Here is a 144,179-nt window from a genome sequence, read left to right as displayed (position 1 = left end):
CTGCTGGGGTCTGGAGAGGTGAGAGGAGTCAGGGCCAGACCTCCCTACTTCGGCGCTCTTTCCACCACCCCAGGCAGGGCGCTCTTCCCAGAAGCAGCCAGGGATGGCAATTGCCAGGACTGCACTGGCTGAGTCTTCAGAGACTGGAGGTGGGCGGACTTCTGGGTCAGCAGTGGACCCTTGACTGTCCATCTGGATGAGCGATCATCTAATCATCTGGGCTCTAGGGGTTTGCTCTGTGGCCATCCCTGCTGGGAAGCAAGCCTCAGGGCTCCTTCTGACCCCAGGTCCTTGAACTCAGGCCAGGCTCACCCCGCTTCACAGGCACACAGGGACTCCTCAGGGAACTCAAAGGCTATGGCTCTGGTTACCATTTTTGTGTCCCCCTAGCCTGACACAAGTCCTGCTCTGGTCCCCAGCAGATGGGACAGGTGTTTTGTGGCTGAGGGAGTCCAGCTATCAGCAAGTATGTGCTGAGCACAGCTGAGCACGGAGCCCTGGGCCGTGGGACATAGAACAGAAGCCCAAAGCCTGTCCCCTGGGGCCGGAGCAGGTGCCAGAGGTACCCACTCACCGGTGTGGCCCCTCACACCCCCTGGCCTCCCTCCACCCCACTGCTGCCCCAGTCTCTCTCCTGGGGACAGCCCGGGCGGGGTCCATGGGAACGTGAAGCTCTCCTGGCTCTTGTTTGCCTCGGCTAATCTCAAGAATGCACTTGTTTTCCCTTTTGGTTTGGGAAGTCCTCAGCTCTCCCCTTAATGTCGATAGAGCCGGGAATGGAGGCCGTGGGAGCCAGAGGGCAGTGATCCCTGGCTTGTTCTCTTGCTGGCTAAATTTCTGTCTTTCCAATTGTTTCTGTTACTTCCTGCCTCCATTTCAGTTTCTCTTCAAAATTCCCAGAAACTGCGGAAATAAATGTCCTGAATTTTGGACATTTCAACCACCTCTTCTTCCTGTGAATCTCCTCACAGTGAACAGTACCTGGGAGGTATGATTATCTCTATTTTACAGATAAACCTAGAGCTCAGCCAGGCTAAGTTATTGTTCATGGTCCACAGCAAGCGACAGCAGAACTGGAATAGAACCCGGGGCCCTCCTACCTTCATTCCAAGCTTCAGCTCCAGGGCATAGCTCACTGGACAGCCGTTGTCTGTTATTTGCTGTTTCCTTATTTGAACGGTTAATTCCCTGGGAGAAGGAATCCTGCTCTTCGTCTTTGTATTTCCAGGCTTGGCCCAGTGTCTGGAAACATAGGAGACACTCAGTGGATGTTTGTTCAAAGAATGAAGAGTTGGTATGAAGCCAGGAGCTCTACTGGGTGCTTTTTAATACACATAATCCTTGGTCTTCTAAACACACTGAGAATCAGCTGTTGTCCTCATTTCATAGATGGGGTCATTAGGACTCAGAGAAGTTAAGTAACTTGCCAAGGGTCACAGAGCTTGCAAGTGGCTGAGATGAGATTCAGACCCATGGAGTCTATCTCCAGAATCAACACTGTCTCCCGGCACAAATGGGATAAACGGTCTGGAGAGGAAGGACAGTGGACAGAAGTGCTGCGGGGGCCCCCCTTCCTGCTGGGTTTGGAGTGATCTCTGACCAAGGGAGGCTGCAGTGGGTGACTGAGCTCCCCAAGCAGGAAGCAGTTCTCAGCCCCTCTTTGCACGCCTTTCAATCACAAACTCACATATACACGTTTGTTGAATGACTGAATGACCAGCCCTGCCAATGGTCAGAAGCCCAGCTTCTTCACCCCCAGAACTGGCCTTTCTGGCTGCTCTTTCTTCATCAGCTTTGGCGTCTGTCCTTCTCTGCCCAACCTCAAGTTGTGGGATTCCTCAAAGGGCTCCCTGAACTCTCTTCCCATTGCTACACCTTCGCTGTGGGATCGCATTTCTAGTCCTGGCTTCAGTTACCGTCTATGTGCAGGTAGCTCTCAAACCTCTATTTCCAGCTAAGACCTCCCCTTTGAGCTCCAGAACCTCATAGGTTTCCACTTGAATGTCCAGCAGATATCTCACCTCCACACTTCCAAAACATTCACATCATTTCCTCCCCTCCTCAGACACAGGGACTGGGGCCATCACTCACTCAGCTGCTCAAGCTTGAAACTCAGGCTCGTCCTTCACAGTCCCTCCCCCTCACTTTCTCACATCTAATTTCTCCTTGGCTAATCTCCAAGGTCTGGTGCTACCCTTGTTTATCCTCTGGATTCCTCAGTAAGTTCCCAAATGATTCCATAAGCTCCCATCTCCTCCCCTACCTCCACTCCATCCAACCTCCATAGAGCAGCAAGAAAAATCTTCTAAGTCACGTGTCTGACTATAGAACATGCCTGCCTAAAACTCTGGACTCAAGGAGAAAGCCCACATGGTCAATGTGATACCCAAGGTCCCCAGGATCTAGCCCCCATCACCAACTTCTTTAATCTCAGCCTTCTCCCTCCCCGCACGCTGCTAGACCCACCCACAGTCACCAAGCTTTCCCTCCTGAAGTGGTTGTGAGGCCTCTGGACGTGCCATCCCCCAGGCAGGGATTTTCTTCCTTGACCTCTGCACCTGCCGAATTGTCATTAAGCCATCGGGACCCAGCCTGGACGTTGCCCCCTCCTAGAAGTCATTCCTGATCCTGAAGGCTGAGCAAGGGGCCCCTTCTCTGGATTCCCCAGGCACCCCCCGCCCCCAGCCTCCCTCTTTGGTAACGGCCTCCATGCCTGGGCTCTGCCTGGGTGGGGACAACGTCTGATGTATTGGTGGCCCCAGCGCTTAGTCCAGGGCCTGGCCCATGGACGCTCCATGAATGTCCATTGATCGGGCCTGAATCCTGGGTCACTGGAAGGAAAACAGGGCCTCTTCCCTTTACATCTTGGCTTTAACCAGCTAGTTTATGATTCCACCACCTCCCACCTCTGTACCCAGTTGTCTCATTTGTCTTGTTCTCACCTGACAGGAAACTCCTCCTTGGGCACATCCTCCCTTGCCCCAGTTCACGGTCCCTCCAGGACTACACTAGCACCAAGAGGTCCCCCAGGGTCCCATTTCAAGGCCCTGGGGTAACTCTCCATGAACAGTTCTTCCCTCAACCATACCTGAGGACTCAAATTCATTTCTTAGGACATAAGAAATTTCACTGGAAAGTTAAAGATAAATATTAGATGTGAAATCCCTTGGAGAGAAAAAACATTTAGGTTAACTTCACACTAAGGTGCAAATGGCCAGCAGAGCACATTTACCTGCAGGTGTGGACAGGTGGGACGGGGCCAGGAGCATAAGTTCTCTGGCTACGTGCAAGGGGATAAGAACTGTGGGAAAGGAAGGCACACTGTCAGGCTGCCTGGCCTACACCCTACAGTGAAGCACTCAGTTCACACCTGTATCCGTTACCTGTTTGTGCGTGTGTGTGTGTGTTTGTGTGTCCATCCTCTAGTACAACAAGAGAAGCTGAACAGTTCTCTTGTTGGTCCCTTAGCCTCCTCAAGGAACTGGACACACAGGGGGTGCCCAATAAATTCCCGTAGCTATCTCGCTGGCCCAGAGCTTGGCCGATCAGTTATCCCTGCTGGGTGCACGCCCATCAGCCACCTCCTGCAGGGGACTGGGAAGTGTTTGCAGCCGGAGGTGGGGGATCCTTCCTGGTTTCTCTTGAGGCTCCAGACAGCTCCTTTCCCATGACCCCCCTGCCCTTCCGGCACTCACACTAATAGAGGGGAGCAGACGCCTGGAAGTGCCTCCAGGGTCCCAGCCCCTTTCTGGGGTCAGAGCCCCTCTTGGGAACTGTGAATTTGCTAGAGATGACCTGAGACATATTCTTCTTGGCCTCCAGCCCCGTTGCTGCCTGATATTCATTCAACAAATGTATATATTTGCCAAACACTAATCTAGGTGCTGGGGGTGCAACGGTAAACTGACAAAAATCTCTGCCTATAATGAGCTTATATTCTAGTATTTTTTTGATGGGGTGTGGGAGACAGCAATAAACAACAAAAAAGGTCAAATGTCATAATGTATTTGATAGTCATAAGCACTAAGAAGGAGAAATAAAGCAAGGAAAGGAGTTGTGAAATACTTTGTCGGGGGAGGTGTGGGACTTTTAGAGAGTGGCCAGGGAGGGCTTCCGTGGGAAGATCATTTTTAAATTTATTTGGTTTTGTTGAGGTAAAATATACATAACATAAAATTTTAACCATTTTAAGTGGATGCCAGCTCAGTGGCATTCAGTACATTCACATTGTTGTGTGGCCATCGCCACCATCTCCAGAACTCTGTCGTCACCTCATGCTGAAACTCTGTACCCATTAAACACTGTCCATATTCCATTGTGTGTATATACCACATTTTCTTTGCTCATCTGAAGAGGGTCATTTGGATTGTTTCCACCTCTGGCTATTGAGAATAATGCTGCTATGAACATGGTTGTACAAATATCTCTTCGAGCCCCTGATTTTAATTCTTTTGTGTATATACCTAGAAGTGGAATTGCTTGATCATATGGTAATTCTATGTTTAACCTTTTTAGGAACCTTCAACCTGTTTTCCACAGAGGCTACACCATTTTACATTCCCACCAGCAACGCACAAAGCTTCCAATTTCTCCATATCGTCATCTACACTTGTTTTCTGTGTGTGTATATATACACAGAAAACAAGTGTGTATGTATATATACAATATATGTATATGTATATATACGGTGTATATGTATACATACTATATGTATATATACAATGTATATGTATTGTATATATACAATGTATGTATATCTATATATACAATATATGTATATATCAGAATTTTATAGATTTTATAAATATATATATATATATAAATTAGAGTCATCCTAATGGGTGTGAAGTAGATTTTGTGGCTTTGGTTTGCACTTCCTTTATGATTAATGATATCGAGCATCTTTTCGTGTGCTTATTGGCCATTCATATATTTTCTTTGCAGAAACCTCTATTCAAGCCCTTTGCTCATTTTGAGTGGAGTTGTTTGCTTTTTTTGTTGCTGAGTTTTAGGAATTCTTTATATATTCTGGCTATTAATCCCTTATTAGATATGTGACTTGCAAATACTTTCTCCCATTCTGTGGGTTGTCTTTTCATTCTACTGATAGTGTCCTTTGATGCACAAAAGTTTTTAATTTTGATGAAGTCCAGTTAATCTACTATTTCTTTTGTTGCCTGTGCCTTTGCTGTCATATCCAAGAGATCATTGCCAAATCCAACATCAGGAAGCTTTTCCCATCGTTTTTTTTCTAAGAGTTTTATAGCTTTAGCTCTTATACTTAGGTCTCTGATCCATTCTGAGTTACTTTTTTATATATGGTGTGAGGACAGGGTCCAACTTCATCCTTTTGCATGTTGATGCCCAGCTTTCCTAGCATCATTTGTTGAAAAGACTATCCTTTCCCCATTGAATGGGACACTTGTTGAAAATCATACAGCCACATATATGAGAGAGAAGGTAAATTCTGTGTAAAGACCTAGAAGAAGTGAGGAAGCTAGCCATGTGGGGAAGAGCATCTGTCAGGGGAACAGCCAGTGCAAAAGGGGGACATCAAGAAGAGCAGGTTTGGCTGGAGTGGAGTGGATATGGGGGACAAGGGTAGGACATGAAGTCAGAGAGGTGCGGGAGGCGGGGAGCAAATCGTGGAGGGCCTGTGGGTCACAGAGAGGACTTTGCATTTCGTCTGAGCAAAATTGGAAGCCATTGGAGGGCTACTTATGTTTCCACTCTGGCTCCCATGTTGAGAATAGACTTATGGGCCGGTGGCAAAAGCTCTGGCAAAAGGAGATAGTGACCTGAGCCAGGGGGTGACAAGTGGTGAAAATCTGGATGACAGGATTTGATCACACACCAAATATGGTGATGGTGGAGTGGCAGGGGTTGGGGGGGAGAGAGAGAAAGAGAGAGAGAGAGGGCAGAGAGGGGGAGGGAGAGTTACTTAAGGATGACGCCATGTTTTTCAATTTTTGTAATTGGAAAAGTGAAGTTGACATTAACCAGAGTGAGGGGAAAAGATTGAATCAGGAAATGTTTTGGGGGAGGATCAGGATTTCAGTTTTAGATGTGCTAAATTTGAGGCACCCAACTGGAGGTGTCAGGTGGGAAGTCAGAAACGAGTCTGGAGTTGAGGAGAGAGGTCTTGGAGCAGGCAAGGAAGTCTTTACATGGCTGTGTGACCACAGTCCAATCCCTTTCCCTCTCTGGGCCTCCATTTTCCCATGAGCAAAATAAAGTGGCTGGATCTCTAAGCAATGCCTTCTAGTTCTGGTATTTTCTGATTCTAACTGGAGAGAAATGGAGCCAAGAGCTTAAGGATGGCTGCATTTCCCTCACAGACCCATCTCCCCTCCCTAGATGATTTCGTCTTAAGATCGCCTCCCCCAAAAGATTGCCCAGTAGCGAAGACTCAGGGTTCAAATCTTGCAAACGTCATAAGGAAGGAGCACAGTCAGGCCCAACTCCATCCAGACTCTCTCTGGGCACTCTAGGCTGCTTCAGAAGGTCAGTATGGGAGCCACCTAGTGAAGGCACATGGGCGAAGAGAGGCCGGCTGTGCAGTGGTTCGCAGTGTGGGCAAAATCCCACCTTAAATTCTAACCACTCTTAGTTCCTGATCTTTGTTTGCGACCGGAAATATATTCAATCTAAAGAATTTAATAAAAATAGATGAGGAAATTGGGGCTAAGGGGAAAAATCAGCAAAGGAACAGAAAATAAGGCCCTATAACACTGAGAGTGAGACGAATATTGACTCAGTTTCCTAGCAACCAAGGCAAAGAGGGAAATATGATCAGATACAGGATTCATAATTTCACAATATTAAAAACTGTAATGTTCCCGGTGTTAGGACTAAGAGGATCGTTGGAAGTCAGTGTCATGAGGATGAGATGTGACGTGACCTGTGTTGCCCTCAGCAACAACATCCCTCAACAGCGACAAAAGGAGGTTTCGTGAGGAGGCTTCTCACAGTGCCCTTTGGTGGAGGTCAAAGCTCAACTTAGGAAAAGCAACTGCAGGGAGGGATAAACAGGGTGGTAAGAGTCAGACCCTTGGGAAGAGGCTGTCTCTGCTTCAAGGAGGTCATCCCATAACCTCAGGCACACAGAAGGGCCCCACCAGGGATGCGGGACACCCATGAACTGTTGGAATAGGGGGGCGGGGAAGGCCCTTTATTGCTTTCACAAGTCCACGGAGCCCCCAAAAGGCCAGTCCACTCTCCCTCTCAGGACTGGGCTGACATCATTCCCTGGGGGCAGATACTACTGTGGAAACCCTGGTTCCTGTCCCTCTATCTGTGCAGGGCTGGGGAGCCCTAGATCAGGACTCCAACCCCAGCCCTGCCCACTGGTGTGCAGCCTCCAGGACGTCAGTGTCACTGCTGCCTCTCAGGCACACCTTTCCAGGGAGAACCTGCAACCCTGGGAGCACTTCCCCAGAAGGCTCTTGGCTGGGAGACAGGCAGTGACTTGTCCTTCTAAAGCAGAGAGGGACACAGAGCCAGGTACCCCCTTGTCCAGAGTACTGCTCCATAAATAGCTATGGAGGGGGCGGAGGGAAGGAAAAGCCTGTTGGAAGAGACTGCACATTTTTGTCATGCTCTCTGGACCTTCTCCGTGAGTGTGGGCTTCTGACCTTCCTCCTTTGTGCTCACAGCTCAGAGCAGGTGCACTGTCTCTGGGAAGATTGGCCAGTGCCTTGGGAGGTGGGGCTGTCCTCTGGCCTGGGGACAAGGCAACTACACCTCTGGGGCTGTGTGTGGGTGAGGGGAAGTGTAGGAGGAGGAGAGTCCGCAGATTTGATTTTGAATCTCACTCCAGGCGTCAGCTAAGTTATGGATGGGAGATGCCACTCCTCTGGGCCTTTGTCTTCTATCCTATAAAATGAGGACAGCACTACCTACTTCGTGGGGGGTGCTGTTGTGGGGATTAAATGAGGTGCAGCCCCTGCCTGACATAGCAGAGGGTCAGTACAAGATCATTCTTCTTGGGCAGAAACTTCTGGCTCAGGCACTACAAATTGTGTGACCTTGAGATGTCACTTCACCTCTCTGAGCCTCAGTTTCCTCATCTGTAAAATAGGAACAATAACACATACAGTGCAGGCCTGTTGGGAGGACTGAAAGGAATAGTATACATAGCCACTACCATGGTGCCTGGCACATAGTAGGTGCTCAGTAAAAGGTGGTTGTAACTATTACTATCATCAGGGACTAAACTGTGTTGCATGGGGTGGACGTCCAGAGAAGAGACAGGTAACCGAGGGCCAAGGCCGCCATGTAACACTTCTGGAGGAGGTGGCCCTGATGCTCAGCCAGATCAGGCGGGGTTATGTGGGTCTCAACGAAAGAGCAACCACCAGAGATGAGTCAGGGTGGAGCGCGTGTAAAGGGTCGAGGGGCTGACCTGAAACGGAAGAGAGCATCTGGGGAGAGAAGCAAGAACAAATGTCTTTCTAGTCAGCTGTGGAAGCTCAAGGGGGCCCAGAAATGCCAGCAAAGGAGAATAGGAGGCCACTTGGGTTAGGCGAGAATTAACTCCATTCTACAGAGGTCAAACTGAGGCCCAGGGGAGGCAGGTGGAATAACTCTCTCAAAATGAGTGAAGATCTTGGCACTGGAATGCAGGTCTCCTTGCGAGCTAGTGCTCAAGTGTGTGCTTTCCTGGGTCTTCAACTAACACAAAGACAGAGGCAGGGGTGGGAGATGGGGGTGGCTGGGGGCACGCGGGTGGAGCTGACTGGTGAAGAGTCACCGAACTACAGGCAGAAATAAGGAGGGTGTGGAGCTCAGCCAGGCTGTTTGGAAATGAACACAGATGAGACTGGGTCTCTCTTGGGCTGCTATGGAAATTAATGGCCACAGACAAGAGCCCTCACGCATCACTAGGGACACGATTTCAAAGACCCTTAAAAATCATTGGGAAACATTTCAAAAGGAAAACGCTCGCAAAGCAGCCAGAGGCTGGCCAAATGCGCTGGCGTATAGCTCACCAGGCAATGCTTGTAATCTAATTGCCTATGAGCAAGAGTTTAAAACAATATTTACGATGTGGAAAAATAGCCAGTGATTTAATTTGTACAGAAGAAGCACGCCTAATGAGTAAATTAGATTTTGATCTTGCTGGCTTGGGTCCTGTGGGTGGAGCCTAGCCCACTGGAGGGGCGAGGCTCTCCTGCCCTACCTCTCCCTCCTCACACTTCACCCCCGCCCCGCCCCCCCACAGAGTCCTGGTAGGACATTGAAGGCCAGTACCATTCCCCTCTTTATCTTGGACCTGCTGGTCCTTTAAGCCCCACCTCCCCCTCCAGGAAGACTTCCTGATTGTTCCAGCCTTTCTGTTCATCTCCAGCAATTGAAGGCCTGTGACACACAGCTGGGCTTCCTTTAGATAGAGTTGGCTCTTACTTAGACTTTAACTAGCTTGGATTGTTTTTTCTCGGTGTGCTGTCTCTTGAAGATTGTTGGATGTTCCTTTGCAACCTAGACTTGTTACTTTTCTCGCCTTGTTTAATGGAGGCGCTCTGGCGAGTATTAATTGCTTCTGCCTGACCACGGTCCATTCTCCTTATGGAAAGAGCATCCTGATTCCCCTTGGGGAAACTGCCCAGCCCTAGGTTCAGCCCACGTGGGCAGGGCAGACCAGACTCCTCCCAGCTGTGGGTGTCAGAGGTGGGCACGTGACCCAGACACGGCCAATCAGAGCACTACTCCCATGGCCACAGTGATTTGTTCAGGGATGGGCATGTGACCCACGCCAGGCCAGTGAGAGGCCTCCTTGGATGGCTGCTTGAGCTATTAGAAGAGATGCAAGTTCTCTGGAATTGCTAAACGGGGAGAATCAAAAGCTGAAGCTCCTGGTGGCCATCTGGTCATTTCATGGGAGAATCTCCCCTGAAAGTGAAGCCAATACATGGGAAATGGAGATGAGGAACGTAGAGAGATTCCTAGGTCCGCAGTCAAGAATCCAGCAGTGGGTGACTCATACGCACACTTTAATCCAGTACCTACCCCTTTCGTTTGTTTCAGCCAGTGTGAGTTGCGTCTCAGTCTTTTACAGAGACCTGTAGTTCTGATTTACACCGTAGGCACAGGACTGGTGTCCAGGAGTGACGAGTAGGCACTTCTAGAACTGAGTGAAATTTAGAGACTATTGAAACCAAAAAAATATTTCTGGATATAGTTCTGTGACTGAAGCCAGTTTTCCAGACTTTTCCTGACTGCCTGCTCTGTATTGGCTCTTCCTCTAGGTGCTGGGGACGCACAGAAGAATCAGAGCCGACCCAGCCCCGAGGAGCCCACAATCTTGGAGAGAAGGTAAGAGAAGCAGCGGCGACCTGCAGCGGGGGGCTGAGAGGAAGAAGTGGTACCACGTGCCATGGAGAATGGCGCCAACCACAGGGCTCCGGGAGCGCAGGCGGGAGATATGAGGGTGGGCAGGGCTTCATCTGGGAGCTGAGAAAGGCCCCCAGGGGAGGGTGACGGGGTGAATGGTGAAGTTGGTGACTGTCGGGGTGAGGAGCATTGAGGCCCCTTGCCCCAGACCTCTGGGAAAGAGGACCCAGAGCTGCTGTTCAGCAGCTGACGGAATAGGCGGAATAGGGCAGTGGTCGTCTGGGGACTCCGATGGGCATTCGGAGCTGAAGGTGACGGAGCTTTATGACCACATGGTGAGGCAGGGACACAGGTGCCAATGCTTGTCTGTATGAGCCAGTCACGGTTCACCACAGCATTTATTATTTAAGTCCTTTGTGGCGTCAACACCAATTTTATGACATTTGTCTGGTATTTCCGCGCTGGGGTCTTTACACTCAACCTTTGTGTCCTCACTTAACGGTGAATCACCCACCTTGGCTCTCATTTTTCTGATGGTGCTTAGAAAGGCTTTGAAGCCCTGAACCACCTGCAGGTCTGTCTCACCCAGGTGAGAGGGTCTGCTTGGCAACGATGGCGATGGCTCACTGTACTGTAAATTGGGCTGAACTCGTGTGGCTCTGTCACCAAGTGTCTACTATTTACTGAGCCTGCCTCCCTCTTCACTAGGCTTCCAGAGATAGAAGAAGAAGCAGGCCATAGAGGGAAAAAAGACACGTCCACCATCATTTCATAGTGAGGGGTGCATTCGGTGATGTATGCATGCATCCTTCCATGACAGGTACAGAAACATGTACATAGAAGAGTAGGATTGGATATATGGAATCTAAAAAAAAAAAAAAAAAAAGGTTCTGAAGAACCTAGGGGCAGGACAGGAATAAAGATGCAGATGTAGAGAATGGACTTGAGGACATGGAGAGGGGGAAGGGTAAGCTGGGACTAAGTGAGAGAGTGGCATGGACATATATACAGTACCAAACGTAAAATAGATAGCTAGTGGGGAGCAGTTGCATAGCACAGGGAGATCAACTCAGTGCTTTGTGACCACCTAGAGAGGTGGGATAGGGAGGGTGGGAGGGAGGGAGACGCAAGAGGGAAGAAATATGGCAACATATGTATATGTATAACTGATTCACTTTGTTATAAAGCAGAAACTAACACACCATTGTAAAGCAATTATACTCCAATAAAGATGTTAAAAAACAAACAAACAAACAAAAAAGAAGAGTAGGATTGGTACTTGCCTGGTGGCCCAGTGGTTAAGACTCCTCACTCCCGATGCAGGGGGCCCGGGTTTGATCCCTGGTCAGAGAACTAGATCCCACATGCCACAACTAAGACCCAGTGCAGCCAAATAGATACATATTTAAAAAATAAATAAAAATAGTATTAATATAGAAAATATTTTCAAAAGAGTAGTTTTAAGAAGCAGACAGAGGTGCTGATGGCCAGTCGGGATGTGGAGGCTGGGAATAAGTGTTGTCCTTCAAACAGGAAGCTTGTTGCACAGCAAAATCTTAACAGTAGCAGAGCTGGCATTAAGATGGCTCCTGTATGCCCTCTCCTATGGGGTAGATTCCATCACCCCATTTTACAGAGAAGGCAGTTGAGGCTCCGTATGCTTAAGCAACTTGCCAAGGCACAACAGGGCCAGGATTCAACCCCAGGCTGGGTAATGCAAAGTTCGGGCTGCTTTCTCTATGCCTCACTTCCTTTTGGATATCTTTGGCTGTTGGAACTCCTGTCTTCTGGGCTGTCACCTTCCAGTCCTGAGTAGACGCCAAGTGTCATGGCACTGGGGGCGGAGGCAAAGGTACTCTCCTGCACCCCACCCCCACTTCACAGATATAAAGGAGGCAGGCTGGGGGGAGAGCTGGGCTCCTGCCTCTTGGGCTTGGCTTTCCACACTGTCCCACTCCTCCTATTGTGGGGATGGATGTCAGACTTCAAAGGCAGTTGCGCACTGTCTCTCCAATCTCCAGCCCATGAGAAAGCGCTGAAGTCCCAGAACAAAGGCCTTTCCAGACTCACGTCACCTGCTAGGCACTTAGCACAGGGCTTAATTAAAGGAAACAGAGCTTCTTGGAGTGAGAGTGAGGAGTGAGTGAGAAAGTCGATAACGCTAAAGACACCGCCATTAATAAAGCCAGACTCGCGGCTAATATCCCACTTGAATTCAAAACAGGACAAATAATTGGAAATCTGAGCAGGGTGAGTGGTAGGGCCAGTGGTATGGATGACAGAGGTCTGGCAGCTGTGGGAGACCTTCTGTATGGGGACAAAGCTCCTGGAGGGAATAATTCAGTCTTGAGGCCCAGTGTCCTCTTGGCCGACAACCATAGGCTGACACCTGGATCATGGCAGTATCTCACGCTGAATGGCGCTTGAAATGTGCCAAACACTGTTCTCAGTTCTTTACAAATATTAATTAACTTAATCCTTAAAAAAATACAGATCTCCATTATACCTGTCTCTATCTATCTCTCTATCTATCTATCTCTCTATCTATCTATCTTCCTATCTATCTTTCTGTCTTACTAGTTAGGTACTATTATTGTCTCCATTTTACAGATGAGGAGACTAAAGCACAGGAGGTTAAGTAATTTTCCCAGGCTGAGCTGGGATCTTGAACTTGTGTGCTACGACCTAAAAGTCATAACCACTAGACGACATTACCTTGAGTGAGCTCGCATCTCCTCCCTGGCTTGCTGGATAACGGCCATTCATTCAGTCAGCAAACATTTGTCAGGTATACTGCAGTCTTGGCAATAACGGGAATAACCACTGTGTATGGCCCTTACATGCCAGGTACTAAACACTTTACATGCATTAGCTCCCTTCATCCCCCTGGTAACCCATGAGGTGGGTGCTCTTACTGTCTGCATTTTACAGGGAGGGGAACTGAACCTCAGAGAGGCTGGGTGACTTCCCCCCGGTCCCATGGCTAGTTAGTAGCAGAGCCAGGATTCAAACCTACATGTTTTGGCTCAAAGCACAGTCCCTAAATGACTGCTGGTATTGAGTGCTTATTCTCAACGGGTCCTCATCTAGAGCCTGGGCAGGTGTCCTCACAGGCAGTCATGACACTGGCTGAAGGATGCTGCACGCACCTACATGGGAGCAGCCCCAGAGATGGGCAGGAACCAGGTATGGCCCACTGAATACCATTCACTTATGTCCTCAGGCCATAACCCCGGGGCACTGCCCTATCCCTACCCAACCCCTTCTCTTCCTTGTCTTTATCATGCCTGCTCTCCCACCTGTTTCCTAAAGCTGCAGGTAGCTACCCTGGGAATTATTCTGGACCCTGCGGGGAGCATGGGGATGCATTCTGCGTAAGAATATGGCTCCCTGATGGCAGGAAACAGAGTGCACACCTGTTCAAAAGGCAACATAGTAGAGTGGAAAGGGCATGGACACTGGAGTCAGACAGGCCTCAGCGTGACTCCTGATTTCTGAGCCTCAGTTTTCCTATCTGTGAAATGGGCCTGCAGGTCCAGAGGAAGGGTGGAGAAGGCTGGCTCTATGGAGGCCCAGTAAAACCTGAGGTCCCCTCCCTCTGGAGAAGGATGAAGAGTAGGGAGAGAGTCAAAGCCTGTGAGCTCTGGAGAGCACAGGGAGGGGAGTGCAAACTCCTTCCCCTAGCCTATCATATTGGAATGAGGGGCTCCTTAGAACTGCAGGTGATCATATTTAGGGAAAATGAGAGAAGAAGTGGGCACTGGGGTGGAGACTCAGGACTTCACTGCTCTGACAGTGCTGAAGGCTGGAATTGTCGCCTAATCCAGGAGATACAGGTCATCTCAGGTATAGGCCTCCTGGGTTGTTGAGATGGGTCCGGGCATGGTTCATCTTTAGGATCATTATCGTGGAGGACTCCAAGGTCAGTAGCTTAGAGAGTCTCCCTCCCCTGTGATCCTGTCTCTTTGCTTCTACTGGGCCTAGGAAAAGGTTCACATTTCTGATCTGAAATGTTCTCATCTCACCTACACAGAGATGCTGACAGGGCTGCCTTGGGGGGTTTTTGGTGGGCGAGGGACAGAGAAGATGAGAGAGTGAAGGGGCTACAGTGGAGAGGATGGTCAGTGCACAGGTGGAAGGCTCAGAGATCACTGCCCTAGAGCAATGGTCCCCAACCTCTTTGGCACCAGGGACCGGTTTCGCGGAAGACAATTTTTCCACGGACAGGGGCCGGGCGGGGAGCGGCACGGTGCAGGCGGTAATGCAGGTGATGGGGGCGATGGTTCAGGAGGTAACACGAGCCATGGGGAGCGGCAGATGAAGGTTCGCTCGCTGGCCGCTCACCTCCTGCCGTGCAGCCCCGTTCCTAACAGGCCCCGCATCTGCGGCCCCGGGGGTTGGGGACCCCTGCCCTAGAGAGATGTCTCTGAATTTGATACTGAGTCTAATGACTTTGACCTCTGAATAATCCAGCTGTGATGGCCAGTGGTAGGGACTTTGTGCCAAGGACCAGAACTGGATTTATACTTTAGCCATAAATAGAAGCGGATTCAGTGGCATGCTGGCAAACGTTTAATAGCCGCTTTCTGGGGATGTGGAGAAGCCCTAATTTGTAGCGTTTGGAAGCTTCTCTGGTGTAAGTACTCCCACCAAGGCCGATCACAGGCTACCAACACGACATCACTGAACATTAAGTTGGGAAGCGGTGCTAATAGCTGGTTCTCACAAGCCTATACGCACTGGTTCCAGCACACTCCCGGGCAGGTTCACCACACGGCAGAGGAGGTTCAAGCTTCAGGGCTCCTCATTTGTGAGGATCCTTCCAAGGCCTGTACAGTGTGTTCGCGTGGTCATATGTGTTGTACAGTTTGCAGAAGTTGGATGTAATAACTGCATTGGTTAAGATTCTTGCCTCTTTCCACTCTGACTTGTATTGAATGGCTTGGAGTAGCCATGGACATGTGATTTCTTTTTTCATTTTAAATATATATTCATTTTTGTACCTAACGATGATTTATAATTTTATTTTCCTTTTCCAAAGAGGGCCTCAAAACTTATATATACTTCCAGCTGCAAAGCATGGATCCTCCCTGGGAGTAAATTAGGTTGCAACTCATCCTCCAGAAAATTTTGGTGACCGTTACTCTGTACCTCAGAGTCACGTTGGTGTATGTAAATTTGTCACTGGATAATTTGGTCTAGATTAACTTCCTAGAATACCACTTGCATTATGTCAAAGCTCTGCTCTAAACCCTCATGGCTCCCCCGTGATCCCTTAAACTGGCTTCCAAGGTTCTTCATAGATCGACCCTCTCATCTCCTTTCTGAAAACATCTCCTTTACTCTTTGTGTATCCCCCAGATAAAACTTTTTCCCTTGTGACTATGTTTAGGTCGTTTCCTCTACCTGGAGACTTTTTGGCTCACCACTAAATGCTTTTTCTGTGTCTATTGAGATAATCATGTGGGATTTGTTTTGTTTTGTTTTTATTAATATGGTGTGTTACATTAATTGATTTTGAGATGTTAACCTAACTTTGCATTCCTAGGATAAATCCCACTTGATTGTCGTGTATAATCCTTTTTATATGTTGCTGGATTCAGTTTGCTAGTGTTCTGTTGAGAGTTTTTGCATCTATATTCATTAGAGATATTGATCTGTAGTTTTCTTGTGATGCCTTTGTCTGGTTTTGGTATTGAGGTAATTCTGGTCTCACGTAATGAGTTGGGAAATGTTCCTGCCTCTTCTGTTTTTGGAAGAGTTTGTGAAGGATTGGTATTAATTATTCTTTAAATGTTTGATAGAATGCACCAATTAAACCATCTGAGGCTGGGCATTTCTTTGTGGGAAGTTTTAAAATTACTAATTCTCTTTTTTTGTTATACATCTACTAAGATTTTCTATTCCTTCTTGAGTCAGTTTGGATGGTTTGTCTTTCTAGGAATTCATCTATTTCAACTAAATTATCTAATTTGTTGGCATATGGTCATTTATAGTATTTCCTTATAGTCCTCTTTTTTTTTCTGTAAGGTTGGTAGTGATGTCTCCTCTCTCATTTCTGATTTTAGTTATTTGAGCCTTCTCTCTTTCTTTCTTGGCCTGTCTAGCTAAAAGTTTGCCAATTTTGTTGGTCTTTTCAAAGAATAACTTTTGGATTGTTGATTTCCTCTGTTGTTTTTCTGTTCTCTATTTCATTTATTTCCACTGCAGTCTTTATTGTCTTCTGCTGGCTTTGGGTTTAGTTTACTCTTCTTTTTCTAGGAGAAAGTACTGGGAAATACCCTAAAAACTATGTAATACAATATTGATGTTTTAGGAGATTGACTGAAGCCCCAAAGCTGAAAAAAATACATTATAAGGTAAGATGGCAGCCATACCCGTCCAGATTACTGAAAGGTAGCAGGAATGGTCCAGTGAATACTCGCCTTCATCATCTACCTCCAGCCTATGTAAAAGAAAATGGATATTTGAAAGGAATTCAGGAGTCTTTGTGTCCTCCCTGTCCACTGCTCTATGGGGAAGAGGGAGGTGCTGTCCCCAAACAGGTTAATAGGACTTCAAACATACTTGCAGAAATTGGGACTGGGCGGTCAGAGCAGTCTAGCACTACCCACTGGCAGAATATTTGCTGAGTTTCAGAAACCCACAGGCTATTTTGCTGCATGAAGTAAGGGGAAAAGCAGTGAGCGTGACTTTGGTGTACGTCTCCTGGAGTTTGGGGATGATTGTGAACATGGAGGCTGCTGCCTGCTGTTTTTCAGGGTCTTGAAGGGCTGGCTGGAACGGCTCATGGATGCAGGGGGAGGGGTAAGGGCAATGCAGTAGAGCCGTCTCACACGAGAGTTTCCCATAGGTCAGGTGGACACCATGGGAGGTCCCAGGGCTCAAACTTTCTTGACAGGATCTGCCTACTGGGAAGAGGGAACCTGAGCAGTAAGAGGCTGTGAGGAGGACCACTTAGGAGAGTGCTGAGAAAGGGGTTGAAGAGGTCAGCCAGGGGGCGCGTAGCCATCCTCAGGAAGCTGTGCTGTGCAGCGCAGAGGGCGGGTGTCTGCAAGGGCCTACAAGTGCATTCCCAGTGGGTGGATGGGACGGTTAGCATTTTGATATCTGATGTTACAGAAGGCAAAATAGCCGGCCAGTAATGTCTTAGAGAGAACTACAAACAGGAGTTTCCTCCTCCCGTCTCTAGTCACCCATGTGTACCCCGCTCCCACTGAGCCCCTTCAGTATCCAGGTAGGTTATATGACATAATTAGCAAGTCCTCTTGTGAGTTCTGTGTGACAAAGAACATCACACCAAGGGAGCTGATTTCGCGCTGTTTGCTGTGCCCCTCATCCACTGACTGGGCGCGATAAACAGGAGATCCTTAGGGCCGGTCTCTCCATTGTACAGACAGGGCAGCTAGGGCCCACAGAGGGGAAAGGCTTTGCCCAAGACAATACGGGCATGCTGTGTGGGAGGCTCCTGACCCCTCCAGCTCCTGGAAATTAGGAAGCTATGGAACTTCCCTAGTTATTCCACCCAGACAGCTCTAATTATAAAAGGACTCAACTTGAGGGGAAAAACAGGGAGAGGATGAAATGTAGACGCGCTGAATTTCATTTTCGTCATCAGATGTTTCTCGGGGGAAATGATAGTTCCAGCCTAGACAGGGAAGTGGAAGTGGCCTGTGCTAATGTCTGGAAGTTGTGGGAAATGCTTTATTTTAACTCTGTTCCCCCAGCAGTCACACTCGTCTCTTCGAAACTGCCAATCAACCTTCCAGCAAAGGAAAACACACACACACCTCTGCACAAATGGCTTTGATTAGGCTTAGCTGTAGGTTTAAGAAAATTTAATCATCTTAACCTGTTTAGTCTTTTTCCCTGATGAAAATCATCAGTCAGATTCCAGCATGAGCCAGTTAGAGCTGAGCTGCTGTCAGCACTGTTGTTTATGTTAATACGTTATAGGCATGAAATGGAGGAAAGCAGAGTTATGAGAAAGGGTCCTGGGTGAATTAGGAGAGTAGGAGTCTGTGGCAGGCCCCTGAGGCTGACAGGCGGGGCTCTGGAAGGATTGTTTATTTACCAGTCTCAGGGTAGAACCTCCTCTACCTGTTGGAAAGGATGTTGAGAAACTCCAAAGTATATTTTTCTCCATGGTCGGAACCTGCCTTCAACAGAACTGAAGGTCCATACCCAGAGGTGCCATTTGCTAGCTGTGTGACCTCAGACAAGTTACTTAACCTCTCTGAGTGGTTTCCTTATCTGAGAAATGGGGCAAACAGAAGTGACCAGCCTACTGGATGGCTTTATGATTAGCCCAGCCTGGTGCTTAGTGAATGCCCAGTCCAGTGCTCCCTGGTATCAGCGTTATCCCTCCTTCCTGAGGCCAGCCAGCTCCTTCACGTTGCTCTTGCCCAGTACCCACACTCTGTGGGCATTGGCCAATGGGGAATACCCACTAGATGTGAAGTGGCCTGCTGGGGACAGATTGAAAAGGCCCTAAATCTGGAGCCTTGACCCGCCTCTGTCATGAGGACCTGGGTGACTTCAGGGGAATCACTGCTTCTTCGGAGCTTGGTTTCTCAGTCTGTCAAATGAGCCCACTAGTTGTACCCAGCATCTACCCTCCTCTTCCTCCTAGAAAAAATCCCATTGCTACTCAACTAAAGAGGTACATTTCCAGGTGTGGCCACGTGACTATTTTGGGCCATTGAAATCCAAAGGAAATGTTACATGGAACGTGTAGAAAGTCTCCTAAAAGGGAAGGAGAAGAAAGAGGTGAGTGTCTGTCAGCAGGTGAACAGTGGCCCATCCATACTATGGGTTATTACTCAGCAGTAAAAAGGAACAAACCACTGACACAAACAACACCATGGATATACCTCAAAAGCATCATGCTGAATGAAAGAATCCAGACACAGAAGAGTAAATATTGAATTACTGCATTTATACGAAGTTCTAGAACAGGAGAACTAATCTATAATAATGTCAAAGGGGGGCATTGACTGCAGGAACAAGAGAGAACTTTCTAGGGAGGTGGAAATGTTCTATATCTCAACTAAGGTGGTGGTTACATGGGTGTTTTAAATTTGGCAGAACTCATAAAACTCTATGTTTAAAATGTGTGCATTTTATTTTAGGTAAATTGTACCTCAATAAAACTTTTTAAACTAAAAAATACGAAAGAGAGCTGCCTTGTTTGCAGATGTGATGGCTGGAGCTCTAGCAGCCATCTTGGACATGAAGATGATTGCAGAACAGTGAACTAGAGGGATCCTGGGTCCCTCTAGACTTTGTGGAGTCATTTTACCAGACCTAGACTGCTGGACACTGAATTTCTTTTATGTGAAAGAGAAACATTTACCTTGTGAAAGTCATTGTTAGCTTTTGCTGTTGCTGTTGATCATGTGCAAATGAACCAAGTCCTGACAGAAGGAAAATGCCTGTAGGGCAATAGGAGGGCAAAAGGAGAATGATTAAAACAGTCCTGAGACTGTTATTACTACTCTGATTAGTATTTGTCCTCTCTTCTTTCTCTTCCTGGTGTGCTGCTGGGAAGTAGGCAAAGTGGAGATGTGGTGCTAGGACAGCTTTCCCTTGGGACCATCTCCCCGACTGAGCACAGGAAGGCCCAGCTTGTTCCTCACCTCTCCACCTCCTCTGCCTACTCCTTCCAGCTCCTAACCCCACTAACGGGGAAATAGACCTGAAACTAGAAAGTGGGTCTTGAAGAGTTTTGTGTACATGTCTTTGGGGTGGGGTTCCCTGACTCACATGGGAGGGAGTCTCTTCTTCACAGGGTGGGTCCCCTTCTCACAATGAATTCTGAAGCCCAAAGATGGGCAAGGGCTGGTCTAGGCTGCAGTTGGCAGTCCAGTCTGATCAGTGGTAGGGTCCCTTCCAGCACCCTTCTCTCATGTCACCCTGAGCTCGGGTCAGACACAGCTCCAACAGGGGAGGCAGGAGGTCCCAAGTATGCCACAGCAGCCTGGAGGAGGTGGTGGACTGGTTGCCTTGAGGCTGGGCCTGGAGCATGCCTCCTCAGTGCCACACACCAATCACAGCCATGTCAACACATGCCTGCATGGGGAGCTAGTGGTGTGTGTCTACTCCCGGCCAAAGTGCCAAAGGGGATGGGCCATGGGTGCCCTTGAGATGTATGGCAGCAGGGGTGAGGGTGCTGTTCCCTAGACCTCTGGATTGCAGAGTGGGGACCCTTCATCAGCTTAGGGTAGGTGCAGAGGAGGTTCTGGTGTTCCTACAAACAACATGCACACACACATGCATCCGTGCACTCACATGTGCATGTACACACATAGACTTGCACATACTTCCCATGTGCACACACAGATGCACGCACCCAGGCGCATACACCCCGTGCACATGCAAGCACACACCAAACTGAACATCTTTGAAGCCCAGAAGAGCTTCTCACTCTTTCTTGCCTCTGAGCCTTCACATGGATGGTTCTCCCAACCAGCAATACACTTCATTCCTCCCCTCCATCTGCACAAACTCCTACTGAAGGTTTCTGCTTGCATACCTCTTTTCTAGGGAGACAGTGACACATCTGCCTGCCAGAGACCCTCCCTGCTCCATCCATGCAGCTGTGCTCTGAGCCCTCACCGCACTCTTGTGATACCAGCTTTGATGTCCGACTGCTCTGACAAACTGTGACCTTCATAAGGACAGGGTCTGCCCAGCTTGGCCACCCTGTGCCTCAGCACTGGGCCTGGCACTTAATAGGTGTTCAGACAATGTAGGTTGGGTGGATAAATATTCATCCATCTGTGTCTGCATCTCCCACATGACTGGGAGCTCCTTGAGAGTGGGGATGTGTCTTGAACGACCCTGTGGACATGCGCAAAAGTGCTTATTGAAGGAATGGGTAAATGATTGCCCATCCCCAACATACGCACACACTCTGAAATTTTAAAACGGTCCTGATCACCCAGACTCATGTGTAGTAAATTAAAGATGGCCGCATCTTCTTTCTTACTGTCCCAATTGAGAGTGGCACTGATTGCCTTTTCCTTGAGTCTGGGTTGGCCATTAGTGACTTAGGATATAGCAGAGATGATGTCCTGGACTTCTGAGGCTAGATCATAGGAAGACTTGCAGTCTCTGCCTGGATATCTGGGAACATTTGCTCTTAGAACCCAACCGGCATGCTATGAGGAAGCCCCAGTCAACAGATGACACCAACTTCCCAGCCGTGTAGGTTATCTTGGAAGGGCTGGTTATCTCCAGCCCTGGTTGAGTTGCCCCAGCTAATGAGCAAAGACGAGATTTCCCCACCAAGCTCTACCCAAATTGCATATTCATAAACAAAATGAATGATTGTTGTGATAAGCCACTAAGTTTTGGGGTGGTTCATTATGCAGCAATATATAACTAGAACACCATCGATATGCGTGAGAGGAAGTGCTACCTGAGGTCCCTCAAGGGAATGCTGGAAGTTTGCCCACATTGCATCCCTGGATCCCTCCTATAGGGGAAGGAGCAGATAGGCCAGCTGTCTAGAACCCCGAAGTTTGTCTTGTATTGGAAGCCTGGATGGAAGAGAGGGCAGCACCCCACGGGGATGGGCAGAGGGTATTTGGGGCTCTTATCGCTGTCTGGGCCAGAGGCTCTGTGAGAGCATTGTGCATGCTCCCAGGATCTCACATTCACACGTGTACTTTAAGCATTACTCAGAAGCTAGAGTTAAAAGCTTTCCGTGCTGAAAACACTAGAATCCATTTTTCTTCCTGCATCTGTCAGTGACTCTACCTCCCCAATACCCCACTCCCTTCCAGAAGCAGGAGGATGGGAAGTGCTAGTGAGAGCTGGGGGAGGAAAGTAAGCTGTGAGGGCTTGTAAAGAGTCATCTGCTGTGAGCTCAGCGCCCACCAGGTTTGGCGAATCCAGTGTGTTAATGTTCACAGTTCCATGGCAGGTCTGCTGGGTTAGGGGTCTGGATGCCCCCAGGAACCTGTGGGTGTGGCTGCCCAGTTCACAACTGAATGTATTAATTCCTTGGCCTGCATTATACAGCCTGGTGCCTGGAGTACAGAGGGGGCTTTCTCAGGGGAGGGGTCTTTATGCAGTCCAGCCTGTGGGCAGGGGGAGGGGAGTCCCTGCCTGACAGTATCCTGGAATTTAAATCAGAGTCACTCCTTCACTCAAATGCTGTCCTCTCCAGGATCCTTCAAAATGTAAATCTTTAAGGAAGAGAAAAATTTAAGAAGCTTCCTAATATGTAACATAATAAGTACGATATGTGATATACCAGGGGATGGGGGTCAACTGTTTTTAGTCATTAATATATTAGCATTAATTAGTTTATTCATTTATTTCTATCAAGGGGAGGGAGAGAACAACAATGAGAATTAAGGATGGGGGAGAGTTACTGAAAAGAAGAAAGAAAATGGAAAATGGTGTTTTAGAAAAATATTTGCTGGCAGCCCAAATTTGCTTAAATCTAGCTTTGAGACAGGAAATGTTTTATATTTTACCCAAAGTGTCTGTGGAGGACTCATTTCTGAAACAATGATGCCTTTTTTTTCTAATTAAAAAAAAGTTTTTTGGCCACACTGCGGCATGTGGGATCTTAGTTTCCCGACCAGGGATCAAACCCACGCCCCGTGCAGTGGAAGTGCGCAGTCCTAACCACTGGACCGCCAGGGAATTCCCAATGATGCTTTAAATACCCTGAACAACTTTTCAAATGAAAACAATGATATATCAGATAAAATTTTTTAAAAATTATAATATACTACTGAGTTGGCAAGAAAGTAGGGAATCACAGAGACTGAAACTGAATGGAGAGTGGGGACATGGGGATGGAGCACAGTGCTGGCTTTTGTTCCAGGATCTTCCAAACCTGGTGGTGACCTTAAGCCTCCCTGTTGATGCTGTGCTGGGAATGGGAGAAAATAGGTAAATCCTGGGGCCTGCCCAAGTGGGCAGTTTAAAGGAGCCCTGCATAAAGCTTGTGCCCCAGAGGCTACACCATCAGTATAAGAGTAACCAAGAAATAAATTCCACTCCATAGAAGAGAGAGCAAGGACAACTTGGCCCTGTGTGGATGGGCAAAAATACCTCCTGTGGTAATCAAAAGCTGGCTCTCACATGGATATGTGGTCCAAAGTAATGTGTAGTCTGAAATCCTTAAGTAGAGAATCTAGTTTAAAATGGTCCTGAGTTAATGCTTCCCATAGGTGACCAGCAGAAACAAAGGCAGATTATCTCTGCAGGAAACCGAATTCAGCCCAGACTCAAAGATTTCTTATAGATGTATAGTTCCAAGGAACATTTCAGTTCAAGTCAAAAAGTCACAAAATCATACCAGGAAACAAGGCACCATGAATAAGAATCAGCAGAAACAACAGGCTGCAGAAGCAGACCTACAAAAACTAAAGATATTAAAATGAGCAGACATGAAAAATAACTATGCCTAATGTCTTTTAAGAAATAGAAGAAAGGTTTGGAAATATTAAAACAGCACAGGACACTACTTTTTTTTCTGAGAAGAATGGTTATTTTATTTTATTTAATTCTTTTAGTATTTTTTATCTTTAGCTGTACCGTGTGACACATGGGATCTTAATTCCCCGATCAGGGATTGAACCCGGGCCCTTGGCATTGAGAGCACAGAGTCTAACCACTGAACAGCCAGGGAATTCCCAGGACACTTTTTTTTTTTTAAATGCAGATTTATAAAAGACCAGAAAGAACTTCTAGGAAAAAATAATAATTGAAATGGAAAATTCAGTGGATGCATATACAATAGACACAGAAGTAGATACAATAGGATTAGATGCAGCTGAAGAGAAAATGAATGTACTAAGAGAATTCTTAAGAAACTGTCTAGTATGAAGTCCAGACAAAGATATGAACAACAAGAGGCGAGGTTAAGAGACGTGAGGGGTAGTGTGAAGATCTAACGTATTTACGTGGAGTTCCAAAAGGAGGTAATTGTAGACATAATGGGGCAGTGGCAGTCTTCAAAGAAATAATGGCTTGGAAACATTTTCCAAGAATTGTTAAAAGACACCAAAACTCCGATCTAAAAAGCACAACAAATTTCAGACAAGTTAAGTAGAAATTCACAGCCACATAAATTTTGACGAAACTGCGGAACATCAAAGACAATACTTTTAAGTATATATACATTTCATTATTATTCCTTTTGTTAAATACTTATGTTAATACGCTCTTTTGTATGTATATTTCACAATAAAGAATTTCCCGTGCCTTTGAGCTTCTGAAAAGATGTGGCTCAACTGAGGTGGCTAGAAGTATCTCTAAATTCAGTTTGAGAGCACCCAGGGCAGTGTGGTGTACTGGGAAGGACTTAAATTTGAAGTCAGAAGACCTCATTTCAAAGCTCAGTTCTATTGCTTCTCAACTGTATGATACTTAGCAAGTTACTTTGCCTCTCTTAGTATATTTCCTCATCTATAAGATTAGGATAATAATATTCACTTTTTGATGTGTTTAGGAGATGCTATAGATTCAAAGAATTCTTGGGCAGGGAGACCTTAGTGATGTGTAGCCAAAGTCCTTTCTCACAAAAGGGACCAGGAGCCCTGCCTCCCCTGCCCTCTCGGGAGGCCTCCATGCCCTTGTTTCTCTTCTCAGCGAAGCCAAGTTATACCTGCCCTGAAGCTCTGTAAAAATTATTACTGTCTACTTAGTGCCTGCTAGGAACCAGGCCCAATGCTAAACATTGTCTGCATATGTCCTCACTTTTCCTCATAAGAGCTTTGCAAAGGAGGACTTGAAATGGAGAAGCTGGAGGCCAGAGAGGCTAAGCCACTTCCCCCCAAATTGTGCAGCTACAGAGTGAGAATTCCAGCCCAGGTCTGTGATCATTCAGAATTTGGACTCCATCCTGCCATTTCTCAGAAGGCCTTGCCCAGAAGCGTAGGTCTGAGGCATGTTCCGGGGCCCTTGCCCCACGTTGTGTGACCCAGCTTGTTCTGTGAGACTGTGGTCTGTGAGAATTCAAAACCTACCCTCTGTGCTGTTGGGTGCCCAGGGAGCCTCACCCAGGGGGTCAGAGCTGGGTATACCCAGAGGCCTGAAGGAGTCCCTAGTCCACTTCTCACCCCCCAGAGACCCCAGCCACAGCGCCTTGGCTGGCAGAACCAAGAGTAGAAGCAGGAGCTTTGGAATCAGCCACATGAGGGTTAGAATTCGGCTCTAGCTCTTCCCAGGCTGTGTGACCCCAGGCGGGCTTCTTCCCTCCTCTGTGCCCTCGTTCCTCATTGTCAACTGGGGAGAGTGATCTCCATGCCAGATCCTGGTGTACAGTAAGTGCAGTCGGTGGGAGCTTTGATTGTTGAAGGTTAGGAAGCCCCCTGGAGGAGAGCAGAGACACTCATGAAAACTTCAGGGTCCTGGATGGCCTGCTGCCTCCCCTTGGGGCAAAACATCCCAACTGCCACAAGGACAAGGTCCCAGCTGGGAGGAGTCTTGGAATACAGGCTTCCCAAGGCCGCCTGTACACTGTCCTGTCTGAGCTAAGTGGGCAGGGGCATTAGTCCCCACCAGAAGAGGAGAAACTCAGCCTCAGAGAGGCTAGGTGGCTTCTCCAGAGGCGTGCGGCAAATCTTTATCGCTAAGGATTGTGGGTATAATGGTGAAACAGTCAGACTCAACAGCCTTCTTGGACCCTTTCTTCATGGCCACTCCTGCCTTCTTTCTTCCCTTTCAAATCACCACTTTCACCCTCTCCTTAGCAGCTTCCATTCCCGCAGTGTTCTGTTTCTCAGCTCTGTTCCTCCTGACTGGCCTGATGAACTAATTTACACTCGAGTGTGAATGACCCTCCTTGCCTTTCTGTTTACTCCTCGGAGGGGCCTGTACTTTGTAAAAGATGGGTGCCAAAGGGCATACTACTCATGGTAGAGTAGCAGGTCCCAGGGCAGGGAGAGATTTGCGAGGAGGCAGGGGATCTTCCCAGAGTGTGCACATCACCTTAAATATTGGCTGAAACATAAGAAAACCGCTGGGTAGTTTTCAACTTTTGCCTGGCAAAAATGGCCATCTCATATGTTCCACTTAGTAAACGCCCACCTTCTTGCTGACACATTACTGACTGGCTTTTCAGTGGGAAAATTCTAGACCCGAAGGCCAGTGTGCCCATGGGCTCTGGCTCTAGTTCCCTCCCCCACTTGTGGTGTGACAGACAAATCACTGAGTGTCTCTGAGCTTCCAATTTTTCATCTGATTACAGGGTTCACAAGCCCCTACCTACCCCCGAGTGGATGATATTAGATCAGGTGTGATTGGCGAGTGTGAGCTGGTGTGGAAATTCCTTTCACTTTGTGCTGCTCACTTCTGGGTTTCTCCTTACCAAGTTTGACAGCTCCAGTTGCTTTGCGTGAGAACGTAGCTCTTTATTTCCTCCTGTCTTGGGCCAGGCCCTGGCTTGGGTGATGCCAGACTCCCAGAGATGGCTCAGCTGTGCACCCACCATGGGTGGCAGCCTGGTGGGGCACACATCCCACTGCTGCCTGCCTGACACTCCCTCTTGCCACACTGGAGGCCCAAGGCCTCTGGTCTTGAGGCCCCAGGAGGCTGCTTCTGACAACCTGGTCATGTGCCCCCAGAGCAGCTCCCACGTTGGTGGCCTGGGAAGCAGGTACTTCTGGACTCATGTCTCCCTTTTAACTCTTGCAAAGACAAACCCCTGGCCTAAAGTAGCCCATTTCATCTGGGGGACAATGGCATTTTTCACAGAAAAATGGATGGAGAGTGCCCAGGGGCCCAGCTTGGGGGAGTGTGAGAGGCCGTATTCTCCTGGGAATGAGTCCATCCAACTTGGCTCTGTCAGTGGGACAAAGACGACAACGATAGTAGTGACAGCGACTCTTGTCCTCTGCTGAGCCCTTAGCTCTGTGCGGGGTGCTGTGCTGAGGGCAGTTAACCCTCCCAGCAGTCCTGGGAGGGAGGCATGGTGATTATGCCCATTTAGACTCGATACACTGAAGCTAAAGAGGGGTAAGAACCCACCCTTTGAACCAGAAGCCTCCACTTTTTTTGCAGGTGGTGGTGGTGGGTAGTTTATTTTACAATGAAAGGAAAATGACACAATGTAGTATTTTAGCAGTTTGAGGATGCCTGTGTCATTGTAACATCTCTGAAATCACGATGTATCCTATAATCTGTGGCTCATTACGGTTTCATTGGGGGCATTTTTTTGGTGTGTTTCTTCATGGTGAAAAAGAATGGTGCATTTAATCATCAATGATACCTCAGATTCAGTGTAATTAATATATTCTTATTTTCCTTCCGTAAAAGTGAGATTATTGAATAACCTGTTTGATTCCCCCAGTTTTGAGATATAATTGACATGTGACATTGCATTAGTTTAAGGTATACAACATAATGATTTGATATATATATGATCAAAATGATCACCACAATAAGTTTAGTAAATATCCATCATCTCACAGAGTTACACACTTTTTTTCTTATAATGAGAACTTTTAATATTTACTCTCTTAATGGCCTTCAACTATACAATACAGCATTGTTAACCAAGGTCACCACGCTGTACATTACATCCCTAGAACTTAATCTCGTAACTGGAAGTTTGTATCTTCTGTTCACTTTTACCCACATTTCCCCTGACCCCTGCCTCTGGCAACTAACTGCTTCTGTTTTCTTCTTCTGTGAATTCAGTTTTTTATTTTATTTTAATTTTTAGATTCCACATAAATGAGATCATATAGTATTCGGCTTTCTCTGTCTAACTTATTTCACCTAGCATAAAGCCCTCAAGGTCCATCTGTTTTGTCACAAATGGCAGGATTTCCTCCTTTTTATTGCCGAGTAATATTCCATTGTGTGTGTACCACATCTTCTTTATCCATTCATCTGTTGATGGACACTTAGGTTGTTTCAGTGTCTTGGCTATTGTAAATAATGCTGTAGTGAACATAGGTGCAGATATCTCTTTGAGACAATGATTTCGTTTTCTTTGGACATATACCTAGAAGTAGAATTGCTGGATCATATGATAGCTTTTTGTTTGTTTGCTTGTTTGTTTTTTGAGGCACCTTCACACTGTTTTCCATAGTGGCTGCACTAATTTACCTTCCTTCCAACAGTGCACAAGGGTTCCCTTTTCTCCACACCCTCTCCAGGACTTTGTTATCTCCCGTCTTTTTGATAACAACCGTTCTGGCAGGTGTGAGGTGATATCTCATTGTGGTTTTGATGTGGATTTCTCTGATGATTAGTGATATTGAGCACCTTTGCATGTACTTCTTGTCCATCTGTATGTCTTCTTTGGAAACATGTCTATTCTGTTCCTTTGCCCATTTTTTCATCAATTCATTTGTTTTTGTTTTGCAGGAGTTTTATTTTTTATTTTTTTGCTATTGAGTTGTATAAGCTTTTTCTATTTTGGATATTAATTCTTTATCAGATATATGATTTGAAAATATCTTCTCCCATTCAGTAGGTTATCTTTTCATTTTGTTCGTGGTTTCCTTTGCTGTGCAGAAGCTTTTTAGTTTGATGTAGGTCCACTTGTTTAATTTTGCTTTTGCTGCCTTTTCTTTTGGTGTCAAATTTAAAAAATCATCACCAAGACCAACATTCAGGACCTTACCCCCTGTTTTCTTTTATGAGTTTTGTGGTTTCAGGCCTTACATTCAAGTCTTTAAACCAGTTGGAGTTGATTTTTGTGTATGGTGTAAGATAGGGGTCTGGTTTTATTCTTTTGCATGTAGCTGTCCAGTTTTCCCAGCACCAGTTTTTGAAGGGAGTATCCTTTCCCCAATGTACATTCCTGCCGCCTTTTTTGTAAATTAACTGACCATATATGCATGGGTTTATTTCTCAGCTCTTTATTCTATTCCATTGATCTGTGTGTCTGTTTTTATGCCAATCCCATCCTGTTTTGATTCCTATAGCTTTGTAATATAGTTTGAAATCAGGAAAGGCTTTATTCATCTTTCTCAAGATTATTTTGGCTATTTGGGGGTCTTTTGTGGTTCCATACAAAGTTTTGGATTGTCTGTTCTGTTTCTGTGAAAAATACCATGGGAATTTTGATAGGGATTGCATTGCATCTGTAGATTGTTTTGGGTAGTATGGAAATTTTAACTATTAATTCTTCCATTCCATGAGCATGCAATATTTTTTCATTTATTTGTGTCCTCTTTAGTTTCTTTCATCACTGTCTTATAGTTTTTACTGTACATATCTTTTACCTCCTTGGTTAAATTTATTCCTAGGTATTTGATTCTTTTTATGAAATTTTAAATGGGATTGTTTTCTTAATTGCTCTTTCTGTTGGTTCATTGTTAATGAGTAGGAGTACAACTGATGTTTGTATATTGATTTTGTATCCTGCAATGTCACTGAATTCATTTATTAGTTCTAACATTTTTTTGGTGGTGTCTTTGGAGTTTTCTATATATAATATGTCATCTGCAAATAGAGACAGTTTTACTTCTTCCTTTCCAATTTGGATGCCTTTTATTTATTTATTTTTCTTGCCTAATTATTCTTGCTAGGACTTCCAGACTATGGCTAATAAAAGTGGTGAGAGTGGCCATCCTTGTCTCGTTCCTGATCTCAAAGGAAAGGCTCTCAGCTTGTCACCATTGAGTATGATTTTAGCTGTGGGCTTGTCATACATGGCCTTTATTAAGTTGTGGTACGTTCCCTCTATACACAGTTTGTTGAGAGTTTTTAATCATGAATGGATGTTGAATTTTGTCTGGTGCTTTTTCTGCATCTTTTGAATTTATCATGTGATTTTCAGCCTTCATTTTTTTCAGTGTGGTATATCACATTGATTGATTTGCAGATGTGGACCATCCTTGCAACCCTGGAATACATCCCATTTGATCATGAGGTATGATCCTTTTAATGTGTTATTGAATTCAGTTTGCTAATATTTTATTGAGGATTATTTCATCTATCTTCATCAGGGACGTTGGCCTGTAATTTTCTTTTCTTGTGGTGTCCTTGTCTGGTTTTGGTATCAGGGTGATGTTGGCCTCGTAAAATGAGTTTGGAAATATTCCCTCCTCTTCTATTTTTTGGAAGAGTTTGAGAAGGATTGGTATTAATTGTTCTTTAAATGTTTGGTAGAATTCATCAGTGAAACCATCTGGTCCTGGACTTTTGTTTGTTGGAAGGTTTTTGATTACTGATTTAATCTCTTGCTAGTAATTGGTCTGTTCAGATTTTCTATTTCTTCATGATTCTGTCTTGGTAGTTTGTATGTTTCTAGGAATTTATCAGTTTCTTCTACGTTGTCCAATTTGTTGTCATATAATTGTTTATAGTAGTCTCTTATCCTCCGTTTTTCTGTGTATCAGTTGTAATCTCTCCTTTTAAATTGTTGATTTTATTTATTTGAGTCCTATCATCTTTTTTTCTTGTGAGTCAAGTTAAAGTTCTGTTTATTTTGTTTGTCTTTTCACAAAACCAGCTCATAGTTTCACTGATATTTTGTATTGCCTTTTGCATCTCTATTTCATTTATTTCTGCTCTGATAACTTTGGTAAAATCCTAACTTTGGTAAAATCCTCCACTTTTGGTCACGGTTCCGTCCTACCTTTCTGGCCAGGGGATGAGGGGATAGCTATTCATCAAAGACTAATTTATTTAATAAAAATCAGAAAGACTTTTATTAAAATTGAGTTATGTGTTGATTTATAAACCTTAGAGAATACCAGAGGGTGTGAAGAAGGTCATAGAAACAGACCCCCCCACCCGCCCACCACAGGGGAACGCAGCCCGGCGTGGGGAGGCCCAGCTGGGGGCCCAGTCCTGGAAAGTTGGAGGAAAGGACAGTGGTCACCCTCAGGGACTTCCCAGCAGTGTGAAACATGAGAGGACACCCACAGACGCCCAGAGTCCTATGCTTGGTGGGCTGTCCAAGTGGGTCCTGCTGCTGGGCTGCTGCGGAGAAGGGATGCTGTCTGGAGTAGACTGGTAGTCAGGGCAGGCCTCCAGGAGCAAGGCTCTGAGGGGTGAGGGTTGGCAGGGTGATGAGGGGACAGGGAAGAGATGTGGGGCAAGGAACACCAAAAGACTCCAGGCGTGGTACGAGGGAGCATCTGCGAACATGCTGGGCCCTGCAGGGGTGTGGGAGTGGCTGAGAGCAGGGTGGGCTTCAGAACATCCCGCATCAGAACAGGAAGAACACTGAGTGACCACGTGTACTTGGTGAGCTGAGACCAGTGGCAACAGCAGTCACAGCATGGCCAGAAGCCAGTGGACAAAAACCAGACAAGGAACGTCCAGGACCAGTACCAGCATCGGGCAGAGGCAGCCAGGGGGAGAGGCAAGAGTCCCTCCCTCTAATGCCTGCAGCTTTCATCTCCCCTGGGGTCAAAGAAGGGAGAAAGAGGGAAGGAGTGCTACGTCGAGGGACAGTTGATTAAGAAAGTCCTGCAGAGACTGGGTCTCCTGTGAAATGGCTGGATGGTTGCCTGCCAGCTGTGGACACAGGCGTCAAGAGCTACGTTGGACTGTGAGATCAAGAAAGGCACAACTCTGTCCCCTGGGGTCCGGGTGTGTAAATTCATACTTTCCCCTGCAGTGTGTTTAGCTTAGTTCTACTCTGAGGCAGGTCTCCTCCCCTATTACAGGTGGGAATCTCATTGTCTGTAGCCTGCTCCCTGGGGATCCTGGGACCACATATCAGCTGCGTCCCCGGTGAACGGACCCACGAACCCAGAGAAGCTCCCCTAGCCCATGCCTGAGGCCTGGTTCCCAAGCTGCTCAGCACCACGGCCTGCGGACAGAGCTGGAAATCATGGCTACAGGAAGCAAGTCTGCCTGGGCCCTTTTCTCCCCACCCAACACAGCACTGAGCACTGATCGTAAGATATTTCTGGAGTCGGCTCAAGATCCAGGCCCCGTGCATAAAACACCAGAATGACTTGTCATCTGAAGGCCTGAAAACATGGTGGAGAGTCTTGATGAGTTGATCACGGAAGATGATGCAAATCCCCCGGCCTTTGGTGAGGACATCTCCAGCCAAAAGATACCACCTCCAGATGTGGTACCCTCTAAAAATAGCAGGTGAAGTCATCTCCCCTGGCTAATTGTTCTAAGTGGGCCCTCAGCGCCATCTGGAAGTGGGTCTTGTCGGTGTACCAGGACGTCACCCCAATTATCTGCACGCCTGCTCTTCACCGCCAGCGCCGCAGCAGAGGGGAGGCAGCTGTGTCCCCTCACCACCCCCAGCCCCGCGGCAGCCGCTCTGTCTGCGACGTGCATCACACACCCTTGCCCCGCGGGCCCTGCCAGACGAAGCCATCTCCCCTGGAGGAAGATCCTGGGAGCCTCCCGGAGGCAGTATCCTGGCAGAACGTGGCAGTTTCCCTCTCCGGGGCCGCAGGAAAGCAGCTAGAGCAGGTGAGGATAGGGGCTGTTTCTCTTTTCTTCACTGGGGGAACGTGGGCCAGGTCACGTCACCGGCAGATGCCGCCGCTCTGAGTGTACGGCATCCACTCTGGATGGCTTTCCTGCCAGGAGCTCTGGCAGCCAGGACGGGAGATGGGCCTGAGGGCCCATCTCTCCCCTGGCTTGTGGGCATTTTAAGGGAAGTGCCCAGTGCAGACAGGTCTGGGACAGGCTCTCAGCTGGGGACCTGGACACAGTTGGTCTGGGACTTTGGGCGGGGCCTCTGAGCCAATTAGCTGGTCTCCCTGTTCTGTCCGCTGGTCCGTTCTGAGGAGTGAGAGATGGCAGAGTCCTCAGAGGGCGCCTGACTCATGATGAAGTGCTAGGCGTGCAAGTGCGTGCTTGGGAGGCGCACAGCCAGAAGGGGCGAGATCCAAGTCAGTGACTGAGCAGGCATCGAAGAGGAGAGAGAAAAAGGGCCTCGGCTCCTGACTTGCGGCCCTTTAGCTTGGCGCCTGCCTGCCCAGCCCCGCCTTGGGGAGGCCATGCAGGGAGGGGGCAGAATGTCTTGCAGGGAAGCAGGTGGTTCAGGCTGCTAAGCGTGGTCCATGAGATCAGAAGCGCAGAATGTTGGAACCAGAAAGGTTCTCTCAAGGCAGCAGGTGGTTGTACCAGTTATATCTGTGACAGTCTTCAATCAGAAAGGACTTCATTGCAGTTTGGGGGAACTAGGGTTCAGAGGCGGGAAAGTGACGTACACACTGCCACCCAGAAAAGTAGAGGAAGAGCTGAACATAGAACAAGGGGCTTGAAACGTGCAGCCCTGGGCTGTTTCCACTGGTCCCCCTGACTGTTCCCCCTCTTCTCTGAGGGCCTGCGTCTCCAGTGGGGCCACACCGGGGGCCCTCCTGGCCTGGAGACGTGGCCTGCTCCCTTGCTGAGAGGAGCTAGCAACGCCCAGCAGCCAGGCCTCCTCGGTTCAGCTTATTGGCTCGGCACATGTTCCTGAGCGACGAGCCTGGGCCAGGACTGGGCATGTCATAGGCCGTCTGTGTCCTCAGGGGACTGGGACCTGGCAGGGGAGGCCGTCACAGCAGAGCAGGCGCCTCATGTAGTTCCGCTTTGGGTGACTTCATGTGTGTTGTTCCCATGCCTCCCTGGAGAGCTTCTACTCAGCCTACAGAACTCAGCTTCACCTTCGCCTCCTCCAGGAAGCCTTCCTCACCTCTCTCTCTGCTATGCCCTCAGAGCCCCTTCTTGGCAGCCGCCCACGCACACGTGTACGCCGGTTTCCCTGTGTCGGGTCAGGCCATCTGTCTCCCAGCTAGACTGTGAGCCCCTTGAAGGGAGTGACGTTTGACTAGCGTGATGTCTGTGACACATAGACACTCAGTAAACGTCGACCGAGTAAATATCGGGGAGCGGATGAGGGAATCACCAGCGAGTGGCTACCCTGTCCTTTCCCCACTATGATCAGGACAGTCTTGAACTGTAACAGGAGGGGTTCCTGTGATTCAAGGAAGGACTTCCTGCTGGTGAAGGAGCAGGGGTGACCCCATGGCTGAGGTCACCTGGCCAAGAAACCACAGGGAGCCTGTTCTGTGCCAGACTCTCCTGGGCCTTGGGGGTGGGAAGCAAGTACAGCCCAGTCCCCGTCTTTGGGGAACATGCAGTCTGGTGGGGTGGAGAGCAGCTGGGCTGACGGGGTCCCCCCAGGCGGTGTGTGACGACCATCGCAGATGGCTCTAAACGTCAGAACGGCCTGAGTGGGGAGAGCTGGTGGTGGCTTTGGGGCCTGTGTTCCAGGGGAGGGGGCACTAGTAGAGTGTCAACAGGCTTGATGAGCGGGAAGGGTGTTCAAGGTGGAGGGAACAGCACGGACAAAGGCAGGGAAGCAGGAGTCTGTAGAGCACTTCAGGGTCAGAGAAGCTGTATGGGAGCCCAGCTTCCACAATCCCAGAGCAAGGCGTGGGAGAAGGATGAAGAGGTGAGGTTGGCATCTGCAACTGCCCGGGCCTGAGGGCCCCTTGCATCCAAGCCCTCCTCTGCACACCTGCCAGGAGCCTGGCCCAGACTGGGGGGCTTTGAGCATCCCCATCCCACCTGCTGAAGCCTACCCGGGGGACATCGGGGATCTTCACACAGGGCAGGAGTCTGGCCGCACAAGCATGAAGGCAGGGGGCTTGGGTCTCCTGTGCAGGGCCACGTGAACTTTGGAAGGCCCCTGCGCCCCACATGTCTCTGCCACTCCCCCGTCATGGTGCCTTGGGCTCCCACGCAGGCCTTGTTCCTTTGGCTTAAGGCACTGCCTCCTCTCGCGATGCCAGTGCTCCCAGAAAGGGTAGTGCATCCGGCCTTAAATACCTCCACGGGGGTCAGTGGGACTGGGCTGTGGACACTCAAGCCGCCTTGAAGGTCCTGGGAGGCTGGGAAGGGGGTGAGGCGGGCCAGGCAGGAGGACACCAGGGCTAGCGTGGCCACGAGGGAAGCCTGGGCCTCAGGTCTTGCCTGAAGTGTGGGACAGCTGTCACTCCATTAGCCCACAGCTACATGGGCCATGGCCGCTGCCCAGGGCTGGTCTCTGAGAGTAAACTGACCACAGGACTCGCATTAATGGATAGCCTCTGCACCCCTGAAAAGGAACGTGGTGGGAGCTTTAGGTACTGATGTAGAACCCTTTGTAAGAAATGTTAAGTGAGGGGCTTCCCTGGTGGCACAGTGGTTGAGAGTCCGCCTGCCGATGCAGGGGACGCGGGTTCGTGCCCCGGTCCGGGAAGATCCCACATGCCACGGAGCGGCTGGGCCCGTGAAACATGGCCACTGAGCCTGCACGTCCGGAGCCTGTGCTCCGCAATGGGAGAGGCCACAACAGTGAGAGGCCCGCGTACTGCAAAAAAAAAAAAAAAAAGAAAGAAATGTTAAGTGAAAAAAGCAAGCCATAGACCAACAACATATATATATACGAATATATATATGTGAAACATTTCTGTTAAGAAGCAACAGAACCCCAAACCTAGTGTCCAGGTGCTTGTAGATGTGTGTAAGTGCATAGAAAAGCTCTGGAAAGAGCCACGGCCTCTGATGACGGGGGTCACCTCTGGAGAGGGGAGAAGACTTGGCCAGGGGCATGTGTGTCTCATGCTCTATGCTGCACTGCGCGGTTTGTAGTTTATTTAAAATAATGTTGGTTAACACCCTCAGGACAAAAAGCATACTCCCCGCCACCTCAGGACCCCTGGCTCTACTCACATCTCAGCTCATCTGAACTCAGGGCATCTGTCCATCTGAGCTGGGATCCCATTCTAGCTTCCCCACTTGCCAGTGGGGCAGACCTGGGCAGGGCGCCTCCCTGAACCCGCTTTCCCATTTGAAAGGGGGAACAATGGTGGTGATAACCTCTGGCTCACCTTGGACGTGATGGTCACATGTGGGCTTTGTGGGCAACCAAAGATCCAGTGCTTCCACGTGGCTGCCAAGGACAGGGCCAGCTCCCCACACGCTGAGGACGCAGGCCAAGCGGGTGTCACGCAGGGGCAGGACAGGGGCCCCCTGACCACAGCAGAGGCTGGTGGGAGCACTGAGGCTTCCACTTCTGGCCGCTCTCTGACCCTGCCACATGGGGCCCCATGCAGCTTCACTTTCCTCCTTGTGACGGGGACGGCAGCCCCTACCTTGACAAGGGACCCCGAGGGTTAAGGAAGATAATCTACGTGGACGTGCTTAGCACACGGTGGTGTCCCAACGTGGTTGGGCCCCCATCCCTCCCCACGGATACTTGGGGGCCCGCCCTGTTTCTCACGGTGACCCCACCAGGCCCCGAGTCCTGGTCAGCCCCCAGCATGCCCGCCGGCTATCGTCACGTAAGCTGGATTTGGAGGGTTAACCCTAGCATGTTGTTCTCCCACACTACCTGCCGTGCCCCTGCTCCAGTGTAGGATGGAGTTCACAGGGCTTCACCCCGCTCACGTGCTCCTGAGGGGCACCCCTGTAACATAGATGCGCATAGATGGGGGGCCTGGGGCCTGGCCATGGCAACACAGGGCATTGTGGCCGCTGGAGAAGGGGGATTGCAGACCTCGCCTGAATCCCGGGAGGGCACGTGGTGGCGTGAGCAGCTCCGTGCGGTCTAAACAGCAGCACCCTCACTGGACACCTGGGTCCCACCTGGACTCTGCTCTACTCCCACCTGGCTGTGTTCCCCCTCCTCCAGGTTGCTCATGGGTCCGGGCAAGTGTCGGTCCCAGCTCTGAGCACGTTTCTACTGAGTGGAGATGCAAGAGATCAGGCCAGAACAAATGCAGTTCAGACTCAGGCAGGGGTTGGGTGGGAGTGGGTCGGCTGGGGCCAGCCTCCCCCTCACGTTGCCTCGCAGAAGGGTGCCCAGCGTGGCCCCAGGCTGCTGGAAGGTGGGGCTCCTGCAGGAAGGGCTGCAGAACAAGCCCAGCCCCCTTCCCCCTTCCCCCTTCCTCCGCTGGAGCTCTGGGCAGCCTCCCCCGACACACATTTTCTGGCCGAATTGTTCCTTGGTTTATCTTTGACCTCCATTGCAAACCAGGCTCCCTCTGACAAGGCTTTGAAGTCAAGTGCCTGGATCTCCCCCTCCGGGGCTGGGCCAGGCCCAGCTGGACACGGGCTGAGTGCAGGGCAGAGGTTAGGGTGCACATGGCCGGGAGGCGGGAGCGGGGAGGGCGCCGGCATATGGGCTGTGGAGATTGAGGGGCCGGCCTGGGGCGAGCAGGATGGGAGCAGGTGTGGCAACCAGGAGGGGCCCAGACCGCCACTGGCTGTGGAGCCCAGGTGCTATAGTGCTCAGGTCCTAACCCCAGAGTCCAGGGGTGAGCATTTCTGGGCAACGGCCGTAGAAAGCTAACAGAAAGCAGGTGTCGGACCTACTGCCCAAGTGGCATGCACCAGCCTTCACCAGGGGTTCTCCACCTCGAGTCATCAGAGTCATCTGGAGGGCTTCTTAAAACGCAGTGCTGGGCCCCATGCCAGAGCCTCTGATTTAGTAGGTCTGGGGTCAGGCCCAGAATCTGCATTTCTGAGTAGTTCCCAGGTGATGCTGCTGCCGCGCGTCTGGGGATCGCACTTTAAAACCACTGCCTGAAGTCCCCTTCATCCCCACCCCCTGGGAAGCAGGAAGAGCCAGGCTGCTGCACTAAAGGAAGTGAAGGGGGCCTCGAAATTGATTGAATCAGGGTTGACTGGAGGAGGAGTAACGTTTGAGCTTTTATTGGGTCCCAGTCACTTTACCTACGTTATCTTATTGAATCTGAACCCGGGCCACGGCAGTGAAAGCCTGGGAATCCTAACCACTAAGCCACCAGGGAACTCCCTCTTGAATTCTTACACGGACTTTGCCACATGGAACGATCACTCCCATTTTAGAGAAGGATAAACTGAGACAGGGTGGAGGGCACACCCTGGCCAGTAGCAGAACTAGGACTTGAATGCAGGCAGTCTTGCCCCAGAGGCCGTTTGCTGGGCTGCCATATACCCGGGCCCCTCAGGACGCACAGGTAAATGGCCACCGACCGTGGGATCAGTTCAGAGCCTTCTCGTGGAAGAGACAGGGAAGGCCTGGGCATGCCCGTGGCAGGACTGCCTCTGCCCCACGATGCTGCTGACCCAGACCAGGGTCTCCCTAAGTCCAGCTGAACTGGCCTGAATCATGGGGCAGACAAGTAGCAGGAGGAAAGTGAGGAGTGAGGAGGCCCTGGTTACCATCCTAACTGCCGCTGGCTTGCTGGGCTGCACTGGCAGTCTCTGCCCCTCTCTGGGCCAGCCTCTGCATTTGGGAAATGAGGGGTTGGCGAGGGCTGGAGCGGGCCCCATCATGCCCTAATACCTAGAGGGGCTGCACTAGCCGCCTTGGGCTGGGCAGGCTCATGACAGCCCTGGGCCTCTCCCTGGAGCCAATCCACTCCATGCATGGTCAGGGGCACAGGCCTTAGAAGGAAGTGGGGACTGAGGCCAGGGCTTGACTTTCACAGAACGCACTGCTGGGCCCTGTATGGTAGATGGCCGGTGTGCCCCTGAGGGAACATCTCTCCGGGGAGCGGGGCTGAGCGCGTGTTGACTCAGTTCTATCCGATAGCATCAGGAGTGCTAAGATGTTGGCTTAGCTCCTTCCATTTTTTTTTTTTTTCTTTCAAAGCTGTTTCTGAACCTCCTTAGCCTATATTTTATTTTTCAGTTGAAAGCGCTTCTCCTGCCTCCTCCAATCTACTTGGCTGTATAATTCCTGGACTGAACGTGTTCTCAATGATGTGAGCATATATATGTGTTTCTGCATGTGCACAGGGACCCACGGGCACATGTGGGTGACTGTGGTGTCACGTGTGTACCCTGATGTACCCAGGCCCGGGTACGCATGCATGGGGGTCTGAGCATGTGCTGCCTGGCCGTGCTTCCCAGATGGGCACTGACCCCTAACTGTGAACAGATGTGCCTCGCAGGGCCAGGCGGGGATCGCAGCTGTTTGGCTGCTAGAAGGCGCCGGTTCTGGGGGCCCAGAAAGGAGCCTGGAGCACCTTGACCCAGCAGAGGAACACCTTACCCTTGGTGCTGCCTCTCCCAGCCGTGCTCCTGAGCAGCACGTGGGGGAGACAAGGCCGCCAAGCTGTTTATCAAGCCCTTTGAAATGGTCGGGGGCTGGCGGCCAGGCCAGTGGGGGAAGCAGTGCTTTGTGGACCTGACTCAGCGGTGACCTGGCCTCTCGTTCCTTCTGTCCCTCTGTGGCGATTCAGCATCCTAGCCCAACGAAGCAGCTGCCTGAGAAAGGAGGTCCCTTCCTCCCCATTCACTCCCCAGTCTTATGGGGGCGGGAATAGCCCCTGGAGGATGGAGAGGGGGAGGAGGACAGGCGGGGCCTCTGCATCCCGGGGCAGGCGTGGGAGAGAGGAGAGGATGGTCTTCCAAGGGCCTGCCCCCCTCTGTGGTTACGGGGCAGCCCTGACCTCCCTCTTAGCTCAGGAAAGACCCCTAAGGGAAGATGGAAACTGACAGAGGGCGGGAAGTCACCCACTAGAACGTCTCCTATATCAGCCCACCCTTCCATTCCCAGTGCCTAGCAGAGCCCATGACACACAGCAGGCACTTAAAAAAATGTATTTTGACTATTTAATAAGTATTGTTGAATGAAGAGAGAAAGAGCTAGAAGCTTGGGGGGTAAGGGTTGGTGGAGGAAAAGAAGATAAAGCAGCAGCGGCCAGAAAAATGCCAAAGGGCGAAGAGGGGAGGCCAGCCGGCTGTGAGGTTCTACCCAGGAGGTCAGTGGAGATGGGAAGGGAGAGGGCGAAGAGAGCCAGGAGGCGGGGAAGCCGGCGGAGGGTGGGGAGATTTGCCCCCAAGTGTTCCAGCTACAGACAGGCACCTTGGAAACGCGGGCCACCATCACCGCCACCCAAGTACCAGCGCCGCCGAGGTCACCCCCAGTCCGGCGGGCTTTATCTCCATGCTACTCTGCAGTGGGCATGGTGGGAACTATGAGGCTGGTCTCTTTGTAGGGGGAGGAGGAACTTCCTCCTCTGTAGCTTCAGAGAAATACTTCAGACCTGGCAGGGCGAGGGTGGGGATGGGTGTGGAGTGGAGTGACCGTCTGGATGTGAAGGCCGTGCTTGCTTTTGGAAGGGAAGGGCTGTCCCGAGCAAGGTGCCGCACCATTATGTCACCCCATCATTGTCACCCCGTCTGCCCTGGGGGTCCTCTCCCGCTAAAGAAACTGACTCTGAGAGAGGCTAAGAGGTTTGTGGTGACGGAGGGGGCAGAGACGAAGAAGGAAGGGACCCAGATGTGTCTGATGCCCGAGCCCAGGGGTCAGGGTAGGGCAGGAAGACTTCTTGGAGGAGGTGGAATTCGATCAGACGTCAGGGACAGTAAATTGCATTATTTGTAAGAACTGGTTGGAGGGAAGAAACTCCGTGTGTTTTTAGTGAGCAGAGATGTCTAGTCTTGGGCTGCCACGGCTGCCACCCTACATTAGGCTGTCCTCAGGCCCCCTGCGTGGAGCAGGGGAAATTAGAGCCAATCAGTGCAATTTCAAGGCAGCCAGTGGCCATGCCTGTTAACCAGCCCGCAGCCCCACTGGCCTGATACCACAGGCAAATGGCCCCTAATGGGGACCAGACCTCCTCCCAGCCTCCCACCTGCCCGCCCTGTGTGTCTGCATGCCTGTGTGCGGGGCTCAGAGCCCTGCCCCTGGGACCCCTGTACTGCCTGCAGGCCCCAGGCCCACTGTCTCCTGCTGGGTAGGCTGGGGGGTGGGGTCCAGGGAGGGGGTGCGAGCCCTGCGGGGGGCCCGTACTCTGCAGGAGGCAGGGCAGCCCTTCTGCGGGGGGGTGGGGGGGCAAGGCAGGGCTCAGTGTGCCTTAGGCAGCTGCAGCCAGGTCGTCCGACCTCTCCAACCCCCCGCGTCTTCCTCTGCCCACCAGAGAGTTCGGGAGTTCTCTTCCTGTTCTTTGCCAAAGGGAACCCAGGGAGGCTGGGCACTGGGACTGCTGTAGAGAGTCTGCAGTGTATGTTGCCCCCCTCCAGGTCCTCCTTTAGAACCCCATTTTCCCAGCCTTCACTTGGGCCCGTATCAGCTCTCACCTAGGATTCTAGGACTCACTCCTCACAGATCTTCTTGCTTCTAATCCCTCCACCCCGGGCCCCGCCTCCACCCTGCTGCTCCTGCTGGGAGATTTTCTACATCACATCCGATGGCATTCCTTCCCTGCCGTACCATCCTTTGTGGCTCCCTGCTGTCTTCAGGGTGAAAGGCAAAGTTCTGAGCTGAGAAGGCCACCCCCGGGCCCCCTGTTCTGCCCACTTCCCAAGCCTCTTCTCTTGAATGAACCAGGACTAGAGAGAGGAAAGAAAGATGCTCACCTCTGGAGCAAAATTTAAGGGGACGCCCCAAAGCTCAGTGATCAAGATAAATAATGTTTTAGTGCCATCTTTTTTAGGATCAAAATTAATGCAAAAAAAAAATCCATGATAAATAAAACATTGAACGAAGAAGTAGACAGGCCAGGATTCGAGTGAGGGAAGTGAGGTGAATCGTGCAAGCGCAGGGTCAGAGCCCGTCTTTGTCTGGCCTTCACTCCCTCACCCTGGTGCTGGCCATGTACCTGGATGTGCCCACCTCATCATGCATCAGCCAGCTGAGCCCAAGGAGCTGCTTACAATCCGCTGAGCACCTCAGGCCTTTGCAGGGCTCTTCCCTCTTCCTGGAATTCTTTCCTGTCTTCTGTCTCTGTTCTCACCAGGATCCTTTAAAATCGTTGTGAAACTCAGCTGTGGCAGCCCGTCCCTTATCCCCAGGCCAGTTTAGGAGCCCTTCCGTGTTCCCCACCCCCTCCCTGCTCCACCCGCCTCTGCCAGTCACTGGTGCCAAGGGCTCCTTCAGAGCAGAACGCTGACTCGGTTCCTCTCTGCATCTTTAAAGCCCATCATGAGGCCTGACACAGATTGGCTTCGATCAATCTTTGGCTGGCCGGCTGATGGACCGAATGGGCAAATGAAAGAATAGCAGAGCTGTGGGTCACATCCCCTTTCAACTAGAATTTTAATGACCAAACCAGACAAACCCCTTGAGGTTCCTCAGACCCAGATGGGTCCACACGTTACCAGCACCATCGAATAGATGCTGCAACCCTGTGGTCCAACAAAGAGATTCTAGCAGTCTCTGAAACTCTTGGCAATGGAATTTGACCTATACTTTTAAAAAAAACACTCTGTGTGTGTATCTTCCACTTTCTCTAAAAGATAACATAGGAAGGGGGAGACAGTGCAGGCCAGTCCTCTCCAAATAAGGCAAAACCCAACTTTCCTTTATTTTTAGTAGTGATTTTCCCAACTGCAAGAAGGCACAATTCCGTGAACCAGCCTTGCAGAAACCCACCATCTTCCAGAAATGTCTCAACAGCTCATAAAGATTCCCATGTGCGTGAAAACCCAATGACCCCTTTTAGGGAAGGGCCCCCAGACAAAGCCCGAAACCCGAGCTGGTTGCCCCATCCCCAGGACGACTCGCCAGCCAGGCTGGATGGTACAGCCCCAGAGCGAGCTCGGCTCTGCTGCTCTAGGGAAGCCCACCTGTCCTCAACCTCCTGGAGATATTCAGTTCTGCATTTCCCTGATGTTCGGTGCAGCGGACATCAGAGCGTCCTCAAAAAGTCACATCCCCTGGAAAATCTGACCAAACACTAAGAAAAGAAAGCGACTGTCGGCTAACTTCATGGAGACCCACTGAGAACCAAGCGCAGAGCAGAGGAGCTGGGGAAAGAGACATTTCAGGCCCCTCCCCTTGACTGTCCCTGCTGTCGTTGTCTTCCTCTCTCCAGACTGGTTGGGTTCCCTTTAACCTCTGCAGCAGCCACCCGTAAACAGGGTGACAGGAGGCGGACGCCTGGGCCCTCCTCTGGTCAAGTCAGGAGCTCTCAGTGTCTGTCGGCTCATCTGGAAAATGGGGATAACATCTGGATGAGCTAATCAAGGTGAAAGCCAGAAAGCCTGCTGCCTGGCCATTTCTGTTTCCAATATGATTTTTATGGCCTCCAAGATGGTGTCTCCTTGTAATCTTTCTCGGCAACGGGCTCGTTTTTCTCCTCAAATTCCTCTGCGTTTGGCTCAGGACAATCTGTTTTTCCTGCATTTGTCAAGTTGCTCGAAATTCCTGATGCTCATTCATGTTCTTTCCAAGGATTAGCAGAACACCCCTTGCTCGTCTTTCATCACACTCCCTCCGCACGCAGGGTAGAAATTATATTTGAGTGGAACCCTGGCTATCGATGCCCATAAAATGGAGACTTTGGCGAGACTCACTTGCATGGGTCAGAGCGGGAATGAGGCCGAAAAGCAGGCCTGAGCATCTTTAATGATGTGCAGAAAGAGAGGGGCCTCGGCCCGCGCGGGCAGATGTGCACAGCTGTTGGCGGAGAAGCCCCTAATACCGCAACCAGCGCAGAGTAACGGATACCCTCGAATGCTTCCTAGTGGAGTTGAGAATTTTTTGTTGATCGTGCCTTTGAACTAAGGTCATTTAAGTATACAACAGATGTTCCTCTGAGGGAAACAGACTTATAAAGTCAGGAACACAGAAGGGACCTAATGGTTTACCGGGGGGTGGCACATTAAGTTCATAGCAGTTTAACTCCTTTCAATGTTAAACAAAACAATGATGCAATTTTATGCACAATAAAAAAACTGTCAAAACAATCATCCTGGGCAGTGGAGGTCCTTTCAGCCATTCTTCTAAAGATAAACCGAGGGCACAAGTGACGGCAGTTTCTGACTTCTCTATGTGGTTGAAGCAGTCGGTGTGGCAGCCTCAGCATTCAGGGCTGAATCACCGGGGATGGTGGAAGACTGAATCTTGGGGGTAGAGGGAGGGGCGGGCATAAAGTAAAAAGGCAGGGAAGGCATGGTCTGTGTGGCTTACCGGCTGTGCTAGGCTTCGACAGGTGGAATCAGCAGTCACCTGGGAGGTGAGACGGGTGGAGAGCTGGGCACATCCCACCGCCTGATCAGCCCCTCCACCATCTGCCACCACACGTCGCACTCAACCATTAGACCTTTATCAGTCAGACCATAACTATTTTTGGAGTGTCAGGCACCTCTGTAGGGGGTCAGCACTGCCCTCTTCAGGGTCCTCTGTGGAAAATGTGGTTCTCTGTGGGAGGAATCCTAGAACAGGGCAAAAGAGGCCTGGATTTGAAATCAGGCAGATCAGAGTCTGAATCCATGCCCTTGGCGTTTCTTAGCTGTACGACCCTGGACAAGTCACTTAACCTCTCTGTGCCTTTATTTCCCCATTTGCAAAGTGAAGGTGGTCATACATCATGAGATTGTTATTGAGTGAAAGAATGAGTGAAACTCTCCAGGATGGTTCCTGGCACAGAGTGAGTGTTTTGCCTCCTTTCTTAAGGGACGAACGAGGCAACATCCCTGTCTTCAGGGAACTTACAGTCTAGATGGGCAAACTCCATGTGCACAAAAGACAGTTGATTCTTCCAGGCCTTAACAAAGTGGTGGCTAACAAAAGCCACAAAGGCTTAGATGCTACAGAAGCCGAGCAGAAAGTGGGTTGCTTAGACCTTCTGATCACGGATGGGTCCCTGGCCTTGAGTTGAGGCCAGTGGACTTTGGAAAGGCAAAGAGAGTACATTCCCGTCAGGTGGATCCTAGTGAGCAAAAGTACATTGGGCCTATTGAGGGCATGTTGGAGGCCCACAGTGAGGCCGCCAGGCCAGTGGGTAACTAGTGGGAATCACGGTCTCCAGGGAGGTGGGGTACAGATTGTGAAGGGCCTTCAATACCTAGCTTAGCTTTTTCTGGAGGCAGCAGGGACCACTGTAGCTCTTTGAACTAGTGAACACTTATAACATATGTATTCCAAGAAGATCTGTGCAGTCCATGAATGGGTAAAACCTGGCACATTCCCCCTTTTCCTGTGCCCATAGCAGACATTGCTAATCAATCTCAGTCAGGTGACAAGTTGGAAGCTGTTATAATATTCCGTGTATGTGGGGATGAAAATGTGTGCCGGGTGAGTTTGTTCACAGTCATCTGAGAGCATGTATTGAATATATTTCTGCTCTTTATCGTAAGACAGAAAGGGAGAAAGGGCCCACTGTGAATGTACAGGGATCTTCACCTTTGCTGCTCCTGGGATAAGACTCTGGGTCTCACCAATTTCCTGGCTGTTCTGTGTTCACTGTCCTGAGCAGTCTCTGGTGCCCCCTGTTGGATCCTAGATCAGAGTCTGCGACTGCTGCTGCAGCTGGAGTCCAGCCGTGAGCCCTGACCCACAGGGAGAGGAGAGGGGCTGGACTGGCCCGGCCCAGGGACCCCTGGCTCTGAGGCTCAGCAGTAAGCAGTGAGTTGTGGTTTCCCATCTGCACCCTCTTTGGCAACAATGCATGTCTGAAATGCCTGACTGTTTGGGCAGGAGCTTGGCAGGCGTGGCCTCGCTCTGGAAGGGGGATGGAATTCTCCTTAAATGAAAAACCATGTAAATCTTTCAGGACTTTCTAAAGTTACCGAGGTGCCAGAAATAGAAGGCAATTCTGCTTCACATTGTTGTAATTTCCTTCTTGATTTGCATTTAGAGCCCATTTTGATCTGTGGAGATGGGAGCTCCCGGAGCTGAGTCCTCCCTCTGTAGGAAAGTATGGAGGCCGCTGGAGAGCAGAGGCCACCCTTCAGCTAGCCAGGGCCCCCCGCCTCTGTGAGGGACCGCCTCCATCCCACCGGCCATCAGAAGGGCAGGGCAGCTTTGCTCTGCCTACCCGGAGAAGCCCGAGCAGTCTGGGGAGTGGGAACGCGCCTGGTTTCATGCCTACTGGCCGCGGCTGGACTAGGTGGGTCCTCAGTTCTTGCCCTCAAGGAGCTCAGGCGAGTGAAGGAGACACGTGGGAACAGTGAGCTCTGGCGCAGTGTGACAAGTGCATGCATGCTGCCTGGGTGATGTGTTGTGGGGACAGTACCCCCCAGAAGACTCGGGCACCCACTGCCCTCACCCTCACCCCGGGAAGAGCCAGTCCTCCAGGCCCCGTACCAGGAGAGCTTTGTACAGACCTCGGCCGCAGGGAGTCCTGGTGACTCCCCTGCCCCATGACTCCTCAAGGGCGCCTCTCCATACCCAGCTCCTCCTAACACAGCCTGAATCACAGTGAGTTCGTTTATACCGTGGGATGCTTTGGGCTGCAAGCAGCACAGGCCGACTCACACGACTTCAGTCAATAGGAAGTGTCCTGTTACCCACTACAGGAAGCCCGGAGGCAGGGGCAATAGATCCAGCAGCTCAGTGACGGTATCAGGGACCCAGGTCTCCTGTCCCTCTGCCGTCCTCAGTATTGGTGCCACGCTAAGGGCGGTTCCCTGAGATCACAAGGTGGACACCAGTGGCACCTGGGTCTGTGTGCCACTCTGTTCTCACCCCACGAGAGAGTGAGAGAATCAGTTCTGCAGCCATGTCGCATGTGTCCTTATCCTCAGTCTGATAGGGACAGTGGCCCACTAGGGACCATGGACAGGTGCCAGGGAAATGCCCTGTTCTTATTAGCTTAGGGCAGAGGTTTCCAAACTTTTTCAATTATAGCACCCTAAGTATCTCAGTAGTTTTTCATGGCATCTTAAGGCAAAAGAAATACCTAACAGTTCTCCTTATTAATTAGTTAGGTACAAACAATTTAATAAGAGTTTATGTCCTAACAACTTAGTGGCTGTTTGAAAAATAAATTGAAAAAAAATCTTTTTATGTTATTCCTAATTAACCACAACTATTTACTAATGGGAGGTGTGTGCCTGATGGGCACTGCACAACTTCTCAAACCTGAAGTTAGACTGGATGCCACACCCTTTTTTCCTATTTACCTGGATTTCTGTGTGGTGTTTCCTCTTTTATTCTAACTTTTATTTTACGTTGGCATATTAGTTGATTTACAATGTTGTGTTAGTTTCAGGTGTACAACAAAGTGATTTGGTTATACATATACATAATCTATTCTTTTTCAGATTTTTTTCCCATATAGGTTATTACAGAGTATTGAGTAGAGTCCCCTGTGCTATACAGTAGGCCCTTGTTAGTTGTCTATTTTACATATAGTAGTGTGTATATGTTAACCCCAAACTCCTAATTTATCCCTCCCCCCACCCCCGCCTTTCCCCTTTGGTCACCATAAGTTTGTTTTTGAAGTCTGTGAGTCTGTTTCTGTTTTGTGAATGAGTTCATTTGTAACATTTTGGTTTAGATTCCACACATATAAGTGATAACATATGATATTTGTCTTTCTCTGTCTGATTTACTTCACTTAGTATGATAATCTCTAGGTCCATCCATGTTGCTGCAAATGACAATATTTCATTCTTTTTTATGGTCGAGTAATATTCCACTGTGTATATGGTTAGAGAAGAGGCGGTACTTGCTTTTTATGATGGCAACCACTGAAAACCTGGCTTTACAAAGATATGGCGTTATTGATGTGAAAACTGTGAAGTGCCTTGAGCTAGCAGTCCTCGTGATTCTGACAGACGTCACTGCATTTCCCTCGAAATGTAAACTATCACTTGGTGCTACAGTGAATTCACTGGCCCTCCTTGTGGTGCTTTGGTACATGATTTGGGAACCACTGGCTTAGAGTAATGATTGTGCCTCTATGGAGCCAGGCATGAGTGCCATAGAGACCTGAGCAAAATTAGGGTCCTGTTGGGAGAGAGAAAGAGAGAGAGTGGCAGCTGCATAGGTAACAGGGTCTACTGAAGTGGACATTAATGACTAAGGAACAGAGTTTGCTGCAGAAACTTAATTCCTAGTACATAGAATCATTTCACTTGGTTTCTGTCAGTGACTGCAGCACCTCGAAATGTGCTTCAGGGGTCCTTGACCTCTTCTGCAAGGCTGGTGAAGCCTATGAGCCCTTCTCAGGAAAGGAGGCACAGGAGACTTGTGTCCACGTGCCGCTTGGCCCCTGATTCACTCTGTCAGGTCAGGCACCTTTCTGACTGCTCTCAACCTCAGCGTCTGGTTGGGATCTGTAAAATGCCGAGGGTCACTGCCACCGAGGCTCCTCCGCGAGGACATCCTGTCCTGGAAGCAGAGGTTCATTCCTGTTGCTGCTGAGCAAACTGCTAAGGACACCCATTGCCTAGAGCTGTGACCCCTTCCTCCCGAGAGCCTGGACAGCCCCCGGGCCAGCCCCTAGTCACCCCAGAGGCCCTGGCCGCGCCCTGTGGCTGGATGCCGGGCTGGGGCCTGGCCCCTGGCGATAAGACAGACATGTTTCTGATCATGGCTCTTTCTCTCCATCCTCAGCCCACAGAGAGGATTCTGTCCCCATCTCTCTGCCGCCCTCTATCACCTAGGTCTAAGGATCTGGCTTCCAGCTCAGTGAAGCCCGGAGGAAGTGTCTGCAGGCTGAGTCAGCCTTGGGTCCTCCCCAAGCCCCCAGGTATAATTCCTCTCATCTGCTCCACAGGCTTATGAGAGCCCAGTGTCCTCGTTCCCCAGTGGGTGAGTTCAATCTCTTTCTGGAGATTAGGTTCCCAAGCCTCCTGGCAGCCTGGGCCTTGATAACCACCTGGTGTAGCGGCCTTCAACTCCCTTCCCTGGGAAGCATCATGTTTCAGAGCCTGAGGGGTGCAGCACAGCCAGACCTAGTCAGAGCGAGATGGGTAAGGCAGCTGCCAGGTTACCATGCCGCTGTGGGCTGGGAACACTGCCTCTTTCCCAACTGGTTATATCAACCTCAGAGGACCCCCTTCAGTTGTACTGATGTTTGCAAATGCAATAGCATCAAGCCCTTTACGTAGTATTTACTTTGTGCCAAGCACTGCCTTTTTTTTTTTCACCAACGTATAAATTTTTCAATATATAATTACATTCAATCATCATGATACCTTGATAGGTAATTTAATTTTCTTCCTTCCCATTTTAAAGATTATAGGATTGAAGCTTAAACTAGTCAAATAACTTACCCAAGGTCGTGCTGCTGGTAAGTGGTGAAAGCTGGGACATGAGCCAAGGCCCTTTGACACCCCAGTTGGGACCCCTGACTCCTATACTGCCAGCCTGTGCCCCTGGCCTGGGGCCTTGGGGACCATCCAGTTCAGGTGCCCTGCTTGGCCAGTGAAGACCTAAGGCCTGAGTTCCCCAGCTCACCGGTGACGGAGAGGTCTGGAACCTGCTGTCCTTATCTCCTGGGCCCAGAACTCTTTCCAAAGATGTTTAAAGTTTTTCATTTTGTGGGGAAGGTGGCTTTTGGGGGTATGGGAGAAGGGAGACTGTTTGGGGCTTAGAAATCCCAGAATTGATAGTGGTGGCAAGATGACGGGTTCAGAGCAGCAAGGTCTGTGGCTGGGGGCCCGTTGTCACTAGCACCGAGCACAGTGTGTCGAAGGCTCTGTTTATCAAGGGTAAACTGGTTCAGTCCTCCCAGAGGCGATTGGGCAACAGAGACCAAGAACCCTAAAAATGTTCTTACACCTTACCCAACAATGCCACTTCTAGGAATCTATCCCAAGGAAATATTTTGGAATTCAGGCAAAGCTTTTCGTGTCATTACTTTTGCAATACCGCAAAACAAACGAACAAAGCTTACGCTCGGGGAATGTTCATACAAACCCTGACTCAGCCCAGTGGTGGAAGGCTATGCAGACTCTAAAAATGGTGTTTACAATGAGAGTTTGGTGAGGTGGGGAAAATCCTGCTGATACAAGATTAAGGCCGAGGGTGGGTAGGGGGAGCTAGGATTTCTATTGCATTTTAATAAATGAACGGGGAGAAAAAAGACTGGAAGGAAAAATCCCATAATGTTGGTTGCCTCTCTCTGCACTTTTCTGTTTGCACACATTTCTGCAGATTTAGCTCTACTTGTGTAGTTGGGGGAAAAAACCCAACTAACCAGCCACAACAATAAATACAAGTGAACGTTCCTGGGGTTGGTGCCTCTCTAGCCTGGGAGGACAGGGCCAGCCTCAGCCCTCTCCACTCCCGTGGGGCTCAGGGACTGTCAGGGGAACCCACGTGCCCGAATTGACCTTGAAAGCCTTCTGCTGGGGTGCGGTGGGGCTCGGAGCCCGCACTGCCTGGAGGGAGGAGTGTGCGAATGGGCGGTGATGGGGCGCTCCTTCTCTGATGGGTACTCTTCCACACAGCCAGCTGAGCCGACTTTGCCTGTGGCTCAACGAGAGGGCCCAGCCCTTCCAGGCCTCCTAGTTGACGCCCAGGGAAGAAGCAGGCCCACCAGGAGGGTGACCCTGCCGGCCAAGCGTTATACTTCCCTTTGTCCCCTCTGCAGAGCCAGACAAAGTCTGTGCTGCCTGCAAAGTGCTGTGCTGAGTAGGTAGGAAAAAGCGGAGCCTCCAGGCTAGAAGCGGCCTGAGTTCAGGTTCGGGGTTGATATCCACTGGGACGGCTGGAGGGTCGGGAGAAGCCTCCTGCACGCAGGTCCAGGACACTGGGCGGGGCCTAGAGCTCCAGGCTTTGGCGGGTCCATCAAATCCAGGCCAAAGCCCCCACTAGATGCCCACCTCCTATGGGGCTGAGGGTCCAAATGCTTGTACCCCTGGAAGGCCACTGGCTCGGGGAGTGAGTGGACCGAGCTTGCAGCACGCCGGAGGTTGTGGCCCGCAGCTGAGTGCGCTCCGGAGAGGCCGGGCTGTATCAGCAATAATGGTAGCACCCATCTATTGAGCACTTGTCTTGCCATGGTGGGCCCTGCCCCAAGAACTGCTCAGATGTGGATACAGATGTCAGCAGGACCCTGCCTGGGACCTGCCCTAGCCCTAGGCCTGCCGCCTGGGGGAATTGAACGTGAGCAGTGGGGCAGGGTGGGCAGGAAGGGCTGGCCTCCAGGAGAGCCACAGGTGCTGAGAAAGGCCCCTGAGGAGCCAGCGGAGCGACAGCCTCTGTGTAGCGGGTTGACGGTGAGGCCCCACTGGGTGGAAAGCTGAGCTCCGCATGGTCCTCCTCTGTTCCAGGGGTTCCGTGTTCAGCTCACTCCCAAGCTGCCTCCCCGCCCACCCACAGTGTGTGGGGCACAGTTGTCCATGGCACCGGAGCTGGACAGATGTGCACACGGGCCTCACTGGCACCCCGCTCGCCCTGGCTGCCTCGGTCTCCACTCCGGAGTCTGACTCACCCCCGGGAGTGGTCTCGGGTTTCCTTTGCTGGATCTCATCACGACTTCTCCCTCTCCATGGTGGCTGGACTGGCCTCGCTAAGCGATGCTTGGCTTGTGTGTGGTCACGGGGGACAGTTATGGACTTACTCGGTGCTGGTTGTTTTGGTTTTGTGTTCTGTTTGTTTGTTACTGTTTCTTCATAAGGCTTAGATCAGACGGAGATGTGGTTATGCAGAAAAAGTAAGGAGCGTTGGCTGTGAATGGCGTGAAGACTCACGAGGCGATGCAAACTCTCAGTGCAATGTTTTGGTCCTTCCACCTCTTGTATAATAGTAACTACTATTTATTGAGTGCTTACTGTGTACTCTGCCCCTTCAGTGGCCCTACAAAGTCGATATTTTTCATTCATTCCTCGACTCTTGAATGAGTTATTACCATATGCCAGGCGTTCTCATCACCCCTGTTCTAAGCTGCAGTCACAGAGACTCAGAGAGGTTAAGCAACTGACTGAGGACTCAAGGCAAGGAGTGATGAGAGGGGAGGGAAGACAGGTGGAAGTGGGTCCGGATCCAGGGACGGCTGTGTGTGTATCAGGCCAGCAACTTTGGGGATTGCTACCGAGAATGGGGCCCTCGGAAACACGATTTAGAACAAGTGGTGTGTGTGTGTGTGTGTCTGTGTGTGTATGATGATTTGTTGTTTGAGAGGGGGCCTGGGTCTGGAAGAGGCAGGAACCCTGGGTCTATCAGATGACCCTAGTCCATTTTGCAGGTTCCCCAGACTTTCATTCAACAGAGTAAACACAAAAGGAAGAGCCGAGAACATAGGAGCAGCTGAGACTGAATCTGCGATCGTGAGATTTGTCTTACTAGATTCGGCTTTCTAAAAAGCGCCCTCTAAGACTCCGGTTAATCCCTGCCCCCACTGCCCAATTCAGCCCCGAGCTCCAGTGGGCGCTTAGCCTGGCCTAGCTGCTCCTGAGGGGGACAGGGGAGCAGGTGTGGTCCCTGCGCACAGGGACTTACAGTCTAGGCGGAGCTGAGAAGCCTGGCACCCGTTTCCATATACTGTGGGCTGGGGTGCTCACAGGCGACCCCCTGGAGGAGTGGCACCCGAGTAGGGTAGGAGCTGGATTGCCCACCCTCTCCCACCTGGGGAATAATACCTGGCCTTGCTTTCTGGTGAAATGCCTGTGCTCTTCCAATTCCTATCTGTGAAGATGGAGGTGGTATCACACAGTGGTCACGTCACCAAGAGATCAGCCTCCAGGTCAGAGAGATTTGGGTTGTAGCCCTTGCTCGGCCACCCCTTAGTGCTGTGACCTCAGGCATGTTGTTTAAGGTCTGCATCTGATTTTTCTCAGCTGTTGAAAAGAGAGGATGGGCGTTTCTATTTCATTCATTATCGTGTGGACCAAGCGAGATGCCACCCTTATAAGTTCCAGCGTCCCTGTGGCTCAGACTCTGTGCAGTCACATTCAAAGAAGCTCGTTCCAAGAGCTAAAAGTAACTTTAAAAAGTATTTCAGTCTCCACTGCATTTCTTGAAGAATGTCACCGGAGATCCAGTCCGTAGCTCACCAGAATGATTCTCAAGGTCGCTTTCCTCTTCCCCTCAGTCCTCCCGTAACCTGCTCCAAAAAATCTCCCTCAGCAAAGGGCTTTTCTGTTGTCTCCCTACTGGTTACCATCATAAGATGGCAAGTGGAGGGAGCCTCTCAATGCTCATACGTGAATCACGTTTCCCTGTTACAGAAATAGTGCTTATGAAGCACGTAGAGCCTGGCCCTTTAAGGTTTCAGTGCATTCTGTTATTAATAAGAAAAGCTGTGGAAGCACATAGTAATTGTTCAAACGTTGCAGCTCAGTAAAATATAATCAGCTTGTACAAGTAGCACTTTTTCTCCTAAGAATATTAAGGAACTGAAGACAGTTAGTTATTTAAACCTTGAAAACCTTTTAAAGGAGACTTTCCTCTAATATTTTAGTTCCATAGATCTGCTTCCTGAAGCCCTGTCTGTGAATCAGCAAGGAAACTGCCTCCCCCGTCGGCCTCTCTAGTTCCCTTCAGCATGCCCCTGTGCCCTGAAACCACAGTGAGAACCACTCAGACTCAGGGGACAATTCTGAGAACTCGGAACCTGGAAGGGATTTCATGGCCTCTTAGCTTCCAGAGTGGAAGGAGGGGCTGTGACTCGCCCTGGGGCTTGTCACAGTGGGTTAGAGTCTTAACTGAGAATTGTGTGAGGACAGAGGAGAGATGAACAGTGCAGAACAAGAGTCATTCACGCATTCATTCATTTCACTCATTCGTTCACTCATCACCGCTTCGTTTAGCACCTGGTGGCAACTGCTTGCAGCAGATTGCCTTTTCCAAACACAGCTACGCCTCACTATTTATCCCACCCACATGCCTTTCCTACAGGGTGACTGTTACTCCTTCCACCAAGAAGTGGGCACCTATGTTTATTCCCCTTGAATCTGGATGGGTGTGTGTGGCCGCCTCAATCAACAGAGTACGGCAGAAGCGATGCTATATGACTTCCAATTTTAGGTCATAAAAATGATACAGCTTCTTCCTGTCTGTCTCTGTCTCTCTCTCCTGGGATGCTCCAGCCAGCCTGTTGAGAGGAAGCCCAGGCCACATGGAGGACCCAGCTGGTCCTCAGTCAATAGGCAACATCAACTACCGGCCATGGTGAATGATACTTTGACAGTTCCAGACCCTAGGTGAGGCCTCATATGCTGTGGATAAGATGTCCCTGCTGCGCTAAATTCCTGACTTCCGGAAACCTGGGAGGTGATAAATAACTGTTGTTGTTTTGAGTCACTAAGTTTTGGGAGGGTTTGTGATGTGGCCCTAGATAGCTAATACGTAGGTCCTATGGGGGAAGCTGACCCCACAGACAGGGAGAGCTCTCAGGGTCTCTGGGGAGATCTCCAGTTAACCATACAATGAGTCTGTTGTTTGATAAGGCCGGTCAGAGGGAAGCACTGAGGAAACGTATCGAACTCCCCTGGGACAGTGAGGACGGTGGGGTGGGGCGTTCAGAAAGGCATTTTGGAAGAGATGACACTTCAGCTTGGTCTGGAAGGGCAACTGAGAGTTATCTAGGGGGAAGACGGGAAATAGGAAAGAGTGTGGGGATGGGACACTCCACGGAGAACCTGGATCAGGGGCCGAACCCCTGGGATGTGGCTGTCAGGGAGTTACCTGGCTTCGCTCACTTTGCATGTGTGTGACAGGTCTCTCTAAGAACTGGCTGTCATACAGGGCCTCACAGCTGGCAGAGCCCCCTGCATCTGCCCAGGACAAACGAAATCAAGACCGCAGGCTCTGAAACCCTGTCTGCAGCCAGGCCCTGGGCCCAGGCAGTGGCCCCACAGACAGCAGTGAGTGGTTCCAGAGAGCACCCTTCCTGCTCAGGCTGGACCAGCCTCTAAAGGGACTGGAGACCAGTGGTGGCGAGGAGGGTCGGCCACCATGGCCAGTGCAATTGGCCAGCCCTGGGAAGTCCCCAGATGACGACCTGCTCAGAGGGAAAAGGTGTTTTTAATGTGAATCACAGCAGTGTCAGTGCCTCTAGGTTGAGGCTGACTTGCTGGGGCAGCAGGACCGGGGTCTGACTCTCTTCAGATGCTCCCGGCCCCGCCTTGTGGCCACCCTTCTGTGAACATAGTTTCTCCCTGGTGTCCCTGGGTCCTGGCCTGGGCTCCTCCTTACGCCAGGAATGTCCGTCCTACCATTTTCACCTAATCCCTGGCCTTAGGCATCCCCTCTTCTGGGAAGAACCTGGAGACACCCTGGGCTCCTCAGGACTCCACAGTCCCCCCCATCACAGCCCTGACATGTGGTGGTGCTCTAGCCTGTTTACCTGTGTGCCTCGCTGACTAGGCTTAAGACAGGAGGGATATCAGGGTAGGGGGTTTGGTGTGTCTCTGTGTATATGTGTCACACCTTGTGGTTTGGGTCTGTGTCATACAGGTTTGCGTGCTTGTGTGTGTGACTGAGTGTCCGTGGCTGTCTCTTCCTGGCTGTGTCCATATGTGTCTTTAGTGACTGCGCGCCTGTGTGTGTTGCGTGTCTGTAGGGGGTGCTCCTTCTGGGCTGAGAGCAGGGGGTAGAGACAGTCACCACCCAGTCAGGAGCCAGGCAGCTACGCCTCTTGCCTACCAGCCTCCAGGATAGCCAGCCCAGCCCAGCAAGATGCTCTGGGCTCTCCATTCCAAGTTCTTTGTCATGGCACAGACACAGATGGTGGCACTGCCCTCCCTCCAGCCACGGCCCCCTGCCCGGGTGGTGTGCGTGTGGACGTGGCCAGCATCTCGGGTCTCCTTGCTGTTCAGTAAGGAATGGATTATAATTCCTGGGCAGGCTGCATCTGCAACCAACTTGAGGGAAATAATTGTTGAGCAAGTTGAAAGAAAAAAATTGTAGCGAGCACTGCAATCCAGCCACTCATCCGTGTCATTGAATTAGGCTAATCTAAATCCTCAGAGCCTAATTTAGCAGCCTCCGAGGCCAACCGAAGCCTTACCCTACATGGCTCTCTGCAGTTGCCATTGCCGCGTCTCAGCAGGAGTGAGCTTTGGGGGAACGGTGGGCAGTGGCCCTGCAGCTGAGGCCGCTCGGAGCCTGGGATGGACACCAGCCGCTCTTCGGGGACCGGGCCATGCGGGAGGGAACTGAGCCAAGAGGCGGGCCCGGGTCTCGTGCTGCCCCTGCCTGGGCACGGGTCACCCAGCCGCCCCCGCCCCGTCATCTGGGAGCAGCTGGGTGGAGAGGAGGCCTGAACTCCTCCAGAGTTGCCTTCAACATTGTGTGGCTCCTCCAAGCCGGGTCTTGTTGACAACAACCAACGGGTGAATGGAAGAAAGAACCAGAGCTGATCTGTGTTCTAAAACTCAACTTCTGTAAGGACTGTAAATTCCTGCGCCTGTTCAGATGCTTAGTGACTCATTAATTCAACCCCCCCGCCCCCCGCCCCCGTCGCCTCCTTTATTTGTTCTTTTCTTAGATCCCGCATTCTCTCGCTGATTTATTCATTCATCCACGGGCCCCTCCCTTTCTCCCTCCCTCCCTCCCTCCCTTTCATCCCTTGCTTTGGGGAATCGCCTGGTAGATGCTCATCCCAGTGGCTGCCCAGAAACGAGGAAGAACTTGGGACCTGCTGCCCCAGTCAGCACCCCGGCTGCCCCGAACTCGCTCTTCTTCCTCTCTCCCTGCATCTGGCCCCCCGCTGCCCCCTCACTGGAGCACTGTTTCCTCTCTGTTTCCCTCTCTGCTCCAGAAGGGGTGTGGGAGCTGATGGTGGCCTGGTGGGCAGGCCTTTGCCGGGGGCACTCAGGAGAGAAGGTGCCAGACTGACCTGATAAATGAACCAACGGGGATGTGTGGCTGGGCTCCCCTCCCTCTTTGATCAAAAGCCTCTGAACCCCTGATGACATCCCATGGCGTATTCCTCTATTAATCAGAAAAGCCTTGACAGATGTAAGCAATTTGTCTTTGGAGAGGACTGGAGAGGGGCGAGGGGAGGGAGCCCACTCCAGCCCCATCCGCATGGAGAAGATGCTGAGAGTACATCTTGAAATGGGGGCTGAATTCATGCATACTAAGGAGGCAGGAGAAAGGAGAGCCAGGCAGATCAGAAAGAGAAGTGTTTTCATTTCAAAGCATATTTCTTCCTTGATTGAATAGCTCCCCCTTCCCACTACCACCATCAAACCACGGATGCTGGAATGAGGCTGGGATCCAGGGGTTAATCCCACCCAGACCCCTTCAGGGCTCAGATGCCTGGAGCAATGGGGGTTCAGCGGGTGAGGTTCAGGTGTGGATTCTTTGACAGAACAGCGCTCAGCACTCTCATAATGCCCTGTGGCCACGTCAGTTCTTGCCCCCTGATGATGGTGAAGCTCAGCTTAGAAACACCACCAAACACCACCAAACACCTAACAAACCCGCCATGCAGCTGGGCTGGAGCCGCCATCAGCTCCAGAGGGGAAATAATGTCTACTCTCCAAACCCCCAGACTAGATCACCAGGGAGATAAATAACCCAGGAAAGGGTGGGCAGGAGAGGGAGTGTACCAGGTACAGTGTGGACACAGAGAGGAGTCACCAACTCAACAAGCGGGGACACTTCCCAGAGGAGACAGAGCCAGGGTCTTCGAGGATGAGCAGATGTGCTTGCATGAGAAGGGTCTTCCCTTCTTCGTTGGTTTGGAGAACTTCTGCTCATCCCTCAAGACCGAGCTTGGGCCTCCTCCTCGGTTAGCCTCTTTTCCTCACTAATTCTTGAGGTCAGAAACTGTGTCTGGTTCATTTCTGTGTCCCAGGGCCCAGCCCAGGGCCTGGCACAGAGTAACAACAAACGGAGTAAAAACACTCCACTCGGGTACGAGTGGAAGAGAGTTGTAGACAGTGGGAACAGCATGTGCAAAGGCATGGGGGCAGGCGCGACTCAGCCTGGGGGTGGAGTGTACAGAGAACTGCAGCCTGTGTTTGCATCAGCAGGGCTGTCTGAATAGGGAAACTGAGAACGGAATTGTATTTCTTGGTTTTCACTCATGTATCTGGTGCTGCACAAAGGCGGCTTAAAGACCTGATTATAACTAAGGAGTAGATACAGTCTCATCCTCACTTTGGCTTTAAAAAAAAATGCTCCATGAGTCTGTTTCGATGCTTCAAACACAGATTTTAAAACTTGCTCTTGCAAATATCAGAGACGAGAGCCACAGCCAATGTTTTGATCGTTTGCCTCCTTCCCCCTTCCAATAAACACCTAACATATTTTGCCAAGCTTTCTGTGGTCAGGATTTACAGATCTGTGACTCACCCAAGTGAGCCAGGGAACATGAAAAGATGTCGCTGGGGAGAAATATGCAGGGAAGGATGGGAGAGGTCAGCAAATCCACCAAGCAGGACAGACTCCCACAGCTTTTCCTAATAAACAAGTTTCCAGGGCCCTTTGAATTCTTCCGGAGAGGAGAGGAACGTTATAGCATTCACGTGGAGGGGGGCACATCACGGACAGTGACCACGTGGCCTGGATCCTCAGAGAGGGGGTTAAATCTCGGGCAGGAAGCAGAACTGGGAGGCAGGCTGGTACTGGAGTGGTGTTTGCTGAGCACCGTCATTGAGCACCTGCTGTTTGCCTGTCCCATAAAGGAGGTGAATTGCCTTGTCTAAGCGCACGTGGCCAGTGAGTGGGGAGCTGGGATCCAGGCTGGGTTTGTGGGTTCCAGGGTGGGTTGTCCTGGATTGCCCTGTGATGTGGGCAGTGTTGGGCCTTTCAGCGGGACCGCGACCTGAGGCCTGGGCCTGAGCTGCCTCTCGCTGCAGATCGCTGTTCCTTGTCACACACCCAGGGATGCTGACTGATACCGAGGCCTCGCACTAGTTCCAAAGGCGTTTGGGGTAAGAGGATTTTAAATAAGATTCGCTCCAGGCTCAGAGCGTCCTCTGAATGCCCTTCAACCCACTGGACAGACCCTCTGCCAACCTGGACCGCGCATGTGTAAATTGCGTTTCCTGGACGCGCATTGTTTCCACCAGCTCCCTGACCCCTCTGCAAGGCGGGTCAGCGTCCACGCCCTCCACCCAGCCCCCTTGGGCTCCTCTGGCCTTCGTTTATTTCCTGTTCTCCGAGGGCCTGATGCTGATAATAAAAAGCTGTCCTGCTTATTGATTGCTTGCCATATGCCTGCTCTGCTCAGCGTTTTGTACACATTATTTGCATTAAGTCTCCCAGCCCTGCTCAGAGGTGGGTCCTTTTGTCTTCCTTGCTCAGATGAGGCAGCGGAAACTCAGGGAGGTTAAGTCACTTGCTGGAGGCCACACGACTGGGAGATGACGGAGCTGCGATTTGAACCCCTCCTCTGTATGGTGAAGAGCCCGCGTCCCTCACCTCTGCGCTCTCTGTGTGCAGGCGACCCACACGGCCAGCTCTCGTTCTCCCGCCCTGCCTCCTAGTTAATGCCAAACCCCCAGGTGTGAGGGGACTGGCCTCTTCATCTCCAGGTGCCACTTAAACCCGTTTTTCCCTGTGTGTTTGAGGCATCTTAGTGTGGCCAGACCTCGGCACGTGGTTTCTGGAACGTCGTTCCACGCACAAGGGAGCCAGTAGTCATGTGCATCTGTGTACATGTACGAGAGCAGGTGTGCATGCGGTTGTGTGCCCATGTTGGTGGGGAGAGATGGGAGATGAGAGCTGGGAGGCAAGTCAGAAGGACCTTAGGGTGCTGGGCAGAACAGATCTCTGGGCGACAAGACGGGCCAAGGGTTCCCAGAGCGCCCTGCTGCTCCCCACAAGGGACAAAGGCGGAGCAAGCCAGGGGAGGCCCAACAGGGGTGCAGAGGGTCTGGAGGCCCGGAGATGGTGAGGCCTCTGTGAGGGAGACACTCTCCTGTGTGATATATTTGTCATGGACGCTGGGCAGCCTGGCACAGGCTTGTGTGGACCCATAGGAAAAAAAGGACAAGGACCCGTCTCAATGATGAGGTATGAAAAGATACAGTAATGACTGTCGTTAGCTGAGCACTTACTATGTGCCGTGTGTGTGACACGCATGAACATTTGTAGTCCTCAGACCCTTGCAAGGGATACATCATGAGTGAGGAATGAGGCTTGAGAGAGGTGAAGAGGCTTGTCACGGCCACACAGCAGAGAGATGAATATGAATCAGGACAAGGATGGGCGTGACTTCCAGTGACTGGAGCCGACAGCCCTCCTGAGTGGTGCAAGGGCACCCAATCTAAAGCCCAGGGGACGGGTCTTAAAGGGCCACGGGGAGGTCTTCCTTACTCAGGACTAAGGGATCAGGCCTCCACTACAAGGCATTACGGCCACTGCAGCATGGACATGAGGGGCTGCCAGGCCTAAGCTGGTCGGGGAGCCCAGTGCCTCTGATCAAGGAGGGCTCGTGTTTTCCCACGATTGGCACAGAGTTCGTGTCAGCAGTGTTGACAGGATGTCAGAGACCTTTGGATCTGAGTCTTAGAGGTCAGGTAGAGGCTCATCAGGGAGACTCCAGGGCAAGGGCATGTTCTCACCAGGCTCATCCCGCCTCGCGGTCCTTGAGCAAAGCCAAGGCTTACCCACCCTTCAGGGCTGAGCTCCAAGCCCACCTCTCCCAGGAAGCCTTTCTTGTCTAGTTCAGTCACGTTGATGGTACCCTCAGGGTGGCCTGCCCTGGCCTGTGTGCAGGATAATTGTGACCCAACCCCAGCACTCCACTGGGTGGAAACACCACCACCTGGAGGTCCTGCAGAAAACTGGGGCCCCCTGAAATGGAGAGGGAGGGGAGGGAAATAGCCGTTGTCATCTGCTGAACAAACCCAGTGGGAGGGAGCTTTCAATGGGTTCTCATTTGGAAATAAATTCTACTCAAAGAGTTGCAACTAAGCAGTTCCTTGAAGAGTGTACAGAGGTGAATATAACCAGGATACTGATTTTTATTTTTTAAAATATTTATTTATTTATTTTTGGCCACGTTGGGTCTTCGTTGCTGCGCGCGGGCTTTCTCTAGTTGCGGCGAGCAGAGGCTGCTCTTCGTTGCGGTGCGCGGGCTTCTCATTGCGGTGGCTTCTCTGGTTGCGGAGCACAGGCTCTAGGCACACGAGCTTCAGTAGTTGTGGTGCATGGGCTCAGTAGTTGTGGCTCACAGGCTCTAGAGCGCAGGCTCAGTAGTTGTGGCGCACGGGCTTAGTTGCTCCGCGACCTGTGGGATCCTCCCAGACCAGGGCTCGAACCCGTGTGCCCTGAATTGGCAGGCGATTCTTAACCATTGCACCACCAGGAAAGACTGATACTGTTGTTAAAATGCCTTTCAACGTATATTCTAAAATGGGCAAGTTGGCTTTTTTTTCCTCTGAAATCCCACCTACCCACTGAGGCAAAGCCATGAGGTTGGTGCTCCAGGAGAGAAGAGAGCAGGTGTAGCCTAGAAGGTGGAGATCCCTGGGGCAAGGAAGGGGAAATGAGTAGAGGAATCCTGTCAGGCTTCAAAGGAGGACAAGTCTCCTCCAGTGCTGGGAGGAAGGCTGGGGAAGTGGTTGGACTGTGTCATCTGGCTCCCTCCTGTGAAACCTAAGAGAAATGTGGTGTGAGAAGATACAGATAAATTTGAGGGTATTTCTGATTTCAGGGCTTATTTATAGTTCCCATGGAGGTAGACTGAGAGAACTTTGATCCCTCTTAGAGAAGCACTGCATCCAACATGGCGTCACTGCCCAGAAGACAGAGCCGGCAGCGGCTGGACGGGGGACTACACAAATAGCGGACGGTCTCCTTTGGCTCCTCCGGAGGAATCTGGAGTTGTTCACAAGCTCCCGCTGAGAGATGTGGGAGGCTGGGAGTGGGGCAGCCAGGGGACCACCGTGATGAGGGCCAAGGTGACCCCAGAGGAGAGACCAGGATGGCGAGACTGAGCTGGGCCACGTGATGCATGTGGCTAAGACACAGGGCTCACAGCATCACTGAGGATGGAACCAGGGGCTGCGCTGGGGGAGCCCAGGGGGCACTGATCATGCTGAAAGAAAGACCATGAGTTCTCAGCCTCAGTGCCATCAGAGGAGGGCAGGAGCAGATGGAGAGAACAGTTCCGGGGCTTATCTCTCACTTTCCTGAGGACTCTCCCTCCACCAAAAGAGGACACACGCTTTCTCCTACTCTTGGAAGCTGCTTTAGGAAGAAAGAAGAAAGAGGGGGAAAGACTTTATACCTGAGAGGACTAATTCCTTTCATTGTTAAACTCAATCGCCCCTGTTTCCCTCCACTATCCTGATAGAGGAGATATATTACAGAAAATATAAAAGAAAGCCTCACTTTGGGCATAGTTCAGTGTGTAACGTGTTAAATTCTTAAACATGAAACAAGATTGATCTCAGGTTTGGCCATAAGTGTATGCTTAAGACACAGTACCTCACATGTGAAGTTGTTTTCCTTTTCTCTCTCAGAGAATTGACCATTTATTATTTTAAATCATTTTATCATTTTAAGTACCCGGAAACAGAGGGCTTTGAAGACCATTATACCCCACATCCTCCTCTCTTCAAGTGGGAAGCTTCTTGCTGTACTCCCTATTCTCCCATTCCGATTCCTGTTTACTCTCCAGTATGCTCCCCTTCTTCGGTGGGAGAGAGAGGAGGGAGGGCAGGGGTGTGTTCTCCAGCAGGCCCAGCTTAGTTGGTGTCTCACAGGGAGGGTGTGTGGCCACTGGAGTATAGACTGCTGCAAGGACCGCTAGATCAGAGCTTTGTAGATGGCCTGAAACCGCATTCGCTGTCTTAGCTTCTGGCTGCAAGTAACAACTTAACTAAGGGTGACTTAGAAAATGTAGACACTTTACAGGAGGACTGAAGAAAGGTGTATCCAGAGTCAGATCAGTAGCTCGAGGATGTCATCTAGGAGCAAGGCTCTTTCTAGCTGTCTATTTCCCTATCCTCAGCCTGTTAGCATTTTTGTTCCCATGTGTGTTGCCTCATAATTACAGTATGGCTGCCACAATTCCAGACATCACATTCAACTTTATTCAAGTCTAGCTCATGTACCTCTCTTTTCTGGTAGGAAAACTTCTTCCAGAAGCTTGACCAGGGATGGCTCATGTGCCCATTCCTCAGACCAGGTTCTGCACCCGCCTACCCTAAGATCAAGACATCTATTATGAGATAATCAGGGTTCTATTAGCAGGGATAAAGGTTGGGATGACTTTGGGCCAGGAAACCAACAGTATTTGCCAATGGTTCAAGTGAGACCAGGCAAGGAGAGGGAGCCAGGACAGGAAGACATGTAGCAAAAGCTAAGAGGAGACAACAAAGAGAATTTAAAGTGGATCGATGCTGAACTGCAGTGTAGATGATGGTGATGATGATGGTGGTGGGATGACAGGCATGCTGGGGATGGTGACGATGGTGGTGGTGGGGACGAAACTCCAAGTTATGTAACACTTACTGTGTGCCACACTTGATCCCTACCAAGTGGTCCATGCTGAATCCTGAAACAGTCCCATTTACTTACAAGGGAATTGAGGCTCATTCCCATGTGCTGGCAGGTGGTGGAACTGAGGTCATTTTTGCACCACTCTGGATGCTGATGTCGGTTGTTGGGAGCATTTCGAAACAGCTGCTGTCTGTAGATTCCTTCTTCCCTCTTCCATCACATATTCAACAGAAATTTAATGAGTCTCCTCTGTTAGACTCATCAAACATCCTCACATTCTAGGATACAGTGGAGAACAAGATGGATGAGGTCCCTGCTCTCACGGAGCTACGTTCTAGTGGGAAGTGTGGGAGATCATTCAGAAAGCAATCAGTAGGAGATATATCATGGTAAAGGCTAAGTAGGCCATTCTGATGAGCTGGTGCTACTACGAGTGACTGGGGAGAGAGCCTCGTTTATACGGGTTGGTCTGGGAAGGGCCCTCTGAGGAGCTGGCATTTGGGCTGAAACTTTAATGACGAGATGGCATAGCCTTGTGATGATCTGGGGGAAGGGAATTCCAGGCAATAGAACAGCAAGGGCGCAGGCCCTGAGGGTTGTAGTTTGCATTTGAAAAGTGAAAGAAAACCACCCTGGCAGGAACCCAGCTGGGCAGGGACTGGAGTGTCTTGGAGAAGAGTCTGGATTTTTTCCCAAGTGCTATGAGATACAGTAGAGCATCTTCAGCGGCGGGATGCATGACCTGATTTATGCTTTTAGATGGGTGCCCCTATGCACAGAACTCCCCTTTTCCATGGTGACATTGACCCTTCTTGTTCCGTGGGCATCCATCATGTCTCCCCGGGAGGACTGCAAGTTCTTGGAGGTGAGAACTGAACTCGTCTCCTCTTGCAGCCGTCTGAAGCCATCAGGACGGAACCAGAGACAGAGATGCGAAATGTCAGGAGGAAATATTGAAAGTTCTGTCTTGACCTGGAGGGACCTGAGAAGCCGTGGTCCCTGGAAGAAAGTGGAGCACGAAGGCATCTGCTTCTGAAGTGCTGGGTCCACCATTTCACACAGAAAACAAGCTCAGAGGAGAACATCTCACCTTCCCTGGAGATGTTTCTCCCGATTGGTGGGGCTTCCTCTCCATCTGGCCTCCCACACAAGCTTGGGAGCAGCCCTGGGTCTCATTAGCAGGAGGCTGTCAGATGATCTCAGCGTCCAGAGGATCATTCCTCCAATGAGACCTGATAGGTAGCAGACGTGTGTGCTGGTGGAGGGGGGGGGGGCGGGGGGTGACCGGGCGAGCAGCTACCCCTCTGCCCCCACCCGCCAGCCAGGGGGCTTCCCCCGCCCTTGCAAGGTGCTCTCAGAACCCAGCTCTGAATCCGCGAAACATGAGGCCATCCCCCTTAATCAGAGCTGACTTGTGGGAAAATTAAACACAGAAGGACACACCAGTTCCAGGGAGGTTCCTTCCCTGCCTTCCTGGAGGCCCAGCCTGGCTCTGAGCACCGTCGGGGGAGAGGCTGACCCTGCTGTCAGCTGGGGAGCTGTGACCCCCAGGTGGCATTGCGTCTAGGTGATATGTTCATATCGACTGGAACAGGGGGACTAATAACAAAAAAAAGAAGAAAAAGGTGAAATCTTTTTGCTGGCAATATTCTTTCTGCTGCCCAAGTTCTTGTGGCTGGATATCACTGATTTTTGAAAAGGACTGAGCTGAAATCTCACTACGTTTTTCCAGGTGTGTCAGTGACAAATCCTCTAACTCCTTCTGAAGCCATTAGAAGGAATGCAGGTTCTGCTTAAGGCGGCGGATGAAGGAGAGCAAAGGGAGACCTGCTTAGAGGGACGGTAAAAAAGCTGGGCATGGAAAACGTGGGGAAAGTTGCAGGAGGACGAACCCTGGGGGGGGGAGACTGAGCGAGGCCATGACTCGACTCTACTGTTGCCGTTTGGACTTGAGGACAGGCCAGGAGTCTTCTGTCTCAGGCCACCTTGATCTTGCACGTGGGCCGCAGGGTGATCCAGAGCCGGGGGTCTTTTCCATGCACCCGGATTTGTCCAGAGAGCCCTTTGAAGGCTGCATGCAGTGGGCTTCCTCTCCACTTAAAAAGACCCTTTCTCTTGAGGATTTAAAGCACATGCTTGGCCGAGGCTGTCAAAATGTATCACAGAGATGGTCCCACACCAACCGCTGCGCACCCCCCCGTCCTGATCAAAGTGGAGGCAGCAGACGTCCGCTGCCCATGGGTAGTGCTGGAGCGGAACGGGGGAGGAGCCAGCTGGGACTGCAGGCCGACAGCCCCGCTAGTTGTGGAGGAGAGCGGGGATGGCCAGCCACTGCTGACCAGTTAGGCACCTGGATGGACCCTGAGCCCAAGGTGTCTGTGTCGGGTCAGTGACTCCTCTTGTCCGAAGCCGACCACAGCAGCTCGGGCCGGGCTGGGGAATCTGGTTCTCTGATGAGCAGGGCTGGGTGGGAAATTGGAAAGCATTTATACCTGGTGTTTATACCCCAGCGGTGGGCGGTGGGCCAAAGGAGGCCCCGGAAGCCCCAAATCTGAAGCTAGCTCCACCTACCACAGCGCCCTTGCGTGAGCACCCAGCCGTACGCCCGGCACCGCACCAGAGCTCTCGCACCGGGCCTCGGGCAGTCCTCCCACCAGGCTGCAAGGCTGGGCATCCTCGTGTCACCCGGTTTGACAAATACCACAACGACGCACAGAGAGACCGAGTGCCGTGCCCACCGTCACGCGGCTGGCTTGTGGCAGTTAGGATTTGAACCCGTGGCCGCTGAGCCCAAAGTTGGGGCCCCTAACCCCTGGGTGTTCAGAGATCAGACTGGACGTGGCTTCATCACAGAGAGGAGAGGTGGTGTCAGAGGGCCTGAGAGCTTGGGGTGCAGGGCTCTGCAGTGGGAGGCTGGCTCTGAGCAACGCCACGTGTGCAGCTCTGCAGCTGCGCCGCCCGGGAAGGCTGCAAGGGGAGGAGCAGAGCAAATGCGTGTGTGGTGTGTCCTGCTGGTGACCGCCCGGGCTGGCCCTGCCCAGAGATGACTGGGGAGGGCAGCCCACACTCCCCAGCTCACAGCTCTGCCCAGCACCCTGGAGTCTGGGGAGTGGCCCCACCCTCTAGAAACTTCTGAGAAAAAGGGACTCACAGAGGTGGAGGGAGTGGTGGCTGGTTCATGGTCATTACGACAAGGAGGCTAGTCTCAGGAGAAGATTGCAAATAAAGATGGGAGATGGGGCTTTCCTGGTGGCACAGTGGTTGAGAGTCCGCCTGCCGATGCAGGGGACATGGGTTTGTGCCCTGGTCAGGGAAGGTCCCACATGCCACGGAGCGGCTGGGCCCATGAGCCATGGCCGCTGAGCCTGCGCGTCCGGAGCCTGTGCTCTGCAACGGGAGAGGCCACAGCAGTGAGAGGCCCGCGTACGGCAAAAAAAAAAAAGACGGGAGATGTTCCAAATGGGATCCTAATGGCTTTGCCTCGGGAAGACTTCAGCTGAAGAGGGTGCCATGTCTAGGGGAGAGGCACTGGTGTCCAGCTCTGTGCACTGTGCTCCCTGGTGGGAGGCCCTGGCTCAGGCCACCAGGACATCCTGGGCAGGGCCATCCACGACTCATGGATGCAGAGCCCAGAGCCAGGGCATGCGGTCACCCTGGCTGCCTTGCTGCCTCCTCTGGGCTGCAATGGGGGCTAGCTCAGGAGCATGTAACTCACGTACCCCAGCCCCGTAACTGAGCTCCAGCTTGGCTTCCCCGGCAGCCCCGGCTCTGTGCTTCAGGACTCAGGGCCGGTCCCTGGTACCCACTGGCAGCTCTGTGGAGTGCCTGCCCAGCCCTCTGCCCCGGCCCCCGTGCTCAACACATCAGACTTTTCAGGGTCTCATCTGAGCTCCAGGGCTGGCACTTGCCAACCTCCAGCTGGGCGTTGGCCTCAGAGCCACACGCTTCTGGATCAACATTGCATCACTTACTAGCTGTATTCCCTGGGCAAGAGACTTTATCTGTGCTACTGGTTATTGAGTTCTTATCTCTCAGCTCCAAACCCGCCCTGTGGGATGCTACAAGTCAGGTTTATGCCCTGCCAGGGACTCTCTAGGCTCTGCCAAGAGGGGACACCAGAGGGAGCCCGCCGGTCTGGAGAAGGAAGAAGGGACCTGCTCCCTGTTCCCACCAGCAGTCGCCTTGCACTCCAGCAGCAGCTGCTGGTTCCAGTTGTCTGTGTCCTCCACAGGCCTCCGTGTACCTTCAGGGTCTGGGTCCCAGCCTCAAAGGCCCCTCCTCCAAGTGTCTAGGTCTTTATAACCCGCGAGTCTCACCTTTGTTCCCCCAGCCCTGGGAGCTATTACCACTATTGAGCATCTTTTCATGTGCTTAATTGCCATTCCTATATTCTCTTTAAGGTATCTGTTGAAATCTTCTATTTTGAAAAACTGGATTGCTTTCTTGTTGTTGAGTTACAGGAGTCCTTTCCACATCCCTGCTGTTACTACTTCTGTGATATCTCTGTGTTCCCTTTTGTCTTTTTAGTTCTGCAGTTCCTGGTTAACAATGCTTACGTGAAATTAGCTCTGTCAAAAAGACATTTTCCATCTTCTAATGGACACACCTGTTCATTCTTCAGCGTCTGCATCCGTCCAATGGGGGCTCCACACACAGAGGTGGTCAGGAGGGCTCAGTGACGAGATGCCTGTGAAGGGCATCATGGGCCAAGGTCTGGCGCCCAGGGAGGACTTGGTTTGGGTGCCTGAAGCCTCAGCAACCGGGGGCCCCCAGTGCAGCGCCCTGTGTCTGTTTTAAGCTGAAGGAAGAAGGAGAGTGCTCTCTTGGGTTCCTCTCATCTGACAAAGAGGCAGTTCTTTCCAGCCAGGAGCTCTTGTGAGAACTGATGGAATAAAAAACAGACCTGGACCTGCGTGTCTCTCCACCGTGGAGTGGGGTGGGGGCCGAGGGAAACCCGCCTTCTTACCCAGACCGAAGCCACGTTTAAGAAGGGCCTCAATGAGAAATCAAAAACTTCTGACCTTCAAATGCACTGATAAGAAGCAAAAAAGCAAACTATAGACAGGGAACAACGAACTCACTAATAAGTATACAAACAACCTAAAAAAATGGGCAAAAGATTTGAATAGCTGCCTCACAAAAGAATGTATCTGAATAGCCAGCAGGCACATGAAAAGATGCTGGATATCAGCCATAGAGAAATTCAAATGAAACCACAGTGAGATATCACTGCATCCCCCACTAGGATGGCTACAGTTAAAAAGACTGACGATACCAAGTGTTGGTAAGGATATGGAGCAACTGGAATGCTCCTCCTTTGCTGATGGGATGCAAAAAGATACAGCCACTTTAGAAAACAGTTTGACAGGTTTTCTTTTTTTTTTTTGGTTCTTTTTTTTTTGGCCATGCTGCACAGCATGTGGGACGTGGGATCTTAGTTCCCAGAACAGGGATTGAACCCCTGCAGAGGAAGCGCAGAGTCTTAACCACTGTACTGCCAGGGAAGTTCTGACAGTTTCTCATAAAGTTAAACAACACTTACAAAATGACCCAGCCATCCCTCTCCAGGCACTTGCCTGAGAGAAATGAAAATATCTGTCTCTACAAAGCCTTGTATGCAAATGTTTGTAGAAGCTTTACTCACAACAGCAAAAACCTAAAAACAACCCCAATGTCCATCAACAGGTGAAGGAATAAATTGTGACATATTAGTACAATGGAATACCAAGTCAGCAATGAAATCAACGAACAACTGAACACAGGAACACGGATACATCTCAAAACCATGCAGAGGGAAAGAAATCAGACACAGAAGATTACACACTGTATTCTTCCATTTATATGAACCTCTAGAAAAGATTAATGGAGTCTCTAATGATAGAAAGCAGACCAGCGGTTGCTTAGAGCCAAAGTGGAAGGGAGCATTGACTGGGAAGGGGCACGGAGCACTTTAGCGTGATGAGAATATTCTGTACGTTGATTATGGCAATGGTTACGTGGGTGTATAAATTTGTCAAGACTCATCACAATGTACACTGAACATGGGTGCATTTTATTGTGTCTCAATTATACCTTAAGAAAGTTGATTTTAATACTGATTTTTGTTTGTTTTTTGGCCGCACCGCGAGGCATGTGGGATCTAGTTCCCTGACCAGGGATCTAACCTGTGTTAGATCTTCCCTGCTTTGGAAGCGCAGAGTCTTAACCACTGGACTGCCAGGGAAGTCCCATAGAAAGTTGATTTTAAAGATAACACTCAGGCAGGGACCCATCACCAGAGACAGCCCCTAAGTAGCACCCCTCACGTACTCCTCACACCCCTGTGCTGGGTATCTCTGGGTACCCTCTCCCCACTCCATCCTGCTCTGTGTCCGGCAGGCTGACGAGAATGGGCTGCATGGACAGCCCCTTGCCAGTTATCTTCCTATTAAATTCAGCCAATGACAGGCAGCAGCAGATTTGAAGGAAGAGGAAGGTTAGTAGGAGTATCTCTTCCTCTAGCAGATCCTGTAGGGTTGCTGCAGGCCACCGGTGCTCCTGGACTGTAGGTCACAGGCCCCTCAAGGCAGTCCTGTCTGGACCACTCTCCCTTCCAGGTTCTGGTGACCCTTCCACGCTCCCACTCTTTCAGCGTCTGCACTGTCCCTGAGGAGGCCCGACACTTGTGCACAACGTTTGAAGGGTCCATTGGTTAAACCCCTTCAAATCATCCTAATTCGAGTATGCTGTACCTTGCCTGCTGGGATCCTGACTCACAGAGCACATGATCTTTTTGGTAAAACAAATCAGAGGCTCTGACGCTGGCAAGAGAGTCTGGGGAGCAGGTGGAGGTGGTGAAGGCAGAGCCAAGGGGCCCTAAATTTCCTGCTAATGTGTGAGTTCTCATGTCATCGCCCACTGGGGTTGACCCCCAGTCTTTTCCCAAAGCCTTGGCCCAGGCCTGGAACCAGATTCCTTCCTTCCTTCCCTAAAGGGGCTGTTAGTTTTTAAATTAGTCAATACCAAGGGACATTAGCAGGGAAACAGGACACAAGAGGCCTGAACCACGGCGGGTGGCACAGAGCAGGTTGAGAGCCCACAGCAGCCCTTACCTTTGTGTCACTCAGTATGGCAGCAGTGGTTCCCAGCTGCCATGGTAACAGCCGCTACTATGCCCTTGAAGCTCGTCTGGCGGTCTTACCTACATTAGCACATCTTTTCCTCTGCGAACACTATGACGGAGGCACCTCTATTTCCATTTTTTACACATAATGAAGCTGAGGTTCAACAAAATCAAGTAGCTTGTCCAAGGTCATACCGCTTATAACTTGCACGTCCAGATTCGAACCCAGGTCTCAGTCTGAATCCCAGTACTCTTTACTGCTGCCCTTCCTTACTAATCTTGGGTTATAAACACTCAGACCTTGTCTGGATGGTGCCCCCACCTGTGGAATCCAAGGACCAAAAGGATCTACCTCCTGACCGCCCCCCCCCCCCCACCAAATGCCTTGATGAAGCCCAGGAGACCCAGGCCCTCCTGAGCAGAGAGGAGGGGAGGTGGCTGGCCAGGCCATCGGTCCACCTGGCCCTCCACTGACCCTGCTGTGCCACACAGTGCAGCAGAGCCCAGAGAACTCACCTCACTGGGCAGGGCACTTGTCCTTGGCATGGGGAGCCCCTCTGTGTTCTAGTTTCTTGGAGGAGTGTTGAGGACACGTGTCGGGCTGCCCAGGTCTCTGAAATGCCTTCTGAGGGTTGTCCCAGCAACAGTACTGGTCCCTGGCCTCCCCTTGCAGCTGGAGGCCAAGGCTGACCTCATCTCACGCGCCTCTGTCCTCATCCCCCAGAGCCCAATTGCATGCTCTGGAATTATTTTTGACACGTATAAAACATCACATAGAGTTTACAGGATATATATAAAATGACCACCTTTGTACATTGCCAAGAGTTTAGAAGCCCTGTGTAAGCCACCTTCCTTGTCCCCTAGATCAAGGTGTCTCAAGGGCAGCACTGTGAGATTTGGGCAGGATAATACTATGGGGGGTGTGTACGGGGGGAGGGGCCTTAGCAGCACCCCTGGCCAGTAGCACACTCCCCTGTCCCCCACAGTTGTGGCAATCAAATACTTCTCCAAGCACATGGGGGCAAAATCACCCCAGTACAGGACCTCTGCCATGGAGGAAGCCACTACTCTGACTGGTGACAGTCACGGCTTTGATGTGTAGAGTTGTAACACCCACGTGCGCATCCTTAAAGCAACATGGTTTTGTTTTGCTTGTTCTAAAACTCGATCAAAATGGAATCATGCCTGTACTGTTTTGTGTCTGTGTTTGTGAGATTCGTCCCTGCTACTGCTTGTAGTTGTTGCCACCTGTGCATTTTCGTAGCCGTGCAGCCTTCCATCGTGTGACCCTGCCACACGTTACTCACCCACATCCTAGCACTGGTGGCCCTGGGGGCTGTTTGGGTCTCAGGCTATGGTGAGCAGTGAGACTGGGAGTGGGCTCGAGCAGCCCTCCTGGTGCACAGACCTGGGCATAGACTTTCTCCTACGGTCACAGGGAATGGGCATCTCCAGTGGTTTTTGAGTAGTTGTACTAAAGCAGCTTCCCACTGGCAGGGTGTGAACACTCCTGTTGCTCCGTCTTTTCCAACGTTTGCGATGGCCAACTTTAACATTTTTGCCAAGCTGTCGATGCACGTGTGCCTCCTCTATTACCCTGCACACCCACTGGTCTGCACACCATTGGGAGCCTGCCCCCCATGCTATCCTGAGTGACCCGAGCCTCCCTCTGTCTTAGCTCTTCCTACCTGCATTGCATCTGCCTCATTTCAGGCCCTCCCTCTCTCAGGCCTGGAAGCCCCACAAAAGCAGAGATGTGTCTTCATCGCCGTCTCCCCCGGTCCCACGAGAAGTCTGTGTGTTGGGTGAATGAATGAATAATTCTGGGGGGGTTGTCCATGCGTTTGGAGACGCTGCAGCCCAGTGGAGATAAAGAATGGGCCAGGGGGCCTTCCCTGGTGGCGCAGTGGTTGAGAGTCCGCCTGCCAATGCAGGGGACACGGGTTCGTGCCCTGGTCCGGGAAGATCCCACATGCCACGGAGCGGCTGGGCCCGTGAGCCATGGCCGCTGAGCCTGCACGTCCAGAGCCTGTGCTCCGCAGCGGGAGAGGCCACAACAGTGAGAGGCCCGTGTACCGCAAAAAAAAAAAAAAAAAAAAAAGAATGGGCCAGGGCTCCATGGAGGAAGGCAGAGGCTCCCCACCCTTTAACCCTGCCCCTCCCGGTGGGACACTTGGCCCCAGCTGCACTTGGGGCTGAGGGAACAAAAGCAGAAGCCCCCCAAACCTCCTTCTTGTAATTGTCCTCTGCTCACCCCCATCCCCCAATATACTTTGTCCTGAAAGCCACTTGGGGTCCCAACAGGGAAGCAGCAGACAGCCCCACCTTGGGCACCTGCCCTGCTTCCCTCAAGTGGCTGGATTTCTGGGATGTCTTGGTTGGGCAGGGAAGGGGCAGGGCAGGCTGGTGGTGTGGTTGAGGCAGTGTGAGCTAAGTCTGTCTGTTTTTCTGCGGCACTTGGGGGACAATGACAGTGACCAGATTCCCATCATAAGAGAGGGTATCCAGTGCGGTTTGGGGAGGGGCAGACAGATGGGAGATAGAAGCTGGCAAAGCTGGTAGCTTGGAATCCTGAGAGTATGGGAACATATAGGGGAGGCAACAGTGCAGCACAGCCTTCCTTTAGACAGAACACTTGGGGGACTGCCAGCAGCCCAGCCTGGTGCGGCGGAGGTGGGGTGGACAGGTGGAACTGGAACTGGCCCACTGTGCGTCCTCTGTGCTCCTGGCTCCATATTAGGTGCTTTGCCAGCATCGTCTTCTTTTCTTGTCTTAAAGATGAGCTAGGGTTAGCATCTTCCCATTGTGCAGGTGAGGGCTCTGACACTCAGAGACAGAAGTAGCTTGTCCAAGGTCTCTGCTTCCACAGCAGAGCACGCGCTCCAGCCAGGGCTGTTGCCCGGACCCGGGAGCCTCCCCACTGCATCACACACTCCACGAAGGCCAAAGTCACGTTGAACCCAAGGTGGATTAAGCCCAGTGCGCAGGACCCAGAGCAGAGGATGATTTCAGCTTCCAAGAACCCAGGGAGCCTCTCCAGGACCTGGGGGTGGAGGAGGTGTGCGAGCCAGAGGGGAGCAGGGCTTAGAAGAGCAGGGGAGTCCTTTAGAGATGAAGAGATTCCACTGCAGTGGGAGTGGGTATGGATGCGGGGGGGCGGGGAGGGCCTTGGGTGTTTCAAGATAAAAGGGCTTTTTGGTTGCCAAAGTTACCGTCCACCATCTTTCCAGAATACCTCCCAGCCTGTACTTTCAAAGCATTTACAGTTTGAAGCCCTTTCACCCAGATGACCCCTGTAAAGTCTTCCGAGGGAATACAGTTGCCAAATAAAATACAGGAAAATTTGAATTTCAGGTAAACATCAAATAATGTTTTTTTTTAGTGTAAGTATGTCTCAAATACTGCGTGGGCTATACTTGTACTAGAAGATCATATGTTCATTATCTGAAATTCAGATTGATCTGAATTTCAGAGGAGGTGGCGTGGGCTGGTGTCACCCCCATTTTATTCACAAAGGACAGAGGCACAGATAAGTTGTGTGGGGCACAGCTGGCACTGGCACCGCGCACCCTGATTCCAAGACCGGGTCCCTTCCACTCCACACAGCTGCCACCTCTGAGAGCTAATTGCCAAGTGGAGCTGCAACCTGACATCTGGGGCATGTGTCAAACCACAACAGAGCCTGTCTTCCCTTTTATCAAGAGCGGAGTGGGGAGCTGCCGGAGCCCTTGGAGGGAGGGAGAGGCCTCACTTCAAAGGCCTCCTCGCTGAGAATTCCAGCCACAGCCTTCCAGTTTTGCTCTTGGCTTCATTTCTTGGACTCGCTTGGCTCTGGGGACCAAGGTTTTACTTCTATGTAGTGAGAAGATATTGCTTCTTTTTCACACTGGGGGGAAAAATACCACCTTCACTAAATGGTGCCAGGCCCTTTTCCAAATTATTTTACATCTATCCATTAATCTCCACAGTGACCCCATGAAGTGCCTCTGTGTGCTGTTGTCCCCATATTACAGATGGAAACATTGAGCGCAAAGCTCGTAGGGGGCTGTCCAGAGCACATAGAAGGCTTCTCTGCCTCTTTTCCGGATCAGGGGTCTTCCTGGCTCCCCTGGGCGGGGGCGGAGGGGAAGCCGTGTGCCATGGGGAGTTGCTCCGAGAGCTCAGAACAGAAATCTCACTAAGGCGGGACCCAGCAAACCAAGTCTCCCATTGTCCCACGTTCCACCGCCTTCCTCTGCCTTCTCCATGAATGTATGGAGGGAAATGAGATTCGAGCTTCCCCCCAAGGACGGAGTCCTCAAATGCATCCTCAGGCCAGCCCAGCTCCTTCCCTTTCTGAAGTCCTTGTGTTGCTGGGGCTTCAGAGTTAACTTTCAAGGGACATTTCACCCAGAGTCACCAGCAGTGATGGGGGTGCTGGGATTTCAGAAAGATTATCAGCCACAGGCTGGGAAAGGCAAGCGACTTCAGGTGCCCCCTCTCCTCCCCAACAGAAGAGCCCACTGCCCCAGACCTCTGGCCAGCCAAGGCCTCCTGACCCACAGTTCCACGGCTCGGCGATAAGGCTGCTGTGGAGGAGATACCAAGGAAGTAGGTCCTGCAGCGCCTTCTCCTTCTGGTAGGTAGCAGAGGAGATGAAGCCCAGAGGCGTGGGCACATCTCATGGCCCTGTGGGTTTTTGGCTTTCCCTCAGAGCAGAGATAGCCCTGTCCTTCATACATTTCATCCCCCGCCCCACCGCTGTGTGTGTGTGTGTGTGTGTGTGTGTGTGCTGGGATGGTGCTGCTATGGGTTCTGTGACCAGCCTCTCTCTCTCTCTCTTTTTTTTTTTTTTGTGGCGGTACGCGGGCATCTCACTGCTGTGGCCTCTCCCGTTGCAGAGCACAGGCTCCGGACGCGCAGGCTCGGCGGCCATGGCTCACGGGCCCAGACACGCCGCGGCACATGGGATCTTCCTGGACCCGCGTCCCCTGCATTGGCAGGCAGACTCTCAACCACTGCGCCACCAGGGAAGCCCCAGCCTCTCTCTTTGAGACAACCCAGATAGGCCTCAGCTGGGCTCCCTGCCTCGCTGGGAAGAAGCGGGGGAAGCCTTAGGGACACTCTCTGTGGTGTCAGTGCAGAGGGGAACACGTGTGTGAACAGCCCTGTGTCATCCGTCAAGTGCTGCCTGCCTCGACCCGGCCAGTCCCGTCCTTGGGCAAACCTCGACTCTCAAGCCCATTTCAATACTGTAGTCAGGAAAAGTTAGAGGAGGAACACTGCTTCCAAAATCACAATTAAGAACAGGGTGAAAGCACGCTGATTTCAGTAGCCTCCAGGCTGCCTTCCCATCCTCTCATCCCACTGCTGCCAGAGGGATCTTTGCAAGGGCTGCCCCTCTTGGGTAGAAGTTCTCTGATGGCCGGAGGACTGGTTCAGCTTCAGCAGTCAGGCACTCAGGTCCCCGTCTCAGACTGCATCCTCTCCTTCCAGCCTGTGGACCAAGCCCCACTCACCCCGCACTCTGCAATCCCCGTGCTGCTGGGAACCCAACCCCCATCCTTCGTCCCAACCGCCTGGCTCAAGGCCCGTCTCTCCCTTCCACCCTCCTCCGGCCTCCCTGGCCCCTGCTGCCCACACCAGCCATCCTGTACGTGTCCCAAGGCTGTCCAAGTTTGTTATCATTTTGTGATAAGCACCTCACACAGGTGCTCAGAGCTTCCCAGTGGACGAAGCACCTCCACAAGACACGCTCATTCCTCACTGCAGCCCTCCAACGCAGGCCTTCCTCTCCCCACTCTGCAGACAAGCCTCAGAGAAGCTGACTGATTCTAAATCACCCAGTTTGTGAGGCTGAGCTTGCTTCCGGGGCTGACGTTTCCTGACCCACACTCTCTCTGTTATCCCGCATTGAAAGGTCCACAGCCAAGCCGTGTGGGCACAAGTGGGGTCCCTCAGTGCCAGATGCGAGGAGCGTTGGTCCTCTGGTTCTCCAGAACAGGCCCGTTTAGAAAAGCAAGTCTCCCCAAAGACAGGGTTGCAGAGATTTATCACCAAGCTTCCAAAATTAGAAAGAGGGGTTAGCATGCCTGGATGTGGGCTTTGGGCATTTAGGAGGTAGACCGGTCTCTGTAGCAAGGTTTCTGTCTCCCCCAAGAATGGTGCTGCTGTCTGCTCCCTACTTCCTCCTCCATCCTCGAAGACCCTGTGTCTCTCTCTGCGGGAAGGAGGGAGGGTGAGGATTCTCTCTGCCCACAGGGCCGTTGGAAAGGGAACCAAGAAGCTGCATGAAAAGGGAGGACACAACTATATCATTCCGAGAGAAGGAGAACAGGGAGAGGGGCCACCCTGGCTTTACGAAGGACCAGGTGGGAGAGGGCTCCTCCAAGGGCTGAGCCAGCCGGCAGGACCCATTGCCTGGGGCCTGGGGGCTGACAGCGGTCCCACAGCACCACCTAGTGTCATCCCAGAATAACATGCGTCCCTTCACCCTGCGGAGTTGGGCGCTGGACAGGAACCCAGAAAACGTCCTACCGGCCAGGTGAAAATCTGGATCTACACGAATGAAGAGCACTAGAAATGGCATATATGGGTATGTGTGTATCTGTCTATCTATCTCTATCTATATGTATATTCTTATTACTTAAATATCTTTAAAAGGTAACCGTTGGGAGAGTTTGGCTGTTTCCTGCGAAACTAAATATGTTCTCACCATATTATCTAGCAATCATGGTCCTAAGTATTTTCCTAAGTGAGTTGAAACTTATGTCCACACAAAAACCTGGATATGAATGTGTATATTGGAATGCTTGATTGGAAGCGATCAAGATGTCTCTCGTTACGTGAATGGATAAACAAACTATGGTACATCCATACAATGGAATTGTTTTTCAGTGACAAAGAGAAATGAGCTATCAAGCCCCAAAACGACATGGAGAGATGTTGAATGCATATTACTGAGTGAAAGAAGCCCGTCTAAAAAGGCCACATACTTTATGATTCCAACTATAGGACATCCTGGAGAAAGCAGTGGTTGCCAAGGGTTTGGGGGAGCAGTAAAGGTTGACGAGCTGGAGCACAGGGCATTTTTATGGCTGTGAAACTATCCTGGATGGTACTGTAATGGTGGATACCTGACCTTATGCATTTGTGAAAACCCATAGAATGTATAACACAAAGAGTGAGCCCTAGAGTAAACTATGAACATTAGCATTTTAAAAAATGTATCAAGATTGTTTATCATTGGTAACAAATGCAACAAATGCAAAATGTTAATAACTGGGGTGGAGGTCAGGAGAGAGGGTATATGGGAACTCTGTACTTTTTAGGTTTTGTAAACCTAAAACTGCTCTAAAAACTAAAGTATTAAAAATGTAAAGGGTAATTGACTGTTTAAACAAAAATAGTAACCACCCACTCTGGGGTCTAGAATATCTGTATGTAAAATATATGTATATATGTCGATATATATGTGAAAGGTATGATAAAATAGCATAAATACTGGAGGGGAAAAAACAGAAGTATACTATGGCGTGTAATATCACACCAAATGTGTTATAGATATATACTATCCTAAAATAATCACTAAGATAAGAATACAATCAGCCAACAAAGGACATAAAGTGGGTCATGAAAAAACAATGAACACTTTGGGAAAAAGCAGGAAATTAAGGAAAAGCGATCATGAAGAGTCTGGACAAATAAAACCTAAACAGTTTTCTGGTTTAGCATGTAAGGAGCTTAGAAGTCATCACTCTATCCTAGCAATTAAATGGGTGGACAAACTGAAAATCAGCAGATCTTCTTAGGTCTGTCAGAGAAGTGAGATCACAGGGCAAACTGCTGCCCCCAAATTGGAGAGACAGATAGGTGGATACATAGAGTCACAACTTCTGCAGGAACTAGCACAGAGGTGGGAAAACTTGAACTGTAATCGACAAATTGCTGGAGGCTCAGTGTAGACTAGTATGAGGGTTAAAAACACTTAGGGATATGTCTGACAAAAGATATGATCTGTACGTTGGAAGCTACAAAACATTGCTGAGAGAAAGTAAATAAGATCTACATAAATGGAGAGATAAACCTTGTTCATAGATGGGAAGACTCAATATTTTTAAGACCTAAATTCTCTTCAAGTTGATTTATTGGAGAGACTAGGTTTAATTTGACCTGAGATCTTAGATTTGATCTGAGATATGACATAATCTCAATCAGAATTCCAGGAAGGATTTTTATAGAAATTGAATACCTGATTCTAAATTTTATATGGAAATGCAAAGGACATAAAATAGCCAAAACAACTTTGAAAGAAAAGAGAACAAACTTGGAGAACTAACGCTACAAGATTTATCATAAAACCACAGTAACAATCAGCATAGTATTGACATAAAGATATAAAAGTAGATCAACACAATAGAACAGTTTCCAGAAATAGACCCACACATATACAGACAACTGACTTTTGAAAAAGTTGCAAAGGCAATTCAGTGCAGAAAGGACATTCTTTTTTTTTTTAATTTTGTTTGTTTATTTTTCTCTGCATTGGGTCTTCATTGTTGCACGTGGCCTTTCTCTAGTTGCGGCGAGCGGGGGCTACTCTTCGTTGTGGTGCGTGGGCTTCTCATTGCGGTGGCTTCTCTTGTTGCAGAGCACGGGCTCTAGGCGTGTGGGCTTCAGTAGTTGTGGTGCGTGGGCTCAGTAGTTATGGCACGTAGGCTCTAGAGCACAGGCTCAGTAGTTGTGGTGCACGGGCTTAGTTGCCCTGCGGCATGTGGGATCTTCCCGGACCAGGGTTCGAACCCGTGTCCCCTGCATTGGCAGGCGGACCCCCAACTACTGTGCCACCAGGGAAGCCCCAAGGACAGTCTTTTAAACAATGATTCTGGAACAACTGGCATATATATGCAAAAATATACTTCAATCCGTACCTCATTTTTTATATATATATATATATATATATATATATATATATATATTTTTTTTTTTTTTTTTTTTTTGCCATGCCACATGGCTTGTGGGATTTTAGTTCCCCTACCAGGGATTGAACCCAGACCCCCTGCAGTGGAAGCATAGAGTCCTAACCACTGGACCTCCAGGGAATTCCCTATATTTCAAAAATTAACTCAAAATGACCATAGACCTAAATGTGATTTCACATTTATTTCACATAAAACTATGAACTTTCTAGAAGAAAACGTAGGAGAAAACCTTTGTGACCTCGGATTAGGCAAAGCACAACCCATAAAAGAGCACAGTGATAAATTTAAAATTTCTCTTTAAAAGATATTGGGTTTTTTTTTGTGGTATGTGGGCCTCTCACTGTTGTGGCCCCTCGCGCCGTAGAGCACAGGCTCCGGACGCGCAGGCCCAGTGGCCAAGGCTCACGGCCCCAGCCGCTCCGCGGCACATGGGATCCTCCCAGACCGGGGCACGAACCCGTGTCCCCTGCATCGGCAGCCAGACTCCCAACCACTGCGCCACCAGGGAAGCCCAAAAAGTTAAATATACACTTGTCATATGTTTCAACCATCCCACCCCAAATATTTTCCCAAGAGAAATGAAAACATACATCCAAGCTTGTACACAAATATTCATAGGAATTTTATTTGTAATAGTCAAAGGCTGGAAACAACCCAAAAGTCCCTCAACAGGTGAATGGATAACAAATTGTGGTACATCCATATAATGGAACATTATTCAGCAATAAAAAGGATTAAACTGACATGACAACATGGATGAAGCTTAAAATAATTATGCTTAGTGAGAAAGCCCCCCAGAATTCATGCTTATGATTATAATCTGAAGATTATAGAACTCTAGAAAATGCACACCAGTCTGCAGGGAAAGAAAGCGTGGTTGCCGGGGGGAAGGGTTGTGCCAGGAAGAGTGGGAGGAAGGGATGGGGTGATGGACATGCTCGTTATCTTGATTGTGGTGATGGTTATATGGTGTGTACATAGGTTAAAACTTACCAAATCATATGCTTTGTATGTGTGTAGTTTATCGTATGCCAATTATACCTGAATGAGCCTGTTTATTTATTAAAAACAACAAGACAACTGCACTGGAAATTGTTAAGGTCAGGGATATGTGTATTCTCTTCTCATATGTTCCATGGAAGCTATGCCAGGCCTGGGTGTGCAGAAAGTGGCCAACAACCATTTGATTACTTTCATCCCTACAAGAGGTACCAGCATAGAAATAAAACTCATTGAGCAGGGATGGTAGTTCATGTCATTTAGTTGGTGGGGATATTATTATTCACTGATGTAGCCAAAGTCACAGTAGGTGAGGGGAATTGGTGTGGTCACCCATTTCTCTGGACTGCTAGTTCAAGTTAGCTCATTTCCATCTGAAATGTTTGCAGCCCTGGATGGTTTTTCCTGTTTGTTTTTTTTTTTTTGGTGGTACGCGGGCCTCTCACTGCTGTGGCCTCTCCCGTTGCAGAGCACAGGCTCCAGACGTGCAGGCTCAGCGGCCATGGCTCACAGGCCCAGCCGCTCCGCGGCATGTGGGATCCTCCCAGACTGGGGCATGAACCCGTGTCCCCTGCATCAGCAGGCAGACTCTTAACCACCGCGCCACCAGGGAAGCCCCCTGGATGGGTTTTAAAGAGACAGAACGGATGCCACACAGCCAGGGAACAAAATAAGATGAGACAAGAAGGATGATAATGGTGGTGATGAGAGTCATAGTAATAATATTATCTACCACTTGCTGGGCACTGACTATGTGCCAGGGCAGTATCTACTTCATGGCTGTTAACCCTCACCCTGCTCCTATGAGAAAGGTGGTATCATCCCATCTTGGAGAGGAGGAAGCCAAGGTGGTGAGTAGCAAGGGCTCATATAGCTAATAAATTGTAGAGTTAGAATTTGAACCCATATCTGTCTGATTCCAAAGCTCTTACCATTAAACCTCCCCATTCCCAGGCCAGCATAGATGTGTGAACACATGCATGTCCATCTATGCATACACAGGACCACACACACACACACACACACACACACATGTGTACACACATACACACACATTTGAATACACATGCACACTCACACCAATTGACCACCCATACATACACATATGCACAAACACATGTCCCCTGGAGACAAACAAACATGCACATAAACATTTGTGTGATGCACACAGCCAAACACGCACTGCGTGTGCACCTACATGCAGACACACACTTAGGGCATCCTAAGAACATACATTCTGTCCTTTCTGGCTTCCCATTAGTAGTGGCCAGTGCATCCCACTGCCAGCTTCTCCCAGCCCAGGCCCCAGGAATCTTCAGGAAACTGCAGTCCTGAGTCTAAAGTGAAATAATGCCCAGGCCTCTGATCTGGGAACTGCATGCAAGTCAGATGCATCACATTTTCTCATGAAAGAAATTTCTGATGTGCTTATTAACCTTTGAAAATACCAGCTCTCAGTCCCAAAGACCTCCTGAGTCCAGATCAAACTGAAAAATAACCTTGTGACAGACCACCCGGTTCTGAGCTGATGGGAATTACTTTCAACCCAGGCCAGCATGTCCCTCAGACAAAATGTTCCACATACCAAACCTGACAGCAGCCAGCTCTGGGGAGGAGGGGAGCCAAGTGTCAGCTATTATAGATCATGTCCACAGTGGCTGTGACATGGGATGAGTGCTCTGGGCCTGCGTCACAGTGGGGGCATCCGGGATGGCAGGAAGGAGCCGGCCCGAGTGCCTTTGACATTTATGTCGCTGTGCTATAGGGCAGAGAGTCTGCCTGTCATCACAGACAGATGTAGCCCTAGCCTTGGGCAGTTATTTTCTGTTTTGAGTGTTCAGTTTGGGGTAGAATTGTAGTTCAGTAGGTGTTGTCAGAAGAAAAGAGACAGAGTGTCATGTGGAAAATTGGGGATAAGCTGATAATTCCAGGGTTGGAAGAACTGAGTCATTCACCGCACCATCTCGTGGTGGAGGACAGTCACCCTGCCTGCTCTCTTTTGGGCCACATTCTGGGCTCGGAAGGCAGTCTCTATTATTTTCACAAGTCTCAGTGTTTTTCCTACCCCATGAAACACAAGTGAAACAGAGCTTTTCCATCGTAACAGCTGCCAGGGACCACAGAGTTTAGCCTCGTCTCTGCTTTGAATAAATTGGGTGGCCTTGGTCAAAACCCTTCATTCCAGAGCCTCAGCTTATATATAGAAGGTGGGACTATCAGTGCCTGCCTTGTCTACTTCACCAGTCTGCCATGAGGACACACAGGGCTAATGAGAAGACTGTGCTCTGAGTGATCAGGAAGGACTGCCCTGCAGCGCTACAGACCGTCCCACTACTCGGTGGGCTGCGTGGATTCAAGTTCTAGCATCACAGCCACATGCACAGCCCCCAGCAGCTACTTCAGAATTCTCACTCCTGCAGCTCCCAACACAACCCTACCTTTTCTCAGCCAATGACTTTGCTTTCCATTGCTCAGAGAAGAGAGAGGCCAAGAGGCAGGAAGGCCCTCTGATTCTCTACTCAGAACCTATCCACACTCTACCCATCTTTAACTCCCTGCCTGCTGGTTCAGAGGCCCCTTCCCATCAATGGACAGCGTCCCCACTTAGAATCTTATTTCCTGATACTTCCTTGGGGACCTCCCCTCATCACGTATCCCTTCTCGCTTTACTCTTTCTCTTGCTACTGGTCCCTTCTCGGCGCACAACGGGGCTTTGACCAAGGAATTTGTGTCTGTAGGAACCTGTTGGGGGTTTGGACCGTGAACAGGAACAGGGTGGAAACACTCTGGGTGAGGACAAAAATGCAGCAGGTGTGGCCCTTGGGAAAGGCTTCAAAGATAAGGTTTTGAAGACTACGGAAGTTGCAAGGGTGTTGCTGAAAATTGCAAGGGTTCTTAGATTGTCCAGACTGTCACCCTTCTCCCTCAGTCCCTGTTCTTTCTGTCTCCGTCCCTCTCCCTGACATCTATCCTCATACCCTCATCTTGAATTAAAATCCTAGTCCCTTTAGGGAAATAATGAAAAGTTCAGACTTTGTAAAATCACTGGCAGTTGAGTAATTGAAACATCACTTTTGTTTTACAAATAATAGGACTCATTCTTGCTGCACAGAGCTAGGCATCCCTCTCCCAGATTTGACCTGATGAATCCTACCAGTAGATGCAGCCAAGTTGTCTTGAAACTGTCTGTCAGAGGACCAGCTCTCTCCATTTCCCAGGGGTGAATAGAACCCCACCCAGGCCAATCAGCTTCTTTCACCAGAACTTGAATTTGATGGCAAGCATGTAAAGTCATCCCTCAGAATCCGTGGAGGATTGGTTCTGGGACTTCCTTAAATACCAAAATACAAGGATGCTCAAATCCCTTACATAAAATGGCATAGCATTTGCTTATTGCCTACACACATTCTCACTTACACTTTAAATCATCTCTAGATTGCTTATAATACCCAATATAATGTAAATGCTGTATTAATAGTTGTAAATACAATGTAAATGCTTCATAAATATTTGCTGGCACATGGCAAATTCAAGTTTTGCTTTTTGGAACTTTCTGGAATTTTGTTTCTGTGAATATTTTCAATCCACAGTTTGAACCCATGGATGCAGAAGTCGTGGATGTGGGGACTTCCCTGGTGGCACAGTGGTTGAGAATCCGCCTGCCAATGCAGGGGACACGGATTCGAGCCCTGGCCTGGGAGGATCCCATGTGGTGCGGAGCAACTAAGCCCTTGCGCCACAACTACTGAGCCTGCGCTCTAAAGCCCGCGGGCCACAACTACTGAAGCCCGCGCACCTAGAGCCCGTGCTCCACAACAAGAGAAGCCACCCAATGAGAAGCCCACACACTGCAGTGAAGAGTAGCCCCCGCTCATCACAACTAGAGAAAAGCCTGCATGCAGCAACGAAGACCCAATGCAGCCAAAAAAAAAAAAAAAAACGTCGTGGTTGTGTCATGTGTGGATTCAAAGGGCCAACTGTAGTTGGAACCACGTCATTCTGACAGCAGCCTCCTGGAGAGATTTCTCTTCAGTTCTTGCCTGGAGCTTGCATCCTTCAAGTCCTTCTTGAGGCTTGGCTGTTCAGCTTCCCCTTTAACTCTGTGAGATATTAAGCATCCTTCCCATCACTTCCATCTCTGTTTTATAGGAAAGATTTTAGTCGCTTGTAACCAGAGAATCTTAACTGATAAGCATATACCTCTGTAAAGCTCTCCCTCTGAAGATCTTCAGAAAGCCACCGACTTGGCTACCACATGACCTTCTTGTACCCTCTTTGGAAACACCGGGCATTAGATCCTGAAAGTACTTTATCCTCAGAGTCTGCAAGATAAGTACTATCATCATACCCATTTTTCAGGTGAGAGACTGAGGCTCTGAAAGATGTGGGCATCTGCCGAGGATTAAAGCTGGGACCAGGAAACTCGGTCATCCCATTAGTAAAACTTAGTGTAGCCCAAGAAAAGGAGGTTAACAGAAGGAAAGTGGGAGCGTCTCTGGCCAAGATAGCACCTCCCTCCATCTCTCTCTTTCTCAGACCTCCTACTCTGCCATTTCTGCTTCTGCTCCATTTTCCTGCCTTTCTCTGTAGACTGGCTTTCTTTGCTCACTCATTAGTGAGCATATTGCTGAAAAAGGCTGTTCCAAACCTAACTCTAAATAGTTACTCACTTCAAGCTTCTACCATCAAACTATAGTTTCTGTGTTTCTTAGTTTGAAATATTGAGATAAAATCTGCTTGGTACCTGGACAGCTGGGGTCAGCTGAAAAATGTCCACCCTCCTGAAAAGATATTTATTTCCTAATCCCTGGAACCTGTGAATGTTATATAGAAACAGGGTCTTTGTAGAAGTGTTAAGGATTTGAAGATGGAGAAATTACCCTGGTTTATCTGGGTGGGCCCTAAATGCAATCGTATGTATAACCTTACAGAGTGAGGCAAAGAGAGATTGGGCACAGACAGAAGAGAAGGTGATATGAAGCAGAGATTGGAGTGATGCAGCCGTAAACCAAGGAATGTTTGCAGTCACAAGAATCTGGAAGAGACAGATTCTCCCCTACAGCCTCTGAAGGGAGCACAGCTCTGCTAATACTTTGACCTGAGTCCAGTACTACTGATTTTAGATTACTGGCAACCAGAACTGGGGGAGAATACATTTCTGTTGTTTAAAGTAACCAAATTTGTTATGATTTGCTACAGAAGCTACAGGGAACTAATACAGCAGCCAATGGATTCACTTCTCCTGCGTTAGGTGTCCACTCATTGTCCAATCAGTTAGTTTTATCCAGGGGGATGTTAAATGAACAACCACAGAGGCCTATCCTCTGGGAAAGTAGTTGGTATATTCTCAGAGAAAGGACATAGCTGGGAGACACTTGCATGCATCCCACTACTACTCCCTGACACCTTTTATCCGATAGGTGTGAGAGGAAGTGTTGGGACACACTGGGCAGCAGTCATGCCTGAATGCATCACCAAGCCTAGGGCTCTCTCCTTCCCTGCCTGAATAGGGAATGAGTTCATAAACAGAGCTCTTACTGGGCAGTGGGTGAGGTGAGGTTAGAAGATGAGTCTATCTGTCTAGCTAATTCAAACGATCGTTTACTTAACACCCTTCTTTAGCCAGGTGTTGGGACAAGTTAGTACAGGCACCAGCCTATAGTCTGGTGGAGGGCAAAACCTGCACATCCTGGACAGCTGGGAAGAACTTAACGGGATCCTTTCATTGTTCAGTTAGTCATTTATTCAACAAATGTTTGCTGTGTACATATGTACCAGGCTAGGTGATATTATAATACAGTGTATAAAGTCATTGTCTTCTTGGCATGAGAAAAATAAGCAAGCAGATAAATGAGCAAAATAATTGAGCACAAATTGAGAAAAGAGCTACTACAGAAGAGACTTAAGATTCCAAGACAGCAAACGTGCGTGAGTTGATGGGGAATGGTGGTGGCAATCAGAGCTTGGAATCAGGTGTTATTTGGCGGGGTTGGTGGGGTGGGGCCCCGTGAGAAGTTTGAACGGAGAAGTCGAACGGGCAGTTGGATTTAAACCTGGGGCTGGGAGAAAAGGTTTGGGCAGGAAATTTGTTATTGAGAGCCATGGAAACGAAGGAAAGGTCTAGGAAAAAGAGCACATAAACACCTTCTACTCGGGAACAAGCGGTTTACAAGAAACAATCTATTGCTTCATAAGCAGAAATTTATTGTTTTATAAATAGAAATTGCGTAGCTTCCGGCAGCCTCCTCCCTCCTCCCTCTTCCACACTACATTTCCCAGAATGCCCTAAGAACCGCGCGAGACCCGGGATCGCTCTCAGACGCTTCCGGCGTAAGTGGCCCGGATAAGTATGGCGATCCTCAGAGCGTTTGTGTCCCTGTTCACCCCGCAGGCAGGTTCTCGGGTCACCTGGCGGGTCTGTTTCCGGGCCCGCACTCGGCCCCGGCCCGGTTCCCTGTTCCAGCCTCTGCCCGGGGTCTGCGGGGCGGGAACGCCATGCCGTGGGCTCGGCTCCGAGGCAGGTAAGTGACCTGCGGGGCGTCCGCTTGGGCGTTCTCCTGGGAGATCTAGAGCCTGCTTCAGGCTGGCGAGACCCACACGGGGGCCCCGGCTCTTCCTGCAGCGCGACCTTAGACCCAGTCGTCTCTCTCCTGTACCCGCGGGGTCTGTAGTCTACCGCGTTTGTTCATTAATTCCTTCACTTAAGCGTCAGTGCCTGGACTCCGCTCTTGGTAAAGCACAGAGCTACGTTTAGGGGATACGGTGGACTAGGACTGACATGGGTTTTGCCCTGAGCTAACTGGCGGCCCAGTGGGGAATGGCAGTACATTGTGACCCGGACTGTGATAGGGGTCGTAGAGAAGAGTGGCACTCAGACTAGGTTGAAAAGGCAAGGAAGGATTCCTGGAAAATATGGCCAAAGCTGGGACCTGGTTAATCGTGCCAGGGAGAAAACAAGAAGCATTCCACGCGGAGGAAACAGCATAAGCAAAAGTCCAGAAACGAGACTGAACACAGGTAGTTTGGGAACCCACTTTGGAGGTAGGATTGATGAGGCTGGTTATGACTTTGAATCTGGATATCAAAGGAGAAATCAATGTTACTTCTCCAGTTTCTGGCTTGAGCAGTTGAGTGGAGAGTAGTGCCATTTACACCAAGACAGAGAAGATTAATTATAGGGCAGTGTTTTAGATGGGAATGAGAGGAGGAGAAATCGGGGAGAAAAGGCAGGAGTAGATGAGGTAAGGAGACGGGAAGGGAAGCAAAGATAAACGTCTGTTTTGGACGCATTAAATTTGAGGTGCCTTTGAGATTCAAGTGGAGGTGTTGGGTATGCAGTTACATAGACATTGAGAAGTACTGGAGTAAAAATGTTAACCGAAGCTGGCGGAATGGGAGGGACTGTCTGAGGGGAGAGTAGTGCTGAGCACGACTGTGTGCCAGGCACTGTAAGAGACCCTGGGTGCCAGAGACCAGTACAAAACAGGATTGTGGCCTTGGGAGAACACAGAGTCTAGTGGGGACACGGTGCAGTAAGCAGATTACCTTAACTTTTTTTCTAAATGGTGTTGAAAGCCATTGGTGAGTTTTAAGTATGGGAGTGACCGTGATTACACTGTTAAGATAAAAGTTCTTTTCCAGTTTTATTGAGATATATTTGATATACAGCAGTGTATAACTTCAAGGTGTACAACATAATTTGATTTACATATATTGTGAAATCGTTACCCCAGTAAGTTAACGTCCATCTTCTCATCCATCTTCTCATAGAGATCCAAAAACAGGAAGAAAAAGGTTTTTTTTCTCATGATGAGAATTTTTAGGATTTACTCTCAACAACTTTCATGTATACCATACAGCATTCCTAGAATTTATTTATCTTATAACTGAAAGTTTATACCTTTTGACCGCCCCGCCCCCCCAGCACCTTGCACTTCACAAAGGTCATACGGTATTTGTCTTTCTCTGCCTGACTTATCTTAGTGTAATGCCCTCAGGGTCCATCCATGTTGTCACAAATGGCAGGATTTCCTCATTTTTTGTGGCTGAAAAATATTCTGTGTGTGTGTATTATTTTACATATTAAATTTTAAACTTCTCTGACAGCCATGATTTTCTACTAGGACGTGATCTTTTGGATGCTTTTCTTCTCACTAATAATATTCTTTCTTAGTAACTGTAAAGACAGGATGCTATCAGGAGTGCCTACTCTAACAGAACCACCTTTTACATGTTTTTAAACTATCTTTCTGGAAAAATTCAGAAGTATTTGTAACAAAATTATATGTTATTCACTATATTTTACATATATATATTTTACATACACGTGTGTATGTATATGTGTTTATGTGTATATAAAGATGTGAGGTATATAACATCTCACTCTTGTATACACATAAACATATACGTATGTATGTAAATATGTATGTATGTAAATATGTATCGTTTATCAGTCGGTACTTAGGTTGTTTCTATGTCTTGGCTATTGTAAATAATACTGCTATTAACATGGGGATGCAGGTATCTCTTCAACATAGTGTTTTCATTTCCTTCAGATATATTCCCAGAAGTGGAATTGCTGGGTCATATGGTAGTTTTTTTTTTTTTAGGAACCTCCATACTGTTTCCATAGTGGCTGTACCAGTTTACATTCCCACCAACAGTGCAGAGGGGTTCCTTTTTCCTGCACATCCACACCAGCATTTGTTATCTCTTGTCTTTTTGATGATAGCCATTCTAACAGGTATGAGATGATATCTCATTGTGGTTTTAATTTGCATTTCTTTAATGACTAGTGATGTTGAGTACTTTACATGTACCTTTCATACATCTTCTTTGGAGAAATGTCTGTTCAGCCCCTTTGCCCATTTTTTAGCTGGATTATTTGGTTTTTTGTTATTGAGTTGTATGAATTCTTTATATATTTTGGATATTAATTCCTCATCAGATATATGGTTTGCAATTCTTTTTTGCGTTTTGTAGGTTGTCTTTTCATTTGTTGGTTGTTTCTTTTGCTGTGCAGCAGCTTTTTAGTTGGATGTAGTCCCACTTGTTTATTTTTAATCTTGTTGCTTGTGCTTTAGGTGTCGTATACAAAAAATCATTGCCAAGACGAATGTCAAGGAGCTGTTTTCCTGTGTTTTCTTCTGGGAGTTTTATGGTTTCTGGTCTTACATTTAAGTCTTTAATTCACTTCGAGTTAATTTTTGTGAATGGTGTAAGCTAGGGGTCTAGTTTCATTCTTTTACATGTGAATATCCAGTTTTCCCAGCACCGTTTATTGAAGAGACTGTCTTTTCTCCTTTGAGTATTCTTGGTTTCTTTGTCAAATATTAGTTGGTTCTGTAGGCATGAGTTTATTTACGCACTCTCAATTCTGTTCCCTTGGTCTCTGTGTCTGTTTTTATGCCAGTACCATACTGTTTTGATTATATAGCTTGAAATCAGGAAGTGTGATGCCTCCTGCTTTGTTGTTCTTTCTTAGGATTACTTTGGCTATTCAGGGTCTTTTGTGGTTCCATACAAATTTTAGGTTTGTTTCTTCTGCCTCTGTAAAAAAATGCCATTGGACCCTCGATAGGGGTTGCATTGAATCTGTAGATGATGCTGGGTAGTATGGACATTTTAACAATATTAATTCTTCTAATCCATGAACACAGGATACCTTTCCATTTATTTATGTCTTCTTTGATTTCTTTTCAGCAGTGTTTTGTGGTTTTCAGTATAGCAATCTTTCACCTCCTTGGTTAAATTTATTACTAAATATTGTTTTTTGTTTTTTTTTTGCGGTACGCGGGCCTCTCACTGTTGTGGCCTCTCCTGTTGCGGAGCACAGGCTCCGGACACGCAGGCTCAGCGGCCATGGCTCACGGGCCCAGCCACTCCGCGGCATGTGGGATCTTCCTGGACCGGGGCACGAACCCGTGTCCCACTGCATCGGCAGGCTGACTCTCAACCACTGCGCCACCAGGGAAGCCATAAATATTATATAGTTTTTGATGCTTTCTTTTTCAGATAATTTGTTGTTAGTGTACAGAAATGGTATTGGTTTTGGTATATTAATTTTGTGTCCTGCAACTTTACTGAATTTGTTGATTAGATCTAATGGTTTATTGATGGAGTCTTTAGGATATTTTTATAGATAAAATCATGTCATCTGCAAATAGAGACAGTTTCCTTTTCAATTCTGTTGCATTTTATTTCTTTTTCTTGCCTGAGTACTCTGGCTAGAACTTCCAGTACTGTGTTGAATAGGAGTGATGAGATTGGACAGCCCTGTCTTGTTCCTGACCTTGGAGAGGAGGCTTTCAACCTTTCACCATTGAGTAGATTGTTAGCTGTGGGTTTGTCATATATGGCCTTTATTATGTTGAGGTGTGATCCTTTTGTACTTAATTTGTTAGAAGTTTTTAATCGTGAATTTTGTCAAATGCTTTTTCTGCATCTGTCAAAGTAATCATGTTTTTTTCCTTTCATTCTATGAATATTGATTGATTGACCTGAGTATGTTGAATCGTCTTCGCAGCCCAAGAAATAAATCCCATTTGATCATGGTGAATGATCTTTTTAATGTTATGCTGAATCAATTTGCTAGTATTTTATTGAGAATGTTTGACCTGTAGTTTTTATTTATTTATTTATTTATTGTTGGGTCTTTGTTGCTGTGCGCGGGCTTTCTCTAGTTGCAGCGAGCGGGGGCTGCTTTTCGTTGTGGTACGCGGGCTTCTCATTGTGGTGGCTTCTCTTGTTGCGGAGCCTGAGCTCTAGGCTCACGGGCTTCAGTAGTTGCAGCATGTGGGCTCGGTAGTCGCAACACGCAGCCCCTAGAGCACAGGCTCAGTAGTCCTGGTGCACGGGCTTAGTTGCTTCGCGACTTGTGGGATCTTCCTGGACCAGGGCTCAAACCCATATCCCCTGCATTGGCAGGCGGATTCTTAACCACTGCACCACCAGGGAAGTCCTGGCCTGTAGTTTTCTGTTAGTATCCTTTATTGGCTTTGGTATCAGGTTAATGCTGGCCTCATAAAATGAGTTTGGGAGTGTTCCCTCCTCTTCGATTTTTTGGAAGAGTTTGAGAAGGATGGGCATTAATTCTTTAAATGTTTGGTAAAATTCATCTGTGAAGCCATCTGGTCCTGGGCCTTTCTTCATTGGGAGAATTTTTTATTACTGATTCAGTCTTCTTACTAGTAATTGGTCTGTTTTGATTTTCTATTTCTTCCCGATTTTGTCTCGGTAGATTGTATATTTCTAAGAATTTTTCCATTTCTTCTAGGTTGTCCAGTTTGTTGGCATATAGTTGTTCGTGCCTCTTATGATCCTTTGAAATTCTGTAGTATCAGTTGTAATGTGTTTTTCAGTTACAATTTTGTTGGTTTGGATCCTCTTTTTTCCTTGGTCTAGCTAAAGGTTTGTCAATTTTGCTTAGCTTTTCAATGAACGAACTCTTGGTTAATCTTTTCTGTTGTTTGAATTACATTTTTAAGAGATGACTGTGAGTGTTCTGTGGAGAACGGTCAGAATGGAGGCAGGGGGATAGGTTAGGAGGCTAAGGCAAGAGATAGGATGGCCTTGACTAGAGTAGTGGCAGTGGGAAATGGAGGCTTAAAGACCGATTTATGAGGTGTAACAGGCAGTATGTTTTGTGTCAGTATCCTTTTTTGTAAAATGGGGATAATCGTAGTATTTGTGGGGTTGTTAGGAGGATTAAACGTGCCAAGTATGTAAAGTAGTTAGTACCGGCACATAGTAAATATCTAACAAGTGTGAGCTGCTAACATTACTCCTGCTGTTGGCTAGATGTGGAGGGTAAAGGAGAAATCAAGAATGACTGTAGGCTTCTGGCCCACGTGACCTGTTGGATGGTGCTAAGGATAATAGGAAAAGCAGGTTTGTGACAGGAGAGAAATTATGGGTTCTGCTTTGGCAGTATTGAACTGCATGTGAGATATCCATTGGGTAGTTGGATGGAAGATGATCTTGGCCGGAGATTCAGATTTTAGAGTCTCCAGCATATAGAAGTAATTATAGGAGGTTAGGAGATCATCCATCAAGACTGTGAGAAGGGAGAAAAGAAGAATGTAGTTCAGAATCCTGAGGGACACCAGGACGCCAGCATTTATAGGACTAGCAGAGGAAGAGGTGGTTGGGAAGGAATGGCTATTTTTTTAATGGAAATGGGGGTTGGGCAAAGGGATAGGCAAGCTGCATAAGGCAGAGCTGAGATCTGAGTCTCCTCCTCTTCCGTCCAGCTTTCTTCCATGATGCCACGTGACCTCTTCAGTGTCATGTCCAGTGACCCGGGCCTCTTTTTCCTAGCTGGATCCCCTCAGCCTAGAATTTCCTTCCCTTTTTCTCTGCTCTATTCAGGCACCTGGGAAGCCTTCTTTGACCCTACCATGCCCTTCTCTGCTCCCAGGCTATGTTTAGTTTCTGCCTCTGTAATCACACAACCCCCTGTACCTTCCTTGTATGTAGCACTTGCTCTAAGGAATGTAATGGAAGAGTGGAATTGATCTAGGCTCTGGCATCAGATAAACTGCAGTTTAAATCCTGGCTCTATCATTTAATAGCTAGTTGTCTTTAGGAAGACTCCAATATCCGATATCCTCATCTACAGAACTGGGGTATCAGTATTTTGTGGGTTGTTGTAAGCATTCCTGAAAATGTATGTAATGAGTGGCATATAGGAGACAACTCTGTAGATGGTAGTAACCATGATTGTTGTTAATGTTGCATTAGCTACTTTTTTCATGTTGCTTTCTTCACTAGACTTTCAGTACCTTTTTGACAGAAACTGTATCTTTATCATAGTGAATGCTCAGTAATTTTAAATGAATGAATGAAGGAATCTTGGAGGTATTAGTATTATGCATACTGAGGTAGACCTTGTGTTAATAATTTTTATTGTTGACTTTTCCATTTAGAGGTCTTATTGGTTTGTCATTTTTGACATCTTATTTACTAAAAATTCATTTTAACAGAATCTGGTAGCTCAAAGATCAAGAAACCTACCTTTATGGATGAGGAAGTCCAAAGCATACTCATCAAGATGACAGGCTTAGATCTGAAGAAGATTTTTAAGCCAGCTATACAAGAAGCGAAGCCACCAACGTATAAGCTAATGACCCAGGCACAGTTGGAAGAGGTATGTGAACGTAAGAATATTGGTATAATACCTTCCTTTAAAGGATTAAACAAGATTTCCAGGACCCCTTCAGACGCTGGTAGCTGCTCTTCCACAGGTGCTAGTGAGGGAGAGTTGCAGGCACAGAAGTGAGAAAAGAAATGTGAGCAGGCAGGCAGAGAGGAGCAGGGGGTATGGCCAAAATTAGGCAGACTGGGCGTGTGGTCCAGGCCTGGCTGTCCGGCAGAGCCGCCTCTGCTCCAGAACCAGCTTGATCAGCCTCCCTTTGTGCTGCCTGTTCCAGCTTCCTTCCTAGAGGAACATTTGTTGTGAGTACTTTGAGGCTGAGGCTTTGGTGAGATTATGAGATCCTTCTGGACAGCGTCCAACTCCAGGCAAGGGTCCTCCTGGAGTCGTGAGTATTGAGTGCTTTGTGGAAAATGCTTTGATGTACGAATATATGAAGAGCAATAGCTCTTCTTTCTAATTCAAAAATAATTAAGAGTCATAGCAAAAAATTCAATTACCCAATAGCATATCACACGAAGGGCCCCTTTCACCTCTCAGACATAACCACGGTTAACAGTATGGCATGGAGCAGTGTGCTCAGTGGTTAAGGGCAGGGGCTCTGGAGTTAAGTTGCCTGGGTTCAATCCTAGTGCTGCAGCTTCTTAGCAATTTACTTAACGTTTGTGTGCCTCTATTTTCTGTCTCATAAAATGACATAACAGTAGCACTTAGCTCATAAGGTAGTTGTGGGCATTAAATGAGCCAAATTTAATACAAAATATTTAAACACATAGTAAGCACCCAATAAGTGAAATCCTTTGTCCCATTTCAGGCAGCTTTTGTGGCCCGGCTCTGTCTTAGAGCATCCCTTTGCTGTTTTGAGAGTGGTTAAGCCTGTAGCTAGTGCTGTCAGCCACACCACAGAGGCAAAGACCAGGGCCCAGGAGCCCACTTATTCATGGCTACAGCCTCTTCTCTTTGAAGTCTTTAGCATTTTTCATTAGTGTCTGCTTTTGTCAGGTGATCCTTTTGGTCTGTAACCTTGCGGCTTTCCCAAGAAATATTTTATTTCATTAGGCTACAAGACAGGCAGTCGAGGCGGCTAAAGTCCGATTAAAAATGCCACCAGTTCTGGAAGAGCGAGCGCCAATAAATGACGTGTTAGCTGAAGATAAGATTTTGGAAGGAACAGAAACAGCCAAATATGTGTTTACTGATATATCATATAGCATACCACACCGGGTAAGTGTATGTCTAATTGCAAAATGATTTTTATTTGAAATACTGTGTAGAGATGGGCCTGAGGGACGAGGGTCAACATCGTGTGACCCAGCTGTCTCTGAATCTTCCAAACCAGAATTTCTGCGACTGAGTGAGACCTGGCAGATACAGCATAAAGAAGAAAAATGCAAACCAGCACCACATCATCATGTCACCATTTCCTTACAGATTATGGACACAGTATTTCCAGATTGACTGCAGAAAAAGAGACAGGTGTGCTGAGACAGAACAAGACAGAAACCTACCCTCAAACCACAAATAGGAAAGTATCTTCAAGGCAATATAGGAGAAGGGAGATTCTGCTCAAGTTAGACTGATTTCCGTAGCTGAAGCTTTTTAAGATGGAAATTCTTGCTGATGCCAAAAAAACTCAGACTTCCTGAAGGATTTTCACTGTTCAGAATTTGCAGTAAAAATGGCAGGTTTCCCCAGATAATTTTCAGGCACCACTTCATCTGTTGTAGTTTTTATTGTCTAGCTCCTCTTCCTCTGATTGCCAGTTCCAAAAGAACACTCTGGCACTTACAAAATATATTAGTTGTTGTTTGAGCCTTTTCAAGTAAAGAGCAAAAGAGTAATTTACAGTTCAGCCCACAAAATGCAGTAGAATATTGCATAGTGATAGGGCTGGGAAAAGGGCCACCCTGTACTAATCTTTCTATCATATGTGATTTTGGTTGGAAGACATGATTTGAGCAATGTCCATGTCTGTACATCAATCACCTGTATATCTGACATAATGAACAGGGATCAGAATTTTCATTTTTAATGAGAGTTTTGCTTTTATATATGTTTGCAGTGCTGTGCAGGCTGGTTGTGGGAGCGTTCTATAACCTGAGAGGGAGAAAGGAACTTGGAATTCAAATTACCAAAATCCTTTTGAGGAACAACTGTGGTACTTTGCCATCTGCTATTTTTTTTCTATTTGCAGTGCTTGATGAAAGTTTTAATTATATTATCCTCAGAACACATTCAGAGACTCTTAACATCTCTGAAGAGTTGAGTGTCAGTACCATCTGGTTAATTTAAACATTAATCAGAGGGGTCTCATTTATCTGCTATGTGCAAGGCTCTGTGTAAGTCACTCTGGGTGTTGCAGAGAATTGTAATCCACAGTTCCTGACCTCTTCCAGTTCTGTAACAGTATTAACAGTATCTGAGAGGTGTTAAGAATCCTGCACGTGATAAATTGCCAGTTGGGTGGTACACACAGTGGGTGGAATTCAGTGGAGGAAGCAGTCCTGTGGCCTGGGATTTGGCAGGCGGACCAGCCAGTCTCTCTGACGCTTTTGTCTCCAGTATGAGGCATCGCAGAGGTGTGGGATTAAGACTCCACACCTTTGGGTTTGTTCCTTCAATCCCCGGGACTTTAAACATAAATCATAAAGTAGTAAAGTCTGTCTGTGTGAGACTTTAGGATGGGGAAATGAAATAATTCAGAAAGGTTTTATAGCACTTCTTTCTTCTGAAATGGATTTAGATGAATCTCAGGTCACCTTTTTTTAGTTGAACCGTTTTATGTATTGAACCCACTTGAAGGCTATAGATCCCATTTAGTACATACTTTGATTTAGGTTTCTGCTTGTCAGAGGCACGGCAGTGATTAGTGAAGGGAGTATCAAATCTCGCCAGGTCTTTGAGGCTTACAGTTATCGTTGAAATCATACAGATGATTGCATCTTATGTTTCCCGGTTGCATTTTATATTGTTGATTGCAGGTTATTCTTATAATGGTGCTTAGTGGGACACTGGAACTAAAAATTAAGTCCTCACGGCCTCATCCTTGACTACGTTTTCTATTTCAGGAGCGTTTTATTGTCGTCAGAGAACCAAGTGGCACACTACGCAAAGCCACTTGGGAAGAAAGGGACCGGATGATTCAAGTTTATTTCCCAAAAGAAGGTCGTAGAGTTTTAACACCAGTAATTTTTAAGGAAGAAAATCTTCAGGTAAGGTGATTTTGGTTTCATAGAGGTAGCGCTGATGGTTTCTTTGTTGAACAGTTGGCTCTGGTGCTGCTGGGCCTTTTGCTTTGATAAACAGACATTTCTAATGATAAGGAGGGTTATTTATCTTGTAATTGGCTTAGGTAGGATTTGAATCCAGGTGTGACAGTTACGAAGCCTGTGTTGTTTCTGCATCCCTCTTGCTGAGCACAGATGTGGCCTGTGTGTGGATGGGCAGGTCCGGCATGGCGTCAGGACAGGTGTTGCACTCTCATGTTCTTCTCATCTAATTCTGTGTGTGTTGGTTTAGACCATGTACAGCCAGGACCGGCATGCTGATGTCCTCAATCTCTGCGTTGCCCAGTTTGAGCCAGATTCTGCTGAATATATCAAAGTGAGTATATTCTACAGTTTCTAAAGTATGGGCTTAAGTATGATTAAGAGTATGATTTTTTAATCCAGCACAATGAGTTAGGTTATAAGCTTTGATACAGGGGGAAGAGAAGGGAAATGCCTGAACACCTATCAAGTGCCTGATGTACACCAGATAGATATTTTCATCCTCACAACCCTTGACTGAAGGATGAGAGAATTTAAGAGTTAAGTAACTTGCTGAAAGTTGCACAGCTAGTCAGTGGTAGAGGTAAGACCCAAACTTGACGGCAAAGACTATTCTTTTTTCAGTTAATCACACAGGAAAACAGTTGTTCACGGAAATTTGCCAGAATGCAGTGTATGTATCTTACAGTTCAGTTTAATAAATAATCATATAGTACCTTCCATGTATAAGGTATTGTTGTGGAGGTGTAGGTTATGGCATGAACTAGGATAGGGAGCCCTGTCAGAGTCCACAAATGATTGTGGGGAAGAGTGCTAGTTAAGTATACAGATAATTAGCACAGTAGGTCTAAGATGTTAGGTGCTAAGAGAAGGTTACAACGTGCTCTCAGGCGTCATAGGGTTCTTGAAGAGGGTTCTAGAAGGGCAGGGAACATTATGGCTGGTGGAGTTGGGTGAGGAGAGGTGTTTCAGGTAGAGGGGAAAGTATGAACAACAGGCAGGAAACAAAGTATACTTGAGAAATGGCCAGTCATCTGGTTTGCTTGTACATGCAGTGTATATGTAGGGGAGTGGTTCAAGATTAAGCTAGAAAGGTAGATGGGGCCATATCACAGGTGGCCTCAGATGCTAGGCTGATGAATCTGGACTTCAGTCAGCAGCCTTTTGAACACAAGAATGCCCTCATCAAAGTCCTCATTTAGGAAGATCACTCTAGAAGAACTGAAGGAACATTCGTTAGTAAGTTAGTGTGGGGTAGCTGATTGGATAGGGAAAAAAGGGAGTGGTGGCCCATTATTTCCAGTGGTCCATATATATATATATATATGTAATAGGAGCTTAATAAATAGTGCGTGGCTGGGCTTCCCTGGTGGCGCAGTGGTTGAGAGTCCGCCTGCAAATGTGGGGGACATGGGTTCGTGCCCTGGTCTGGGAGGATCCCGCATGCCGCGGAGCGGCTGGGCCCGTGGGCCATGGCTGCTGAGCCTGCGCATCTGGAGCCTGTGCTCTGCAAGGGAAGAGGCCGCAACAGTGAGAGACCTGCGTACCGCAAAAAAAAAAAAAAAAAAAAAAAATAGTGCGTGGCTGCTGAAGAGTCATTGATCTGCTATAAATGTTTGGCAGACTTGTTCCAGGCCCTATATACTTTGACAGTAGAGGCTGGTCTAAATCATATCTGCTGGTCAGTGATAGTGGAGGCCGGTATAAGTAGACCTCGTTTACTGATACTTTCTTGGGCAGCTCACATGCTAGTAGATGTATACCCAGTAATGCTGCTCACTTCTGTTTATTTTCATATCTCTGAAAAGTTGCATTTTGTGTGGACAGATTCATCATCAGACCTACGAAGATATAGATAAATATGGAAAGTATGACGTTTTACGTTCAACAAGACACTTCGGTGGAATGGCTTGGTATTTTGTAAATAAGAAAAAGATTGATGGTTTACTGATTGACCAGATTCAGAGAGATTTGTAAGTATGATCTTAGTAAGTAAAGAAATTCTTATTATCATTAAACTTGTATTTAATCTATGTTATTTTTCCAGTGATAACAATGTACTGTCCAGTGATAGATTTCACTTACCTCAGTTTGTTTATGGGTTTGTTTTTCCAGTATAATCCAGTTTTCTCAGTCTTTGCTTCTGTGTTGTGTAAACGGGGCTGGATTCTTTGAAAGAGTAAATGGCTTTGGATCTGTACTGTATACCCTGGATATTGACTTATCCCTGGCCTTACTGGTGCTCCTGGATACCAGTGAACTTTCCATATACTTAAAGGGGATTAAATAGGAAATGTAAAGAAGTAGACGTAAGCTCTGATGGGTGCTTTTCAGTAAAAGTCATTTAATTTATGAAAATACTCTTGCTTTTGATCCTCCTTGTTTTTGCAAGATTTTTAAGGCATTAAAAAGGTTACAGGTTTTTTTCAAAGTTGTGTGAAACAAAGAATGTCTGTTGTATTTTAGCATTCAACTGGTGTGCACCCAGCCTTCTAGCTGAAATAATACTTTACAACTTGTGATGAACTGAGGAGATTATTTTCGAGTATCTTTCCATTGGTTGAGTTAGAGAAAGGCCAAAATAACAAGGAAAAGAAACCAACACGGCTGTAGTAAGAAAGTCACCAGAGAGCTTAGTGATTATTGCCATCTTGAATGTAAGGAGTTTTGACTCAGACTATCCTCCGTGTAATCTGAATCGTTCACACAAAGGTAAGGCATTTGGAACTAGAAGGTTCCATATTGTCTAAGAATTACAGCCCATGTGGAAACAGTGTCATTTCTCATAGAAACATCATTCCTAATGGTAAGTGATTTCCAGGCTAGCCCTCTTCTCCAGCATATGTAGTGTAATCCAATTCAGAGGGCAGAAATATACCTTCATCCCACATAAGCAAGAGGCTGCTGCTGGTCATGAGGATGCTCAAAAATGACTTGCCTTTAGGTGCATTAGCAGTGACATCTCCTGTGAATGAATTTTCTTATAAAGCTTCTCAAATGTAAATATTCTGAAATTATTTTATTATAAAAAGAATTTAACTTTTTTTTATTTTTTGCGCTACGCGGGCCTCTCACTGTTGTGGCCTCTCCTGTTGCGGAGCACAGGCTCTGGAGGCGCAGGCTCAGGGGCCACGGCTCACGGGCCCAGCCGCTCCGCGGCATGTGGGATCTTCCCGGACCGGGGCACGAATCCGCGTCCTCTGCATCGGCAGGCGGACTCTTAACCACTGCGCCACCAGGGAAGCCCGAATTTAACATTTTTTATAAGAAATTAGAGCAACACAGAAATGTACTTCTGGACTTCCCTGGTGGCGCAGTGGTTAAGAATCCACCTGCCAATTCAGGGGACACGGGTTCTATCCCTGGTCCAGGAAGATCCCACATGCCGAGGAGCAACTAAGCCCGTGCATCACAAGCCTGCGCTCTAGAGCTTGCGAGCCACAACTACTGCGCCCACTTGCCTAGAGCCCGAGCTCTGCAACGAGAAGCCACCGCAGTAAGCCCGCGCACCGCTGTGAAGAGTATCCCCTATTCACCGCAACTGGAGAAAGCACATGCACAGCAATGGAGACCCAACACAGCCAAAAAGGAATAAATTAAAAAAAAAATGTATTTCTTTGAAAATTAAGGTTCTTTATCGAGGAGTACTAATAAGCGATATTATAGTAATACTCATCACACGTACGCTTTACCTCTGAAGCAGTTCATTTGCATACTGGGAGGGAATTTTGAGTTCCTTGAATTTCCTGATCTGCTTAAGTAAAACTTCCTGTGGGAATGCTGAACAGGACAGTTTGCTGCAAATCCCAGGCTAAACAGTAGAGGGTGCATGTCCTCAGTGAACGGAGCCCAGGCCAGAATTGAGATTCTGCACATTTATTTCAAACTGAAGTTCCACTGTTGGTTTTGAATTGAGATGCCTTTAAAATCTTTGCATGTAAATTTATTTTTTTTTTTAATTTCAAATATGGGCTGGGTGTGAAGCTAAATTATTCTGTGAGACACAGGCATTGTACCGTAGCATGAACGTAAAGAAGCCCTAAGCATGACTAAGATATAGAAACCCATTTAAGCTCTTGATGGGTTCACATGGTTATGCTCTAAAGAGAATTACTGTTATCTTTTGTTGTCACGTTTATTGGACTATTAGATTACAACAAACACAACAGATTTATACTGAACATTTAAAAAATATTTTTCCTCTGGAAAGTTTTACTTTCTCACTTCTGGCTTCTCAGTTCTACCAAGACATGGCCTTTAGGGTGGATGGGCCTTGGAATGAGCCCAGAGCATCTCTCAAAGGTCACCATGTCTTGAGAAATTCTTTACCCCACTCTAGAAGGGTTTTTATTTTTCCTTTAACATCTTTATTGGAGTATAATTGCTTTACAATGTTGTGTTAGTTTCTGCTGTATAACAAAGTAAATCAGCTATATGTATACATATATCCCCATATCCCCTCCCTCTTGCATCTCCCTCCCACTCTCCCTATTCCACCCCTCTAGGTGGTCACAAAGCACTGAGCTGATCTCCCTGTGCTATGCGGCTGCTTCCCACTAGCTATCTATTTCACATTTGGTAGTGTATATATGTCAATGCCACTCTCTTACTTTGTCCCAGCTTACCCTTCCCCCTCCCCGTGTCCTCAAGACCATTCTCCACGTGTGTGTCTTTATTCCTGTCCTGCCCCTAGGTTCTACAGAACCAATTTTTTTTTTTTTTAGATTCCATATATATGTGTTAGCATACAGTATTTGTTTTTCTCTTTCTGACTTACTTCACTCTGTATGACTGACTCTAGGTCCATCCACCTCACTACAAATAACTCAATTTCTTTTCTTTTTATGGCTGAGTAATATTCCATCGTATATATGTGCCACATCTTCTTTATCCATTCGTCTGTCAGCGGACACTTAGGTTGCTTCCATGTCCTGGGTATTGTAAATAGAGCTGCAAAGAACATTGTGGTACATGTCTCTTTTTGAATGATGGTTTTCTCAGGGTATATGCCCAGTAGTGGGATTGCTGGGTTGTATGGTAGTTATACTTTTAGTTTTTTAAGGCACCTCCATACTGTTCTCCATAGTGGCTGTATCAGTCTACATTCCCACCAACAGTGCAAGAGGGTTCCCTTTTCTCCACACCCTCTCCTGCATTTATTGTTTCTAGATTTTTTGATGATGGCCATTTTGACCGGTGTGAGGTGATAGCTCATTGTAGCTTTAATTTGCATTTCTCTAATGATTAGCGATGTTGAGCATCTTTTCATGTGCTTTTTGGCCATATTTATTTCTTCTTTGGAGAAATGACTACTTAGGTCTTCTGTCCATTTCTGGATTGGGTTGTTTGTTTTTTTGATATTGAGTTGCATGAGCTTCTTGTATATCTTGGAGGTTAATCCTTTGTCAGTTGCTTCGTTAGCAAATATTTTCTCCCATTCTGAGAGTTGTTTTTTCATCTTGTTTATCGTCTCCTTTGCTGTGCAAAAGCTTTTACGTTTAATTAGGTCCCATTCATTTATTTTTGTTTTAATTTCCATTTCTCTAGGAGGTGGGTCAAAAAAGATGTTGCTTTTATTTATGTCACAGTGTTCTGCCTATGTTTTCCTCTAAGAGTTTTATAGTGTCTGGACTTACATTTAGGTCTTTAATCCATTTTGAGCTTATTTTTGCATAGGTGTTAGGGAGTGTTCTAATTTCATTCTTTTACACGTAGCTGTCCAGTTTTCCCAGCACCACTTATTGAAGAGGCTGTCTTTTCTCCATTGTATATTCTTGCCTCCTTTATCAAAGGTAAGGTGACCATATGTGTGTGGGTTTATCTCTGGGCTTTCTATCCTGTTCCATTGATTTATATTTCTGTTTTTGTGCCAGTGCCATACTGTCTTGATTACTGTAGCTTTGTAGTATAAAGTCCGGGAGCCTGACTCCTCCAGCTCCATTTTTCTTTCTCAAGATTGCTTTGGCTATTTGGGGTCTTTTGTGTTTCCATACAAATTGTGAAACTTTTTGTTCTAGTTCTGTGGAAAATGCCAGTGGTAGTTTGATAGGGATTGCATTGAATCTGTAGATTGCTTTGGGTAATAGAGTCATTTTCACAATGTTGATTCTTCCAATCCAAGAACATGGTATATCTCTCCATCTGTTTGTGTCTTTAATTTCTTTCATCAGTGTCTTACAGTTTTCTGCATACAGGTCTTTTGTCTCCTTAGGTAGGTTTCTATTTTATTCTTTCTGTTGCAGTGGTAAATGGGAGTGTTTCCTTAATTTCTCTTTCAGATTTTTCATCTTTAGCATATAGGAATGCAAGAGATTTCTGCATTTTGTATCCTGCTACTCTACCAAATTCCTTGATTAGCTCTAGAAGTTTTCTGGTAGCATCTTTAGAATTCTCTATGTATAGTATCATGTCATCTGCAGACAGTGACAGTTTTACTTTTCTGATTTGGATTCCTTTTATTTCTTTTTCTTCTCTGATTGCTGTGGCTAAAACTTCCAACCTATGTTGAATAATAGTGGTGAGAGTGGGCAACCTTGTCATCTTCCTGATCTTAGCAGAAATGGTTTCAGTTTCTTACCACTGAGAACGATGTTGGCTGTGGGTTTGTCATATATGGCCTTTATTATGTTGAGGAAAGTTCCCTCTATGCCTACTTTCTTGCAGGTTTTTATCATAAATGGGTTTAAATTTTGTCAAAAGCTTTTTCTGCATCTATTGAGATGATCATATGGTTTGTATTCTTCAACTTGTTAATATGGTGTATCACATTGATTGACTTGCCTATATTGAAGAATCCTTGCATTCCTGGGATAAACCCCACTTGATCACGGTGTATGATCCTTTTAATGTGCTGTTGGATTCTGTTTGCTAGTATTTTGTTGAGGATTTTTGCATCTATGTTCATCAGTGATGTTGGCCTGTAGTTTTCTTTCTTTGTGACATCTTTGTCTGGTTTTGGTATCAGGGTGATGGTGGCCTCTTAGAATGAGTTTGTGAGTGTTCCTCCCTCTGCTATATTTTGGAAGAGTTTGAGAAGGATAGGTGTTAGCTCTTCTCTAAATGTTTGATAGAATTTGCCTGTGAAGCCATTAGAAGGGTTATTTTTATGTACCCTCTCAGCTTTGAGGTGGCAAATGGTAGGAAGGTATTGACTATGTGAGAGCACAGAGATTATTTAGTTTGGGGAAGGCTAGGTAAGTTTTAAGGTTGAAAATTGTTTATAGGTTTCACAAAAGGTAAGTACAAACTGTAAGAATTGAGCTTTTTTGTTATGGCTTCATCATAGATAGTTGTGTGACACTAGATAGGTTGCTGAGGTAGAACCTGACTTTCCTTTTGTTTGGTATGCATAATTGCACATTTGCTTCCCTAGGATGCTGAGTTTTAACTGATGGGTTCCTGGGAATACAGGAGGCCTGGGAGTCTTGCCTGGACTCCTAAAATGCTTCATACAGAGGCATCTGTCTCAATGAAAATTTGTTAGCAGATGTCACTGCAGTGGTGGCACTGAGCAATCCCCATGACCACCAGCCTCCAGCTTATGTAGGATGAAGGTACAGTCACACACCCCCCCCCCCCCCCGAGTTGGATTATGTTATCTGCTGATGATGTGGGCTGGCTTGGAAATCATCTACCATTAGAATGCTGTCTCTACAAGAAATGATGTTCTGCTTCCAGAAAGGATACAGCCACATTTAGAATATATTCACTGTCATAAATTGGGCCCTGCCTGTATTGACTCCTGCCCTACCTATCTCAGAGTTGAAATGAAGCCTAAATTAGACAGTATTCCTGAAAGTGCCTTTGAAAGTATGAAACTGAAGGCCATAAAAAATTTTTTCTGGCCCAAGGGAAGTTTGAAATGTAATTTAAAGTTTGGCACATTTATAGGACTGTGAAGCAAAAGAAGAAAACAGTACAAAAATTAAAAAAGAAGAAAACAATAAACCTTTTTAACAGTAAACTCTTTCCCTCTAGAGTCGATGATGCCACCAGCTTGGTCCAGCTCTATCACATCCTCCATCCAGATGGCCAGTCAGCTCAAGAGGCCAAAAAGCAGGCGGCTGAGGGATTACATTTAGTTAAGGTAAAGGGACTTTTTTTCACATTAGCTACTGTGTGGTGACTGAGTTGGAAAGAATTTTTAAGTGGGTCATACTTAATGGTAACTAAACAGATTTGTGGCCTTGAACCAGAGTGATCAGAGCTACCATATTTCTTTAGCCTGGACAGTAGAAACAAGAGCTGCTGCTGGAGTCCAAGAAGTTCACACAGTGGGGCAGTAGCCCCCTTGTTTTTTGCAGTACTGGCAACTAAGTGGTCAGGTCACCAGCAGGGCGTGGTGGAGGACTGCTGGGTAGTACACATCCCCAGTGCAGCTTCCTGTCCTCCAGTTCGGTCACATTCCTGTTCAGGTGTCCAGAAGCTGGGAGGGTAGTGCTTGTATAATACCAAGCCTTAGTTGTGCTATCATTTTGGAATTGCATACCTCTCAAAACTATGGGCTAACATAGATGTCTCTGTAAATGTTGAGAGACGATTTTTTTCAGGAAGGGAAGGGGAGACCATTGTATAATTTTCATCTCTAGATTCTAATGCTCAGGTTAGACATGTATTTGTGGATCTGGCTTCTATCCCAATATTACTTCATGCATACTTCAAAGCAGTTACAAAGCTTACTAAGGATAAAAACAACCAGTGATGATGACATCATCGGTGGGGTAGAAAAAAACCCATTCTTTAAAGTGAAAAATCAGTTTGCTAACTCTTATCCTCCAGATTTCTCTTGAACCTAATGGTTTTTATTTTGATCCAGCAATGTCAGGTTTCTTAATTTTTTTCTGAAAGATGGCATCCATATTTGGATACCTCTGGTGTTTAGAATTAGTGTTGCTTTAACTGTGATACTGTTTTCTGTCCATGTAGTATGCTTATTGTTTGGTAATCAGAAAAATACTGGAAATGTGGAAGGCTTTTTAAACTGGGACTTTCCTTTGCTGCTACAGAAATGTTAGTGATGTCTCAAAACTAAAAACTACCAATAGTATATGCTCTATTATTTTCAAACTTTTTTTTTTAAACAGGTCTTTGCAGAAACAGAAGCACAGAAGGGAGCATATATAGAACTAACACTGCAAGCTTATCAAGATGCATTCATTAGCAATTCTGCAGCTTCCTAAAAATACTTTTTAAATAAATTTCATTTTACTAAATACTGGCTAGTTTTCTCTGTTAATACTGAGCGGTTTAAAAATGTCAAAATTGGGAGTTCCCTCCCTATAAAATTACTTCTTTTGTTTTTTAAGTTCCAAGTAGTGCCTCTATCAGAAATACAAAGAAAAACTTGTTACTCTGCTCACTTTCCTAGGCTACAAGGGGATAACTGAGAAGTACATCTTAGTGCCTGGTCATGAATTTTTCTAATCATGTCAGATGAGTACAGTGTAACAAGAAAGGAAAAAAAAAGTACTATGCCTCTCTGTGTTACCAAATGGGCCAGTCAGTCGGTAATTTAACTAGAGCCCAGCTTAATGAGGTCAGAGGAGCTGGAGTTTCAGACCCTGATTCCAGAAACGGGTACCTACCAGACAGAGTCAGGGCAAGGCATAAGAAAGCTACATAGAGAGGAATAATGCCATGAGGTCAAGGAAAATGGTTTAGCACGGATATTCAGTTCTAAGAAAAATGTGATTGATGGTATTTGAAAATACTTATTCAAAGAAAAGAGAATGCAGGCTGATCCCTAGGTGAGGTGTAGTTTTGGCTCAGCCTTCTAAAACTAGAATCCTATTTTCATTATGCAGAAAGGAAACTTTGAAGTATCTTCATTAATTCAAAAGATTTTATGAGATATGGTCTTAATGACAGTATGAAAAAAATCAAAGCCCACAGCAGTCTTAGTTAACAAGGAAACATTGTGATTTAGATGCTGCACATAAACTCCTCCGAAGATGAGGGCATTGTGCTCCCAGTGGGCCACAGCATCTGCATATAAAAATCTAAGGAGTTTCTCAGAGTCCAAAGCACTGTGGTCAGGGTGATGATCAATACCTGTCCATAATAATGATCTGTTTAGTTGAGTAAATGGGAAACATTATTCAGTCATCCAAAATATCTTCATCCAGGTTGATATCTGTTGTGTCAATATCTTCTAATTCCAAATTATCCAAATCTACTTCCAGTTCAAGTAAACTCTGCAAAGAAAAGGAAGAGGGTGAGTTATATAGTACTGTGTTAAAGCAAAGTTATTAAAGAAGAGTTATCTGTGATTCATGAAGCAAAGAGAACTAAAACAACAGTCAAAACGGGGCATTTTCTCATTTCAGAACCCCTGCTCTGAAACTGATTACATCACTTAAAACGCAGAGGCCTGCACATCCTACAGACATTTGCGAGGAGGGAGGGTGAGGCTGGGGTCCAATAGGAAGTTGGGTATGATGTCCGTACCTTTTCTTCTTTGTTGTCTGTGTGGGGGGCCACAATAACAGGAGTAGGAGAAGCAGGTTTCCCATCAAGTTCCTGAAAACCCAAGTAGAAACACACATAAAAACAAAGGAATCTGTTTAGGAATTTGAAATTTTTCCCGAAGGGAAGGCAGACGAGGATTAGGAAGTGGGAAATGGTACTTAAAATCACCAAATCTCAGCCAGACTTTCTCATGTCTGACTGACCTGCTGAGATGCAGATCTTGAGGGCTGAAAGCCTTTTGCCTCTTCCATAACATTTCTTTCTTCATTTGGCTATCAGAGAATAAAGCAATGATGAAATGAGATATTCTGAAAGCATAAGTCATCTATAAACTTGGCCTAAATCCCAGATACTAGCTCCTAATCGAACCATAATGTATGTGGTGCAGTTCAAAACCTTAAGTCGTGAATGCCTTTCCACCCCGTACTCACACGGGATGAGGCACCCCAGGCACTCACCGTGACAAGTGGGTATTGTTTGGCTGGCCACAGGTCAGCATGTGTTTCCTTCACCCATTCTTCTACAACGAAGGCTTCTTTTAATCCAGGAAAAAGGTTTTCATATTCTGTTGGATCAGCAAGGGATTCTGCTGCTTTCTGATTGACTTTTGAGAGGTTTTCTCTCCAGAGTTTCACCACCCTATTACAGATATCATAGAACCATTGGGAGACTGTTAGGGGCTCTGTTTTTATCTGAAACATTTCTTCCTAAAATGAAAAGTCTGTACCTTGAAACCTGACTGGGTAAGTAAGTCCGTGCCAGGAAGGCAGCTTCTGGCAGTCGTCCAGTTCTAATCAAGAGCTCCAGGCAAGCATCAAGCCTAAAGATTAAAAAGGAGAGGCACTGTTACCAAGAATAAACGCTATAATAATGGCACTTAACACATTAAAGAAATGTGGGTTTAGTGCTGGCAAGTCAGCACTCCCTCTCCAACTCTCACACATACACCTCTTTTCTGTCACTGAGCCACTAACTTGTCATCACCAGTGTGTTACATAACGGACGGACTCCAGGAGTGTGAGAGATTTTTCAATCTCCTTAACTTCCCTAAGAAGAATCTAAAGGGGCTTTTTAAAACAAGGAAGCTTAGATGAGCACATTTAAGGGCTTCAGAATATGAAGAGCAGAAACTCGGTTTCACAAATACAGTTTTGAGGGCAGCATCTCTAACATGGACTGTGCTGGACAATCCAGTGGTGCCCAGTAGGAAAATATCCAGGTGTCCATTTTCTTTTTTTAACTTTTTCTTGGGTAAGTTTGATAAAGTGGATAACATGCTTTAGAACTCAGAATTTTTTGGATTTTAGGAAGTACATATACCATACGTTCCATAATACCCTCAGCATCTGAGTCACACACATCAGTATTCTGCTATAACACATGAATACTAAATGCAATAAAAACAAACCAAGTGGCATAAAAGCAACTAATAATAACACTTCAGCGTTTAGGCCAAGTTTTGCCACCAAATAAAATATTCTCAGAATGTTTTTGGGTTTTTGAGTTATTGATAAGAAATAGTGGACCTATTCTTACAGGTATATAAATTTACACATACATATGTTATAAAAAACACATTCAAAGTTTCTATGATTAAGTGCGAGGTTTAAAAAGTATGTAGGGCAAAGTTAATGAATACTTTTGTGTTTTATTTCATCATACGGTCAACTAATGATCTGATATGCACTAACTGCTAGACTTTTTAATACATGACATTTTTATGCTTTACAGTTGAAATCAAATCTAAAAGTAACTGGCATCCTCATCCGCCTTATTTTTGTTGTAAGCAGATCAGAATTATTCAACTTGGGTAAAATCACCTGCCGTTCAGGTACCAAATGAAGCAAGCAGCCCAACAGCCTCCTGCCTTCATTAAATAAAATACCTTCGCCAGTAAGTGGCAGGGCTGTTGAGAAAGGGGTTTACCATTTCTCCCAGTTGAGCCTCCCTGAGCAGCTCCTTTTGCTCGAACATCAGACCTAATGTTAGTGGTAAGAGCATCCTTTGCTGAAGAGCATCCTTTGAGTTCTTCCAAAGCAGCACTGTCCTCCTGCCTGCTCCCGTCAGCGGCACCACTTGGCCAGGCATCAGCGCTCTCTCCAGGGTTCCTTCTTCATGCTCCTCTCCAAAGACCACCCCTGAAGTCAGTGCTTTATTACTGTGCCCACCTCTTTTAGACCTTGGGTTAATACTTACTTGCCCTGTAAAAAGTAGCTCATGAATGCCACATTATTCTTGCCGTCTCTCTCCGCACCCTCTGCTAGCTTGTTCACCATAGTAGCATTTCCAGAGGCAGTGGCCAAAAGCAACAGACCCCCATAATCCTGTGCATGGTGCAGGCACTCCTGGGCTAGGCCAAACTGGCATTTACTAATGGCAAGTTCAGCAAGTTGTTTCCACTTCTGTTCTGACTGTAAGAAAAGAGATTCCACATTAAAATATCTTTTAAATAAACATTTGAATTTCCAACATCAACGTTATTCTGTTAGTCTGAACATTACTGTAATAACAATTTTATATTTTCTATAATTATAAAATACATATTTTATATATACTGAGCTGTGCTTAAGTAGGTTCTATCAAATTAAGAACGGAATGACAAAATGTATAATGAGGAAATTGAAATTATTCACATACATAAGATTAATTCAAACACAAATTTAATGCTGCATGTGAATAATCATCAGCCCATTATATTTTTATTTTGTAATTACACAGTGAAACTAAAACTAACGAGTTTTAAGGTAATTAGACTGTAATTATTTTAAGGAACGATTTAATACCATTTTTTGAAAGCAGAAAAAACTTTTTATGTCCTTAAATATTTAATAATAAACATTTCTGTCATTTGTAGCTTCTCAGAAATCAAATAAAATACTGCTCATTTGGATGATCTTAACATAGCTAAAATTTATTTAGTACATCTGAAATGAATTTACCAGTAAATGCTAGACTTAAACCACAACTGGGAGCCCTCAGTACACAAAATATACAACGATCCATAAAAATGTCATCAAACTGTCTCAAAATGTAAAAACCCTTCTTTAAAACCAATATCTTTCTCACTAGTTTGGGATATTGGCAAATTACTGCTGTGTCTGCATCCTTTTAGAGTTCCAGACTCCTTTATCTACTATCTTCTAGCTTTCCTTCTCTTCCAAAACAGATCTCATGTAAGATTAAAAAAACCCCACTTTTTCTTAAATTAGAATGCTAAGAATATATTAATAAGAATATAATAATATATATCTCCAATATAATCCATTTAATTTATGCAAAGATAAACGTAATTCATTTTTTAAGAAGACCAAAGAAAGGCAACAACCTCACCAAAATGAGTCACTAATTTGCATTTCAGAAAACTTTTAAAACACAACTTATAGTAAACACATGTAAGTACCTACTGACCCTTCCATCAGTTACAAAAAATCATAAATTAGTACATACCTCTGCTTCCACTGCTAATTGGTACGCAATTTTTAGTTCTCCAAGCTGAAGAGCAAGTTCGAAGCGATGTTCAGGGTCTGTGGATACTGTAAGAGCTTGCTGCTTGAAGCCCTAAACAGATAAAATACGTGTTTATGTACAGAAAAACCTGTGTGTGTAGTCTACATATACAGTGCACACACATGGCAAACAATCCATTGCTCTCTCAAACTAAACAGGCTGCTAACACTGGAAGCCCCATTACTTAAACAAAGTAACAAATAAAAAATGCTCTTCAATTAGAAGACGGAAAAATTAAGGAGTTGTTAAATTAACTGGTAAAAAACAGGGCAGACAAAATTCAGTCACACAACATCTACTGTTTTCTAAGCAGTGGGAGCTGACCAATGCTTGATAAACTCAAGTAAAACAACAATCAGTAAAATTTAGAAATGTAAAAGTAAACGAATGTCAAAAAGAAAAGGATTTTGGAAAGTTGACTGAACAAGAGCCACTTCAAAAAGAGAAAGACAGACACAGTGGTGTAAACCTAGCTGTCCGTAATCTCCGAGCTGGGCCTTAGAGATCTAGTCCAGTGCTTCAGAGAAAAGGAAGCCGAATGTAAAACCTTCCAATTTTCTATCATCTGCAGGTCATTTAGCAAACATTTTGCTTTCAGGTCCTGATATTGATCTGGTGTCATTACCTATGCCTTTACTGTTGGTCTCATGTCCGGTTTACTCATGAGCAAGTATTCCAGAGCACAGAAGTCTAAAACTGCCTTCCCATGCTCCAGTCATCAGCAACAAGCTTTTAAACCAGCTACTGTGATTACTATATTAGCCTCTCCCCCAAGACAAACAGGGCTGATGGGGTCTGCCCTATGGGTAAGTTCTTCAGCTCCAGGGATGTGGTATATGAGACTTCCTCAGACTGAGAGTGAATGCTCTGTTAGGGGGTGGTCAGGAGGGAGAAGCTGGACAGCTGTCTGAGTTCTGTCTGGGTAGATATTCAGCATTGCTGTATCACTGTGTTTAAAATAACTTCCCAGACTATACAAGCTGCCCCTCCCTCCATTCTCCCAGGAGTACAATGTAACAAGGCATTCTGAATAATCTGCATTACTCCCTTTCTTCCCTAGCACTGATATAGACAATATAAAATCCAAGAGTGGAGGATGGAAGATCTATAGAACTAGTCAGACATAGGTGAGGGCAAAGCAGATGAAATCAGGTGGGCTATATACACTTACTTTTGCTTTCCTGCAAATCCCCACTGAAATGACACTTAGGGGGTTCTTTTTTAAAAGCATAAACTCCCAAGGACACACATAAAGGCAGCAGAGACATGAGTAACAATTTTGGAAGCTTGAAAGCTGGTGGAGGAGTATAAACATTCAACTTAAAACACGAGAGAGGACTAATCCCTAAATCAGGAGTGAAGACAGCATAGAAACCACCTGATTCACACCTCAGAATCCCCAGAGGTGTCTTGTGAAGGGTAGTGCTAAAACCAGCAAATAAACAAAACTGCCTGAAAGTCTATATAAGAAGCCGTTAGATACCCCAGGTCCCCACTCCTCTCCCTGCTCCGACCTCTCAACACACACAGAAGACAGGAATCTTGTTCTTTGGAGAGAGTAAACTAGAGGGTCTCCAGTCTGAGGGATCCCTGCACACCCAGAAGGAGTGCTGAGTGGCAAAAGGAAAACAGGAGATTATAAGAATAGATGTTGACACTAAATATTTGAAATACTAAATACTGAGACACCAAGTCATACTCTGCTCAGCCCGCACAAGGATGGTGACTGGGGAGCTTCTCTGTAAACTAACGAGTCAAAGGGGTAAGACTTAAAAATGCTAAAATGTCAACGAGGGCCATATGCCAGCCTGAACAGTGCCTGGTACAATATTAAGTGCTCATTAAATTCACTAAATGAATAAGTGAAGAGTCATTAAATTCATTAGATGAAGATACTGATACTGATTGAGGCTCCCCAATCAAAAGGCCCAGCCACATCACATATTTTTAGTCCAGCCAATAAATTCACCCATAAACTCAGATCTTTTGACCTGCTTCTTAGACCTCCACTCTTAAATGAGTGCCCAACGATCATCAGATACCTGAGGAAAATCTTTAAAAGGAAAGACAGAGATCAAAATGAACCAATAACAGCAATCTGAAGAAAGCATACCACATAAGGGGAAAAGAAAACTCAACAACAAAAACTATCATTCATACCCTTACAGAGGGTATGAAGACAAACTCTGATCCATAAACAAGATTTAAAAAGTCCAAGAATAACAAAATGAGAAAACCAGTGCAAGAGGTCCAACATCTGAGTAACAGTTGCACAGAGAGAATATAGAAAACAAAGGAAGGAAATCAACAGAGAAATGATTCAAGAAAATCTCTCAAAAATGAAGGAATGACCTATACAGTAATGATGAAAAATCTGAACGTGAAATCAAGAAAACACTCCCATTTACCACTGCAACAAAAAGAATAAAATATCTAGGAATAAACCTACCTAAGGAGACAAAAGACCTGTATGCAGAAAATTATAAGACACTGATGAAAGAAATTAAAGATGATACAAATAGATGGAGAGATATACCATGTTCTTGGATTGGAAGAATCAACATTGTGAAAATGACTCTACTACCCAAAGCAATCTACAGATTCAATGCAATCCCTATCAAACTACCACTGGCATTTTTCACAGAACTAGAACAAAAAATTTCATAATTTGTATGGAAACACAAAAGACCCCGAACAGCCAAAGCAATCTTGAGAACGAAAAACGGAGCTGGAGGAATCAGGCTCCCTGACTTCAAACTATACTACAAAGCTACAGTAATCAAGACAGTATGGTACTGGCACAAAAACAGAAATATAGATCAATGAAACAGGATAGAAAGCCCAGAGGTAAACCCACGCACATATGGTCACCTTATCTTTGATAAAGGAGGCAGGAATGTACAGTGGAGAAAGGACAGCCTCTTCAATAAGTGGTGCTGGGAAAACTGGACAGGTACATGGAAAAGTATGAGATTAGGTCACTCCCTAACACCATACACAAAAATAAGCTCAAAATGGATTAAAGACCTAAATGTAAGGCCAGAAACTATCAAACTCTTAGAGGAAAACATAGGCAGGACACTCTATGACATAAATCACAGCAAGATCCTTTTTGACACACCTCCTAGAGAAATGGAAATAAAAACAAAAATAGACAAATGGGACCTAATGAAACTTTAAAGCTTTTGCACAGCAAAGGAAACCATAAACAAGACCAAAAGACAACCCTCAGAATGGGAGAAAATATTTGCAAATGAAGAAACTGACAAAGGATTACTCTCCAAAATTTATAAGCAGCTCATGCAGCTTAATAACAACAACAACAAAAAAACCCAATCCAAAAATGGGCAGAAGACCTAAATAGACATTTCTCCAAAGAAGATATACAGACTGCCAACAAACACATGAAAGAATGCTCAACATCACTAATCATTAGAGAAATGCAAACCAAAACTACAATGAGATATCATCTCACACCAGTCAGAATGGCCATCATCAAAAAATCTATAAACAATAAATGCTGGAGAGGGTGTGGAGAAAAGGGAACCCTCTTGCACTGTTGGTGGGAATGTAAATTGATACAGCTACTGTGGAGAACAGTATGAGGGTTCCTTAAAAAACTACAAATAGAACTACCGTATGACCCAGCAATCCCACTACTGGGCATATACCCTGAGAAAACCATAATTCAAAAGGAGTCATGTACCAAAATGTTCATTGCAGCTCTATTTACAATAGCCCGGAGATGGAAACAACCTAAGTGTCCACCATCGGATGAATGGATAAAGAAGATGTGGCACATATATACAATGGAATATTACTCAGCCATAAAAAGAAACGAAATTGAGCTATTTGTAATGAGGTGGATAGACCTGAGTCTGTCATACAGAGTGAAGTAAGTCAGAAAGAGAGAGACAAATACCGTATGCTAACACATATATATGGAATTTAAGGAAAAAAAATGTCATGAAGAACTTAGGGGTAAGACAGGAATAAAGACACAGACCTACTAGAGAATGGACTTGAGGATATGGGGAGGGGGAAGGGTAAGCTGTGACAAAGCGAGAGGGAGGCATGGATATATATACACTACCAAACGTAAGGTAGATAGCTAGTGGGAAGCAGCCGCATAGCACAGGGAGATCAGCTCGGTGCTTTGTGACCGCCTGGAGGGGTGGGATAGGGAGAGTGGGAGGGAGGGAGACGCAAGAGAAAAGAGATATGGGAACATATGTATATATATAACTGATTCATTTTGTTGTAAAGCAGAAACTAACACACCATTGTAAAGCAATTATTCTCCAATAAAGATGTTAAAAAAATAAAAAATAAAAATAGTGCCAACTTCACAGGCACTGTATCAGAAAAAAAAAAAAAAAAGGAATGAGTTTCCAATTAAGAGAGCTCATCTAATACCCAGCAGAATGAACAATAATTGACCCCTACACCAAGGCCCACCATCATGATAACATCACAGAACAATAGGGACAAGACCCAAAAAACTTCCAAAGAGAAATAAACAGATCAGGTACCAAGAATCAGGCATATAAATGGCTTTAGACCTCAACAACTGGAAGCTAGAAGGCAGAAGGCAAAATAAGAGTTTCATCTTCAAAATTCTGAGAGAAAATCATCTCCAACCTAGAATTCTATATCCAGTTAAATAGCCAAATATGTTTTAAGGTAGAACAATGGCACTTTCAGATAATCGAGGTCACAAAAAAATTTACTTGCTATTAATAAATAACCCTTTTCTCAGGAAACTACTGAAGGACATACTCCAGCAAAATGCGGGAGTAAACCAGGAAAGATAGGGAATATAGGAAACAACGGATCCAACTCAAGAGAGCCAAAGGGAAGCCTCAACACGATGGTGAGGGGATATGCATGATGAGGGCAGAAACCAGTTTAGCCTGAAGCAGACCGAACATACTGAAAGGAGATTTCAAGGAAATCTGGAGAACCATCAGAGTAGGGAGAATAACCCTAAGCACATAGAAAAATAAGCAAAGTTTTAAAAAAAGAAACAATTATTAACTCCAAGGAAAACAAACAACTGCAAGAAGAGAAAGCTATTGCCATAATATATCACATGGCTCAGCTATGAACAGTGTTTACACAGCCACAACAATATAAACAATGAATACCAATTTAATCAAAATTATGATGTAACTATATTGGGAGGATAAGGAACAGGAATGTGGCATGTATGTGGTAGAAGCAGGTGGAGTGAAAGATAAATTCCTCATCTTGTATAGAGTGGAAAGTCCCAAGAAATGCCTAAAGCTGAGAAACAGCAATATAAGCATGTTAGACATGTGAAAATAAATGCCAACAGAGTCAGCTAAAAGAATTACAAGTGATTACCGCTAGGGAGGAGAAATGAGAGAGGGAGGGCTGTTTTTTTCCTAAGCCTTGCAAAACGTTGTACTTTGTGCACATATAACTTTGAATTTATACTAAAAGTGCTACATTAAGGAAAAGGCTTATCAGAAATGGTAAATTTTATGTATATTTTACAAAGAGAGAGAGACAGAGACAGAGAGAGAAGCCAGCTAGGATAGAGAAAAATGCAGCACAGAAATGAAAATATTGATAGAACGGAAAAGCAGTCTACAAAAAGGGAAGACTAGTAATCACCTCCAACATTTAAAGAGGATGCGAAGGGCAATGAGAAAGGAGGAGGAGGAGTGTAACAAGTGACTTAAATTTACAAGAGAAATTCCATTGCCATAAGGAAATCAGTGGCAGTTAAGAAATAAAGTTCTTCAAATTTGTATTAACATTCTTTCAAATTGCTGGTTTTCAAAAACACACACAAAACAAACAAACAACCCCCACCCCCTTACCTGCTTTTCCAAGAAGTGAGCAACTCTGGTCCTCTGCTCTTTGGGAATGGTCGGAAGGACCTTATCAGCCATGCTGAAGTCTCTCCGCATGACAGCTGTCTGGTATTCCAGCACTGAAACCAGCAGGGAGTAGCTAACGATGTTGAGTTCCTTATCCCCCAGATAAAGCCTGTTGTCTTTAGGAATATAGCCCAGGAGATACATCGTCCTGTAAGAGAAACGGAAACTAATTTAGAACTAAGCCCAAGTCAGTACATACACACACTCTTTCTCTTGCAGTCACTCACTCACTCTGCCTCTTGCTCAAAATCTTTCCATTTGATTGATGCAATTTTGGTTAGCAATTGCCATCTATTAAAACGATAACACTGAAAAATCAGGCCTATCATTGTTAAAAGCCAGCAACTGGTTTTATGTTTAAAAAGTATGCTTTTAAATTTAGGATGCTAAAGACAAAAGCAAAACGATACTCAGCTACCTGTCCAAGTGGGCAATGGTGACTATTTCTCCTCCGACATAATAATTTAATCTGTTCACAGAACTTGTGTAAATGAAGCAGTCGCCTACCCACAGCCCGGTTTTCACGATTTCCTGAATCTCACCAAGAACCTGCAGGAAAAGAATAAAGTCAATTATTATCTTATTCAGCAACAGGAATCCTGTCAATGACAAAAAACTGAATATAATTAGGGGTGATACGTAAAATAAGAAATGCAAAGAAAGAATCCTATTTCAAGAAAGAAAATCTTTCCTTGGAATTTCTACTTTCTTCATTTAAGAACAGATTCCTGATGAGTATCTGTACTGTAAAATCTCACTGTTGCGTCAAAGCTGTAATCTAAGAATGTGTTGATCTAAACTCCTAACATACGTGAGTCTGGCATAATAAGTATTTCAAAATGTCTTCCAAGACACCTCCACAATGGACGATTTATCTTTACATTTGAGAGCTCATTTCAAATAACTCTGGCTAAACTATCTTAAGACCAAAACACCTTCTAATTTCCTTACTGAGAGATAATCAAAGTTAGTCTAAAGGTTTCCTAAAATCAAAGCACAAATTTCTTTTGAACAAATACTTTCAGACCCTGATCTCTGAGCCAAGATTTTAATTTTCACATTTTACCGTAACTCCTTAAATGCTTATTAGTTTCCCCAAACCTATTTTATAGTAAAATGTTACAATGAGTGAAGTTCTGCTATAAGAATATAAATCATTTAAAAACAAAGCTAAAGTTGTGCTGATGCAATTACTTCAAAGCCATCTTCAATGCCATCTTCAGTAACTCCCTCATGTGTTTCCTGTGCAGCCAAAACTTTTTCCGACAGATATTTAAGGATAAAAAATGACTCTTCAGTGGCAATACAGACTAGCTCTCCAGAGTCAGACCAGAAAATCTGCAACATGACAAACAAAAACACAGATAAATGATTTCGGATTTCTAAGTGGGTATGACAAACTGCATACACTTTGTTTCCTACAAGATTTATCTTCCTACATTAAGATACTAAGTATACACTTAACAATTTTGTCATGTACATACACACATATTTGGGAGGGTGGACAGGGCAGTACTGTTCCATTCATAGAAATGGAAAGACCTAAGGGAGGCAGCAAGGAGCGCGGGCAGTAAGTGCCAGGTGTGCTGAGATTCAGAGGAGCACTAGCCTGTTCCCTATTGCTCTAGAATAGTGTTTCTCACTCTTTTTTTTCTTTCCCATTATGACGCCCACCCCAAACTTTTTTTAGGCATTTTTTTCCCAATCATCTTCCCCTGAAGTTATAGTATCACCGATACTATATGTCTGTACATATATTAATACATAAACATATACATAAGGTACACAAACACATAATGTGTATAAACATATGAGCATCTATGCTTTATAGATAAAGAGAGTACTTTTTTTCATCAATTGGTTTCAGGAACCAATTTCTTCCCCCTAGGGGACGACATCCCCCTGCTGAAAATGCATGCTCTAGAAGACAGAACCAGGACCCTGGGGAGGTGGATTTGCCTCCACAGATAATTTCCTGACAGTTAAAGCTGTCAAAGAAGCAGGCAGATGTAAAGGTTGAAAACTTTGTCACTGGAGAATGGCTACCTAAATTTTAAACAGCCATTATCAGGTAAAGTATGAAAAGGCTTTCTGAACTGAGTGGGAGACTTGTAGGCCCTTCCAGGTCAAGAACTCCCTGGCTACTTATCTTCCAAGCATTAAAGCCATTTAAAATATAAACAGCACTTCGCATTTGTATAACTTTTTATACTTTTCAAAAAGCCCAACATCTACTGCCTCACTCAAATACCACGACTCTCCTTTTCTAAGCAATCCTGAGGTACATGGCACTGTGTCCAGCACAATGGAACAGGGACAGCAGGGTACAAGGATGTTTTTTGGCCTCAGGGACTCAGAGCTTGTCACAAAGATGTACACTCCAAAAACAGCAATGGAGGGAGCTCACGTGTTTGGGCTGAATTTCAATTCTGCGTATGAGTTCTGTATTGTCCCAGTCATAGAAAGCTAAGCCATTTACAGATCTGACTCCCAGTAAGAAGCCTCCATAGATACCTAAAAAGAACAAAAAAAATTTTAGATCTTTAGATGTTTCTGAGCCATTACAAAGCTTCTAAAATTGTATCATATATAAACAGCACTCACTTTCAGCTCCAAAGTCTGGTTTAAATGATTTTTTTTCCTTAAAGTTCTTAAATATCTTTACAACACTGTTGCTCTCTCTTATTGCATACCTGGGGGGTGGGAAAAAAAAGGAAAGCAAACATAGCATATTATGTATATACTAAACTGCAATTCCACCAAATGTTACAAATATCTTCAAATATATGTGAGTAGTGAATTATGCAAAAATATAAAATTAATAGTTGAAAATTCAGTATTATATTTTTTCCTGAGAGATCAGTGACCTGCTTACAGTTGGACAAATAATGAATGGGTTTCACAAGGTCTATTACACAAATTACTAGGGCTTACAAACTATTTTAGAAGCTGAAAAGATCCAAATGTTCCTCAACAGGTGAATAACTAAACCAACTGTGGTCTGTTCATACAATGGAACACTACTCTGCAAAAAAGGGAACCAATTACCCATCCATGCAACAACATGGATGAATCTCAAAAACATTAATGCTGAGCAAAACAAGCCAGACTAAGAGTGCATACCACACAACTCCACTGACATGAAACCCTAAAGAAGACAAATCTAATCTACTGGGGAGGAGGGGCTGGGGTGCTGACTGTTAAGGGACACAAGGGGATTGTTTTTGAGATGACAGAAATGTTCTACATATCTTGATTGTGCTGGTGGTTACGGATTATATCCATTTGTCCAAATTCACTGAAATATACATTTAAAACAGTGCATTTTATTTGGTATAAATGATACCTCAATAAAAGTAACTTAAAAAATAAAACTTTTATTATAAAGGGCTCATTAGTCAGCCATGTTTGGCAACAACTTAATAAATCATATATACTCGGGCCTCTGCCTTGAAAAGGGGCTGTGGTTGGATACTTGGGAGTATATGAGGAAGTGATCTGACAAGTGCTTTGCTCAAGACAGGAAAGATGCTGAACAGGGTCTGGGCTGGATAAAGCTGAAAAGAGGAAACTATCAAAACAGAGAGAGAGGTATGTTGAGAGAGGTAAGGCGACCATGCTTAAGATGGTAACTAAGTACCTACAAAGTACCTTTTAGTATATGGAACTGTGCATGAATGAGTTTATTTAGGAAATTTATGAAAAGATCTTACCTTTCAGTGACCTTTTTGTTAAAAAATAAAAAGCATGCATCTTACTATGCAACACTGAGGCTTACGTTACCCACTGCTGGCAGAAGAGGCAACACAAAATATGGGGAAAACAAAACTAAGAAAACTGTAAAGATGTAATTCAGTGTCTGAAAAAAACGTGTAAGCCCCGAAGTTTATTACATGCACCAAACAGGAATCAAAATGGAACCGATCAGTGACTATAATAATTGAGACGTAAATTTTTCCTGTTTTTAATGAGACTATTTTATGAACATTTTGAATTCTGACAGAATTTAAGAATGGGACGTGAGTAAAGAAATACTTTTATTTGAATTACGCAGCTAAATGTGGTTTTTCCCCTTTTCTCCACTTTATTTAGAGATGTATAAAATTTGAGGATGCTTAAAGTTTATGCAAGGAATGAACAGACTTAATTAGGTATAAGTTCCTAGAAGGCATTCTGTAAGCCCATTACTGTTTTGAGGAAACAGGTTCCTCTGTGTTGTTCTGTTTCATTTTCAAATTAGGATCCCAAGTCCTTGATTTAGATTCTCAAGGAGGGTGATGATATATTTAAATAAAATTAAATGGATCCTAAGATTGTAAAAAAAAAAAAAAAAAAAAAGAATGGGAGGTAACATTACAGAAAATGAGTTTTTTTTTTTACCATCTTTATTGGAATATAATTGCTTTACAATGTTGTGTTAGTTTCTGCTGTATAACAAAGTGAATCAGCTATATGCATACGTATATCCCCCTATCCCCTCCCTCTTGCATCTCCCTCCCACCCTCCCTATCCCACCCCTCTAGGTGGTCACAAAGCACGGAGCTGATCTCCCTGTGCTATGCAGCTGCTTCCCACTAGCTATCTATTTTACATTTGGTAGTGTATATATGTCCATGCCACTGTCTAACTTCGTCCCAGCTTACCCTTCCCCCTCCCCATGTCAAGTCCACTCTCTACATCTATGTCTTTATTCCTGTCCTGCCCCTAGGTTCATCAGAACCTTTTTTTTTTTCAAAGATTCCATATATATGTGTTAGCATACAGTATTTGTTTTTCTCTTTCTTACTTCACTCTGTATGACAGACTCTAGGTCCATCCACTACAAATAACTCGATTTCGTTTCTTTTTATGGCTGAGTAATATTCCATTGTATATATGTGCCACATCCTCTTTATCCATTCATCTGTTGATGGACACTCAGGTTGCTTCCATGTCCTGGCTATTGTAAACAGACCTGCAATGGCAGGGCAGGAATAAAGACGCAGACGTAGAGAACTGACTTGAGGACATGGCGGGGAGGGGAAGCTGGGATGAAGTGAGCGAGTAGCGCTGACATATATACACTACCAAATGTAAAATGGATGGCCAGTGGGAAGCTGCTGCATAGCACAGGGATTCAGTTTGATGCTTTGTGACCACCTAGAGGGGTGTGACAGGGAGGGTGGGAGGGAGGCTCAAGAGGGAGGGGATATGGAGATATATGTATACATATAGCTGATTCACTTTGTCGTACAGTAGAAACCAACACAACATTGTAAATCAGTTATACTCCAATAAAGATATTAAAAAAAAAAGATTCATTGAGGTTTTCATCAAGATTACATCAGAATTTAGCATCTCTCCCCAGTAGCTCAGAAAAGGGCAGCTGCAGCTCAGGATGCCAGGTCCTGGGGAGGGCCTGCCATGGTCTTGATTTGAGGGCCTACTTTGCCTTCAGCCCATAAGTACCAGGCCCTGCCATGGGCTCCACCAAGGAAATAGGTGCTGGGTCCCCGGTTTAATGTGATTATTATATCAGATTGAGTGCCTGCTCAATACTGAACACAGAAAAGGCAGAGGCAGCTCAGGCTGCATAGCTGCCCCTGACCAATCTTCCAACACAGCTCTGGTGAGAACTGTTCTTTAACATGGTGAAGAACAGCCTACACTGAGCCTTGCAAACCTCTTTAATACAGCTGGACAGAGAACACACATTGGCAATCAGGGCAAACTGGATATGACACAGCCAAAACTTACTCTGAAGAATCGTGGGCCCATGCAAACTCCTGGGCAGACCCAAAGCTCTTGTTTCTCAGTGCCATTGCTGTGTAGATGATATATTCGCCATCACCACACACCACAACAAACCTAGAAATTATAGAACCCAGGGAGGGAAGTACAGAGGACCAATGACATGTAAAATTTAAGTAACAATGATTCATCTTTATGGTGAAATATTTCTAATAACAAACGTTATTTCAGTTGACTGTTACAAATGAACCTATTACCTTTTAAAGTTATATATTTCTCTGAATATGGAGCTAGACATAAATATTCCACCCAACAAATCGAAAGCAGATTATGAAGAGGGGGTTACTACTGAAAATGTTACTGCAGTGGCCTCTCTTATAAACAAAGGGTCAGGAAGATGAGAAAGGGTGGAGGCACACAGGGGAAGATTCCCCTAATTCAACGAGCACCTGTTGAGCACCAAGATGCTTGGCAGTTTGCTCATTACATTTACACCAAAGGAAGGCACTACCTTGTTGCAAGGCTATCTTCATTTTAAAGCTGATCATTCAAATGAATAAAGATATCTTACCCCAGTTTTTAATGACTGTTAAATTTATCAAAATAAACAGAATAAACAAAATAAATTAACAAAATAAATTTAAACAAAATAACTAAACAAAATAAAAATACAAATAAATAAACAAAATAAATTAACAAAATAAACAAAATAAATTTATCAAAATAAATTTAAACAAAATAAACAAAATATTTTAACATTTAAATATAAGAAAAAAAGAATGTTGCATAGTCAAAATTTTCTCAGTAGACATACTGGCTGTTATTAGATTGCCAAAGGTGAAATGTAAAACTTCAGCAAGAAACATTTTATGATATTAAGGGGAAAAAATGCAATGCGTTCTTAATCTTCATAAGAAAATTTTATTACAAGTAATTATGGATACCATTTACTGAACTAGGCAGCATACTTGGTTTATATACTCTGTCTTTTTTAATACTCAGGACAGCATTATAAAATGCCAAGATCTATTGTAAAATAATTTTTAAAACTCACAGGTTTAAACTTATTGTACTAGAAACTCTCCTCTCACAAGATGTTCAGTGCTTTACAAATCTTAAGGGAGAAACAGAGCTGACGATTCAAATTACAGAGAAGAAGCAGAATTATTAGCAGTCCCCAAATGTTTTCAAAAGACAAAGACCTCACAACTCTTCTCCTTAAGAGCACTGAGTCAGCAAGTATTTAGAGAGCACCTACTAAGTCTCAGGATAAGACATGATTCTATGCCTTGAAGGAGCGGAAGGACACATACCAACACATCTGAAATAAAGAGTCAACACAAAACTATTCCACTGTTCAAAACTGCGTGGTGGGATAAGGCCAGGAAGGCAACTATACTTCACCTTGCATGCCAACCCGATCAGAAGCATGGCTGCCTGCTGCTGTGTTGAGGACTGTGAGGCCACGGCAAAAGCTCAATGAGGAATGCCCACCAAAGGGCAGGGGTGGGATATGCTGTGGATATGCAAACATACACAGAAGCCCAGAGAGAGATTTTGGTGGTGGCTTACCGCCCATTAGGATTGTGCTGGATAGTCTGAGGGTATATTTCACAACTGCCCATATCCTTTACTGCCAGTGGCAATCTTTCTCCATCTTTAATTTCAGCATCTCCCATTGCTTTTAGGTTGGCCTGCTGGACTTCCGAATGTTTGGCCCAAATTATCTTTCCATTGGCATCCATGGACATGGCAGGTTCCTCCCGACCAAGCTGGAGGAATGACAAATGACTCTTAGCAATGAAAAGGAAAACAAAATAAAACCACGACAAAATAAACATTTTCTATTTTCATTTAATGGAGGGCTCCTTTCTTCCACTTTAAATCTCCGGTGCTAATCTCTTGAGCTTAATGACAGAAATGCCAGTTTAACAAAACTGGTGACTTGGAAGATAACTGCTTCCCCTATGTCCATCTATTCAGAGACAGTGTAATGAGAGATTACCTTCACAATGATGCTCCCTTCATCATAGCCCAAAGCAACGTTGTTGGACCCTCGCAGGCTGGCCACACACCATACCCTCTCCATGCCATAATTCAACGTGCTCTCAAGGCGATAGGTGCTTGAATGCCAAATACGCACGGTTCCTGAAAAGAACCATGTGAATATGCCCTTTTGATATGAACATCCAAGAATGAACTGTCAGGTGAACCAGCCACATGGAAGTCTTTATATTCAAACAGAACACACTTCCTGACAGCTTAATTTCTTGATCTATAGTCTGTGATTTTATAAAGCAACATAAATAAATAATAGAAAATTTATAAGGAACTAAAACTAAGAAATGTGATCTTAAGTGTGAAATAATGACAGGATTCCTGGGTACAGTGCCCACTATGTGCCAGATGCTTTCTATACATGATTTCTTCCCATCCTTTCACTGTAATCCTATGAGGCAGATATATCTATGCCCATTTCATAATGGACCCAAACCACACATCTATGAAGTGGCAGAGGCTGAATTTGACCCCGGGCTTTTAGACTCCAAAGCACAGGCTTTTTCAGCTTTTCTCTAGCACTTCTGGGTGTCCTCTTATTTAAGTAACAGAGTCAAAACACATTAGAATGATGCTGATAACAATGCCCCTTTACTCTTTTATAGTAGTCTACTCTAATAAAAATATCAAAATCCTTTAAAACTTCCAATGAAAATGCAGGGCACTAGCCAGCTTAAATATCCACTTAGTAATGCTATTAAACACAGGAATAAATATTCATTTCTAACTTACCATCCTCTGAACCTGTGATGATAATTGGCAGCTCAGGATGAAAACTGGCACAAGACACATTTTGGGCGTGTCCCTCCAGTGTCTGTACACATGTTTTATTCTGTAATCAGTACACAGAAAACACTTTTATTAGTGGCAAACAATAACTCATCCTTAATTTTCCCAGGGCACAGATACATAATAAATAAGCGTGGTTATGACATCTTAACAGTATTCAATACAGAGATTTTTGGAACAGAACCATCTTACCGTGTACACACTTTCTCTAATTATTTGATAGTACAGGCAAATGTAAATGTAACTATCACATTTAAAGAAGAAAACACAACACACCCCTGAAAGATGTGGTCTTCATCTAAGTATCATTCCCTCAAATTCCTAAGATAATGTCTTTAATATTTTTATCCTGTATTTAAACACAAATTTGAGTGTCTCAGTACAACTGGTTTCTAGGCCTCATTTTATTAACTGTTCATTGAAATTTTGATGTGAGAAACAAAAAAATAAAAATTTAACATACTCTTGGAGATAAAAAGTGTAGTAACAGGGCTTCCCTCGTGGTGCAGTGGTTGAGAGTCCGCCTGCCGATGCAGGGGACGCGGGTTCGTGCCCCGGTCCGGGAAGATCCCACATGCCGCGGAGCGGCTGGGCCCGTGAGCCATGGCCACTGAGCCTGCGCGTCCGGAGCCTGTGCTCCGCAACGGGAGAGGCCACAACAGTGAGAGGCCCACGTACCGCAAAAAAAAAGGCCCGCGTACCGCAAAAAAAAAAAAGTATAGTAACATACCTAGGTTTACAAGAGTCTTTGTGGCAAAATGATTGTACCATGGTGATGTCATGACATTATTCATTTGTCTGCTAGTTTTCAAATATAAATGAAAGTCTGAGACCACATTTTAGGTGCAAATTCTGATGCCTTAAGTTATTATGCTATAAACAGAGTTCAACAACCCAAGTTTTAACTGTCCTGTAAGAAACAGTAAGAAGCATATCTAATATATGGCAAGTAAGTTATGAAAAAACTGTACCTGATAGTCCCATATTTTCACAAGACGGTCATCTGCACCTGAAATGAGGTATGGTTTGTCGCCCCCACTGTAGTAATCAATGCAGTTCACACCTTTTTCATGTCCCTCCAGAGTGAAGTTTGGTGACGAGGAGCCCAGCTGCCATACCTTCAGAGAGCAACAGCATCTGCCAGTCAATATGGGGCCTTGCTTTTCAGAAGGCAGCTCCACCACACCCCCGACAGGTCATGTAAATGCCAAAGCTGGGGGGGGGTGGCTGAAGAAAGCTCATTTTTTCACCCACTTGTTTTTGTTTTTTCTCACTTTCCTTGAATTTCCAGGGGGCAGAATCACTATAGCATTCTCTGAAAAATGCCAATTTCCAGGCTTTATGCCCAGAGATTATGACTCAATGGATCTACAATGAAGCCCAGGAATCTAGATTTTTTAACAGACACCCCAGGTGTCTTGACTTTGAGAAATACTACTTTAAGGGCAGGAAATGACTTCATGAGAGATTTAATATAAAGCTAATGAAAGTGGACTTAGTAGGACGTATTAAAAGGAGAAAACTACTGCTTAGTCAAAAAATTAGAAGTATGGAAAAGTAGTCAAATATTACTACAGCACTGGTATTGAGCTTTACCTTTACAAATATTTATTTTGTATGCCTACTACATGGGAGGCCCTGTGGGAAGTATAAAGATGTGTAAACAAACTTTACTAGAGCCAAAGATAAGATAATTTTTGTCTTCAAGATATACATAATTTAGTGAAGAACGTTTAAAACTAATTTCAAAGTTTCAACCTATGTCAAAAGCAAGGACAATCCAGCGAAAGGAAAAAAAATAAAGTAGGCCGAAGTCCTAAGATATTCAACATATAACATTTAATAATAAATTGTCAGACAAACAGCATATAACATTTTATAAAAGTTAAAGGAAAACTAATAAAAATGTTATATAGATGTAAGCCTATACATGCAAACAAAAGTTTATGTAATGTATATTTTAAATCTATGCATACAGAAATAATTTAAATACTACAGTGGGAAAAGAAATGTATTTACACTCACTGCAACATGTATTAAGCATCTAGTATAGGCAAGGCACTGTGCTGCTTGCTAACGTGTGTCTGGGAGAGGGGGTAACACACAGTTCCTGCCCCAAACATCAACATTTCAGGGATAAAAATTTCCGGAGACACGTTCATTATGATTCAACATGAAGGTCATAACAGAGGCAAAAAGCGATGGAAGGAACGGGATGAAAATGACTGGCTCTGTCTAGAGGTGAAATGTATGTCTGAAGAGAGCTTCTCAGAGTAAATAACTGTGCTAATAAGCCTTGAAAGATGAGTAATTAATTATCCAGAGGAAAAGAAATCAAAATGGCAGAATAAAGAATACTGCAGGCAGAAGGACCAGCTGAATTAGGTAAGGTTCTGTGAACATTCAGGGCTTCTCTAGAAAATGGTGAGTAGACCAGGGTTACTGGAGATATCTCATAACATTAGCTAAGGCTAGTCTTGGAAACGCTTGTATTCCACACCAAGGCATTTGGACTTTACCCTTAGACTGGGAACTGACAAGATGGAATCCATGCTTTAGAAAGATAACTGGAAGCAGTATGGAGAAATGAAGTAAGAAAAAGAATGAAGGCAGATGACATTTAAATATAAAACAGATTAATAATCAGCAGAAGTCAACAACAAATATACTAAAGGAGAGGAAACAGTGACCTAGAGAAGATACAGGCATTTTCTTATTCTGGGTGTGCAGAGGTTTAAGAAGTCTTACACCATATTGCTTCCACGTGAAAAAACACTCCTTCATTCAGAACACTGAGCTGCCACACTGTTCTTCTCAACAGAATATGCCCTTCTGGTTCAAAATGAGAAGTCCTATTTTGCTTCAAAATGAGCTTTTGAGAGAAACTTCTCAGGAATAACTTTCTGGGCAGCCAGTAGTAAAATACCTGACACAACTATATGTCACCAACAATCATAACTGACACCAACAGTAGACATCCTACCTTGATAGTCCTGTCCAAAGAAGCGCTGGCAAACTGATTGTTATCTTTGGGGTTGATCACAATCTGCATAACATAATGGGTGTGTCCTTCAAACACTTGTGAGCAAGACCATTTTTTATCCCAGTCCCAGAGTTTAATAAGCATGTCATCTAGACCAAAAGAAAGTCTCCAGTTAGTTGCAATTTCTATTTCTTTCATTCAGAACTAAGGTGCAGAGTCTCTGTGCCTTTTAAGGCAGTAAATCTAACACAAAGCATATATTCCATGTCTTAAAGAAACAGAATCGGAATTGAACAGATTTTTCAATATGCTTATTTATTCTAAGAATAAATTTAACTCTCTAAAGAGTGGAGATAAAAGAGAGAGATTACTAATAGCAAATATACAAATTTCATGGAAAAAAATTTAAGACAGACTCAATGGGCTTTACAGAATGATGAAAGAGGAACAAGTTTGATTAGAGTCTAAGTATGAATGAATAATGATGGCAATGACTATTTCAGAAATAAGCATTTCTCTTTTAATACAAGATTGGTTTAAAAAAAAAAAGTTCTGAGTTACTTCTCAATCTCTAAATTAAAATGTTTCAAAGAGCTATTACCAGTTCAGTGCAACTGGTTTTAAATGCCTTCCAAAAGCGCCACTGTTTTATACATAATACCAAGGAGCAAACTAATCTGAGTATAAAGATAAAATTGACTAGGGTATATGGCAATCTGCCAAAAACTCACTCAATCAGCATGTAAATTAGCTTTCTGTTCAGCAGACTTTTCAGCATCTAGACCTTCAGGTCTTCCCTGACGGGAATTGGGGCAACTGCTATACAAATCCTAAGTAGAACTGATATTCGTTAAAATACAAAAGTAAGCAGCACTGATAGCACGTTAATGGATTTAAATAGTTTAAAGGCTGCTTGGAATTAGAACTCTGCTTGTAACAGCAGTAAAAGAATTGTATGTCTCACTGAATGAAAATGAATTACTCAAAGAGACGCACATGACCAAAAGGGGTCATCTCTTACCGCTGCTAGTTAGAATGAAAGGCTGGGTTGGATGAACAGCAATACAGCGAATGTAGTCTGAATGAGCTTCAAACATATGAACTCTCTCCAGAGTGTTGTAGTTGAACACTCTAATCTGCATGTCATCCTGGAAATGGAAAGTTTAACACCATCATTACTGTTATGAAGTAAATTGCACAAAAAAGTATATTATAGGCTCAGGGTATAAAGCCCAGGTTCCAAAACAATACACTAATTAACAAAACAAAGCAAGAGCCAAAGCTCTTTGACTCGCCAAAGCAGCCACTGACAGGTTCACGGATGGGTTAGAAGCGCAGGGAATTACTTACCGCCCCCGTCACAGCCCAATTCTTCCTCGCAACAAACTTGGCAGCTCGAACAGGAAGATCACATACTTCAAATGTTTTCACCAGCGTCTTAAAAATTTCACAAGAATACACTTTGAGTCATGAGAAAATAACTGAAAAATCTATTCTGTTACATTTAAAACATACGATTTTTTATATCACTACTAATCATAAAATGTTCTCAGGCTAAAATATAAAAGTGCAACAGTCAAATGAAAACAATAGACCAAAGATCTTTTCTTTAACAGATTCAAAGTGCAAATACTTATAAATGACAAAAGAAAGCAAATGTCAACAAGATGGAAGTTCTTCATCCTTGGCTACTCCCAGTGCCTTCTTTGCTCATGTTCCCTCCGCCTGAAAACCCACCCAGAGGACCTTATACTCCACTTTCACAACATAGCACCTTCATAATTACGTGTTTAACGTCAATCTTTCCTGCTAAGCCCCCTGAGGGCAGGAATCTTGTTCACCACTGTATACCTAGAGCCTAGAACAGCTGCTGAAAAACAATGAATGTGTAATAAGTATTTGTTGAATGAATTAGCCCCTAGTTTTCTCCTTTTAAAAATTAAACCCATAAACTCGTAAAATAAATTTATAAACAAGATACAACTCTTTTGCACACTTCAGCAATATGCTTCCATACAGATGCCATTTCCTTTTAGTGAAGTACGAGAACACAGTGATTCAGATGTCCCTTAAAGCTGCTCAGAATAGAATTATATACACAGGATAAAGGTGGAAAACTAGACCCTGCTAGAAAGAGCAGGGATGAATGCATCTCTCTGTCCTCCCACTTTGATGCTTTGTTCTTTAAAATTCTGAAAATCAAACTATCACTTTTCAATCTCTCTTTCTGTACGAGAGAATAATGAAAAGAGCATATTCTGATTGATTAACCATGTGCACCAAATTTAAAAATAGGGACTGGTTCACAAGAACTGTTGAGCCCACTCTGGCTTCCTGAGCAAGACTTCAAAGATTCTTCAGTCAAAGGCTGAATGAGTGGGGACATAAGCTCCAACCTGCACAACCACTAGCAGCTGACTGTGATACAGACACTGCAAACAGGTAGAACATGCAACCTATAAGATGACAGACAGACAAATCCACGAAAGCTCGTGAGGAGCCAACAAATTCAGGGATCTGCTGAGCAATAAAAAATAAAGCAGCTACAGAACTAACAGTCATGTTTCAGGTCCACGTTAAGTGCTGTGGCTGATACAAATGACCTAAGGGATGGTCTTCCCACTCCAGAAGCTAAACAAGCTAAACAGGAGGAAACGCTACACACTCAACATGTAAACCAGCAGCGAAATGTAAGAAAATAAAGAAACACTTGTATGGGGCCTTATAGGTCTCCTACACAATTTTATCAATTTGATTTAATCCTTCTGACAATCCTGCGAAGTAAGGAAGGCAACATATCATCTTAATTTAGGTAAGTAAACCGAGCCTCAATGTGGTTAAAAGGCTTGCCCACATCATTTAATTAGCAGGGAAACTATGCAGCAGTTTCCCACTAGCTGTCTATTTTACATTTGGTGGGGTATATATGTCAATGCTACTCTCTCACTTCATCCCTGCTTCCCTTTCCCCCACTGTGTCCTCAAGTCCATTCTCCATATCTGTGTCTTTATTCCTGCCCTGCCACTAAGTTCTTCAGTACCAATTTTTTAGCTTCCATATATATGTGTTAGTGTACAGTATTTGTCTTTCTTTTTCTGACTTACTTCACTCTATACGACAGACTCTAGGTCCATCCACCTCACTACAAATAACTCAGTTTCGTTCCTTTTCATGACTGAGAAATATTCCATTGTATATATAACATACTGATCTTTTAACTGCTGCACCCATCACCTCAAAGAGTATAATATCTCCTTATTTGAAATTCAAGTACATTTGAATTTACTTCCAAAAACATTTTTTGGCTCTTTCAAGAATTTTGCTCTCAATACACGAGTGGCAAGTAACTTCTATTGGTGATAAAAAGAGGAGGAAAAGCATGTAGAACCAAAAATAGATCAACCATTCAACAAAAACTTACTGAGTATCTACTATGAGCCTGTCTGCCAGGTACCCACTTGGAATAACAATGGGAATTAACACTAGGATAATCCCTGTCCTCATAAAACCTCCATTTTTGAAAGAAAGAAGGAAATTAAACAAAAACTTACCAATGAGATGAATTATGAAAGGGGAAGTAGGTGGCCCTGCAGGAGGGCACAGAAGGGTACAGAAAGAAAAACGAAGCAAAGTAGATGACCCAGATAAAGCAGTTATGTTACAGTAAAGCCTGGAGAAAGATAAGGGAAGTACACCAGGGCTTTAGAGCACAACTATAGTGAAATGACAGAGCTGAGAAATGGTTAAATGGAGCTGACAGAGGGGACTCCAGGGAGCATCAGGAAGCAAGGTGGCGGTGGAGCAGGTACCAGTGTATCTGCTAAGCATAAAATCTGAAAGGTTTTAAACACACGGAGAGAGTAGATCCTCCCCCCGACCCCACCCACACAAAAGCAGTTAACAAGCATACTCTCCGCATCAAGGCAAAAGGAATTCACAAGATAAAGATTTGAAGTCGCTGGACAGAAATTCTGAATTAGTGATATACTGATAAAAGGAAAGTTTATTATTCACTAGGTCAACAAATAATTACTGAGCCCTTACTGTGTGTCAGGTAATGTCATAGGCACTGGGATACAGCAGAGATCAAAGTGTTAATGTGAATAAAATGTCACTGGTGGGACTTGGCTGACTGTGTAGTCCTTACTGTTTCATTAGAGTGATATAAGCTGTAAGGGTGTTTTTAGGTTTACTCCTGAACTTGGTTCCCTAAGGCCTATTTTTGCCATCTTAAGTCCCTCAAATGTGAATTTTATCTGGATTTTAAGAACTTAACCTTGGATGTTGGGGATAATTACGGTATAAATAGACTCAAAACTATGATATGTTCTGTACTTTGAAAGAAAAAGATTAAGGATGGCCAACAAAGACGGGAAAAGATAAGACAAACTAAGCTGAAAGACCTATTATTTACTCAGATGAAAGCATTTAAGGGAAATAATCTGTAAAAGGCACATTCTCATGTGTAATGAAAAGCTGACTACAAATCTCTCTCTGATATAATCTATAATTTGTATGGCTGACTGGAAGTTACCTGCATCATGCATTACAGTGAGCACTTGGGGAAAATTTAGTAAAAGTAAAAATCCCATTCTTAAGATGGTTAGAATACTCACTGAATGGAAAATTAAGTACCATTAAATACTTTCATCTAGAACAAGTGATCTTATATTGGTGTCAGTTTCCTTAATTTCAAAGTAGAGCTAATACTACCTATCTCAGAACTTAACACTTAAATATTGGATATAATGAGCCCAGACAGTTTCTCCCACAAGCTCTACCCTCATAAATGTTAGTTTATTAAAAATACTTCGTACTAATTTTATTTAAGAAAGCAGTAGGCATATACTACTGAACTCTGTTATATTTCTTCTCTTTCATTGTAAACAGATTAAGATGGTATTTCTAATAAAGTCTTTAAAAATTCCTACCTGTGTTTCATGATTCCAAACACACACACTGCCATTGTAAAGACTCGCCAACATCCACGGCTCTGTAGGATGCAAATCCACACTCTTAACTCGATCAGATCGAGCAGTTAGCTTTCTCTTGATATCCAGTCGCAGAGGCTAAGGACAAACATAAAAAACAAACAAACATTAAATTGCTATGCCAAATAAAACATGCTTGAGATCTTAACTAAAAACAGTGCATTAACATGCCTACAAAACAATTCAGTTTTTACTTTGTTAAATTACAGACACAATTTGAAGTCTAAAGCACCTACTTATTCACTCATATATACAAAAAATATGAGTATTTAAGAATTTTTAATTTGTAGCAGCACTTGTCAAATTTTTTGGTCTTAGGACACCTTTACAGTCTTAATTTTTGAGGACACTAAAAAGCTTCTTTTTAGGTAGATTATATTTATTAATATTTACCATGCTAAAATTTAAGACATTAAAATATTTGTGTATTAATTCATTTTCAAAAATGAACTAAACCCATTACATGTTAACTTAAGTAAGATATTGTTATGAAAACTAACTATAGTTTCAAAAGAAATTTAGTGAGAAGAGTAGCAATAGCAATGTTGCACATTTTTGGAACTCTTTAAATTCTGACTTAATAGAGGATATTTGTTTTCCCATATCTGCTTCAGCCCTCAATATGTTGTGATATATTGTTTTGGTTGATGTATATGAAAAAAACCCAAAAAAAACAAAACACAAAAACCTGGCTCACAGATGCTGAGAACAGATTGGTAACTCCCAGAGGTGGAGTGTGGAAGAGGGAGAAATGGGTGAAGGGGGTCAAAGGGTACAAACTTCCAGTTATAAAATAAGTAGGTCATGGAGATGTAATGTACAGCACAGTAGTTAATAATACAGTGTTGCATATTTGACAGTTGCTAAGAGAGTAGATCTTAAACGTTTTCATTGCAAGAAAAAACACATTTTTGTAACTATGTATGGTGACAGGTGTTTAGACTTATTGTGGTGATTGTTTCACAATATACACAAACATCAAATCATTATATTGGACACCTAAAACTAATATAATGTCATATGTCAATTATACCTCAATTATTTTTTTAAAAAATTGAGTTCTTCAGAGAAAAGTATTAGATTTATTTTGGCAATAATATCAGTAAATACTAGGCAATGTAATGTGGGATCAATAGGGGTTATATCCATGTCCATGAAGGGCTTTGGAGCCAAATGGGAATGTTTATAATGTTTTAATGTATTTAAGTTACAAGAACCAAACGGAAATTACAATTTTAAACCGAAGCTAAAATACTCTCTCGAGTCATAAAATACTAATAGTTTAAAACAGCCTTTTTCAGCCTGGATTCCTCATCTAAACCACAGAAAGAAAATGATCTGAATAACTACTTTCTCAATTCTCCCAAGGATACCTCTCTAGGAGAAAAGTTAACTCATTATATATAATGATGGCTTAGGGCAGTAGTCTTAATTCTCTCTTGGAAGCAGATCCGAGGAAGACTGATTTAAAATATATTTCTCCTTCAACAGGTTTTACACACAACCTAAAAGTTTATTTGGCAAGTTGCGTTATCATCCAATTTTTATTTTTGCGATCTTCCATGATGATCATGAATTGGACAGAAATTTAACGTTACTTTTCTACACAAATGAAGACTGCTACATAATTTCCGCAGAGATAATTTCCTGAGACAAAGCAAACACCTCACAAGGCTTTTATTCATCGTTTTGGATCTCTATCAAATCTGGGTCACTGACTGCTTCGAACCTTGCTCTGACTTCTATACAGGCCTCCCTAACTTTTGGCAACAACCTACACCTCTTACTTCCCTTTAAAAGATCCGAGTTCTCTGGCTCTTCTCTACAATAGCCACAAAAATGTTTCCACTGTCTTACCTTCTTCTCCATCTCAAACTTGCTACTTTCAAACCATCATCTTCACATACCTTGCTGAAGCAGGACCTCTTACTTCACCCATTTCCGAATTTTGTCCCATTAATTATCACAAATGTTAACGCTTTTTTTCTGGTCTCTTCAGAGTCAGCAAACATTATGTGTCTATTATATGCCAGGAAGCATGGTGGAGGCTTTTTCCTCTAGTAAATGAGGAAACTGTACACTTATAAACTATGTATATTTTACCATTAAAAATATTTTAAATGCTTGATTACTGAGTAAAAGTGATGCTTCAGGAAGGTGGTCCAGGGGACTGAGCAACCCCAGTATAACTCTACATACCCCCAATGCACAATCTCAGTTCAAAAAGCACAGCCAAGAGCTCCTGCTGTATTTCTCCCAAGATTTTAGTGCCTACTTTGAATGAGACATTGTACTAGGCACTGTGGAATACAAAATGAGTAAGGTACTCATACTGCAGCCTTAACTCTAAATGTCTCCTTATATCTCCCAAAAGCTGGATGCATTTAGGACTCAGCTTAAATGCTACTGCCACTACTATGATCTTTCAGATTACCCTACCAGAAGCATCCTTTCCTACGGGATCCTACAGGTTTTAATTTTAACATTTAACATTTGTGCACATGTCTGTTTTTGCTTTCTAGAACAGATGCTACTTAAGGGCAGGGTCACTGCTTATTCATGTGTTTATCTCCACAGCATCTTATATATTTGGGTATAGAGGTTTAAGTACAGACAGTATAATCGAGGTCTAAAGAATCATGATGGACTCAAACTTCAGTTCCACTACTCATTTCAAACGTACAACAGTGGGTAAATTTACTTAACTCTCAGGTTTGAAAAATGTAAAACCATTGACTATTATCTACCGCTTAGTATAATGAGAATTAAATTGAGTGTTAAACAGAACAGTGCCTGGCCTATTGTAACCACTCCATAAGCATTTATAATTCACTCTCCCAGCTGTTGTGAGAATTAGGAGGCAAATGTTTAGCAAAATCCATGGCACATAGCAAACACTCTATGGTAAATGAGTGAATAAATAAATTCACATTTTGTAGTTATATAAAAATTTTAAATGTGTTAAAGAATGAAATATGTAATTATAAAAATACTCTTAAACATTGCAAAAGAAAACTAAATTAGGTAGATGCAAGGGCTGTTTCCAAAAATGTCCAGTGCTGAAAGCACAGCACACCCCAGAGCAGGTGGTTGGTAATACGAGGGGGCATAATTAAGTGACTTCAGTATTGTTCAGAGGCTCTTAACCTGGGAACCCAATAAAGTTCATGGATGAGGATGGGGGGGCGGTATCTATGAGTGAACCCACTAAAACACAGCGTGTTTCTCTATGCATTTTTCTGGAAGTATCCATAATGTTCACAAGTTTCCCCAGGAAATCAACTTGTTGTAGTTAAAACTCTGCAGCAATGAGCCTTAAACTAACTTGATTTTAAGTGTTTATTTATTTTTTTCCTTTAACAGCAAGGCGAGGAACTTGGACTTATTAATCCCTACGGTCTTCAAGCTCCAAAATCCTTGAACCTGTGCTTCCTAACAAGTGAAGAAAAGCAGGAAAATGTTTAAATACAAAATATTGAATTTCTTACATCTTTCTGGAAAGAAATTCTCACACTATCATACTGTTTTTCTTACTATTATAACTCTTTTTGTGCAAAAGTATTTTAGAGCATATTTGGGGGTGATAAAAATGCTGTCATGACTGTCATTCTTATCAGCCGCTATATCTGCAAATGAAGAAAAGCACGCCAACCAGTTTTATAAACAACTCCCCAACTCTTCGTTTCTCCCTAGAAACTTAAGCTGGGGTCCCAAAGCATCTGAAATTCCACTCTTGACTCTCTATGCATTTTATTTACTTTTTTGGGGGGAGGGGGGCTTGCCTGTTTAAGTTCGTAGTTTGCGGTCAGCACATACTATACCAGAACAAACCCAACATGACTGCAAAATCAGCTGTCGTCGTTTTAAAGGCACAATGAGGCAGTTTCGCCAAAGCCTTCTACGGAGGTCAACGTTTTCGGTCTCTTCTATTTCCCTACACCAAGGATCCCGCTGCAGACCGCACGACCTCTGGCAAACGCCGTAAGCACCGGAGGAGTCAGGGACCCCTCAATTCCAGGCACTGCCTCCTCAAACCACCCCCTCCCAGAGTTCAAACTGGACCAAGACCCCGCAAGGCCTGAGGCGGCGGCCGCAGCGGGAGCCCAGGCCGCTGCTGACTACAGTCCTCAGGCCAGGAGCCCCAGGAATTGGCCTTGGCCGCAGGGGCCCCACTCCCTCCTGCAGGGCCTGGACCTACCATGGCTCCGTTGGTCCGAGCCCGGGCGCCTTTACTCGGTGCGGACGAAGCAGTCCGGGAGAGACCCACCGACCAGCCGACCGGCCGACTGCTTGACGTGGAACTTCCGGGAGGAGTTCTCGCGATAGAACTTGAGTCCAGGGCCCGAGCGCCTGCGCAAACGCGGCGCGGGGGGGCTGACGTTTCCCAAGCCCCGCCCCAATTTCCAAGGCAACAGGGCCTCCTAAATGGCCTCGAGCCCACCTGGCGCTGCTGGGGAAGTGGGGGTGTGGCCTCCACTCTCCGCTGCGGTGTCCTGGGGCTGCTGAGCTTGTACGAGAATCAGAAAACCGCGAGTTAAATGAGATGAGGAAAAGCGAAATGCTTCATCCGAATGCTAACGGCCGGAGAAACTCCCCTATAGTGGAGTTGTGTCGCAGGGGCTGAGAAGCGCTGTGAAGCTTCCTCTGATTCTGGCTCTGAGGAGAGGGCGGGGAAGAGAAGGGAAGGCGAAGCTAGGCTCTAAGCCTACTGTACTCTGGTGGACCTGAGAACGAGGCCCAGAGAGTCCTCTGCGGGGCCTGCTCGGGGCCCTGATTGAGGCTGGAAGGATGTGGGCCGGTTTCTGGGCTGAGCTTCAGGCATTGGTGGTCTGAGGGCTGCGAAGAGTCTTCAGCTCTGGAGCTGCCCAGGATATGGGAGTATCCGACCCTGCAGGATCTCCTTCTATTGAGCGTCGACCGCGTTGTTCATTCATTTGTAACTATTTATTGATCTTCGGCTGTGTGCCAGAATACTTTCCTCTCAAATCTTCACATCGAATCTGAATTATCTCCATTTTACTGATGAGGAAGCTAAGGCTCAAAGAAGTTAAGGGTCCCCGCCAAGGCCACACTAAATGGTAGAGTCAGGATTTGATACCAGACTGATAAGTCCTCCAAGTCCTGTGCTCTATTACACCAAAGTATATCTTCATTAAGGTAGTTGAACTCTAGAATAAGGACCTGAGCCATAGCGGTTGCAAAGTAAAGTGCTAGAGCATTTGCCTACCCGCACCCTCTTCTCGCCTTTTTATTTTTATTTTTTTTAATTTTGTTTATTTTTGGCTGCGTTGGGTCTTCGTTGCTGCACCCTGTCTTTCTCTAGTTGCGGCAAGCGGGGGCTATTCTTCGTTGCGGTGCTTGGGCTTCTCACTGTGGCGGCTTCTCTTGCTGCGGAGTACGGGCTCTAGGCACGCGGGCTTCAGTAGTTGTGGCATGCAGGCTCAGTAGTTGTGGCTCGCGGGCTCTAGAGCACAGGCTCAGTAGTTGTGGCGCACGAGCTTAGTTGCTCCGCGGCATGTGGGATCTTCCCAGACCAGGGCTCAAACCCGTGTCCCCTGCATTGTCAGGCAGATCCTACCACTGCACCATCAGGGAAATCCCTTCCCACTTTTTAAAATAAATTTATTTATTTTAAAATTTTATTTTTTAAACACCGTAGGCCAAGTAACACTTGCCCTTTTGCTACATATAAACGTGTACCTCAGGCCTGAGTGTAGCCTTGGGGATTTTTTAGACCTCTAGATTATCAGAAAGAAAAAAAAAAAAAAAAAAGGTGTGTGTGTGTGTGTGTGTGTGTGTGTGTGTGTGGAAAGTAATATTCAGAGGGAGACATATGGACTCTGCATCAGGTAATTTGCCTTCAGTAATTTGCCTTTAGCAGGAGTTTGTTGCCAATGTGACCTCTTTGTGGGTCTTAGTTTTCCTCATCTTAAAAAAAAAAATCTTTGTACACCGCTAGGCACCCAAGATGCTGAGTCCCGAAGTATCACACTCACTTTGACTATATATTTTCTCATTTTTTTCCATGGCAGTTAACCAACATTAAGTTCTGGAGTTGTGCATTATAAATTCATTCTTATTTCAGATATTACATAATGAATTTGTACTGTATCCAAAGCACTATACTAGATGCTGCCTGAAGATTATACCTGTAAAAATTTAGTCTTGGATTTGGGTTGAAAGAAATTTCACTTTAAAGAAATAAGATTCTCAAATATGAACTAATACATAAAATAACATTAAATATATGTGTGTATATTCCTGTGTGTTCAACTGTGGGTTTAAAATAAAATCTTTTGTTTACTCTTCAGTTTAGAGAAGACTAGAAGGTAGAAAAATAAGTCTGGGAAAGAAAAGAAATAGGGACAAGCTTAGCAAATTGGGAAAGGGTTTCCCAAGAGTTTGAGTGCAATTGATCAACAGATCTTAAAGTCTTACCTGGTCAGTTTCTAGGATGACTGTTTCAACCCTGCCTTTTTGCTGCTGCTGGGAGAATTCCAAGTGGAAGTTCAGCCAGCAGTGTCTCTGTCAGTACTCTACATACACCCTTCCCTCCCTATTCTATTCCCACCCTTTCATGAGAAGTTGAGGAAGTGAAAATAATTCCTTGAGGAAAAGTCTAGTTGGTATTTTTAAAATATATACATGTCTCATCACTTAGCAAAGTGGTGAGTAGGAGAATGAATAAGAACCTAGTTTCTCCCTTCAAAAGGGTTACAATTTATAAGAAGTACCAATAAAATACTCAGGATAAAATAACCAGCTGGGGAGATAATTTTCATAAAGGAGGCAGAATTTGAGGTGGACCTTTGGACCACAAAAAGCCAGTTTGTTTGGAAAATGGTATTCATTTAGAATGGCAGTGAGGGAGAAGGCTGGAAATGAAGGATGGGGCTAAAATCTGAAAATTTACTTTAATAGGGAGGAATCGGGCTTTGATTCAGTAAGCACTCGGGAACAATTAAGCCAGAAAAAAAACATGTTCATATATGCCCTCTATAAGATTTATCTTTTGTTGATGCGTATGAAGAAATGGATTGGAACAGTGAGATACTATACAAGTTTGGAGGAAGTGGGTGTGGAAATAATAATATTGAATAGATTTCATTGAGTGCCCAATTTTGTACCCAGCATTGAAATATGCACTTTGCATACTGCAATTCATATAGTAATACTGAAAGATAGCCATTATTTTCTTCAACTTATAGATGAAACACTGAGGCCCAAATGAGTTGAGTAAATATGCTCCGTGCCACACTGCTCAAGAGTTGGTGACATACTTGAGATCTGAACCCAAGTTTATCTCCAAAATGAATGCTCTTTTTACTGGACTGTGAGTTCTTCCTTTCTCACGAAGAAGCTAGAATCATCAGGGTACACAAATAATTTGCATTTGTTTTGTGAGTTAGGGAATTGGGAGACATCCTAATGCTCATGTTTTGAAAATAGTGAACCCAGAGGAATATCTTTAATTAGAGGAAGAAGTGGAGCCAGTAAATGACACAGTAAAGGAACAATTTGAATAAGGCAGCGAGGAAAACTGTATGCCACAGAAGGGAAGGGAGGTAGAATATAATAGGGTGACTAGCAGTCTAGATGGCTTTAGAGAATTTAAGGAAACTTGGTATTTGGAGAAAAAAAAAAACTATTGTCAGTGAATTAGATGATTATGAGGACACTAGTAGCCTCAAAAAAAATTTTTTTTTCAGTTGAGTAATGCTAGGGGAAGCAGGTTTGCAAGGGATTAAGAAAGGATTGGATGATAAAGAAGTGGAAGTGGTGGGTATAAACTATTTTACCAAAAGTTTAGTCATGGAAAGACAAATGTTGATGTCCTACTGAAAGTGGATTTATTGTTCCTATATTTGGGGTATAGTTGACGTTAATTACTTCATGATGACACTCCACATGGATGCATGCAACTGAATGGACCTTTACAGTATGAGTTAGGAACTAGCCAGACAAGTGTCAAGAGGGTTTATGTAGGGCATTTTAAGTGGAGAGACTTGAGAGTTCGATTTTTCCAGAGAACTAAAAGTAGTTTGGCATGCTTGGACCAGAGAGTAAGAAGGGGGAGGAGTGAGAAATGGGACTAGAAAGATAGATGACGCTCAGATCCTTGAAAGTCCGTGATTGCCAGTTTAAGAAGTCTGGATTTTACCCTGAAGGACCTAGAGAAGCACTGAAGAATGTTAAGTGGGGTAATCTTCATGCTCTATTATTGATTCATCTTTCCATGTCAGTTACTTTCCCTATTAAAGGAAATGTTAAGGTTCTCAGCTGGATTTCTGCATGAAGTGAATGAAAGTGGGAGTCTTGACCACATAATCACATACTAACCAGCAGGAGACTGAATTGAATTGGAGAACCACTGAGTTGTCTTCCAAGAAGAATGAAGCTTAATAAGGTTGCCTGACAGAGGCAAAGCTTTGACGGATTGAAAAGCACTGATCAACTACAATGTGCTGTACACTTTGTATGATTACATTCTCAGAATTTAAAATCTGTTAAATTTACTCCGTGTGAGTTTGACGTGGGATTTGGGATAGAGGGAATGTTCACTTTTGTGTACTTGAAAGTGTAAATATCCAGATTGTTAGTCATGTTTTTGACACGAGTATATTTTACCTTCTTAAAAATGGCATTCACTCTATGTCTTTTTAATAAACCTATTTAGAGGAGGCAGGGTTTAAAGTGAGCTTTGAATGAATGAAGGCAGTGATTTCATAGGTAGCAATTGCTAGACATTGTAAATATGGCAGCACAGTTTTGGGACTTGGTCATTTAGTGACCTCCATAATGCTCCACACCCTGGACATTCTATATCCAGCTCTTCACATGTGGAGTGCTAAGACAACCTGTGGTTAAGTCATGCCCAGCAGGTTCTGGAGACTTCTTTGACTCAGTGTTGTCTTGTGGAATGAACTCTCTGGGTTTCAGTTTCATTACCTACAAGATAATGTTGGAAAAATGAACTCTAAAGTCCCTTTCTACTCCAAGTTTCTTTAGAATTTTGAGTCTGTGATTCTATATTTTCGTCAAATGAAATGGGCAAAGGGAGTGGCTGCAGGATATATTAGACATTTTTTACTTCATTCATGTGCCAGTGAAGTAGTTCTTCCTGCATATTTTATAGTATGCATTGCTCTTTTTCTCAGGAAGCCACCTTAAATCAGCAAATGTTTGTTGAGGCTTTATTATGCTTGAAACAGTGCTGTATAAATTTGAGGGTCCTGGAACTCAGGGCAAGGAGCCTGGTGGGTGTGAGGGGACCAGCGGCAGAGGCCCAAGTGTGCATGGTATGCAGAGGTCCTGGGGGGACATTCTCTGACAATCAATGCTTAACTTTCTTTCCAGAGAAAAGACTTTACAAAGTTTTATATAAGCAAATTGAGAGGTTTAGAGCAATGATGTTTCCTTAAGAATTATGTGCTTGTAAATGATAGTGCTGCATATAAATAAATGAATAATAATGACAAATAGCCTGGATATCTGGCACATAGCAGTTACCTTTAAATTAATTGAAAAAAAATTAATGTAAAAGTGAAATATCTGGAGTGACAAGGCACTGCACAGTATAATTTCTATCAAATTGCCTTATTCCACTGTCTTCTAAAGAATTTGTCAGCCCAAGTTGATCTAAGGGCATTACTGAGTTTGAATTCAAATGTAGTTCAAGCTCCAAGTTTTAAAGTCCTTGAGCTCTGAACTCATGATATGGTTTTGTACCTGAAGATGATAATCCAAATTATACTGAGCTGTGCTGCTACAGGACTTTTCACTTGATGTCAAAGCAACTTCATATTGATAATGCTTGATCCAGTCATTAAAATCCAAATATAGGAAGAAGAAAGTGTTTTCTTTGCTAAATATGGCCATACTTTGGTGCATCTGACAGTGACAATGAATACAGAGATAACTTTATCCTGAAAAGATTTATATATAAAGTGAATGTTAATTGGATCATATATATATATATCCATGCATACAGACATACAGACATACATATATAGGTAAAGTCAATATCTGAGGGAGGTAGAAAAAGATTACAGGTGCTTTTGGTTATATTTTCTAACTTTTCTATTATAAACATATACTGTAATCAAGAAAATAAATTACTTTATGCAAATATAAAATGTAGCAAAGGAGCTTGTCATTTAAAGGAAGCTTAGTTTGAATCTGACTATAAAGCAAAGAAATACCTCTTATTTTCTGCATAAATCTCGATTTTCATTTTATAAAGCCCATTTGAGGTGCAACAAAATGGTACGGTCATATCCAGGAGTGAACAGTTGCCGAGGTAGAACATGCAATCCCTGTTTGAGGGTTTTGAGAAAGGATTTTTTTGGTAAGGTGTGTTCCTGGTAAAACTAGACAAGAAGGCAGCTTTGTTGAAAGGTTTAAAGTTGCAAGGGAGAAAGGTGAGGCAGTGATCAGGGAGCAGGGGAAGGATGAGACCCACTAAGGAGACTGGTGGAAGGGCTGGAAGGGCTCATGTTCAGCAGGTATGTATTTGTATGTCAACAAATGTATTCATGTACCAGTTATTAGATAGCTGCTACCTTGGCTGACTCCACCATCCTAGCTGAAGCTGATCAGGTCTCTCCCCTGGGTGTCTCCCTATTGTGGCCACAAAAGGGATAACAATTTACACTGCAATAGGCCCCCAGGCCCCTGATCTTGTGCAACAGCCAGCATCTAGTCTGATATTAGACAACTCTTCTGATTGATGAGAGCTGGTGCCTGAGTACAGTTAAGTATTTTGAGCATCAACCCTGCCTGTGAGGTAAGGACAATGAACTGGTCCTTGATGCATCTATTTGAGGAATCAATGAAAGGAGAAAGCAGGTATTTTACACTGACGAGCTATCTTCACGGTAGGGCAAATAAGCGTAATTGGTCTTTGGCAGCCACTTCCAACCTTTCAGGTACCCTCTTCTCCCTTTCCCACCAACTCTGTGTGTGGTTACAAGGACTTGTTCTATGACTTTCTCAAATATCGGACTGATAAACTCATCACCTAG

General features: G+C 46.0%; 2 protein-coding genes across 2 annotated transcripts; one reads left to right on the top strand and one right to left on the bottom strand.

The window, feature by feature from the left end:
* Window positions 1-86,643: 86,643 nt before the first annotated feature.
* MRPS22 (mitochondrial ribosomal protein S22) lies at window positions 86,644-106,010 on the top strand. The gene is made up of 8 exons (XM_082840258.1): window positions 86,644-86,820; window positions 93,283-93,446; window positions 94,512-94,676; window positions 96,521-96,664; window positions 96,972-97,055; window positions 98,549-98,694; window positions 104,699-104,807; window positions 105,805-106,010. Exons 1-8 carry the CDS (start codon window positions 86,649-86,651, stop codon window positions 105,898-105,900), a joined length of 1,080 nt encoding a protein of 359 aa, XP_082696384.1. The 5' UTR covers window positions 86,644-86,648; the 3' UTR covers window positions 105,901-106,010.
* Window positions 106,011-106,579: 569 nt separating this feature from the next.
* On the bottom strand, window positions 106,580-137,461 carry COPB2 (COPI coat complex subunit beta 2). Its single transcript, XM_082840257.1, has 22 exons — window positions 137,354-137,461; window positions 133,096-133,233; window positions 129,515-129,601; window positions 129,186-129,312; window positions 128,165-128,313; window positions 126,153-126,299; window positions 125,125-125,224; window positions 124,340-124,482; window positions 123,907-124,106; window positions 122,341-122,451; window positions 119,209-119,297; window positions 119,012-119,118; window positions 117,799-117,942; window positions 117,023-117,153; window positions 116,545-116,752; window positions 110,636-110,746; window positions 109,385-109,599; window positions 107,916-108,008; window positions 107,647-107,827; window positions 107,392-107,460; window positions 107,168-107,239; window positions 106,580-106,914 (listed from the first exon to the last, which is right to left on the bottom strand). Exons 1-22 carry the CDS (start codon window positions 137,354-137,356, stop codon window positions 106,819-106,821), a joined length of 2,721 nt encoding a protein of 906 aa, XP_082696383.1. The 5' UTR covers window positions 137,357-137,461; the 3' UTR covers window positions 106,580-106,818.
* Between the last annotated feature and the right edge of the window lie 6,718 nt (window positions 137,462-144,179).

The sequence above is a fragment of the Leucopleurus acutus genome (genome assembly GCF_964270905.1).
Source record: "Leucopleurus acutus genome assembly, chromosome: 5".
Lineage (NCBI taxonomy): Eukaryota > Metazoa > Chordata > Mammalia > Artiodactyla > Delphinidae > Leucopleurus > Leucopleurus acutus.
Note: the sequence above shows the minus strand (reverse complement) of the source record. Positions and strands in the feature narration are given on the sequence as shown.

Excerpts from the sequence above, each read along its gene's own strand:
- COPB2 (XM_082840257.1), bottom strand. Across the intron at positions 109,600-110,635 it reads AATTAGCAGTGGAAGCAGAG|TCAGAACAGAAGTGGAAACA; the intron begins GTATGTACTAAT and ends CTTTTCTTACAG. Across the intron at positions 107,828-107,915 it reads TTACCCAGTCAGGTTTCAAG|GGTGGTGAAACTCTGGAGAG; the intron begins GTACAGACTTTT and ends TATCTGTAATAG.
- MRPS22 (XM_082840258.1), top strand. The coding sequence starts at position 86,649 with ATGGCGATCCTCAGAGCGTTTGTGTCCCTGTTCACCCCGCAGGCAGGT. Across the intron at positions 86,821-93,282 it reads TGGGCTCGGCTCCGAGGCAG|AATCTGGTAGCTCAAAGATC; the intron begins GTAAGTGACCTG and ends TCATTTTAACAG. Across the intron at positions 98,695-104,698 it reads GACCAGATTCAGAGAGATTT|AGTCGATGATGCCACCAGCT; the intron begins GTAAGTATGATC and ends CTTTCCCTCTAG.